This window comes from Acanthopagrus latus, chromosome 19 (genome assembly GCF_904848185.1).
Source record: "Acanthopagrus latus isolate v.2019 chromosome 19, fAcaLat1.1, whole genome shotgun sequence".
NCBI classification, from domain to species: Eukaryota; Metazoa; Chordata; class Actinopteri; order Spariformes; family Sparidae; genus Acanthopagrus; species Acanthopagrus latus.
This window is the reverse complement of record NC_051057.1, coordinates 964,313-1,079,255: the sequence shown is the minus strand read 5'-3', so window position 1 is coordinate 1,079,255 and position 114,943 is coordinate 964,313. Positions and strand designations below refer to the sequence as shown.

Sequence of the window (114,943 nt, the reverse complement as noted above, 5' to 3'; positions counted from 1 at the left end):
TGTCTGACAGCAGCTGTCCTTTCCTTCTCAGTCCAATCATGTTGAGGGAGAAATAATTAATACAGTTTTACACCAGGAGGAAAATTTAGATTAATTTAGGTGAGCTCTCACTCCCTGACGAGGACTGGACCTAACAGCAGACCGCTTCTTATCAGTTTCATTTCATTCATTTGGCTTTCTTTATTTGACCACAGATAGCTACAAAAGTAACCAGTCCGTAAGTCCGTGTTTCTAGTTTGCTGCCACATTGACTGTAAGATTACATTACTTCTAGTTCAGTCTGTAGACAGTCAGTGTGTGTCTGCCTCTATTGTTCGGTCCTGAGGGTGAGTGACACCCTCAGCCTCTGGTCACCCAGCGACCTGACTCAGGACCAGCTCATCTGCCTCTGTTGGATGTGCTGGAGGTGGAGGTGAGCACCACTTCATGTTCAACTACTCAGCAGGATGTTAGGACACAGATGTGTGTTAAACATTATCTGTTGGTGGTAAAAGCTACTATAAGTTGAAATATCCACTGAATAAAGTTTTACTTTGTTTGATATGTGAAATAAAACCAAAGTGAAGAGCCATAGTGAGACTGTTTTTATATTTAATTTTCAGCTGATTTAAATTAAATAAAATAGCCTCAAATAAAATAAAATAAAACAGTGAACAACATTCAGTCACTTCCTCAAAGGCTAATATAAAATAAAGTGATGTTAAAAATGAAATGACGACCGCATCTAAAACTCTGTCAATGATTTTTATTACGGCCGCAGCCATGTTACTCAGAGTCGACTTACCTAACTCAGATCAGCTGTTCTGGAACTGAAAACTCAGGGTTACACTTTACAGGGTAAGTCAACTCAGAATTCAGGGTTAGGCTCAGAGTTTGTTGAACTTCCTTTCTGCAATACCCCCCTGGAGGAAGTTTGAGACCACATACACAGAGGAAAGGTGAACACCAATCGCTAGTGGCTACAAGTGGGAGAAGGTAACACTTCTCCCGTCCGTCTAAATTCCATTAAAGACCAGTGTTTGTTGTGGCACATAGTGTGCAGAACTGTGTCAGAGTGAAAAGGATGATTGACTGGCTCTGAGTTTCTCTACAGGCTGTGCCAGAGGAAGGAGCCAGGCCAACCAAAAGTGTACACCAGCAGAGACACCCAAACTATTGTTTAACCTCCTGCCCTGTGTTGCAGCATTATTTTATACATTTTATTGTTTTATTTGTTTTAGCTGTTTGTGCTCTTTCAGTTCTTTAGGGAGGAATTTTTAGTTATAAGTGCTTTTAAAATTAATATTCTTTCTCCTCTATTTTGATTGTGTTCACTGTTTTTAAAGCACCACTTGTTTTTAACTGCTCTCCCCTGGTAAAAAGAACCTTTTAACATTTTTATCCAAATTTTAATCTTGATCATTTTAAGAGGTCCTAGGCCTCAATCCAAAAACCTAAGTGGTGTAGTTGGCCCAATTTTTTTTCTTTTTTTTCTTTTTTTTTTAAATATTAACCTTTCCGCCCGGCTCACACACATACAGTTAATTATATACATAAATACATAGACAAAGTGCATCTTTTGATTTTGCATGGGGGTGAATGTATTACATATTTAGCAGCTTCACATCAAAAGTTTGACAACTAAGTCCATATTAACTCAACGACAAAGTCCGCCTCTTCATCTTGCTGGGGTCCTGTGCTCTGTTGACCGGGAACCTGACTCACCCACCGAGTGCAAGAGCTTAATCTAAGATGTTGTCATGAAGTCGGATCTTTGAAAAATGTGAGCACAACGACGCTGAGTCCCTTTTGTCTATTCCGTTTTCCTGCTTCCGAACATTATCCATGAGCAGCCTTAAAAACAAGCTGGATTAGCGTGGTTCTCACTCACTGGGACAGTCCAGTTGGACAGGTTGGATCAGCAAAAGATGCTGTAGACAGTGATTATCTTAAATTCTGCTGCTCTTAATCCAAAACACTCACCCAAGTGTCTCAAATATGTTTTTGACTATGTCTTCCTCTTTTTTTCATTTCTTTAGGCTATAGAAAGCATTGGTTAAACCAGTAAAAACCATGCATTACATCACTGTGACAGAATCAAAAACATGGCTGCCATTAAACCACCCGACAAAGAGAGAAAGCCGCAGTTCCTCCCGTAAAGACTGGGAGTGCTGGATCAGAAAGACAAAAGTGATGTTATTTTATATTCTGTTGAGTTTTCCTGCAACAGCCATTGGTACCGTTAAGACTGGTCCAAACACTGCACACCTGCTGAGAATAAAATTTAAAAAAAAAAGTGTCTCTCCATGTTGGCAGATACATTTAGGCCTATTGTACTTGTCTGTGTCAGAATAATACACTATTTACTGCTGCATTATCATTATGTGGGCATGTAAGCAGAGGAAGACAAACAATGGGATAGTTGGGGGGGGAAAACATTAACACAAATATGAAACAATGTGTGCAGAGAAATAAAAGCTGTGCCCTTCAACAGAAAAACCCCTCTGGCCTGCATGCGGTCCTAATTAGAAGGCAAAGCTTTTTGACGGTAAATTGATTTTTAATTGTTCAGTCCCTGCATTCATCCAGGTGGCCAAGTTCCCCCATTTAATCTCTCTCTCTGTGTCTGTCTCTCTCCCTCTCTTTAAGTGGAGCATGTTTGGAGCTGCCTGCCACTGTTAGCGGCAATTTCCTGAACAAGAGCAATTCATTCAGCATTAGACAGAGAGAGATGGAGGGAAGGGGGAGAAAAAAAACATTGGAAACTGACAAACACAAGAATTGTGCCATAATTGTGAGTAATGCTTTTCTACTTTAGTCATTTTGGACGTGGTATAGGGCAAACAGTCACAGTGGATGTTTTCCATTGGCTTTGATTTCTTTTCCTTCTGTCTTAGCTAGAAGCCACTCAGGCCTGTGCAGGCTAATGGCCATGACAGTGTGTAAAAGCAGTTTGACAGCAGTGATCTACGTAAGCCATTGTAGAAGGAGGCCTGGGGATTGGTTGATCTGATTATTATGCTGCTAGTGGCTGTGCATGGATCCTGATACTGTGCCAATTATCTGGTGAGTGAAGAACATGGGAGTCTGCTTTAGCATGGTTACACCAATAAATCAATTTGTCAATAATGGTTATTTATTAAGGATCAGCTGTGATCCAATCTACCTCTTACTTGATAAGGTTCCTCTCTCATATTGACATGTAGTCAATATGTTTATTTTTCTTGTTGTATCTATGTTAGATCAATTGATTTTATCATTTTGCTGGGGCAGGATTTTGTCACACAAACCAATAATCAAACATGCCTCATCCTGCCTTACAGGCCCAGTCAGTATTGAACATAAATAACTTGTGCATTCTCAGATGAACGAGACATACTATATATAGATTAGAAATTACTGATTTTAAATTTAAGATGTGTACATTAATAAAATAATTCAAGCCTGTTTTAAAGGGATATTCCAGTGTAAGTTTAATCCATGGTCTAACATACCGTGACACCGAGTAGGACCCCCCCTCTAGAGATAAAGTTTGCAGACCGCTAGCTTATGTAGTTTTAGCATCCTCAGATATGACCACTCGACAATAATACACTGCAGTAAATGGGTCCAAGTATAAACCGCCATCAAAAAGCCACAAATAATACTCAGAACAGCACCAAACTACAGCAACATTAGAAACAGGGTCACAGCACATATTTCGAGGCATCAAACATTTGATATCGCTGCCAGATTTGTCGGAAAAGATAAACAAAACTCTCCACCCGAGAAGCCTCTTTGTTGTGGGGAAGCCCTGTGAGTTGATTACCGAGTTCAGTAGAGTTCCGCAGCTCAATGATGATCATTGAGCTCAGGTGGTGAGATTTTTTTTTATCGTTTCTTAAAAGATCTTTTCCTAAAACTGCGTAAGCTAGCGGTCTGCAAACTTTATCTCTCGAGGGGGGGTCCCACTCAGTGTCACGGTGTGTTAGAACATGGATTAAATTTTGGATTAAACGGAATATCCCTTTAAATGTTTAAGTGTGAAATTACTTAGTTACTTCCTGGCTGTTTTGTTTTGGCCCCACGAGGCACTTGGGGTCTGTGCCAGCTCAGGTATGTGTCAGGGTGCTGGCATGTGTGTATGTGTGTGTGTGTGTGTGTGTGTGCGTTTGTGTTTTTGTGTGGCATGGCAGTCTTGAGTTGCAATGATTTCTACAACTTTCATTTTTCTCAGATGGAGTAAGTGGAACTAGGGATGTCCCGGTCCGATCACGTGATTGGAAATCGGGGCCGATCACGTGGTTTCAGACTCGATTGTTATCGGACATTACATCCCAAACAGGGATCAAATATATATATATATATATATGTATATTTATTCTCATTATTTTTCAACAGATCTATTTTATTTCAAAACAAAAATAACAGCTTAGTATTTACTACCATTATTTGGTGGTACAGAGTCAGACTGTCTCAACTCCACACAGAAACAACGCATGCGGCATGACATCACTTTGCTGCAGTGACACTATTGGTTGACTGCTGTAAAGCGAAGCAGAACATGGCAGCAGCTTGAAGCTGGGGGTGCAAATATGTCTGCGGTGTGGAGGTATTGTAATGTGGGTGGTGAAGGGGAACACAGCAGGCAATGTGGGATTTCCACACATACTTTTATTCCACTCTACAGACCATAGTAAGCCAGGTCTCTACAGCACTAGTTATTACATGCATACATGCACTGAGAAATACAGGCTGGGGGGTCAACACATCACAAAATAAAATAGAATAAAAAGGGGTCTTCACTTCATGGGCGGCATCCTTATGCATGATGGAGTGGAAGTACACCTGCTCTTCTTCTAGGTACAGGTTACGTTATAAACTAAACAAAAGGAGGCGCCACACCAGGTGGTAACTCCAGTAACTGTAACTCCAACTGTTACAGTATTTTAAAGTGGATGACAAAAACATTGCGATTGCAAACTGTGAGATTTGCAAACTTGGGATGTCAAGAGGTGGTTTTATACACTGTGGCACTTTTATTTTCTTATTTGTTTACATGCCTGCCAGGTATTTTAAGTTGAGCTGCTGTTCATTTTTATATCAGACATTTCTATGTAATATATACTGTTGCACTAAACGCCAATGCGAAGAATTTATTTTATTTGTTATTACTTGATTGTTCAAGCTACCTCACAGAATTGCTCTACTTATAAGTGTTAAATGGTAGATAAGGTGAAAAAATGAAAAAAGATAAATGAATAAGGGACATCCTGGATCTGTTTCTTCTTCATTTTTTCGTATGTATTATAGAAGTATCTGATCGGGACTCAGTATCAGCAAATACTCAAAATCAAATGACTCGGACTGGGGGCAAAAAAACTGATCGGGACCTCCCTAAGTGGAACACATACTAATTAGTCACGATAAATATACATGAAGTTTGATTTGGAAGTCAGGAAGAGTAGCATAAGCAGTGAGGAGTCCACATAGGCAGGAGGGCAGCAGACACCAAGCTGCTCCACCAACACATTATACACTCCCATGTTTAAGCCAGAGCACTGACCAACATGACATGTAATTTCCACACCTGCGCAAATGACGTGCACAGCATCATAGTGAACCCAGATCAAATCCAGCCACCCGTATGGCAACAACCTCTTGTCATCGTTTCCATCAGAGGCGAGGAAACTAGATGTCTCTCTTCCTGTCGAACACTCACAAAGCTCTCTAGCGGCACACCATCCCCCTCCATTCTCCCTGCTCTCACAGAGAAAGAAAGAAACAGCCACACTGAGCCCTGGAGAAGGTGAAGTTTCATTTTTAAAAATCAATCAGACAGACAAACTGGTATGAAATGGCAGGGAGATAATGCAGTGGTGTGGCGTGGTGACCTTTAAACACAGCCTGCTGCTACATCCCAACCACTGAAAAACCCTGACCTTTGTAGAACCATTACAGAGGCCTCTAATCTGAAAGCTGGGGGACGGGGAGACATGCAAACACACACGTACACACATACCTAATTTACACAAGCAACAACACCACACACAAGCGTCTACTGCATCTACCTCATGCATATGTACAGATAAAGACACACACAGCATGCACGCTTGTAAGATGAACATATTTACCCTTGTACACATAAATGCCTACATGGCAACAATTAACAGACATAAAGTTACATAAAGTTACCCTGAAACACACACGCAGACACACACACACACACACACACACACACACACACACACACACGAGTGAGCAGCCTTCCTGTTGGCTGCAAAGGCCAGATGTGATAATTGCTTCCTGTATGTTAATGCTGCTGGCTGGAACGCCTCTCTCTGCTCCTCAGTATTCCACTCAGGCAGCGCGTGCATCGTTTTGAATTGCAAAATGCCAAAAGTAGAACGACACATTGTTTGTAATGCCATTGGAACTGTGCATTTAGAGAAAATACGGGGAAAAAAATCCTGTGGAGTGTTTGAATAGATAATTATGTGCGGTGCTGTGTGTGTGTGTGTGTGTGTGTGTGTGTGTGTGTGCGTGCGCTGAGTGCAGACTGAACAATCTGGCCCAGGCGAGTGGAAGACAAGCAGTAATTGTTACTGTAGAGGAGAGAATGAATCAATATGTATTGATTATCTTCTGTCCATTAAGAATAATTGGTGATGTTTGAGCATGTGATGAGATGACACATCGACACAAGTGAAGAGGGACTAAAACATCATCGATTCCAAAGAAAATCCACAATTTGACACTCAGTTTAGTTGATGTGTCACAGCTTGATCATCCACGGCATTGCCTTATTGGGATCAGTTGATATAAGTGGAGATGCACTGTTGGGAATTTCCTCCCTATGAATCAAATAACCAAGGATTTTTGTCTTATTTTCATTTGGATATATTTGTTTTCTCAATATGAAAAAAACGCTTTGAAATTTTACAAATGTTCAATTTGAGAATGCTTAAGAACCAGAACTTCTACCAATTAAATGCACTAGATTCCTAACTAAATCTTCCTTTATACAGATTTCTTTCTCAGACATTGTATAGCTGATAGATCCAATAAAATAGCAGGTTACTGAGACACATCAACATCCTTATCCTGGTTTCTGAAAATACAGAACAGTGGTTGAGATAATGACAAATCAAGACCCACTCGGTGAAACGGGTGATCGGAAACCTGGATACTGTTGATCATGCAAAGTGGGATATGAGTATTCAGGTTTAGGAATCAAAACAGATGTTTGCTTGCATGTAAGCATGGTTTTTTTTGCACCACTGCTTCCCAACAACAACCATTCATGGCACATCTCTCCATGCACAAGTGCAGTTTATTTCTATATTTAAACATTGTATATGTTGTTAACCAGTATCCTCCCATACCTTCCAATCTGTGTATCATGTGTTTTTGTTCAAAATAATAATACAAATTATAATCATTTAGAAATACAGACTCTCTCTCTAGAATAGAGATTATCTTTTCTCTGTTTAGATGCACTATGACAGAAAATGACAGATGTACTTTTTGGACCAACCTGAAAAACACTTGAATAACACATCATTATATAATATACAAACAATGTATCAAAGTTTTAGATACACATGTCTTCCACTCCAATGTCTTGTAAACATGAAAACATGGAAATATCTTGCTTAAACCAAACCAACAATAGCATATTTATTTCATAATTCATGACCTTTGTGTCATGTCAGATAAAAATTACATAAGGTAAATATATAAGACAAAGAGCAATTACATGTATAAAAAATTTAATGGTTATCGCCAAAATATTTATATATTGAGTAACAGGAGACATTGCTGAAATCTGTGATGTCATTTCTTATTTCTGCAGAGTGAAAAATGACAGCGGCAGAGCGAGAGACAAAACAAGTACTGTCTGCTCTCCAGAAACCTAGGCTCAAAATTAACATTGCGGTTTTAGGGAGAGCTGCTGGAGTGCTTGTCACTCTAGGACTTCTACAACCAAAAGTGTAAGTCTTACATCTGAAATAGGACCATCAGCTGAAAGCCAACAAGATGTATATAGCATCTACGTGAAGTAAAAGATGTGGGATCCAAATCAAGCTGAAGACATTTTTTCTCCAGTTCTTCCGGCTGCTCGACACTCTAGTGATGGTTCGAAAAAGTACATTTTTCATTTGTCATGATTTTGCGAATGGAAAGTTAGCGCGAAAGTGGGCGTGGCGTACACCAAACAATTCGTGCAGGGAACACATAGGGATGAGGTTTAATAATGCGCAACACATCAAGTGGGAGTTATGAGTGAAAAATGCATTTGCATTGAAAATAGCACCACCTGCGGGTCATTTTTGGTCACAGGGGCCATTCTATAGGACCTCTATGAATATAATTTCCATAAGTATTATGGTGCGGGCACAGTGCCAAATGTTAAATTAGATGACCACCAGAGTGCCACCTAGTGGCGGATCGGTAAACCCTTCATCAGATGTCCTCAGGAAGGTACTGACAATAAATATACTAAGTTTCGTGTTAATCCGATGAACCATTGTGGAGATATAAAACACATCAATTTAAAGAGCGCCACCTTGTTGTCATCACCTAAAATTTTGCACAGGGCCTCAGGGGCTCATGGGTAGTAGTAACCTGAGTTTCATTTCATTAGACCTGACCAATGAGGAAATATGCAACTCTTCCTGTTTTGAACCAAATCTGCTTTAAAATTAATTGTCCTATTAAAACTCTTTTGATAGCATTTTGTCAGGAGGGTCCACAGATGCTGTGTGCCAAGTTTCATGCAAATTGGTGAAATCGCCTGGGAGGAGTTCGAAAAAGTAGGGTTTTTGACATTTTGCGACATAGCGAAAAAAACACTTGGTGGAAATGGGTGACGCCTAAACCATGAGACTCAGCAGAATTCAGTAAACGTGTGCATATAGGGTTTTTGAATGTGCGACAAAGTATATGGGAGTTATTGGCCAAAACACACTTTCCTTAATAACAGCGTCATCTAGTGGTGGAAATTCAGGATGACAATAGATTATAACATTTTTCGCCAGGTGTGACTTACATTTCAAGTTTGGTGAGTTTTGGGGTATGTCCAGGCAGTGAAAAATGCAATCATTTTGGTCAAAGAAAAAAAAAACAGGAAAAAAGTAAAGAATCATTTAAAAAACAATAGGGTCCTTGCAGGTTCCATGCTCGGGCCCTAATAAAACAATGTTATATTGACCTATCTACCTGCAGTTCAAAGCCCATTTCATCCTATTGTATGCACATTTATACATTTAAAAAAACAAAACAAAAAAAAAGACACTTTTCTATGGACATTCCACATCATCAGCCACAACAATCTGTGTTGTTCAGTGTCATGCATTCTACCTTCCATTAATATTTATGTTTCCATACAACAGACAATAAAGATGTACATGGGATATTTGCTGTATATGGCATAATTGGCATGACTACCAAGCATGCCGTAAATGTTTGCTTTATATACAGTACATTCAGGCTATATACTTGATTTGACATTATAGAGATATGACGTGCACATTATGCATTGGCATTAAGGTATGTACTTTTCATTGAATTTTAGTAAAAATGACCTCTGCACTGATATATTTGTTAAAAAAAGGACAGTATTTGTTTAACAAAGGTCTTCCTCAAGACAAGCACTCACTAATATGACCATAATTAGATAAAGCCTACAATTACATGACAGTCCACTGCTATGTGCAGGTATGTCCTCAATCACATGGAACAGCTCATCGTATCAGTCCAGTCACAGGATAAAGCATTTCTAAGTACGAAACCACTGGATATATTTTAGGAGACCTGGGGACAAGCTCCAGCAATGTTTGTGATATCAGAAAAAAATGATGTTTGGCCATCTGCTTTGTGTTTCTGGCCATGTTTATGACACTGGGTGCTTTTAACGAGACCACGGGACATCTCCAGCTTTGTTTGTTTACGACAGATTTTAAGCCACTTTTGTAGTCATTACCAAATAGTTTTTGTGCCTGAACCTAACCAGACCAAAAGTACAGCATTGTGACAAGACTGGAATTGAAATTTTCACTCAGAGAAACATAACAGTTTAACTCGTTTGTGCTTTTGCAGAAGCGTACTTTGACACCATGTTTTTAAGCGATTGGGTTGGATTTGATGAGCTGTTGCATGTGATTGTAGACACACCTTCAGCACAGCTATGGACTCTTATGCAATTGTAGACTGTGTCAATTTTGTGAATAATATGTGATGAGAAAGGTCTTTGTGACTGACATTGCCCCTTTTTATTACATGGTGTTTGATTTGGGGGGATTTGATAGTTTACACCATAGAAAAAGCTGAAGCAAGTGATGTGCATTTGACTGTGTATATTCATCAAAATTGTTCACCTTTTTAAGCTCTTTCAGCCCTCTTACTTTTAAGCTTTCATCATGCTGCACACCCCATTTGTTAATCAGTTCTTCTCTGATCTGGCTGGATTCTCTGTATTTTTTAAAGATCTCCCAAGAGAACCAGTGTGCTTGATAGATTGGTGGCACACAGGCTCCCAAGAGCAAGCACAGTAAGATGGAACTTCCATATCTGTGCCGTGAATACTGTGTTTGACCACGAACGTGACATCATCCAGGGTTTTGAAACCATCAGGGGAGTGTGAGCCTACCACTCTGCGCGAAGCTTGAGGGTTTGTGCAGCTACTGGACGATGATACTTTCAGCTTCTTCCTGAAACTGTTTCATTGCATTATGCCTTGTGTGGACAGTTCTTCGGCCAGCTCAAGAAGCAGACCATCAACTCAGTCTTTGTCTGGGGATTCATGCAGCAGTACACACACTTTTTCTGACTTCAGCATACATCATTTAATACCAGCGGGAGCAGGATACCAAATTATAAAGAAACAGCTTCTTCATCGCAAGGCGTTGCATGTAGAGGCCCTGATGGCAGCATGCCCCAAGGTGCGTGGACTGCGAGGGCCCGTTCAATGCTGCTTGCAGCTTTAATTTTATTAGCTTTTCTTCTTTTTTCTCAAGGACAGGGTGCAAACTTTACAATATATCTCCATAGTGGGAATGGTGTTGGTAATATGAATGTATGGCTCATGTTGTTGAGAAAGATTATAGAAAAAGTAATAAAAAATTGGATCAAAAAAACAAACACAAAATATATCTTCTTTTGCAGGAGACTGTGGGAGATTTGAAGGAATAAATGAAGAGGCGTAGAATCTCTGGTTCCCTCAGCCCAGGGAAGCAATTCTTATTTGAGGAAAATGTAAGAATTGAGAAAAAAAAAGGAAAATCTGGCTGGGAGAATCAGTGCTTTCTTCTTTCAGGAACAATGTTTGCTGCAGGGTGAAGGAATGATAAATATATGTAGCAGCAGCTGTGCTGATGAACACAGAGAGGGAAGTGGAGTCTGTGATCGATGGCCAGGAAGCATTGGGGACAGACTGAGGCTTGACATGCAGCATGGCTTGTGCAACAGTGACATCTTTTGGTCCATCCTCTGCTGGTGGAGCTGAGGCTGTCCGTCAGTACAGCCTGCCAGCCAGTCACATTACAGTACATAGAGATTATGATCACATTATGTAAATGACTGTTCCATCTGTATACTGCTCCCTTGTGTTAGCTGGCACTCTCTCTTTGTGTTATGACAGTTATTTGAGTCCTCGAGGCTACAGAGAGTTTGACTGTGCAGCCATGTGTTGACAGGCGGCTGAAGGTGATAGGAAGTCTTGCTCTGACAAATACACAGGAACATATTATAGTTTCAGGTGCTGTGTGCTGGCTGAGCATGAAATGAGCTTTGAGAGGTGAGCTGAAGCAGCAAAAGAAAATGTTATGTTCACAGGTTGAGACTTCTAGTTTTTTGGAGATTTAATCTTCTCTACACTTGACACACATTAGCTAGTACACCATTTTTAAGTAGTGCACACATGCTAACATCAAACTATATGGATTTTGGGGGAATTCAGCTGATATTGGAGTCTGAACTATAGTTCTAATGAAGACAAATCTTAATCCTCAACCCGATTGCCAGAATCAATATTGGCAATGTATGTTTTTGAATTAACTGATATGTTTAAACTTGACATTCCTTTATGTTGCAACTTTACACTTCTTAAGGTTCAAATTTACAATGTTTTGTTGTGACAACCCGTTGCGAATAGCCTGGTAAGGTTTCAGGAAAGGTCATGTGTGTTGGCTAAAAATACCTGGTTTTGTCCCCATGAACTTGGCTGAAAATGTCTTCACATCTCATTAAAAAGCATCCAGTGGTTTCACTAAAAATGTTGAAACATGTCTCAAACTGCAGTCACTGGCTTGGCAGCATGTCATGAACATGATATGACACATATTATGGAAATATAATGGCTTGTTTTCATATGATGTTACATCGTTTCATTCCATGGTGCAATCTGCAGATGGAGGGGAAGGAACTTGGAAGCGATGGACAGTTTGGTGCCAGTTCTATTGTCATCAAAAGGAGATGCATGGGCAAGCTAACTTAAAACCCAACACGGACATTGTATGACCTTTGACAAAGAAGATGAAGATGAGGCCTTGACAACTGTTTCTGTTTTTTTCTTTTGTACAGTCATATGTTGTAGTTTCTTTCTGCTGACAAATGTAATTATTGGATGTTGCTTTGGACAAAAACAACTGCTTAATGCCCCAAATGTAAATGTAAACTTCAGACACTAGGCTAATGAGTGATTTTTCATAAATAATGGGTACATCAATTCATTTGCTGTTGGTCCCCAAATAGTTATAATATAGTTATTGGCACAGTTATCATAGTTAAGAATAAACAGACCACTCCTTCATCTCTCCATCCTCAGTTTCACAGCTTATTATTGGGGTGATGAAGTTACCGGTATTTATTAAGTGTTTTGTGTGTTGTTGTCTAGCCAACTTTTCAAGTGTTATTTAGTTGAACTTGAATGTTGATTGAATAATTTATTTGCATGCAAGTTACATTGATATTAGGCTAGTTTTCCATTTACCATGGGGAGCAATTTTAATTGACCGACCTTGAGCCCTGTAAAGTATGACTATAACTATTTATGGATACTATTTGGACACCAAGAATATTGAGAGTGACAACATCCCATTCCTTTCTTCTTCTATAGATGTCTTGACTTAGAGCAGTTACACATTTAATTTTTTAACTTAAATGCTTTATTTAATGAAATAATAAGAAACAAGGCTTGTTAAAATAGTATTAAAAATCAGTTTGAAAAGTAGGAGAAAAACAAAGTAATGAGAGATACAAATTAAACAAAACACCATATAATTAAACTAGGCAAATATTTTTTTAAAAAAAAGGTGTCTCCATTTTTAATGATTTTTCTCTTTTTCTTTTGTTAAATTGTGCACACCAGGAAATATCAGTGAAGCTGTTAGGTTGTTTCAATAAAATATACCAGATATTTTTACTTTCCATATAAAACCATTTTGATTATAACTTGAATTAATATCAGCCACTTTAGGAATGCTTGTACATGTTTTGAAAATGATCTCTATGTAAACAATATAATAGAAATAAATTATTTAAAAAAAAAAAACGCTATAAATTATATACATAGATGACTTCAAAATTAATAAATGGACAACACTTCATGGTCTATTCTTTTCCCTCTTCTTCCCACTGTTTTTGACACTTTTTCTTCAGTCTCTGTTGATAACACTTTTTGTTTCGGTCTAGCTGAAACTATCAAATCAATGTTATTTCTTTTTGTAGCACTCGTATCCGCTCTCATGTTCATTGATACTGTTATGAGCTGGTATCCATAAAAATATTACAGAAAGGCCCATCATTTGAATTATGTATAGTGTTTGCTCATCTATTTTAAAACATCTGCTGTCTGAATTACTGTATTTTAAACTGGTCAATCACGTAGCAAATCATGGTTCTCAGCAGTCTTATGTCCTCAATCCACTGTAATGCCACTAATATAATAAGCAAACCTCCTGTGTAAACTGATAACCCTCCAGTGATCCTAATTCTGTTACAAAAATGGTAATATCTAATTCACCATCTAAAATCTTTGATGCATAGATTTGACTGTCAGTATATGACTGTTCAGTATGTGAACTGAGAATAAACTCTTTGTCATTGTTATTTGTTTCCAGTAATGTTAAGTCCACTATAGCAAGCGGAAGTATTCAGAGAGTGAACTTAAGGTGGGTTCTTTTGATTGGAAGGCCTAGATGGTGATTGACCAGCTCCACCTCTGATGAACCTGTGCCCAGATGTAACCCAGTTTGACGCTGACACCTGGAGAGACATGCAGGGGAGGGAGAGAACAGAGCAGGAGGAAAGAAATACACAACAAGCACTTTGGCTTGGATTCATTCTCAACCAACATCTTGATACCCCCTTTTTTAGCCCGAGACCTTTCTTAAAGTCTAAAGTTTCACTATTTATTGAGCAGAAACACATGATGCTGGGAACTTTAGATCTTTGTTACTCTTTGCTTGATTAATTTATCTTGTCTTTTTTCCTGTTTCTCAGGTTGGAACAAACTTGGTGGAGTACCTCCAGGAAGTGAGGGCATCAAGGCCATTCCCCCATGTCCTGGCGCTGGCAAATGACCCCTGGAACTCATCTCAATCGTTCGTCATTCTGTGTGGGCAGGCATTGGAACAGAACACTCTGCTTCAGGCAGTCGATGTCTGTTTTAAGACTTTCTATATCTTCGACATCGAATACCCAAAGCAGTGTGCTTCAGTGTGGCAGTTCTTACAGAATGCAGTGTACATGATGGGCGGAGATGAGTCGAAGCCTGTCAAGTTTCTGCACGCAGCAATACTCGCATGCAAGTAACTTGGCACTTGTACACTTTATTACTTAAATTCTTGTGCTGCTCTTTCATTTTTTTCCCTTTTATATATACATATATGTAACATTTACAGTGTATATATATATGTTCCCATTTTTATAGTTATGTATAGTTGTTTATGTATAGTTGTCATGCTGCTGTAATTCTTTAGATTGTTGGACCAGTTTTTGATAACATTTTCACTGTAAATTATTGTTGAAGTTTTTGCACAATTTTAGAAATTCAAAATAAATACTTTAAACGTTGTTTACAAGTGTATTATTGCATATTATATTATTTGCATGACCAAGTATGGGTTGAATTTTAGAAGGGTTTATAATTTTGCTGTTTACAAGATATGCCTATTGTATTAATTTAATTATTTTTTTGACCTAGCATTTGGGTTAAACTTGAGCACAATATTCAACCCAATCATATGGTAGAATCGACCCAGGGCTGAAACTGATCGGACCCAACAATTGGATTAAATTTGTGAACCCATTCATTGGGTTAAACATGACCAGCCCATTTTGTTGGGTAACAATAACTACTGTTGGGCTGGTCCAATATTGATTAAGGTGTTGGGTTAAAAAATAAACCAAACTGGGTTATTTTTAACCCATCATTTTTTAGGGTGTAGAAATACAATGTAACCATCATTTTCTATAAAATCCTCTTAGACTAGAATGTCCAAAATAAAACTATTGTCCTGAGTGATCCAATCACAAGTTGGCAGCTTTAAGCCTGTCAGTTCACACATATTGACAAGTTCCCACCTGAGATCTTTCTTCACCACTCTACATGTACATCACTGGAACACATATGTTTTTTTACAGAGCCGGCCCTGGGCATAGGCAGTCCTATGGGCACCGTCATCTGTGGGGGGTGCCAAAAACGGGAGGATAATAATAATAATAATAATAATGATAATAAATCTTTTTTTTACCAGTACCATTACTACTATTATTTTGAAATGTTATACAAGGCCACTGCAACATAATGTAATAGCAAAGACTATTGAATAATGGAGAGGCCTTTTTTCTGGGTTCTGGCTCGTTGCACTGTACCTGTCCTCTGTGAGTGGGGTGGAGAGGCGAGCTACCTGAATCTGACCGGACCGAGACCCCAAGACCAAGAGAGAGATTTACTGATACTGTAGCGGAATTACAATGTCCCAAAGACTGATACTATCCGGTGCCCAGTGAAGGAAAAGAAGGAAAGAAGAGGAAGAAAATCGTGATGAAGATACAGGCACAATAAGGTCAATGTGATAAAGTGAATGAAATTAATAATTTAATGATCACTTAGTTACCGTTGCTGGAGCAGATTGTTAGCTTGCTACTTCGGACGATAGCAGCATTGTTTAATAATAATTATACCATGGTCTGGGGGAATACTTGATTTTGATTGGCTGCAGGGTGTCCATTAACCTCTGATATATGGACACCTACTATGTAGTTCCAGTTAAATTGTCTGTTCACTGCTCTAAATTAATGCGCTAACTTGCCTATCCACATGATATTAAAATCTTCAGTATTTTATTTCCAATACTGGGTGCAGTCCGTCAGTCTTTCAGTGCCTTATCCTCTCAACACCACAGGGTGGCGACTGTAACACACAAACTGCAGAAAGTACACTTCCCCTCTAAAGTAGGGATGGTAAGATTCACCGATTCGTATCGATACATCCGTATGAACATTTATGATGTGGCTGCATCAATGACAGAAGTGTGCATCGGTTTAAAAATCTGGATGAACGCGATATGTATCGTGAATAAAATCTCTGCATCGATAAAAACCGACACATATCTATACTTAAAATGAACTAATTTAGAAGCAGGACCAACTGCTTGCTTCCGTTCTTATCACCACGGCTGCCATCGGCCAATTCAGCCAGAGTTTCGTCTCACGCGAGTTGGAAGCAGGGGGAGCAAGAGCACCAAACTGCAGGCCTGAAATCAGAGCCGGTCAGAGAGAAAGTAAGCATGGATGAAGAAGAGATAGACTCGCCGGTCACTTACAAGTCTAGTAGTGCACAGTGACTAAGTACTTTAATCTGATTACTGGTTTGGAAATATTAACGGTTAGATTACTCGTAGTGGTCAGATTAGAGTAATGTGTTACCGGCATCACTGATTGTGCAGTCCCCGGGCAGCATCCGGCCCTCCAGCCTCCTGTTTGTGGCCCGCGAGCTGTTATTCCTTCACTATGTGTTTTGGTCGGGTCAGCACGTATATACTCCATGCCAGCGATACACAGACAGCTGGGTCACTCACTGCTGCAAGCACAACTTTTAACTTTCACTTTTGTTTTCAGAACAGTTTGCGTATTTACATTTAGCCGGTTGTAAGAGATTGAAAATGGCGTGTTCCAAGTAAATTGCTATGACAGTATGGACAGTAAAAATCTGCAACTCAGAAGTAGTGGCCTTTAATTTACATTCATTCTCTCTCCTACCATGACAAGACCATTGTACGAGACAGCACAGCAGTTCAGACTTATTTCTTACATATTTTGACATATTATGACAACATTCATCATGTTTTTTGACATTTAACACAAGTGTAACAGACGGGAAGTCTCTCCCAGCAAACACCATTTTACTCATGGTGCCAAAATTTTTATTATCCTTGTTAAAACTCAACACCATATAATCACAAAACAAATGACGTGAATTAACCCACAACCATCTTACATGTCATCTTATTCACAAACACATTCATGAACCATAATTACACCAACACAATACCCAAGAGTCATTGCGCCACAGTCCACAAGGGGTGTTACAATATGCCAGAAGCTGTGATGAAGATTTCCAATTTGAAACGGCATTATGAGACGAAGCATAGGAATATAGGTATTGTCCCTTACATAAATAGCTGAGTCGACGTGTGTTAATTAAATTAATCAGGGACATTTGGAAAGTTAATGTTAGGCCTGTTCAGGTGTTATTTTACAGGTGTCTTTCCTGCTTGTATGTCAGTTAAAATGCTATTAGTTTTCAAACCCCTTTATAAGTAATAGGGTCGCTGTAAGCCTTTGGTTTATTGTGCCACAGTTTATGTTTGTTCAAGTTTACATCAGTGTTAAAGTGCAGTTAAAGTGTATTACTGTTAAAACTCCACACCTTAGCTTTCCCATATCATACATAGGTGAAATATATATATATATATATATATATATATATATATATATATATATATATATATATATATATATATATATATATATATATATATATATATATATATATATATATATATATACACTGCACTTGAATTCTGGTTAGACTGAATTGCATTACAATGACAATAAAGTTGAATGAATCTCATCACATCTTCATTATTAGTCTGTATCAGTCTTATGTATAGCACACATCAAGCATCTGTTGTTGTTGTTTTTTTTTTATTTTTATTAAAATGTAACATCCAGTGGTCACATATACTTCTCTTCTCTCTTCAGATGCACAGATATTTCACCACCACCCCAGTGACACAGCATCAGGTCTAAAGGCTGCACCAATAGACCCTGCTGACTGGAGATCTCTTCTAACTGACTACGTAAGATGAGAGTTAGTTCACAGTGGACCAGTTAAATAAAAAAGCAGTTACACATTTCCCAAAAACGAAGATGGGAGCATGTCGACATGACTTTTGTAACAGAGTCTTAGTCAATGGGGAAAAATCAAAAGAAGCTGGCTGATGTACTCAAACAGAAATGATAGCTTGCACTGCTTCTGCTGCTAAATGTTTTCTCCAAAAGCATACAGACTTAATAAGGAAGGACTAAAGGACTGGAGAAATGCAAGCCGCTTGCTGAAGATTCATCAGGATAGCCAGGAGCACAATACCCACATGGCAAAATGGAAGGAGTTGGAGGTAATTTGCAAAGCAGCTGACAATAGATAAGCAAGAGATGGCACTCTGAGGCTGAGAGATAATATGTTTGCACAGTGCCTTATTTATTTATATTTTATCACTTGTTTCTTTCTTCAGTTTTTATTTGGTGTGATATTTTTGACTTAAAAGAAATAAAATCTTGAATACATACATGCAGTTACTGTGTGAGTGTACGAACATTGATTGTGAAATTGACTGCGATGCAAGGGGGCGCTGGCCAAGATCTTGTCCAGGGCACCAAATTACTCAGGGCCAGCACTGCGAGCACCCATGATCTGTAAAAAGCAAATGTACTAAATGTAAATATGGTGTAATGTATGTGGTAAGGTGCAACAAACCAAGAGAGAACAGGCTGTCGTGGCTGCAGCAAGCCCAGCTGACAGAGAGACAGAGACTACTGGGCGTGGACCTTTATGCCTTTTGGGAGGCCCTGCCCAAATAAGTAGTATTAAATACACAGAAATCAGACTAATTGACAGCTGTCAACTGGAGGGTTGTCATAATCAAGATCAGATTAAGATCCTGCCATTGTGTCCTCAGTTCTGTCCTCTTTATGGCTTTGGGTTTGAATTTCGGTGGATTAAATACAGATAATGTATTTCCCCATGGGGACTTGTTAAAGTAATAATAATCTAATTTATAAAACAATTTTCAAGCAGGAAAATCAGGTGTAAGTGAAGTCATTGACTCAAGCAGTAGGTATGGCATCCTGTGTGAATATGTTGGTTCTGAAAGCTCACTGGTGAGGGTCAGTCTGGCAGGGATGTTATATTTGATGTGCTGGAGAACTACAGTGGCTTGCAAAAGTATTCACCCCCCTTGAACTTTTCCACATTTTGTCACGTTTTAACCACAAATATAAATGTATCTTATTGGGATTTTATGTGATAGACCAACACAACGTGGTGCATAATTGTGGAGTGGAAGGAAAATGTTACATGGTTCAACATTTGTTTTACAAATAAGAAACAGAAAAGTGTGGTGTGCAAAAGTATTCGCCCCCTTTACTCTTATACCCTTAAATAAAATCCAGTGCAACCAGTTGCCTTCATTAATTAGTAAATGGTGTCCACCTGTGTGTAATCTAATCTCAGTATAAATACAGCTGTTCTGTAAAGGACTCAGAGGTTTGCTAGAGAACATTAATGAACAAACAGCATCATGAAGCCAAGAGGCCCATGGTAACTCTGGAGGAGCTGCAGAGATACGCAGCTCAGGTGGGAGAATATGTCCACAGGACAACTATTAGTCATGCACTCCACAAATCAGGCCTTTATGGAAGAGTGACAAGAAGAAAGCCATTGTTGAAACAAAGCCATGCAGTTTGCCACAAGTCATGTGGGAGGTACAACCAACATGTGGAGGAAGGTGCTCTGGTCGGATGAGACCAAAACTGAACTTTTTGGCCTAAATGCAAAACACTGCACATGACTCTGAACACTGAACATCCCCACCCTGAAACATGGTGGTGGCAGCATCATGCTGTGGGGATGCTTTTCTTCAGCAGGGACAGGGAAGCTGGTCTGAGTTGATGGGAAGATGGATGAAGCCAAATACAGGACAATCTTTGAAGAAAACCGGTTAGAGTCTGCAAAAGACTTGAGACTGGGGCAGAGGTTCACCTTCCAACAGGACAACAAGCCTAAACATACAGCCAGAGCTACAATGGAATGGTTTATATCAAAGCATATTCATGTATTAGAATGGTCCAGTCAAAGTCCAGACCTAAGTCAACTTGAGAATCTCTGGCAAGTCTTAAATTGCTGTTCACAGACACTCTCCATCAAATCAGAAAATCAAGTTTGAGCTATTTCAAGTTACCTCAAAAGACTTGCAGCAGTCATTGCAGCGAAAGGTGTTTCTACAAAGTATGACTTGCCACAATTTTCTGTTTTTTATTTGTAAAGAAATAAATGTAAAACCATGTATCATTTTCCTTCCACTTCACAATTATGCACCACTTTGTGTTGGTCTATCACATAAAATCCCAATAAAATACATTTACATTTGTGGTTAAAACAAGACAAAATTCTGGAAAAGTTCAAGGGGGGTGAATACTTTTGCAAGCCACTGTAGTATCTCACAACATTTAATCAGGGTGGGGGTGAGAGCCACAGGGCAGCAGTCATTCAGACGCAGCAAACTGTTTAGGTACAGATATGATGATGGCTGTCTTGATTTTTTTACCTGAGATTCTGAGACCTCTATCTTACCAACATGGTCAATACTTTCCTTAGAAACCTGTTGTATATCACCTGATGCCTGTATTCTGCCCTCTAGTGGATTATCATATCTTTTTTTCAAAATGGCTGCTATAATTGAATCATCCACATACTTTTGGCAGGAAAATCTTTGCTAATTTTCAAGAAGATAAAGTAAACAAAACATTGATATAGTTTCTTTAAAAATATGTTCTTTAATGAAACAATGCATAATTACTTAATAATTCATTCTTTATATTACAATTAAATCGCAATAAAAATGTGTGTATCAAATTTGATACGGCAGGTATATAAGGTGTCTTATCCCTGAACAGTCATGTCACATTTTTTGTAATGTAATCTACGTCATGCCTACCACAATACAAACACACACTATTTGAATGATGCATCATTAATGCATCTAATTAATGACTGAAATGCCATCTTAAAATACCTGTTGGGTATTTTCACAGTACCAATTCATCTGAAATAATAATCGCTATGCTATATTGACCAATTTGTTATGTATGTAATTTTAGATGTCAAAAAGAATAGAAAAATGAGAGAAAAAAAAAGAAAGTACATTGAAAATGTCATCAACATGATAATGGATGGCAATTCAAGTGACATGAAGCAGTCAGGGGAAGATAATGAAGAGCATGAGGAGGAATGGACACCCTCAGCCAGGGCCTGTTCTAGCCCATTTGGTGCCCTTGGTGAGACTAGATCCAACCTCTTCAGACAAAGATTCTGCCTGATTTTTATGGCTGGACCTGTGGCATTGTGGCATTGTCCCTGACTTCTGCAGCCTGGTATCTCCCAGCCTCTACACTGTTGATACGACTCTCCCATCTAGAATCTGACCAGAATTTCAGGGTTGTGGTCCCATGTTTTATTAAGAGGGACCACCTCTGTGTGGAAGCAGAAAATAGTGTGAAAAGCTTCTGCAGGTGCATAGCAGTGCATAAAAGACCACAAACAATTGGCTAAACTTACATGCTTCAGAGAGTGGTGTGGATGTTGCATCAGAAGGCCCCTCTCCATCAGCTATTTGGGGGCATCTGGAAATATTTTTAGCAAAAAAATGAATAAATAAATAAAAAACTACAACAGACAGAATAGGACAAACAACTGTTGCAGCTTGCAGCAGTTATTTGCATAAGGGGTGTGTTCAATATAACATTTATAATTACCTTACGATAAACACACAAACCTGTACAGTGTACAAAAGAGGGTCACTAAACACAACTGCCAATGAGATAGAGCAGGTTCCATGCATGTACATGCATATGGGGTGAGTACAAATGTCCAGTGTGAGAGCCTATTGAGAGAAGGGGACAAAGCTCCCAGTTCATGATGTGATGTCTCGAGATCGGTTTCTGAAATTACTGACACTGATTCACCTTTGTATGTATGTATCTATTTATTTTTTGTGGGAGAGGTGTTAAAACGTTCCAAAAATGTGAATTTCCTGGCTATTTTCTTGTGTCAGGCTTTATAGGGTTAAGGTGATGTTACAGACGAAGATATCTCCAGCATTTTATGTCAGGTTTGAGTTCCACTGGGTCGAATCTTGCTCCGGGTAGTGCTAATCTTCCTAACCAGACCTGCTCTGGCTCCTCCTCCTCCCAGCTGAGTGGTGCAGGGAGTGATTTCTGCTCTGATCCTTCCGTATCTGCGCAACACGTCAGCTGCGTTAACAGTAAAGCTGACCAGCGCTATTCCAAAAGTGCCTTGTTTTTGTCACCAAATTAAACGTCCCCTCTATTCTAAAGGACTTGCTTGTACAATAATAAGCTTTTCTCGGGCCCAGTGACATACTGGTAATGGTAAATTAGTTTGAATGATAAATAGATAGCAAAGGAGAAATAAATTAATTCATAAATTATTTCTAAAATTTCGTCCAATTTAAGTTGATCCTATCTTATTTTCAAACTTCCAGAACTCATATAAAATTGACATTTTAATATTCAGATGAAGCGTATGGCAGAATCACACTATATCATCACCTCTGTCACAATCACATTTAAATAGTCGTATACCACAGTATGAAAAGCCTAAATATTGGATCAGGAGGCAAATGGAAGACCAAAGAGAATACAACACTTTCTCAAAACAAACAGTAAACAGCTTTCAGAAATACCTTTCTTAAGTCTGTGAAGCATCTGCAGTTTACACAATGATGACTGATCAGTAGAATGATTTTAACATGATCAAAATAGGCCATCAAAGCACCCAATTGCAGAGGCACTGCTTTTATTTTGAAAACTCTGAGAGGAAGTGCTGTTGTCGGCCGCCCTAAGTGTCTCTGCTGCTGTGAACTTGTGGTTAAAGTTTACCTCTCAGTTCTGTCTCATGAGCTCAGTTCTTCTGAAAGTTTGAGAGAGAGATGAGCGGACAGTCCGTCCCCGCGGACTTCTCAGGAAACATGTTGGACTTGGACGAGGACGACGACCTGGAGGTTTTCAGCAAGGTAAGAAAAGAACTGCCGAAAACAAGGTTACAGCTTCGGACGCTCAGCTTCGAACCGTCCCATTGCTTCTCTCGCTACGTGGATCTAACCCTGGCACTGACATACCCGCTTTAGCTGCGCTTTAACTGTAACTTGTGGACGAATTGAGAGTTCATGTGTTGTCTCTAGTCCGAGCAGAGTGGAGTTAGTCTGCGGTGCACATAGAGACCACACACTGTCACGTCAGAGAGGAACTTAGTACATTTCCTGCATCAGCTGATGAGCTGAACTTAGGACCCGACTGTCCCATCTGCCCAACGCCCTGCAGTTTTTTTTTTGTTTGTTTTTTTGTTTTTGTTTTTTTGAATAATGAAATGTTTCTTTTTTTAAAAAAATAAATCCATTTTAATAGTTTTCAGGAAAATTACATTGTTTACCTAGACCCACACTTTTGGTTAATATTCAGTTTATCCTGTTAAAATGGTTTATTGGCTCAGTCTGAACATGTTGAACAATGATTGTTAAATCAAACAACAATATTGTTGATTATAAATCCAATATATTTTTTTTCAAAATGCTATAAATCCATCTTTTTTTTTCCAAAACGCTGTAAATCCATTTGTTTGTCTTTTGGGAAAAAAAAAAAAAGCACAAGGGAGTATGTGATATCAGGGACTATGAATTAATATAAATCAAATATATGCAAATGCATAAAATAACAGACAAATAAAATAAATAGTAACAAACTAAATGATAAAATGAATATTTTCAATTTCACATTTAGTGGTATTTGTATAAAACACATACAAATGCCACTAATTAAATAAAAATACAACAATGTTAACAATATATTTAAATCATTTTGTAACACATTTAGGCTACTAGTCATTCAGTGCCAAACCCATAAAAAGTAACAATAGTATTGATGACAATATTCAACAGGCAAGTTATTTAGTAATATTCAGAGTCTTTTTTTTCAGGTAAAGTGTCAAACCTGTAAACAGTAGGACCAATTTGTTCACTGCATATGCATGAAAAAAACTGATTAAAAACATTCAATAATGATCAATACCCAAGTTATGTATAATACATTCAAAGACATTTTTTTTTAGTAAAGTGTCAAACCTGTAACAAGTAGGACCAATTTGTCTGCTACATATGCATGAAAAAAACAAATGCTTAAAAATATTCAATAATGATAACAATATTCAATAGGCAAGTCATTCAGTAATACATTGGCATTCAGTAAAGTGTTGAACCCGTAAAAAAGCAGGACCTTTTTCCACTATACATAAAACTAATCACAGGGTGTGTGTGTGTGTGTGTGTGTGTGTGTGTGTGTGTGTGTGTGTGTGTGTGTGAGTGAGAGAGGACAGATTCACACTGCCATTTGGATGTGGCTTTAGCACGCCCATTCCCACCTCCGTCTCAGTGTGAATCTCTCGGAGGTGGCGAGGGGTGAAATTTCGCTCAGGCGCTGATACAGCTCTGGAGGTACTGTCAGGGCAGTATTATTGATGAACTGAACCAGTAGCCCCATTCACACAGGAGAAGACGCATAAATGCCGCAGCAATGGTTCGACAGTCCTCCGCCGATGGTGATTCACACAGTGCGAAGCATCTCCGCCTTAAAGACGAACCGCCGTGAATTCACACAGAAAGCTGGCGCCGCGGCTCCTAAAGAGGGCGTGATGGTACATGTCATGATGATGATGTTGGTGTGTCTTCAAGGTGTTTCGCTGGTTTCCCCCGTCAATCTGACTCCCTCACTCACAGGGACAGAGGCAGTTTTCTGGGGGAAAGTTAACTAAAGTTTTGGTCAGGAGGGCTGACCATCGCTGTGATTTACTTTCATCACAAACTTGGTGAGTAAAGTTGTATGTCGGTGGCAGACACTGTTTTGTTTTGGGCAGAAATGTGAAGCGCTAGTAGGACGGGCGGGAGGACGGATGCTTCTCCACATATATATGTGGTATTTTTTTTCTTCATAAATTGCCAAAGATAGTTATTGCAACTATGTTACTTTTGTTTGGTCATGTAATGTTGCTTTGTGGGACATTTCTCTGTATTAAACGAGAACGCCGGCTATGTCTAACCCATATCGGGCTTCGGGCTTAAAAACCCACTGGCTAGGTCGGGTCGGGTTGTAATTTTCAGGCCCGTTGAGAACTCTAATCCCTGTTGATTGAGGTTACCGAGTGCGGTCATTAGGAAAAATAACAAGAACATTTGGCACAATAATTACCGAGTATCAGAACGGCAGTTAAAGCGAACCTATGGGGGCAGACATAACCGCAAGTGAAACTTAAGGATGTCTGCCCCCATAGGTTCGCTTTAGCTGCCGTCCCGATATCAGGTCAATATTGTGCAAAAAATTCACATTATTTTTCCTACTGACGGCACTCAGTAACCTCGATCAACAGGGATATAAGTTAAAAATGGTTCTCCTTTAAGTTGAGTTTAGGACTGGCTTTTGGGTGCATTCACACTAAGATGGAGGCAGGGAATTGGCGTTCAAAGGCCGGACCCAAAAGCCAGTGTAAATGGGGCTAGAGTGAATGAATAAGATGGCTTTGCGTATCGAGGGCGTGTTGATCTGACGGTCGGTTAACTACACAGGTCCTTCACTCAACTTTATACAGAGAAATGTCCCAAAAAGCAATGTTACATGACCAAACAAACGTAACATAGTTACTATTACTGTCTTTGGTAACATATGAGGAAAAAAATACCACAGATATATGTGGAGAAGCGTCCGTCCTCCCGCCCGTCCTACTGACACTTTGTCATATTCCTGCCCAAAAAACAGCATTATGTCACCAGCAAAAAAACTTTCATCACAAACACTTGGTGAGTTAATCGCCGCAATGGTCAGCCCTCCTGACCAAGACTTCAGTTAACTTTCCCCCAGAAAACTGCCTCCGTCCCCGCCAGTGAGGGAGTCAGATTGACGGGGGTAAACCAGAGAAACACCTTGAAGACACACCAACATCATCATCATGACATGTACCATCACGCCCTCTTTAGGAGCCGCAGCGCCAGCTTTCTGTGTGAATTCACGGCTGTTTGTCTTAAAGAGGGAGCTGCTTCGCTCTGTGTGAATCACCATCGGCGGAGAATTGTCGAACCGCTGCTGCTGCCTTTATGCGTCTTCTCCTGTGTGAATGGGGCTACTGTTTCAGTTCACCAATAATACTACCCTGATAATACCTCCAGAGCTGTATCAGTGCCTGAGCGAAATTTCACCCCTCGCCACCTCCGAGAGATTCGCACTGAGATGGAGGTGGGAATCGGCAAACCGCTGCTGCAGGGTTTAAGCGTCTTTGTGTGAATGGGGCTAGTGAGAGAATGTGTGTGTGTGTGTGTGTGTGTGTGTGTGTGTGTGTGTGTGAGAGATCTTCATCACTTTAGCATGGATCACTCTGCATCTTCATCACTCTGGCCTGCATCTTCAGACACCTGATACAGTGCATCCTCATAGAAAGCCCTCACGACATCAGACACACCCATTGCTCCCAATAGTGCCAGCACATCACTCTTCTTTGCGCCCTTCAGAGGTTTGCTTTGGAACTAACTCAGGTTTCAGGTCAGCCCACCACTTGCCCCACTTTAATACACCACAGAAACAATACTCCCCATTGTAAGCCGTCTTGAAACCAACCTTGTTGGTACTCAAATCAAGCATGCGTGCTGCACTGATTTTAGAGCTCCTCTGAGCCTTAACACAATCTGCTGTTGCTGACCTACAATCAAACGCCTCCCAATTTGTGCCATACACGTGAATGTGGCCCATTGCTGCAGGATGGCATGGTATTCCTGTGGTAACAGAACCGTGTCCATTTTCCTGATCTTCCGCTCAATTCTGCCAGCAAATTCTGCAGCCCCTTTCTGGAAAGGTGTGCTCTATGCCAAGGTTTGGAAAACACTGGCGAAGTTCCATGAGCATGGACACCATGTTCATGTTCTTGTTTTGCCCAAAACAAGAGTCGCCGAACAGCCGAAGCCCCTTGGATCTGCTGACTTTGTCCCGAAGTCGAACCTTGAGGCAGTCACTCAGCGCAGATGCAATCATATTGCTGTGCCAGCTACCCTCATTTTCCTGCCAGATGCAGAGTTGGACATCATCTTTTGTCTGTTGACTGTTCTCTCCATGGTGCACAACAACACCAAACGGGTACAGATACATCTGCCGTGACTAATAGGCCTGTCCTGTTGGGGTTTTTGGAAGGACCATGTTTTGCATCATATCAAAGCAGAGGGTCACATGATCTTCAACCCTGCCTAACAGGTCATAAAACATGCAAGCTCTGCGATGATGCAGTATGAATGATGCAGATTCCGTCCTCTTCTCTGTCCCCGTTAGGTTTGGATCTGTAATCCTGATCATGAACTTGGCACAATCAGAACATGCATCTGTAGCTGGGTGACCAATGCCAAGATTGAAATCTTTGGAGAACACCGAGTAATAGATGGAGTAGCTGGTCTGAGCATGGTTCTGAGGCTCAAAGAGCTCATGCATCTTGTGCACATTCAGGTCACTGGGGAGATACTTGCGGCCTGGTGCTCCTGCAGGAAAAGGACCGGATGTGCTCGGCAATGAGTTCCCTTCTCCTGTTGTGCTCCTCACTGTGCCGTGCACCACCTCTTCTCTCTGGGCGAGCCTCAGCAGTCTCTGCATAATATTGAGCCACCCGGGACACAGTCTTTGCTGATGCCTGTGAAAGTAAATTATTTATATTGTCATATACATTGATAGGAGCCAGTATGAAATTAACAGAATTACACACAATTAACTTGCTATTATCCAGTTTTCTCCTTTCTCCATTGTGTGGTGACAGCTTCTCAGCTTGACAGAATACAGTTGCAGCAGCCTTGTGTTCACATCCCACAGTGGGTATTAACACCTGAGTAACAAAACTTTTTTTTTGTTGTTTTTTGTGGTTTTGTGGGTCCAGTCAGTGTTTTCTGCCCCCAGGTGTAGGTCTCACGGGCTCATCCAGGCCATCAAAAGCGTTAACATAGTTTGAAGCACTCATTTTGTAGACGGATGAAACAAAAAACTCTCCAGCTTCAGAGCACTGCCATGTTGGATCGCATAGAACGCTCACTGAATTCTGATTGGTCGAGAGGACTTATCGCATTTAGGCTAAAAATAGGTTTGGCGCTTGTCATGGTTTGGAAAGGACACTGCATCTTGCAGACCATTTTAAACAAGGAAATACAAGTCAAGTCAAGTCAGTGGCTGATGTATCCAACCACTCACACACACACACACACGCACACACACACGCACACACACACACAGGTAGCGGCCAAAATCACTTAGGCAGCCCGCAGGCAAGGAAAGCACTGGGTAATGATTCGGTGTTGGCGGGCTGGTATTTTATTTAGCTCATTTAACCCTGTGTTGCTCGTTCGTAAAACATACAGCCAGTCTTGTGATGAATCGGTAAGAAGGTTTGCTTACGTTGTCTGGGGTTAAAAAAAACAAAAAAACCCAAAACAAAACAAGTTCCACCAAACCGACACTCCCCACCCCCACCTCCGTATCATATCAAGCTAAGTTAGCTAACTACCGACTAGGCTAACAGGATAATATTAGCTAATTGACAAGCACTTACTGGGCAGAATGGCTCTTCAAATGACAAACAAAGTTTGAAGTTGTCGCTAGGTCCGATGTTTATGTTGCATGTCTTGCACTGTGCAGTGTGTCTTTGACTTTCAAGAATCCCCACTCCCGAATCAACACAACTAATCAGAGCCAAGGCAGGGTTTCCCCCAGTGTATTATAAGTCTAGTGGCCCGCCAGGCTTAAATTTCCCACTGCCAGACTAAGCACTGTTTATTTGTTCGAAATAGGTATCAATAACAAAGTTGAAAACTCAATGGTGACATCTTATGGTCAACATGTGAACACATAGCGGGTCTGAGTTCAGGTGTCTTTTTCATGACCTCACACCCCACAAACCACTGCTACTGTCACTACATGCAAAGTAGGCCACTTGTGATTGAAAAGTAACAGGATGTCACAAAGAAAAGGTCAAAAAACTTGATTGTTCTTCCAAAGTCAGACAAACAAAGGCAGAGACTTTGAACTCACTGGTTCACCTGTTGACCAGGAGTGCAGCGGCAGGACATTGGCTTAGCCGCAGGTCAATTAGGCAGCTAGCATGGATGTAGCACGGATGTTAGCATGTCGTCTGCTGCAGTGGCAGAGCAGCCTTCTCCGTGCCGCAATGGGAACCATAGAACGAGCGGATTTAATCAAAATGAGTTGGTGGACCAAAAATTCTGTGAGTGGCTGTACCTGACAAATTATAATAAGTTTTGTTTTGTTTGTTTTGTAGACATGAAAATCTTAACAATATTAAGTGCACTAATTTCACAATGGTTTAGTCGTAAAACGCCACTATAAAATTCAGCGTTAGATAAGCAATGGTGGTAGCTGTTTTGATAAGGTCAAAGTTTCAGTTTTAGGTATGTTTTGCTGAGTCTGTCACAGCCACCTCCAGCGGGCAATGCAGGGATCCTCGACCAGAGCTTTTATTGAAGCTCCTCGCACTATTTATATGCAAGTTGTGCTAAACGCTCATGTTGGATCTGTCCACCATCACACCAGCATCAATATGGCCACAAGCAGAAGCAAATGTAAACAATGCCACATTGTTTCTAATTTAAGTATGTCATCGATTATAATGAAAAATCTATTATGAAATATCCAGTAGTTAGCTTGTTTTCATGTTGTAGGCTTTTCCCTCACTGCAGCATTTAAGCCAGTGATTAATATGAAGCAAGAAGCTATAATTGGTGGTTTTAAATGTCTTTACTGACCCCTAAAGCATGAAATTGCCCACCAATTAACTTTGAACACTGATTTAATGCAAGGCAGTTTGGAACCACTCTAAATTCTACTATGTCATGAAACTGTTACCAATAGGGCACGGCCATCAGTCAGTTGCTGGCCTGTGTCAGGCCCCTTCGCATTTTTGGGCCACCCTTACAACTTACTACCGGGCTTAGCAAGTTTTCTGAGGGAAACCCTGCAAGGGGAGTGACTGAGAAATGTCAATCATGCTTGCACACATATATACATTTAGCTTTTCAGGGGCTGCATTCTTCGAAGGATGCATTTGAAGGCCAATTACATCACAACGCTGCTCGAAGGCTGTCCCAATTCAAAGGCTCCTCCAAATGCAGCCACAAATGCGTCCTTCTTTTCCCTGTTTTTGGAGGATGCACCTCTACTATCCTTCGTGGCTTCACATATCCCAAGATTCTTTGTGCTCAGTCCCGAAAAAAAAGTGACAATAGTGAAATCAAGTGGAGCAGATTTGATAATGATAATAATGGTAACATTACTGTGGGTTCAAATAACAGGTTTACCTACCCAAGGTGCCCTCTTAACCAGAAATATACCAGCGGCTGGCGGCGCTGATGGAGCCACGTCGCTTCCTCCAGAATCAGCAGGATTAAAAAGAAAATCAAAAATTACTGGAGGTAATATTTTTCTACTTTCCACTCGTCTTTTCACTCTTACTTTTCTAGGCCTGGGCGGCAGAAATCATGACATAAGGGTAAGGGTGGGAACATCTGGTGACACAACCAGGAAATACTCCGAAGGCTAGACTGTCCCATTTAACAACATTAACACGGCCTTCAAAAGTCTTTCTGAAGGAGTCGCCCTCATTGAAAGGCTTCGCCCATTGCTGTGATACGTCAATGTCAACATCATCGCCATATTGGATGTGGCCGCTCTGCCCCGGGAACTAATACAAGTCAATGAAGTGAACTTTATAGAGCGCACTTCTACAAAGTGCTATAAATCTCTCATTTACACATTCATATGGACATATTCAGGAAACAGATTTTCAAGAAACAGAGCCAAAAACAACGTCTGTAACATTCTCAGCTACCAATGTATGTAACGCTGTTACTGTGATGATACATGAGAGTTAAATATTGAATCTGTGTCTATAATAACCAGATCCTGACATGTGGGAATAAAAAGCACCAACGTTTACATGTAACTGACTTAGATAATTGTTTTATAAATACAGTGATTTTTTTAATAATCCAAATACTAATAATAACAGGGTTCTCTCCAGATGGTGGAACAACGGCGCTGCGCTGCTATATTGCTAGCTCTGTGCCACTATAGTCATTTTCAATGTTAGTAGCTTCATTGCAGCTCTTTATGACAATAATAATCCGTATGTGTGCAAATCTGTAAATGAGAGTCATTAACTAATACCTCTTTGTAGAAGCACGCTTTATGAAGTTCACTCTATTGAGTTCACGGGGCTGAGCAGCCACATCCAAGATGGCGACGTCGACGTACGGTCCAGCGCTCTATGAGGCGTCTGTATATGTCTATGCTGCTGGAAGCCTCTCTCACTCATGCAGTGCATACTGGGCAGTGCCCCTACCTGCGCACCTGCTCTCACCTGATCAAACTCAAACTGTAAATAATGGTCACAGAGGCAACAGAGTAGAAAAATGCCATACTACTGCCTACGTCACATAGAAGAAGTGAGAAGACAGACGAAGAAAAGCATTGTAAACGGAAAGAATTGGACCGAGCCAGAAGGAAAACCAGGATAAATAGTGAAGTGCTTGAATTGGTTTGGAGAAATAACTTTACTCATGCTTCAGAAAGGCTGCATGGCAAAAATGTTAGGTTGGCAGGACCATCACAACAACTGTGACTCTGCTGTTACTGTTCATTACTTTCCTGTGTGCATATATAACATAAAGAAGAGAGATGTGCTTCCTTAGGGAAAAATGTAGCTGGGGAAAATGAAATTTTCCTCATCCTCTAAACCCAGCTGCTTGTTTGGTTTTTTTTTTTTTACGTTGAAGAAATCGGCTTACTGGAGAAGGCCCACTTTAGTGTGGTTAATGTGCATGTAAGCACACAGTTATATCAACGTCAAGTAAGACTGACATATACATCCTAGTTTGATATTTTACAGGAAAATGTCCAACTATGGCTGTGGTTTATCTGCTACATTAATTTCAAGCAGAGAATTTTGTATTCATCACCTACTAGAGCCCAACTGAGTTATCAGCGGTCTGATATTATTTCAAAACTACTGGTATCGGCATTGATAATGGCCAATAAATGAATATGTAGAAAATAAATTAAAAACGGATAAATCAGTCGGGCTCTAATGGTGATGAAACACCCTTAAACCATGTCATGAGTGTTGGCGTTGCATAGTTTGTCCACCAGAGGATACTCTACAACAGGGGCGCCCTATACGTCGATCGGGATCGACCGGGAGATCGCAAAGGTAGTGCAGGTTGATCATGTGACATTCCATTTTTTTGAAAAAAATGAAAACGAATGAATGAATCTCCTAAAGGCCAAGTCGAGTCTATGCCACCTGATTGACGTACACCTTGATCTGGGAATTTTCCATCAGTGAACAGCCATTTTCTAGATGTTTTTCGAGATGTTCTATTGGGTTCAAGTCAGGGATTTGGCTGGGCCTCTCAGACGCATCCACAGAGTTGTCCTGAGGCAACTCCTGCTTTGTCTTTGCTATGTGCTTAAGGTCATTGTCCTGGTTGATGTCCTGAGAGTTCTGGACCAGGTTTTCATTAAGGATAAATCTGTACTTTGCCCCATTCAGCTTTCCCTCAACCCTGAACAGTCACCCAGGCCTTGCTGCTGACAAACAACCCTAAAGCATGATGCTGCTTCAACCATCTTCCCCTTTTGGAGGGTCTTTGGCATGAAATGAGTGGTGCCTGGTTACCTCCAGACATGACGCTTAGAATTGAGGCCAAACAGTTCAATCTTGGTTCATCAGCCCAGAGAAGTGTGCTTCTCACAGTCTGAGTGTCCTTTAGGTGCTTCTTTTTTTTGCAGACTTTTACACAGGAGAGAATTCTGTTTGGCTACTCCACCATAAAGCCTAGAATGGAGGACACTTGGCGTGATGGTTGTCTTTTTTGAAGTTTCTCCCATTTCCACATAGGATCTATGGAGTTCAGAGTGACCATAGGGTTCTTGCAGCCCATACTGGGCAATGCCCAGAGCATCAGAGCATCATTTCAAAGGTGGAGGGAGCTGCAGGATTTGTAAGTATTCAAGAGCAATGCAGAGTTGGTTGCATTTCTGCTGGACAAGTAAGGACCCCTGCTTGATGTTTCAGTCTATGTTTTAACCACAAAGCTAAGATGGTGGTGGTTACAGTAATACTTGCAATGGGGCATATGGCTGTAGGATGTTGTAGTTGAGCTACATAGCTTGTTGGTAAATGTAGCTTGTTAGCTTTTATGCTAACTCTGGTGTTTAGCTTTGTCTTTATGGCTGCTGGTTAGCAAAAGTGTCTTTCAAGTGACCGGGCAGTTATAATGGTTGTTTTTGTTCTGTATGCTCTGAAGTGGTTTAATTGGTATAGAGAAGTAATGTTACTCATGCTTCAGAAAGACATGGCAAAAATGTTGCACCAGGTAATGATTACCTGGTAACTCTGCTACCATGATGTGAGGAATATTGTTTGTTACTCAGAATATCTACCATGACTCGGCATGAGGCACTAGTCATTGTGATTTAGTTGTATTGGTCAGAGAGAGAAAAATCAGGGCTTATGGGCTTTGAAGGCAGAGCTGCAGTGCAGCAGACAGAAAGAAGGAGGGATCTGGGAGCTGTGCTTTTTCAAATTTTCAGGCTAAGTCTACTATTTACTACTTTTCTCGTAACTCCAGACTGCAGCTTTAAGAATTATGGAGACCACTGTGTGCTTGGGGACCTTCAATGCAGCAGACATTTTGTAACCTTCTCTTGGTCTGTGCCTCTACAGAACTCTGCAGACATTTTGACCCCATGGCTTGGTTTTTACTCTGATATGCGTTGTCAGCTATGAAACTTTATATAGACAGGTGTGTGACTTTCCAAATCAAGTCCAATCAATTGAATTTGCCACTGGTGGCCAGTCAAGGTTGACAAAGATGATCAAGATAATTTTTTACTGTGTCGATACATTTGGCTCAGGTAGTTGAACATGTTTTAAATGCAATATATGTGCACCTGCTCAGACTCCCTCTGCCGTACAATACCATGAAATTTGTGCCACCTGGAAATGGAGGTAGAGATCACTGCTTTCTACTCTCCTCAGGCTGTTACCATAGCAACCAATTCATCACAAAGAAATAGATGTTATTTGTGACTACTCCTTCCATATTATTTGGTTTTAATGAATTTAAGTTGGTTTCAGTAGAAATTAGAAGTAGACCATGGGCTTCCATGTATCTACCATACACCACCTTCCAGTAAAAGAAACAGGGTATGTGTTCCCTGCTGCAGAGAAGAAGTTGTTGTTGTGTTTTTTGTGTAGTGGAAATCCTCCTTTTGTGCTAATTCTCCAAAGAATTTTAGACTCAGTGTGTGGAGTCAGAAGTCTTTTATACATGCTGCATGGAGGGAAGGTCCAGAACATTCTCTCCAGTCCTCTAAATGTTACTGCCTTAAATACAACAGAGTGGGGGTCACATACTTTTACGGCATTTGGTAATTACTCCTTCCCAATGATCCCCTGAGGTTTGGGTTGATCATGCAGCAGCATCTCATCTGTTGTTACAGAACACAGACCACAAAACTTGGATAAGGGATTAAGAGCAGAGCACAGAGCAAACATAAGAAAAGATAAACTATATTTATCCCAAAAGGTAATTCAATGAAGTCAGTGAGCAAACGACCTTGGGTCCTTTGAAAGGAGCTATATAAATTAAAGTTGTTGTTGTTGTTGTTGTTGTTGTTGTTATTATTATTATTATTATTATTATTATTATTATTATTATTATTATTGTTATTGTTATTATTATTATTATTATTATTATTATTATTATTATTATTATTATTATTATTATTAGCTCATCTATTTATCAAAGATTTCTACAGTCTGATGGAGTTACATTTACACAGTTTCACTCATATCTGCAGTCCATTCCAATTAAAAATTCAACTGATTCATAAACAGAGTACAACTGCGTTTTTGGAGATGTGAATTAACTATTTGGATTGTAATTGTGATGTTTCAGCGGTGAGTGTGTAACTGTGCACTACTTCACGCGGTCAGCAATTCTTTGCCATCGTCGCATGCCTCCATGAGGATTTCTGCCTCCAGCGGGGAAAAGTAAGCCGTTCTACTTGCCATGGTGAATCAGTGAATCTGTGATCGGTGGCGAGGTCTATTTGAGGGAGCCGTGAGCGCACACTTATCCAGGATTGGTTTCACCTGGCTTGATGAATCCGTGTCTGCTCATCCTGGCTTGGTCTTTGTGCAGCCAATTAAGCCTGGATATTCTTGTTTTGGATTCATTGAGCTCAGCTCAGTCACTTATCCTGGATGTCTTAATCCTAGTTTTGTGCAACAGGCCCCTGCAGGCAGCACACTTGTGGCTCACTGCTTTTTGCATAAACTGGATCATTTTAATGTGACGAGTCCACTGTGACAAGGCCAGTGCTTACAAATGAGTTGGACAGATGTCGACATTTGATGTTACATATACTATATTAAATATGGCCATTTTAACCCAGTGTTAGTCATTTTTTCAGTGTCATTACTATTTATTGTTTAAAGATTTAGCAATACCTATAACAAAACATAGTGAAAAACTCTCAAGGTCCAAAGTTCTAAAAATATCTGAACTCACATAAAAACATACTAATTAAAATTTTAATATTAAACCATTTTAATTAGTATTTTTAAGATTAATGGTTTGTGATGGAGGAAATGGCAGTGAATGTTATAATATTCAAAACTAGACTGTTTTTATTTATTTTTTCAGTTATGTACTTGGCCGTATGTTGTTATAATTCTCAGGAGAGGGTCAGAGTTTCAGTATTGACATCTGTAAACATGGCTCAACAAAACATAAATAAAACATAAAACATCACCTAGGCTGTGAGCACGACCATGTGCCTGAGTCAATGATTTTTATCAGCAGTGGGGCTGTTCACTGGGTTGTTTACCAAAGGCCTGAGCAATGAAATGATGGCGGTATGTACTTGCATTAGACAGCAAACACACTGATCCCTTTGGCCTCTGTCCAGACTGCTGATGGAGAGGAGATTATGAATAAAAAAAAGTTTGGCAGTACTTTTAGTTGCTTGTGAGATTTTCATTATTGTGTTAACATAATTATAACCTATGTGCCTTAATGAAGTGGTTGTATTTAAAGCTTGGGTCAGTACGTTGGAAAAACTGCCAAGCCCAGGCTAGATTTTGAAAGTATCCAGCCAGTGAACCCTGCCTCCTGCACTCAGGCCTCTCTTCAAAGCTCTTCCCCCCAAACATGAACGCGTACTGTCCAACAACTGACTAACGGATTATGAGTCCTGACAAATGGTTAGGAGGAGAGTGTATTGGTGCATAATTTCCCACCACAACATCCAACTACGAGTAACTTCCTGATGTGTAATTGACCTGTAAGCATACACCTATTATTATTATTATTATTATTATTATTATTATTAATAATAATAATAATAATAATAATAATAATAATAATAATAATAATAATAATAATAATATCATCATCATCATCATCATATTGAACATAAACAACCAACATAGCCATAGTACTGATAGCTGTCAAGCTAGCTTTGCCAGTGTTCAGAAATTGTTTTGAACGTGCATTTTGATGTTTTAACTTATTGCTGGTTAGCTAACAACAGTTGGCTTTGGTAATGTTAGATATTGCAAAGCTATTTTCTGTGAGCCTCAGTGATTCACAGTCAAACGTGAATATTATATTGGACTCATGATGATACAGTGTTTTGTATTTTAGAGCCTTCATGACGAGGGCATTGGTGACTTGAGGCCGAGGCAGTCGCGCAAGAGGGAAGGCACCCAGCAGTGTCTGAGGAAGTGGAAGTAGAGGTTATGAATGTGGGAGTGCATAAGGCAGAGGAGCAGATATTCTGGGACAAGAGGAAGTATGTTGAGTAGAGCATCTCCAAGCTGAAAGAATTGCTCATGAGCAGGTATCTAAAGTAGAATATTACTTATGGGTTTATTTTTTCTCCTGTTAAACACTACCTACAACTACTTATTAATGCACAATATACTGACCAGACATCTAACTTGGACACATGTGCCTGAATCGGAATTTTGAACAAGTAGTTTTTCACAATTTGAATTTGGGACATCTGTACAGTTTTGTCTCGGCATGTCTAAATAATTCACCGTTGAAAATGTATATGGAGTACAGTACAGTCAAGCTCTGCTCTGTAAAAATAACGAATTATATTACTCATCTATTGCTTGACAGGCCAGAATTCAAAGACTAACTCTAGATCAATCCCATCAGTTGCTGGAATTCTGCCTGAAAGAAGATATACTGCAGTTGGCCTAAGCAGATGGTTCCTCCACCAGGTCATACTGTAACAGGTCAATCCACTTGGTGTGCTTGCCAAAGGTACAGAGAAATGCCCACAGCTGAAAGGAAGCACTGTGGGCAACATCCTGACTCTGTGTTTCCATGCTGCCACACATGGAAGCCTATATTTTACAGGAGGGTTCTGCACCTTGCCAGATGAATATGGAATGACATTTGTGTTGTGACTGATTTTCCAGACCCAGGGGAGGGCAATTTGAAGATTTGTGACCATTACCCTCATCCACATGGACAGTATAAGGGTTTCCTTCCAGGCAGGATCTAACCTGTGATAACACTGTAAGTGCTAGAACGGCACACTAGATGGATAAACATACAGTGCACAGTTTTTTATTATTTTTTTAATTTTATTTTTGATCCATAGCAAGAAAGTAAAAGATTGTATTTATTTATTGTTATGAATTATTCCTTGTTTTGCATTATGCAGGAATAAAGTCTTGAGAATGATGAATGCCTTTTTTATTTTTTTTTTACACTTTACAGTTCTTACACTTGAGTTGATGCAGTAATAATAACAACTGAATTTGTCATGACTGTTTTATTGATTTATTTGGAAACAGAGTAAAGAGATGACACTACAAGCAGTGTTTCCCACAGAACGTCAGCCTGGGTGCCATAGACCATGCGCACTCGAGACTTCAGCTGACCGAGTCGGCTTACTTCTGGTTTAGCACAGAGTGAACTTGGATGGGGCTAAAATGGAATCGGGTGTCTCGTCTGGACTCTCCAAATTTTAATTCTACTGATTTGCCCATATTCTGCCAGTAAAACTAGTAATTTTTGTTTTGAGGCTTTTAATACAGTTTTACAGTTTTTTGGGAAGAAGTCCCTTGTGCATCACATGATGATGTAATTACACGGCACAACAAAAAACTGGCTTCAAGGCCTGACGCTCTTTGTGGGGGCTTGATCTTAACGAAGAGGACAGCTATTTAGAGGAAGTTACGGTTGAGCCAACTGCATTAAATAGTCCTCCTCTTTGTTAGTTATACTGGTGGACTAAAATTCACACTGCCATCTACTGTATTGAAGTATATAACATCATGCTGTTCACTGACGGATGTGCTGTCTTGAGTGAGTGACCTGTGGGATGTGCAGCTTTAGGAAGAATAGCACAATTATTACACCAGAATTACGCCATTTACAGTCATTTCATAATATGCATTTTAACTTAAGTTTTACCTGTCCTGTGCCATGCCTTTACTTAGCTACTTTAGATCATAATGAACAATTCTGAGGTTCAGAATCTGTAAATAAAAAAAACAAACAAAAAAAACAAAAAAAAAAACTAAAGGTGGTATGTGCACAATTTACACCAGATTGATTTAAATAGATTGTTCACATGAGCACTTTACCACATCATGCTAAAGCTACAATACTGTAAGCCTACTCACCATGCCCTCTGCTGATTTGCATCTGCAGCAGCTCCTCTGTGTGCTTGGAGCAGGGATCCCTGACAGAACCCCATGTTTATGGGGATCATCAGGCCTCCTGGTTGTGCGTCATGGCACCCCCTCAGTAGCAGTAGACACCCTCACCGCAGAATGGCACTCTAGAGATCTGTGATGTAACTGTAGTTCTTGTCCACCTGTACAAACTCCACTTTATTCTGGTAATACAAATCATGGCATAGCAGCACCGGAAACACTGTCAAAGTGGAACAAAAACCTATTGAAACGCAAATACTCGTGGACGACTTTCAGTCAGTGTGCATCAAGAATAATTTAAGTGAGTCTGTGATATGCAACAGAACCCGCAGGATCCACTCCTTCTCTCTGCTCTCCACCAAAAGGCCATGATGAGAGGCACGAAGGGCCCATGCATGTTCTCCCGTCACATGGTGCAGGAGGCCAATTCATATGTCCTGACAAAAAAGTCACGTAAGGTATTGTGAATTCTAAAGACAGCAAGAAATCAAACCAAGTGAGCAAAGATCACAGCTGAGTGTGATAACAAGATACATTTCAATGATTCTTTAGAGTTATCTGCAGTCTTACAGCAATGCCAGAAGTGGTTGCAGATGTTTGTTTTTTTTCCATGGCAGTAGAATGGAGCACCCTTGTTGGAGCCCTGCCTAATCATAGCCAAAAATAAATGAGAATGAGACATGAACTTGATTTATGACAAAATTACAGACGATGCATTTGATTGCAATAAAGACAATTACACCCATATCGATGTTTTTTACATGCAGATCTTGAACTAGCTACATGGATTTTTCTGCCCAAGTTTTTGGACCCATGCCAGATGTCCAGGGTATGATGTAGTCTGCAGTCTTTGTCTAGAGAATAAATACATGAACAAACAGATATTTGCTCTGTACAAATCCAAAACTTTTGTCCAGTCATGATATAAGGTTCCTCAATGACTTCCTCATGGTCTTGGAGATGATTTGTTTTGTTTCACTGTCCATGGTCATATATGTACAATACAGAATCTGGGACTGTCCTATCCGCCCTTCTCCTTTGAAAAGAAAAAAAAAACAGTGCAAAAAGGATGACTAAGCTGAAGCTACAGTTGTATGCCTCTGCATGAACCAATACTGAGCAACCGCAGGTCAGGCTAGAACTTGTATCTTACAATTTCTGCACATTTTTCATCTTTTTATTATCATGTGTCCACCACTGGTAATGCTCCAATATATGGTGTTTACTTTATGTGTGTTTGTTTGTTAGTCATACTCACCCAGGGCCACAATAGGGCCTTATGATCAAAGCTGGCTTATGATTTCGGCTCTCTTCTCATTCAAGAACTCTTTAGTCAGTATCTGATATTTGAAAGTGGGCTGAGAACTCCATTTCCATACAATGTGACCCTGAGGATCCATCTAAAAGAAGACACAGGCGGAGAAAGACAGCACAGGCAATAGCAAGAGTTACTTTAACACATTTGACACATATATACAAATCTGTTCATAAAATATAATGAAGACTGATGCTAAAAACAGTCTCAAACATTGAACAATGGTAGCTGTGCCCCTTGACTTGACGCTGATCTCAAAAGGTCTTGGTGACCGGCATTAAACCTTTGTGCTTGAGTCCTTAGCAGTACACAGGTTTACTGGTAGAACACTATATTCTGCCAGTTGTTATAGACAGACGAGATATATAATGGATGCAGGCTGGCCAGAAACATCATCTTCTACCACAACTTTAGCCGTCTCTGACATATCGGTGGCAGTATGATCTTACTAGCTGTAAGCAGTGTCAGGGACAATGTCCTCCATGCTGATGGTTGGAAGTGTGTCCAAGCAGAATTTTGTCTTTAGTGCCATGAGAGTCTTGAAATGATTAAAAAAAACATTGATGGAAGATTAAAAACAAAACAATAACTTGACTGTAAGCACATCCATACGTTACTGAACTTACCACACACAAATTTTTTATAGTGGGTGATAAGCTGCCGATTGGCTGTCCTTTTTGTGACTAGGTCCGTGAATTTAGACAGAAGGTGGCAAATTGGCGGTCTGTTTTTGGCTGCCAATTTGCCGCCTCGGAGGGTACATTTATTTCCGCCTCCCTTGGTATCTAAATCTGAGACGTCAATGTGCCAGCAATTGCGTTAGATGGGCGGAGGTGTCGATGACCTGCACTGTTGTGCGACCCACAGCCGGGGAGTTTTAAAACCTAGAAACAGCTGATCACAGCAGTCAGTCCATCACTTCATCCGCGGATGTCAAGTTGAGCAACTGGAAAGCCGCTGAGATCCGGGAGATGCTAGCGTCTCCTCGGTCTCTGTAGCTGACTTCGTTGTCTGCTTGTTGTGTAGCAGCAAGTTACGAACAGTCGCTGCTTTCAAATTAAAAGCCCCCCCCTCTAAGAACCCAGTTCTACACTCCAATGGGGTGCAATGTAAAGACAAATTTGTTGTCACTGTTCACTGCCTAACTTTGTGCTTCATGTCATGTCACATGTTTACACCTACCCCAGTGGTGGCCAAGTGGCAACTTTTGGAAAAGGAGGGATATTACACCTCCGTTTTAGAAAGACAAGGTGGCAGATTGCCGCCCTTACCTTGGAGCAAATGTAATGTCTTTTCTATCTAAAAAGAGCTAATGACACAGGCTGCATTTCCATATCAGGATGCCATGTTTCATCTTCCCAGTCAAAACTAGGGAAGAAGGAATAAATTCAGAATATTATTCACATAATGAAATAATATTTCCATACAAACAAAATGTCATTGAATTCATTGGCGTAAATGTAAACATTTAGATCTAGTGAGGCCATACTAAATACACATTAACAAAACAGAAGAGATGTTGCATAACTGTGTGTCACTAGTGATGCAGGTACAAAGATTGTCGATCAAAATTGTCCTTGGGGACCAATTTGATCAACACAATACTATTGTCATATCTTGCCTCCAATTACTGTCCAATTAAAGGACTGGCTCCTTTGCACCGCTGTTGTTCAACTACTCAAGTCCTGCGACTGAAAAGTCATCATTCCTGGAAAAAAATAATTATAGAAAACTCGATAAGGATGGTTGCCAGTCCTTTATATATTGCATCCCTGCTAAGGAGCACATTCATGGATATAGATCAAACCAACTTGATATTAAAGAAGAAATGTATGTCTGAGATTTAGCCACTGGAGTTGCATATTCCATGATTAACAGTTGTCTGATCCATGTTGGTAGCAGCATTAAGTTACACTCTCCTTTTGGAGAGATTGTGGAAAGAGCAGGGCATGGATCTGCTCTGGAGTAACTCTTCAAAGGTGTGGATGTAACTCTTGTAACTAAAGAACACAGGAATAGGATACATTACACACATTTGTAAAACTTCCAGTTCAAAGTCTATATTATTGAACTTCACATGAATACCATCTAAACACATCTGCTTATAACTACAATGCAAACTATATTCACAGATATATGCTATCTTCCCATGACTTCTGAACATTGGACTTGGCCTTTCACACATGTAGTACAAAAGAGTAAGTCCGCCTCTCACATATAGTTCTTCTGCCCACAGCAGAGGGTAGCAGTGCATGTGGGAACAATATGCTGTATCGATTAGATTCAGAGTATGTCTAAACCATGGCCTGCATGTGAATGGTAACGTTACATGTAAATTTGTTTCATATGGCAGTAGTCCACTATTTTAGCTAGCTAGCTTGCTAATGTTAGCAACAAACTGCTAGTGTTAGTGTTGGGCCGTACATACAACAGCACCTTAACTCCCTGAAGTTGAGGGATATGCTCGCATGTCCAAATAACATGACTGATTTCAGATGACATAGTAGCAAGTATACCAGTTTGTAAATTGTGTTGATAGGGCAAGTAAAACCAGACTTATGATAAAGGATTTACGCCATGCTTTTTCCTGAATATTGTCGTCACATTTGGGATGCTTTTGGTACAGTAAGAAACAGTAAATTGGGCTATTCTAAGGAAGGTGCTTGCAAGAAGAAAAAAAAAAGTGAAAGTGAGACAGTGTTGGCGTTTTGAGATTTGTGACATTTAGTGTGTTAGGAGTGAATAGTTAGTGTGGAGTGTAGTGTGTTTAGTGTGTACTGTGGTGTGTTTGGTGTGTAGTGTGGTGTGTTTAGTGTGTACTGTGGTGTGTTGTGTAGTAATTTTCTTGTTTTGTGTGTCAAATCAATGTGATGTAATTTTCAAAAACTTTTAAGTTTGGCAAACAACAATTAATATTTGCATTTTAAATTATAAAAATGGTTTGTTAAACATGTTTGTGGTTTTCAAAGTAAAGAATCTAACTTTTCCTTCTCAGATTTCATGTTTTTTGTGTGATTTTAGGTCTAATGCATTTTTGTCAGTTTTAGTCTAGTTATTGTTGTGTAAAAGAGAGGGAATGGACTAATTGGGGATTAATTCAGTCCAAATTTTACTGAGCATTTTTAGGATATTAAAGTGTTAACCCCCACACCATCTGGATGGATCTGCAAATTGAAAATGTGCCCACAGGACCCAGATGGCTCCCAGATTTCGTAATCAAATATAAACTGGGTGTGTCACTGTTGAAAATCCTTATTTTGAAAGTAGTGGCAGTACGTCTTCTAAAATGATGATTATTAGCTCCTCAAAATGGAAGCAAGAATTATAATATTACTATAGTGTGTAATATATTCCATACATATCTAAATGAATTGTTATTTCTCACTAAAAATATATTAATACTGTAGGACTGAACAATTAATACAGTCTACAGTGTCTAATTTTTAAGATGACTATTCTGTAGAGTTTTCACTACTTTTGGGTTGGGCAATATATCAATGTTGTATCATTATGGTGATATGAGGCAATATATCATGTTGGATTTGGGATGTTGTTAAATTGTGATATGTCTAAGTGTTGTTATTTCACTGCTGTGGCAAGAGGGGTTATGTTTTCGGGTTGTCCGTCCGTTCATCCCTGCCATTCTCGTGAATGTGATACTTTAAGGACAGTTTGAGGGAATTTCTTCAAATTACATACAAATGTTAAATTGGAGACATTGATGAACTAATTAGACTTTGGTGGCCAAAGGTCAAGGTAATTGTGACCTCATGGCGCCATGTTCCCATAAACCCAGCATACAGAAACACATGGTAAAATATTAATTTCTTTAAATTTAATGAAATTGTCCACTATTTACTCCCCGAGATGCAAGAAGTAAGCAAAAATATATATTTTACTGCGGAAAATTACAAAAATAATAGTAACGCACAGTGACTTGAATAAATAACTTTAATCTGATCACTGGTTTGGAAATATTAATGCGTTAGATTACTCATTACTGAAAAAACATGTTACTAAGTAACGTTTCCGGCAACACTGATTGTGTAGCTTAAGTGCAACATGGAGCTTGAAGATGTAAAGAAAAAAAACAAAAACAGGAGAGTTAACTTTGACCTTTGGAGGTAAAAAACATTTTAAAGATGTCAGGGGAAGCGACGACATTATGTGTCGGCTTTGTGGAGTGCATTAAGTGCGGCACTTGTTACATCTCTCTATAATAGCAAGGAATCTCTGTCTGTCTGTCTGTCTGTCTGTGTGTGTTTGCCTCAGATATCTCTGCGGATCAGGATCAGACTGACCTGAGAGTTTCCACATGGCTGCTGCGTGGTTCAAGGGTGTGCAACGTTGCATTTGTTTGGACTACAATGATACCGTTAATAAGTTATTTCATAAATGCTTTACAAATTCCACTAGCATTGCTAACCATAGCCACCATGGTCACGTGCGCACCAGAGCGTCAGACTGGACCCTTTTCAATGTTGCACTTCTAAACAGGCATGGTGCGACTGCGAGGCGTGGTGAGGGTAAACGGTAGTGCTCTGGTGTTACATTATGGTGAAGATGGCTAGGATAGACATTGCAGTTCATTACTTCATCCGCGGACGTCAAGATGAGCAACTGGAAAGCCGCTGAGATCCAGGAGATGCTAGTGTCTCCTCGGTCTCTGTAGCTGTCAGCTTATTGTTGTAGTGGCAAGCTACTAACGGCCGCTGCTTTCAAATAAAAAGCCCCCCGCTAGGTACCCAGTTCTAAACTCCAATGGGGTGCAATGTAATGCTCCTATTTTGAAGACAATTCCCACCTGCTTCCTGTTAGCTGTCTCTTGCTTGTGGCAGCTAACACGAGGCACTCCGCCGCATGCTTCCTTTGATAGAGGAGGTTTAACATCAGCGTGTGTTTGACTGAGGAGCCGAGAATATGAGCAACGGGTCTATAATTAAGTGAATTTATCAAGTGTGGCCACATTTCTTCCGATGCATATGTTGTGCATCACTGCTCACGCCAAACTTTGTGCTTCATGTCACAACACATGTTTATACCTACCCCAGTGGTGTCTTTTTGGGAAAGAGGGAATATTAAACCTCCCTTTTTGATAAACAAGGTGGCAGATGGCCACCTTTACCTTGCAGCAAATGTGCCACCTTTTCAATCTAAAAGGGGCTAGTAATTCCTCTCTCACCCAGTAGAAAATGCTGTGAACACCTGATTATGCATGAAAAAAAAATACCATCATATACTGTGAAACCATTAGAATTTTGAAAAATACCTTGATATACATTTTTGGTCATACCGCCCAGCACTATTGCTATGATCAATGATGGTCAAGCCCTTATATACCTGTCAAAGCAAACTGCAAAGAATGTCACTTGACTACTAGTCGGATACCTGATTTCTTTTTGGCCAACTTGAAGCTTGTAAACCTGTTTGTTTAGAAGTGGTTCAGTGAATTATCCATATATGGGGATGATAGTGCCCACTTTAAGACCATCTTTCAAAGACTTTAATGGTTATGCGCACTGTTGTTCACACATTAAAAGTGACAGGGTTTGGAGAACTTATGTTTGCTGTGGACATCACTGTGGGCTAACAGTAGCATCATCTCATTTGTTCAGAACACATCCCTGGCAGATGGGAGTCCCATGCCCAACTCTCCTAGCTCCATGGTTAACCAGTACAGACTGGAGGAGGATGAGGAGGAGCAGCTGGATGCCAACACCAAAGACCTCTTCATCGACGTTGATAACCCAGAGAGCCATGTCACTGCCATTGAAACCTTCATCATGTACAGAGTCGTGACCAAGGTGAGGATATCATATTTTACATTTCTGTATGCAGAGTAGAAAACTAGTGCAAACTGGCCAATAATTCTCAGAATACTGCATACTGAATTATTCCTCTAGGCCTAAGAGTAAAAGCATTTTATAATCTGTCATATTTCGGGAAAATATCTAGCTCTGCTGATATTTTGGAGAGCTGTGCAAAGTAGTCCTAATCTGTTAGGGTTAGGGTTACATCATACTATAACACACATTGCTCCCTACCCACTCTACAATGGGTGATTAAAACTGCCCAGAAGATCATAGGTCACTATCTACTGAGCATCAGTGACATCAGTGAAATAAGTAGTAATAATGCAAATAGCTAAGAATGGGCCCGAGCAGTCCACGTGTGTCAGGGCTTGGTGCCATCGGGGCATGGTGCCGTCGGTGCATGCTGCTGTTGGGGCTTATTCATGCAGAACCTTCCGCTGAGGAAGTCGTTCCTTTATAATTTGGTGTCCTCCTTCTTCTGGTATTAAATAATGTTTGCTGAAGTCAGAAGAACTCCCTGCAATCTACATAAAGAATAAATAATGAGAGGACTGCTCTGTGTAACCCTACAGACTCTGAAAGAGGTTTGTATCCATTTGCAAGGCAGCACTGCCCTCTGGTGGAGAAAGCCTGAATATACAATCACAAGTGAAGACGCTGAAGCTTTTCTTTTGTCATTTAGCAATAAAAGCGCGACCTGTTGGCCAATTTTGAATTTTGCACAAAGCCTCATCATCCTATGCCAAAAGGCTTTTGTGTTGATAATAACACCACCTGCTGGTCATTTTTGGTGCATGAGTTACAGGGGCCAGTCTATACCACCCCTATAAATTTCACTGACATAAGTGTTATGGTGTGGGCACAGTGCCAAATATAAAATTAGACTGCCACCAGAGTGCCACCTAGTGGCGGATCAGTGATACCTTCATCAGAGGGAGGAGGGCATTGACAATAATTGAACCAAGTTTTATCTTAATCCGACCAACTGATGTGGAGATATAAAATACTTCAATTTAAAGAGTGCCACCTTGTGGTCATCAGTCAATTTTGCACAGAGCCTTAGGGGCTCATGGGGAAGTAGTAAACTGAGTTTCATGTCATTTGGACAGACCAAAATGGAGGTATGCAACACTTACTGTTTTGAGCAACATGTACACAATGTTGTTATTTAATAACTTGAGAATTAATTGGAATATCAAAATCCTTTGGATTATTTTTGTCATGAGTATCCACTGATGCTGTGTGCAAAGTTTGGTGCATATCAGGGAAATTGCCTGAGAGGAATTTGAAAAAATAGGTTTGGCAAATTTGCGGAAAAAAACAGAGGTGAGAATGGGCGTGGCCTATATCATAGCAGATACATCACAATTCAGGGAATGCATGGATATAATGTTTTTGAATGTGTAATAAAAATTTCAAGCCAAAATGCACTTTCCTTGAATATAGCGCCACCTAGTGGTGAAAATTCAGGACGACCATACATTATGAAATGTTGAAACCTGCTTGGGCCCTAATGATCTCTGTACAGAGCCTAAAAAACACTGAAAGACAGCCCTTTTTTGTAGAATGAGGAATGAATTAATCTTGCGCCTTTTAATATAGCCAAGAGAAGGTTCTCATCTTTAGTTGAGGATCTTTTGATTCAAACCTCATGTGGGGCTGGCTGTGGCTAAGGAGGTGGAACAGTCGTCCACCAACTGGAGGGTCGGTGATCCAATCCCCAAGCCTCCTCTTCAGTATACATGACATAATGTCCTTCCAACGATGTGTGAGTGTGTTATGAATGGTTATCGCTCCTGATAGGCAGTTGGCGTTTTGCATGGTAGCCTCTGTCACCAGTAAAGCCTCTGCCATTAGAGAAGCCAAATCTATAGTCTATTTAAAATGTACCATGTTGTTAGGTGAAGCAACAGATTGAATTGGAATGATTTGCAACTACTCTCTCCAGACCACACGGAGCGAATTTGACTCCAGTGAGTATGAAGTTCGGAGGCGCTACCAGGACTTTCTGTGGCTCCGAAGCAGACTGGAAGACAACCACCCAACACTAATTGTCCATGTATGTATTAGCTCACGGCATCAGTTGCTTAACACACCTGTGCTGCAGCCACGTGGACCAGTTTTTGGATGATTACCACGTCAGATGTCACACACAATAAACATTCATTCATTTTCACACTGTATGTTTGATATCTTCTGAGTATTTAAGACAGGTTAAAACAACTTATCTGAATTGAAATACATTTATTATACAATATATTCACATAAATGTTTGAAATTGTCTTTTAATTTTAAGGTCATGATTTGTATCAATAAACAAATTTGAATTAGTGAGGCATCTGCTGGAGGTCTGTATTTGTAAAGATAAACAGATCATTGGTTTTAAGCTCTGACAAACTTATGAAAATTTAAAAAGAAGTTGCAGAAAAGTTGTGGAAAACTTCACTGATCTGGTCAGAACATACAATAAATGAAAACATGTGTTTAGGGAGGATTAAGGTCATTAATAGCTTTATAAACAAGAACAATTCTATTCTAAAAGATGAGGGTAGTTCTGCAATGTATTCAGCAGTTGGGCAATATAATCCATTATCCCTCACCATCTTTCTTGGTTAAGGTCTGACTTTGGCAATGTTCCCAAGATGAAAACGGGATGTTTAATGAATTTGTTCAAATGGTATGATGTAAAGAAGAATATTCAGGACTTTGACCTAATGTGCCGAGTCATATCACTGCTATGTTATTTTTTATTTCGGTAATTTTTATATCATCAAAGAGTTATATTATGTCTCTCTAACTATGCTGTTTGGAGTGAAAAGGGGGCTTTGATAGTTATGTAGTATTTACCTCACTACCAAAAAGTTGGTAGCTTTCAAACCTGTTGGTGGTTGTTGGCTTTGTCAGCAGGACTCTTGACTAGACTGATAACTACAGTTGCAATCAACATTATTCAACCCCCACTGCATATTAGGTTTATTGGCAAAATGTAACATTTTTCGGGTGTTTGCAATAAACAACTCACACAAGAACAGTTTTAATGGTTAAATAGAATAGAAGGATTTCATCCACATTCAAAACTAAATCCTACTTTCAAAGCTTACAGTCTCAAAAATATTCAACCCCCTGAATAGAATTCCCCATAACAGTATACATTTGCAAACCAGGTGTGGTGCAAGCACACCTGATTTGCAACCAATCAAGGGCTTCATTAGTTGTATCAGGTGTGCTTGAGATAGAACAAATTGCCTGGATTGTTGACGGTGACATTTCATTGCATGTTAGAATTAAGTCAAGAGAATTGTCTAGAATGTTCAGAGAAGAGATCATTGCCTTGCACAAACAAGGAAAAAGATACTAAGCGCAAAGGCACTGAATGTTCCTAGAGATACAGTCGGAAGCGTAGTTTGCAAGTTGAAAGTTAAAGTAATAGTGGCTACACTACCTGGACGTGGCAGAAAGAGGAGGCTATCAGTGGCTGCCACGAGAGTCCTGAGGAGGCAGGTGGTTAAAAACCCTCGACTGTCTGCAAAACACCTGCAGCAAGACTTAGTGGCAGCAGGGACTGAGGTTTCAGTTTCCTCAGTAAGGCACATACTAAATGCTGAAGGGCTCCTTGCCCAAACTCCTAGACGTGCACCACTACTGATCCAAAGCACAAGAAAAGTCAACTCCAGTTTGCTAAAAATTATATATATAAGCCAATAAGGTTTTGGGATTCTTCTCTGTTGAGCGATGAAACAAAGCTGGAACTTTTTGGGCCAATGGATCAGCGGTATGTCTGAAAGAGGAAGAACGAAGCATACGCTGAAAAGAACACCCTGCCTACAGTGAAGCATGGTGGTGGCTCAGTGATGCTCTGGGACTGCTTCGCTTCCTCTGGCACTGGAAACCTGCATCGTGTGGAGGGCAAGATGGATTCAATCAAGTATCAGGAAATCCTGGGAGAAAATGTCATGCCCTCTTTGAGGAAGCTGAAGCTTGGGTGTTATTGGACCTTCCAACAGGACAATGATCCCAAGCATACCTCAAAATCCACCGAGGCTTGGTTTCAGAAGAAGTCTTTGAAGATACTAGAGTGGCCATCACAGTCGCCTGATTAGACCCCTATTGAAAATCTCTGGTGGGATTTGAAAAAGGCGGTTGCGGCACGCAAACCCAAGATTTTTTGTGAACTGAAGGCCTTTGCCCATGAGGAACGGACTAAGATTGCTCAGGACCACTGCCAGAAGCATCACATTTGCAGCAGGTCATAACAGCAAAAAGGAAAGGTGCTCTACTAAGTACTGAAGATGCTTGTCATGAAGGGGTTGAATAATTTTGATACTACAGTGTTCATTAAAAATGACATATTGTTGAATTTGAAGAAACCATTTGTAATATTAGTTGTGTTGAGCTATTTAAATTGTTCTTGTTTGATTTATTTTCTGCAAACAGCTGCTAATTTGTACACTTTGGCAATAAACCTTCCATGTGTCCTCAGCCTCTCCCAGAGAAGTTTGTTATGAAAGGCATGGTGGAGCGCTTCAACGATGACTTCATTGAGACCAGGAGGAAAGCTCTGCACCGCTTCCTCAACAAGATATCGGCACATCCCATATTGTCCTACAGTCAGCACTTAAAAGTCTTCCTCACAGCACAGGTCTCTCTCCATCTCTCTCACACTCACACTTACACTCACACTTACACTCACACTTGCACACACACACACACACACACACACACACACACACACACACACACACACACACACACACACACACACACACACACTCACACACTTCACTCTTTAATGCTTACACTGTTTAATGAAGCTTGAAGCTGGACTTTTGAGAAGGTGTTGTTTTTCTGCTAAGCTACAGGTGTGTTAGCTATTTAATGTCATGAAGCCCAATAGTTGCTGCTCATCACAGATTTATTCAGATTTATTCCCCAATCAGACACATTGATATACTTATTTATGATCTAAAATCATGTTGTATGCAATACAGTTAGATCAGTATAAACGTATAACAAAACCTTTATTGACTGTGGCAGGAGTTGTCATCTCACAGGAAACAGGGTCCAGGCTTCCTAAGCAGGATGGGGGAGACGGTGAGAGCGGTAGCCAACTCGGTACGAGGCCTGAGGAGCCGGCCAGAGGAGTTCACACAGATGCAGGAGTATGTGGAGGACTTCAGTAACAAGATCTGCTCTGTGGACAAAGTCACCCAGAGGATCATCAAGGAGCAGAGAGGTACCCTGAACCATACCATTATTCCTAGTTTCAGGCAACTATACATGAATACTCATAGTTTATAATAATAACCTCTGACTAATGAAAACATGTTGTTCATGTTTCCTTTTTTTTTTGTCTGTGCTTTCAGAATATGTGGATGAGTTGAAGCAGTACAGCCCCACCTACACCCAGTGGGCGGGGTCAGAGGAGGAGCTGGCGGAGTCACTGAACGGTGTTGCCAGCTGTGTCGAGCGGTGCAGTAAGGAAACAGAAGAGCAGATCTACCATCTGTCTGAAGTCCTTGTACCCACCCTGCATGAGTACGTCTTGTGTGCCGAGACCCTCAAGGTGAGCCCAGACCAGACTGCTATATCTGACCTCCTCTTCATGACTGACAGTAGGAGGAGGCATCTCTGCTCGTCCATATATTAAACTCGGGCCGGTTTCAGAAAGCAGGTTTAATCAACTCTGTGTATGTTGGTGAGAGGTGACCAGGTAGCCTGGCTGAATTGCAGTCCTCTGTTCAATTATGCTCCACCGCCATGTTTAACTCACCCATATTTTCTCACATTCTCTATAATAACTTGAAACAACAATAACTACAAAAGTGATAAAAGGCTAGTGGGTGAATTAAAAAAAAATGGAGCATGGAGTAAGAAATAAATATGTATAAAGCTAAGAGTCAGGTCATAAGAACTACATGACATAAAATAAATAACATAAAAATAAATAGAAAATAAAAAAAGCTAAATGACGAGGCACCCTAATGAAAAGTCAGGCTAAAAAGATATTTCTTTAGATGTTGTTTAAAAATCTCAACAGAGGTGGAGTCCCTCAGATCCAGAGGCAGACTGTTCCAGAGACGAGGGCCATAGTGTCTGAAAGCTGACTCCCTATATGTTTTCCCAGAGGTCTTGGGGACAACCAAGAGGCCAGCTGCTGAGGATCTGAGGAACCTGCTGGGTGCATGTCTATGAAGCATGTCAGAAAGATAAGATGGTGCCAGGCCATTTAGTGATTTGAAAAATAGTAAAAGGATCTTAAAATCAATTCTAAGTCTAATGGGCAACCAGTGCAGCAACTTTGAAACAGGTGTTATATGTGTTCTCTGTCTAGTCTTCATCAGAACTAGGGCTGCTGTGTTTTGATGTAATTGTAAGTGGAATTGCTTTTTTAGGAAGACCCGACAAGAGTGCATTACAATAGTCCAGCCTAGAGGTTATAAAAGCATGCATCAGTAGCCTTTTTTACACAGCGTCTCTGCATTATCGCCAGAGTGGTGGTTTGCCAATTCTCTGCTGATGGTGATACACACAGAGCAAAGCATCTTCGCCGTACCGCTGTGTAATTCGCACAGAAAGCTGGCGCTGCAGCTCCTAAAGAGGCGTGATGGTGCACGCCATGTTGATGACGTTGGTGTTTCCCAGATGTCCCCCTGTCTAAATCCGTGGACAGTTTATAATCATATGGATGATGTTATAATGTGTAGTGATTGAGATCCTGACCCACCAAACATCCTGGAAGGTGACAAAGTTATGTTTTTCGCGCTAAATTACATAATTACATAATCATCATCAGTAAACTGGAAGCTGTCCGACTCCTTCACTTGCAGGGATGGAGGCTGTTTTCTGGGGGAAGTTCCCTGAAATCTCAGTCCGGAGGGCTGATGGTCGCGGTGATTTATTTTCATCATAAACACTTGGTGAGTTAAAGTTTTTGGCCAGTGACAGACGCCGTTTTTCAGGCAGAAATGTGATGAAGAGTCGGTAGGACAGGCGGGAGGATGGACAGGAGGACGGAGGCCTCTCCACGTACAGCTGTGGTATTTGTTTTCCTCATATAAGTTGCCAAAGACAGATCAGTTACTATGTTACTTTTGTACGGTCCTGTAATGTTGCTTTGTGGGACGTTCTTCTGTATTTAGTTGAGTGAGGGACCTGAGCCGTTATCAGACTAATCAGACCGACACGCCCCTGCTCCCACCTCTGGATTATCTGTTCACACTGGGGCAGTTCACCAATAATGCAGCCCTGATACTATCTTCAGAGGTGGATCAGCGCCAGCGCGAAATTTCCCCCATCTTTGCATCTGAAACTTTCACTCAGATTGGCACAGGATTTGGCAGCATGTATAAATAGAAAATGACTGGGCCTAGAATGGAGCCTTGTCGGACTCCCAGTTTTTCGTGGTTGACTGTGTCAAAGGCTGCACTGAGGTCAAGGAGAACCAGAACTGAAAGGTTATTTAAGTCATTGTTTGTTCTTATGTTGTTTACTACTTTGACCGGTGCAGTCTCTGTGCTATGTTGGACTCTAAATCCCAACTGAAACGAAAGATGTAAAATGTTGTAATTTTTTTCAAAAAGTATGTAATTGATTAAAAATGAGGTTTGATATGGGTTGGTAATTATTAAAGTCTGAGGAATCCAGTTTTTGAGAATGGGTCTAACCATGGCAGGATTTAAAGCAAGGAAAGTACCCTGAGGTGAGAATTGAGTGGTTTATAGTCATTAATAGTGCCTCAGATGACAATTAAGAACAGTTAAAAATAAAACAGTTTAAATATATAGCCACAAGTGTCAATCTGCGGGTTCTAACCTCTTTTGCCCCAAACCGGCCACCCTGACCCTCATCCCCCACAGTTGATGACATCAGCCACTGTGTTCCTCAAAGATCAAAACATAACCATGATAAGCCCCAGATTTCTCTAAATTGTTTTTTCAGCTACATGCTAATGGCATTTATAGCACCCCCTATAGGTTGAGCTCAACATGCTTCGGTAGGCCAATTCCCAGTCCTGTTGTTGGCCTACCCACCAGGTTTTGTGATGACAGGGCAAAGGGTGTGGGAGTTGTGGCCAATCAATTCTAAGCCACGCCCATTGCGAAAATACATTGGTCCGTGGCGGCCATGTTTTTTTACCAATCTGGCTCATTTATAGTAGAAATGTTTCTTTTCATCCCCCGAAGCCGTATACCATATAAATGTGGTGTAGATAGAGTCAATCTTTCAAAAGTTCTATTCATTTTACTGTTTTTCACATTATGCTAATTAGCAAAAACTTCATAGGCAGAGCGTCATGATCCAAGAGGCTTTTTGTAGAGCACATGGAACTGGACATGTGTGTCAAATTTCAAGTCAGTCAGACTTATGGTGTGAGGGGCGTGGCCTTCCCAAAAACGCATTTTAAATAAATTATTTATTTTAATAAAAGTTGATGCACATCAATTCCAATCATTGGGCTTTCAAGTTTCTGGCCCATTCTACCTCACGGGAATTTGAGCTCAAGCGGCAGATAATAATAATAATAATAATAATAATAATAATAATAATAATAATAATAATAGTAATAATGATAATAAACCGGCACAATTTCAGAAGGGTTCTACCGGGCTAGAACCCTTCAGAAATTGTGCAATTAGCAATTAGAATCACACTTAAAAACATACACTTCTTGATTATTGTGGGAAAGCAAGTTTTAATTAATGTAAGTCTTTGCTGGTTTGTCTCAGGCTGTGATGAGACGGAGGGACAACATCCAGGCTGAGTTCGAAGCCAAGAGCGAAGCACTGGCATCCAGAAAAGCTGACCAAGATGCAGTAAGTGCAATTTTACATCCACACACACTGACCGGAAACCAGGCACCTACCATCCTCCCTCCCCGCATCTTTCTGAGCCAACTGATGTGTTTGTGTGTCCTCCAGTCATCTTGCCCTAGATTAGCTTTAATAAAGTGAAGCACAGAGAGGGGCCTCTCCAACAGGGCCATCCTCAGCTCATATTGGGGGGGGGAAGGAACTTCCTGGGAGTATTATCCAGATATCCAGACTTGTCAGTTGGAAGTCAGTCCTCAGCTCAGTGGGAGTAAGAGCTGTCAATATTATTTCACACTGTAAGCCCAGCAGCTAATCACAGCGTAATGAAAATTCCCATATCCTCTTTATATGATGACTGGCTTCTAAATGTCTGGAGACAAAGGATTAAGGAGGAAAGTTCGTAAAGGACAAAGCTATTTTTAGCTAGTGTGTGTGTGTGTGTGTGAGTGTGTGTGTGTGTGTGTGCATGTGCACAGCTGTGCATCCCCCTCACCCCACTGATATCAGAATCCATCTGTGAGATTTTAATGAAGAAGCAGGACTGAGTTTTTACCCCCACAGTATTGTATCCCTGCTCTAACTGGCTTTGTGTGTGAGAACGGAGAGACTTTAATTTAGTCCTTCAGCTTTTAATGCATTTCAGTCTGTTTTTGCCTTTAACAGATCTGAACTAATGAGAAGGGAAATGTCAAATAAAAGCCTTTGTGACTGCTTCCAACAATGTGCCACACATTTGAGTTTAATGAGAGCCCAGGAAACACACCAGCTTTCATTCAGCTTTTATCTGAAGAACCTCCCTTTGAATGTATTAATCCACTTCTTATCTGGAGAAAATATTGATTTTTAAGAAGTTGACATTTAAGGAATCAGGTAGACCACTTGTGTTATTGGATAAAGAACAGGGTTCGTATATGCTCTCCAATATGGGCTGATGCAAAAACTTTTCTGATCATTGTTAAAAAAATGTGTGTAAATCTACTGATATATCAGAATTTTTTACTCACTAATATAGGTATCGTCATTGGTATGGTTGGGCTCTATCTGAGGTTTCTTTGTAGTAACTTCAGTTCTTCAAGTCTTAGTGTTGCAGCCATATTATTGTTTCTGTACCTATAGGATGAATTTTGTTACTGAGTCACTTCATCAGTCAGTAATACTATACATGTTATTTATACTTTGCATTAAACACCTCACAGGCCAGTTCATTTCTGGTATTTTAGCATTTCCATTATCAAATGTGGATATTACCAAAAGAACCCCTATGTGCTGTCCTGCTCTTTCTTTACCCTTCTGTTGAGGTACCTGACCACTCATTGGTCAGTTAAAACAACCAGTGTCTTCTCATCCTCTGCGCTCTGGTGGATCTCCCAAGCTGTTTTTTCAGCAGTCTTCAGTCTCACTGCCTGCAGCCTTTTCTCAAGCAAAGCTTGTTTCCCTGTTGTAATAAGCAACCACATACCAGGAAGAAAGTACACAAATGGTGTGTGTTGTATGAGCTGTGGGTAGGGAGTAGGGATGTCCCAATCCCAAATCCCAAAAATTACGTGATTGTAAATTGGGGCCGATCACATGGTTTCAGACTCGGACGTTACATCCCGATCAGGGATCGGATATATACGTATATTTATTCCTATTATTTTATTTTATTTTTTTATCAGATCTATAATATTTTAAAACAAATGGGAAAAATGTGTGTATGCAAGGCACGGGTCGGATGCTGGAAAACATAATGACCGGCCACTGCTGTCAGCATTTTCTGTGCCTCTGATTTATGTCTTCATGACACTCCGCAAGTAGTCCAATCATTTGTCACAACGGAACTTCATTGAACTTCATTTTCTAAATTTTCTTCCGGGGGGGCCTGCCCCTGGACCCCCCCAGCGTTGCTAGGTTACTGACTGAGCGCACCGCTGCTATAAAAAAATCTACGTCAAGAATTTTGGATGTGTGGGGCGAACTACTACTTGCTTAGCTGAAGCCAACAACCGGACAAAATAAATGTAAAGAGAGACATAGTGGAGCCGTATATTTTCCTTCTTTTTTGTCCTTTGCCAATCACACCTCTGATAAGCGTTAAATGATAAAATAAGGTGAGTAAAATAGAAAAAAAAAAAAAAACAAGGGACATCCTGGATCTGTTTGTTCACTCATTTTTTTTAATGTATTATAGAAGTATCGGATCGGGACTCGGGAAAAAACAGCTGTTAATCCAAGCAGAGTAGTGGAGAAAAATGGCCATCAGTTTGTATATGTTGTTAATGTGGCAATACAGTACAGTACAGGTCAGGGTGTGTCAGCTAATAAATGCAGTGGCTTATTGATAAAGACTAGTGTACTCTGTTGTTGTCAACAGCGGATCTCATGTTTAGGTGTATTATGAGAAATGTCTGGTTCTAAGAGTACTATACCATATTGGCGTAAACACAGTATTATAGTCCAAGAATCAGGCATCCATAAAGCATTGATACGATTTTGAGAGGAGTTGTGAGTGTGGGTTTCATTTTTATTTTTCAATAAAGGTTTATTATTTGAGAAGACTTCCTGTGGCATCAAGGGCTGCAGCCTGCCAGAGTTGCTCTCCGTCGTTCAAGGATTTACTTGAATTTCTGACATGACCAACAAATAGCTGAATGGACTTGCATTTCTAGATGTGGTCCAAAAGTCAGTTTGGCTGAGGCATTGTCAGTGCAGTGATGCACTAACATACAGCAGAGCAAAGCTGATGTGATTGGTTTATGCGTCTATTCAGTTCTAACTGCAAAGCACACTCCATGACTGAGGTGTCTCAAATACTAAGCTCACATGACGTCTTTAGTTATTGTCACTTTTTTTGTATCATTATGTGTCTTCATACTGCAATCACTTTTTAAACCCATCATATCTGGACTGCAGACCTGGAAAAGATATAATCAGTCTTCCATAAAATGGCATCTGTGAGCTGGGGTTCACAACTAGCCTGACCAGTATGACAAGGATCTTCCTGAACTTCAAACAGAACTTTATTTATTTATTTATTTTATTATGAACTTTTTATGATCAACCTTTCCAGCGTCAGACTGAATATGATTCTATGACACAACACAGCCAGGAGGGGGCAGTGTCACTCTGATTTAAACTTCACACTGAGGAACCAGGTGTGATGCACTAAAGCATGTTCCATGATTGTTTGTAGTGGAACTTTTATCATTCTCTCCATCCATCCATCCATTTTTGTCCGCTTATCCGGGGCCAGGTCGTGGGGGCAGCTGCCTGAGCAGGGACACCCAGATTTCCCTCTCCCCAGACACTTCCCCCAGCTCTCATAAGAACTTTTATTATTGTTTTGGCAAAAAGTTCCTTGAAACACCAGGACTACTTTTGCAGTTTTAAGATATATATATAAACTTTTAGTGCAAGACTTTTAAACACATCATGTTATGTTGTTGGTACTTTTATGACCTAAATACTTCTTTCTCAACACCTTTAAACAAAGGAATTAAGGAATTAGTCTTAAGTTATTTATGTTAGAGTTCTACCAAGTGTCATTATTTGGATTGGCAGTCACACATACACATTGTCATTTAAGGGTTTTTTTTTTTTTTTTTTTTTTGATAATCAGCAATTGTTATTGTTTTAAACAAGATAAAAGACAACACACCAGGCTACATGAAAACGGGCAAGACACAAATGATAGAGAAAGGATATAAAATTGTATAGTTAAACAAGAGAGCAAATCTACCTCTGCTGACACAGATTGGATAAAACAAATTAACAATGTAAAATAACTGCAGGCAATTAGAAATACAAAAATTATAAAACACATACATTCATATACATTCACTACACTTTTGCAGATGTGTTGGTAGTTAATAACTAAAAACTGAAAAAAATGACTCATGACTGATGGGGTAAATGAAGAACAATGTCAGTGGTTTGTAACCTAACATTAGAAGAGCTTTCTTAAGTATGTTTTTTGTGATAATACCTAAGAATGTTATACACATAAAAATGGAAACCTCGAGCAGTTCAGAAGTAGCTCATAATCCATGTAAAATCACGGGACGATGTTTGACAATTAGCAAAACAAACATGCACACTGTGTCTGTCTTAAATGATAAAACATGAACCTGAGTATGTGTATCCTTGTGAGACAGGGATGGTTGTAACATTTTCTTATAAGCAATTGTTTAGCTAGCTGTATCAACATAGTTGTTTGAAATTAGCATTGATGAAATGAATCATATTTTACGTAAGAACCTACTCTTTAAACTAACACAAGTTACCTAATTCAAACATCAACAATATCAGTACTAATTAAAATATAGTTTTGGTCTAAACAATTACTTGCATTTTTGTTTTACCCTCTGCTGGTTAAAAAAAAAAAAAAAAAAACCTCTGTTCCCTCATTTCCCCACTACTTACCTCCTATATGTAACGTATTTGTTAATTATTTCAGTTTGTGTTTTTGTCTCAGGATCAATTCGTCTATGTACTCCTCACCTTCTGATATCTTTCCATCAAGTAATGTAACTGTCTGTGTTCCCCTACAGCAGAGACGCTGTAGGCATGAGCCCAAGCATTGGTTTGTGATGTCACCGTCATACGAATGTGCTTCTGTTGGCTCCACATACATGGCCGTGTATGGCGGTGGCGTCACTGACTGATGCTTTTGTTTCAGACCGCAGTAGAAAGCTCTACTACGCTGCGCTTCAGAGATGTTTGGAAAAATGTAGCTTGTGTGGACGCAACCACACTACTTGGTCAATCAAAGAGCTAAGCTACTGAAAAGCTATTTGATTCAGAAAACAGCAACGCTACCACCACGCTACTTAGAAATGTAGTTAAACTAGTAATGCTGCTACTTGTAGCAAAGTTACTTCCCAACACTGTGTATTTCACATAAGAACTTAGAGAAATGATGTAGAAAACAAGATAAAACATTTCCTTTTCAAAATGCTAGATTGATTTATTACATACTGAACAAATATTTATCTCCTGAAAGATATCCTGTACAGTTACTGCACTCACAACTGCTTCATAGCTAAACTCACCTTGGATGTCATGTTACTACTGGAAACTTTGGTAGGGGAGACAGATAATGGTACACACAGATGCATGCACGCACACAAATAGATGCTATTGCTGATGCTAGATGCTATTCAAACGCAGCCTAGACAAGGTGGATGGATCGATATCACTGCAGTAACAAGCAGGCCCCTGACTTCCCCTCTGTGCGTGTGTGTGCATGTGTGTTTGTGTGCTGTGGCTAAGCTCATGTTAAGCATGCTTTGTTTATTCAACTTGACTAAATGCCATTGTCAGTCTAGATAGATAGATAGATAGATAGATAGATAGATAGATAGATAGATAGATAGATACTTTATTGATCCCGGAGGAAATTCAAGCAAGCATCCAGTAGCAATAACAAACATTGAACATACATTGAACATACATACAATATCAAAGAAACAGTAGAAATGAAAATATGGAATAAAAAATGTTATAAAAATGTTTTGTACAACTGTATAAAAATATAAAGTGATATTAAAAATGTCAGATAGCTAATCTGTGCTCAGGAAATTCAGCAGCAGGATAACATCTGATTATCTGCACTGTGAGGAGAGCTAATATTATGTGTGCTTTAAGCCCTCCATATAGTCTCAGACTACATTTTACTGTTCATGTTTAATGCTGAAATACACATGATGATGATGATAATGGGTATTGAGCATAATAACACTAACTCAGTCTCTGAAATGCTGCTCTAATTGTTTAGATGCCAATAACTAACACTGTGCTGCAAAACATAATTTACACTTGTCTGTAACTTCCCAACTCCCTCCCAAGATTGGGCTACAGTGAAGTAACTTTTTTTTTTTTTTTTAAGTGGTAAATGGATTTGCAAAAGGAAATGTGTATACATTTAGACTAATTGGGGCCTGTCATGCTGCAAATTCACATCTTCACATTTAAAGGAGCAATTTATTGAACATGTGGCCATTCAGTTGCATTATGCTAAACTTTTTTGGAGAGATTGCAACTAATTTTTCTTAAGAGGAGCTTCTGTGTGATTTGGTGATCAAATATGAGGCCAAGCGTGCGGCAGCACGGGCAGTCACGGAAGCAAAAACTCGGGTCTGGGAAAAGTTCAGGGAGGCCATGGAGAAGGACTATTGGTCGGCCTCGAAGAAATTCTGGCAAACCATCCAGCGCCTCAGATGGGGGAAGCAGTCCTCCACCAACACTGTTTACAGTGGAGGTGGGGGGCTGTAGACCTCGAATGGGGACATTGTCGGGCGGTGGAAGGAAGGAATACTTCAAGGATCTCCTCAATCCCACTGATACACCTTCCATAGAGGAAGCAAGGGCTGGGGACTCAGAGGCTGACTCATTCATCACCCAAGCCGAAGTCACTGAGGTAGTCCGGAAGCTCCTCAGTGGCACTAGGGGTGGATGAGATCTGCCCTGAGTACCTCAAGTCTCTGGATGTTGTGGGGCTGTCTTTGTTGACACATCTCTGCAGCATTGCATGGCAGTCAGGGACAGTGCCTCTGGACTGGCTGACCAGGGTGGTGGACCCCCTATTCAAAAAGGTGGACCGGAGGGTGTGTTCCAACTATCAGGGCATCACACTCCTCAGCCTCCCTGTGAAAGTCTATTCCAGGGTACTGGAGATGAGAATTTGGCCGATAGTCGAATCTCGGATTCAGGAGGAACAATGCGGTTTTAGTCCAGGTCACGGAACACTGGACCAGCTCTATACCCTCTGCAGGGTGTTCGAGGGTTCATGGGAGTTTGCCCAACCAGTCCACATGTGTTTTGTGGACTTGGAGAAAGCATTTGACCATGTCCCTCATGGCATTCTGTGGGAGGTGCTCCAGGAGTATGGGGTCGGAGGCCCTCTGCTAAGGGCTGTACGCCCCCTGTACAACCGGGGCAGGAGCTTGGTTCGCATTGCCGGCAGTAAGTCAGACCTGTTCCCGGTGCATGTTGGACTCCGGCAGGGCTGCCCTTTGTCACTGGTTCTGTTCATTATCTTTATGAACAGAATTTCTAGGCGCAGCCACGGGCCGGAGCGGGAGCCACAGGATTTCATCTCTGCTTTTCGCGGATGATATGGTCTTGTTGGCTCCTTCGGGCCAGGACCTTCAGCATGTCCTCGGGCGGTTTGCAGCTGAGTGTGAAGCAGCTGGGATGAGAATCAGCACCTCCAAGTCCGAGGCCATGGTTCTCGACCGGAAAAAGGTGGGTTGCTGGGGGAGAGTTACTGCCTCAACTTGAGGAGTTTAAGTATCTTGGGGTCTTGTTCACGAGTGAGGGAAGGATGGAGCATGAGACTGACAGGCGGAACGGTTGTATCTGTCTGTCTGTCGCGATGAAGAGAGACCTGACTCGAAAGGCGAAGCTCTCGATTTACCGGTCAATCTACGTTCCTACCCTCACCTATGGTCATGAACTTTGGGTCATGACCAAAAGAATAAGGTCCCGGACACAAGCGGCTGAAATGAGTTTCCTCCGCAGGGTGGCAGGGTGCTCCCTAAGAGATAGGGTGAGGAGCTCTGTCACCCGGGTGGAGCGTGGAGTAGAGCCGCTGCTCCTCCACATCGAGAGGAGCCAGCTGAGGTGGCTCTGGCATCTGTTTCAGATGCCTCCAGGATGCTTCCCTTGGGAGGTGACCCCGAGGAAGACCCAGGACAAGCTGGAGTGACTATGTTGCCCAGCTGGCCTGAGAATGCCTTTGGATCCTCCCGGAAGAGCTGGGGGAAGTGTCTGGGGAGAGGGAAGTCTGGGTGTCCCTGCACAGGCAGCTGCCCCCGCGACCCGGCCCCGGATAAGCGGACGAAAATCGATGGATGGATTATGAGATAAATGTTGATGCACAGTGTAATGGCTGTAGAATAATGACACACCATCAGTGTGTAGATTGGTTCATTATAAACCTTGCTTTCAGTACTGTTTCCTCTGCCACTGGGGAGGAAGTCCCCAAACGAAATGTAGGCTGACTGGTGATCCACTCAGGCTGGCAGCCAGGCGTTCTTCCTATCTGCTTTCATGTTTCCATCATAGACTAAATGAATGGAAAAAACTCACATTTTGTATTTTGTTGTACTCCCCCACACTTCATACTTCTACTGTGCACAAGCCTCACAGCACCAGTTTCTTCCACAAATCCATCCAGAGTGCCATATTGTGAGACTGTCAGCTCCTCATTGCATCAAACCACTTGAACAAATGCAGGAGTTTAATGTCTAATTTTCGAGTAACCTCACATTTTTTGGTATACCTGTGCATTATTTGATATCCCCCTCATCCATGCTTTTTAGAGAGCAACACTTAATCACTTGAAACAGTTTTGAATTTTATCTGTGTGCTCACATCAGTGCAACTACACCATTGGCTGATATGTTTCCCTGTTTGGCTGTTACAAATATCTCCTTTTGATTCAAAATGCTTTGAGTGTTTTTTCTCCTGTCTTATAACATCTCTCCTTTGACAGGGGAGTACCACTTGAACTGTGACTTTCTGACTGTTTTACCATGCTGTTTGTAATCTTGCAAATGTGTATATTATTGAAGAATGTTTTGGTCAGATGGTGATGCTTGTTGTCTCGAAGTGTTTGGTCAATGGTCTGCATGTTTTGACTTCCAGCTGCAGGAGGAGGTCGATGGTCTAGCGGATCGGGTGGAGCTGGCCAACAATGCCTTGAAAGGAGACTGGACCCGCTGGCAGAACATCATGAGAAATGACCTCAAATCAGCTTTTATATCCACTGCTGAGAAGAACATGGAGTACTATGAGAAGGTGAGAGCACAGAACTTCAAACCTCTCTTTGAATTTAGAACATATATTCCAGTCAGGGTGGACCAGGCTATATGAAGCCAACAGTGTATTGATACAGCAATATGAAAACAATAGATAAGATGTTTACAGTTAACTACTTAGAATATATTGTATGATAAAAGCAAGAGAGCATAGGGCAAATTTGCATACATTTCAGTAAAAACTCAGTTAATTTAAGTTATTCAACTTACATATGCATACCCTGTGTAACCTGCAGTAGGGCACTGATATCTGACCTGAACCCGAACAATGTGACAACAACTGTGCAACCTTAAACTACAAATTTGTTGCAAAACGGGCAACTTTGCGGTTTTTCTTCTGCTCTGGCATATTTACCTTCATCAAGACTAGGAGAAAGTCTTTCTACTTACTGTAGAAAGTAACTTACTGTCACTGTGCTCATTTTCATATTTTAACACACTACAAATTATATCCATCTATGAAAAGCATGACTAGTTGATACTGAAGTTGAGATTCACCATCTTGTCTCATCTTATTGGTGCAAACTGGCAGGTTTTTAGAAGGCTGAAACCAGCACATTGCACATAGGATTAGGGCTAGTTTCAACCTGATCTGAACAGGGCTGAGTTGGGGCTTGAGTCAGGCTACTACTTTCATGGACGCAGTCGGGCTCAGTCGGAAAAATGTGGCCTGAGCTGCACTCTAACCTATATTTGCCAAGTAAAAAAAAAAAAAAAGTGTTTGTTAGAAAATGTGTGAAAATGTTCTATAAGTCATAAATCAAAATTGCAGTATGGTTTTTTCGATGAGAGTAAGATCTTTGACAGAAGAGCATTAACATTAATAACATTAGTTCTGCAGAGATGTCCTGGTCTACAAATCTGTGGTACAGACCCCAACAAATTCATGACTTTACTAAGTGCTGTATTGTAGGCAGTTGGACTTGTTTCAGTTTCTTGATGATGTTTCACCTCTCATCCAAGAGGCTTCTTCAGTTTTGTTTTTTTTTGTTTTTTAATTCTCTTTTTATTTAGAAAGGCAAACTTCCATCACATACATCAATTACAGCTGTAGTCATTCAAGGACATAGGAAAGGATGGATGTAGAACTGGGGAGCCCACCACTTCTGATACTCAAAACATCACATAAAAAAAGGGGGGGCAGGTTCACCCAAAGCACAAGTGCATTCTAATGAAATCAGATATTATAAAATGTTTCGTTTTCAACTTTTAGGGAAAAAGATATTTTCTCCATAGCATAAATCTCATAGACAACTTCAATCCATTCATCAATGGTGGGAGGTTCTATTTTTAACCATTTCCTCGAGACAGATTTTTTACTGGCCACCAATAGTATAGCCATCAGTTTTTTTTGTCTTTGATGTTCCATGTTTCACACATTATATTGCCCAAATACATAGTTTCATATTTAAATGGAGTGTTTACATTAAATACATTTTTTATATGTTTGTGGATCTCTAAGGTAAGGTCTTATTGCCTGGCAGTCCCAAAAAATATGGAAGTGGTTGGCTCCATTAGACCCACAAAGTCTCCAACAAGTGTCTCCGCTGCCTTGATAGCGTTTCTGAATGGGTTTGATAAAAAATCTTGCAATATTTTTCCAGCAGAATTCCCGTCATGTGTTTGACCCAGTTGATAACCATTGTAGCTGGTATATTTTCTCCCAGCTCTCTTGTGTTATCATTATCCCTGCTTCCTTTTCCCATTTCTTCCTTGTGCTCTGTATTCTCCTGTTTAGATTATTGTATGGCATTATATGATTTGGAGATAATGTTGTTGTATGATCTGGGCTTAGTTAATGATAAAAATGCCCCCATAAACCCTGATCCACCTTTCCTAACACCTCTTTAAGATTTTTGATACCTTTTTGATAACTGGCAGAATCACTCATAGAAACAACACAATGGATACATGCTAAAAGGCAGCCAGCGGCGGCTGTAACACCTCTATTTAGTTGATATTGTGGATACGTCCAAACACATGAAGTATTTCTCAACACAAAAATGTAGAAGTCTTTACCCTCCTCCCCAGGAGGAGCAGCATTTCAAGGCTAGAGAGAGCGGACAAGCTGGATGTCCGAAGAGCAGGCTGCCAATGGCAACTCTGCCTTGCCGAAAATAACTAGCTCTAGCTTGGTGTGTATGGAGGGCATACCTCCCTGCACAGACACACAAGAAAGTACAGGTGGCTCTGCTCATCGCCGCCAGCATCACGTCTACACCAGTGTACATGTGTAAATGCATAGGCCACTTGCAAATGGTGAATGCACACCATGGTCCCCTCCAAAAAAATTAAACTGATACAATGTGGCAGCATATCACAATGAGGTTGTGTGCAACAGTTGCATGTAGAAGCTTACAGTCAGAGATTCTAATACTTTATAATACTCCTAAAATCTGCGTGCCCTTTACAACAATAAATAACGTGCAGTGGGTGCTTCACAAAATATTCAACCTTAAATTAAACCTAATAGCATGTAACATTTTGGTTGCTATGGACGCTGCTATCACCTTCCTTTAAACCCTCGGCCACTACATGCGTGCTGATCAACACATTATTCTGCAGCAGCGGCAGAAACTAATGTTCACAAAGTGATGAGTTACGATCAGATGTTTGTCTGCTGTGTTTAATTCTGAAATCTACCGGATCCTGTGTGCATTTAACTTCCTGTGTGGTGTGATCTCATTAATGGGTTTTGACATGTTATGGCCCCACGAAGAAGAGAAGAAGTCATTTTAGTCATACACAATGCTGCCACCACGTGTCTGGTCTTAGTAATAAATTATATCTGGTTTCAAGTTTTTCTCCTCATGGAGGTTAATTTATTGTATTTATATTTTTGGAAGTATGCAATATCTATCTATCTATCTATCTATCTATCTATCTATCTATCTATCTATCTATCTATCTATCTATCTATCTATCTATCTATCTATCTATCTATCTATCTATCTATCTATCTATCTATCTATCTATCTATGTGTCAAGCTTTAGCAAACACAGCTTGTGTTCTCTGGTTTGCTACAAAGTGGGAGTCTTTCAGGCTTTTGATTTCTTTTGATATACTGTATGACAACATACACATAGCTTATGAAACAAATCAATGGGACTGAAAATTTCCTCAATTTGTGGTGTTCTCCTCCGTCACCCACTGTGGCAGCCAATTTTTCCCACTGTAATAAAAACATATTGTTATTCATTTAGGTCTTTACATCAGCCATGAATTATATTAAAAACATGACAAGGTTAAGGGCAGTGAGTAACAGCAAGCCACCCCTTCATTCAGTGGGTTTATAGACTTACAGTAACCTGATAACAGTAAATTACCTGCCTATGGTAATATTTTGCCATTTATTTGAAATCATATACCTCTGCTCTGAAGGTATCCATTGGAGAAGACCTCTGCAATTTGCTGTACAATAGTAGTCTTGAAAATTTGGTCATGAAAGACCTCCCAAGTCTTTGGACTTTTGTAAATGCCTTCAACCAATGTGTGTTACTTTAGCTTCCCAATGTCAACATCTAATCAAAATTCAATGTAAAGATTATAGCTGCTGCCCAGCGATGGGTTGGGTCCGGGCTATTTTTTGGCAAATTTAGGTAATTCTAAGCAACAAACAGGAGAATAGGAAGACAAGACAGTTGACAACAATATTCATTTTGGACCACTTGAGGCTTGAACAACTTCTGGAACCAAAGACTGTCATTCGACTGTCGTTCTGAGCTAATTGGCAAGTGGCAATACAACAGTGGCTTCACAAATTGTGTAAGCCATTCACTGTTGTGCAGGCAAATTTAGAATCATTGTAAAACATCAAAAATCTGAAAATACACATATTGCAGCATGGAGATGTTGGTAATTTGTTTTTATGATGATTGATATGATTGATTTGCTCCGTAAGTGAATAACTGATGTTTAGCTATGTCATTATTGCATTGACTCCAATTGTTCACATGAAAGAAAAATTTAAAATGCTGTGAAAAATTCAGTTTTTGAGGCTCAATTATGAGTGATGAGTGATGTACTTCATAATTTGTAATAGGTTTAAATGTACAAAAGTTTCTTCAATATTGAGGCTACAGTTTGATGAAAGTTCTGAAGCTGTGGTTGATTGTTATGAATTTTCAAAGTTTTGAACTTTAGATGCTTGCTGTAGCGCCAACATCAGGACTACTGGCTTACTTAGAATACAATATTCATTTTAATTTTACAAGAGGGTCTGGCCCTGATAGTGTCTGCTAAGAGAAGGCTATGTAAACCATAGTAGGTACAGCACATACAAACTATACACAACTACAATGAAGCTATGTAGAGATGCGCAAAATCATTTCGACCAAAAATGTAATGCTTAAAAAAAAAAAAAAGACCAAGGTATTTGTCATGTTGTCATATTTGTCACAGTTGTGAATCACCAGTGATCAAGTTGGGGCAGAGGGTGTGGAGTAATGGGCTAACTTAATGTTTTTTTTTTTTTATAGTTTCAGAGGAAGTATTCGCTAAGTCTTCCCCTTCAAAGACGTCATCTACGGACAATGTTTGCAGTCCAAGAATACTTTGTATGTTGTGTGTGCTGTGGCCAGTTGTGCTTCAACTTCACACAATCTTTTCTTCAGCACACACAGAGTAGTCCCTCACGTCCTTTCTACATTAATCCATGTGTACAGCCTGAGAATGTGACATTAAAATTAAAATAAAATAGAACTACAAGCACTTATAAACAGGTGCCTGGCCCCCCCGCATGACTCGGACCCCCGCACTGCAGAGCCCACGGAAGTTGGCCCCAAAGGATGACGGGCTTGCAGCAAAACTGAGGACATACGCCAACGTCTGAGCCGTGGTATTTGCTGTAATGGGAAGTGCACCTGAAGTGCAAAAGGCTGAATGTGTGCCGATTTGTATTTGTTGTACTAAATCACACCCACATTGACCACTCGTGACCACCTTCACAATCTGGCCTCAGGATTGGCCCAACATCATACCGACCAAATTTTGTTAAAATCGGTGTCGCCGTTCAAGATATATAAACTTCCCATATTTTTAGCGCCCCCTAGTGGCCAAAATTTCTGCATTCTTTTTTTTTGAATATTGCGCAGTGTCTTGACATTCAGATTCCGTATGTACATCAAGATGTTTGCATCAAACAATCTGTATTCAGTGCATTTCAGAGGAAGTACTTCCCATGGCCAGGAGTAGTTGTCCACAGCCAGGAGTTCAGTGGGAGGAGGGAGTTTTTCAACTTCCCCCACAGTAGCATTGTGGTCATTGATGGCAACTTTGAAGGCTTTCTACTTGACAGCAATCTTTCTTCTCAGTTGATGCCTTCGCTTATTCCCACCTACAATGAGAAACACAAAATGAGTGTGCACTCACACGATGACTACACAAAAGCACCACACACAATAAGGCTTCAAAATATGCATGTATGTGTTATGATTAAAGTGATCACTGTGTGATCATTTTTACATCACAAGTTTCATAACCATTTGAAAAATTGTGAAAAAAAATTTGAATCCATTTTAAACAATCATGTTTTTTTCAAATGGAGGACAAAATTGGTAGGTCAGGACATCTCTGCACTTTGCAGAAATATTGAAAATATTACAGTACACGAGCAGAGCCAAATTATTCTTTAAAATATGCCATCAAATAGTTTTTTTCACAGAACCTGAGGTCCACTGCTGAACATCAGCCACCCACTGCTGGACTGTCTTGCTGTAGCGATAACTCAGCAGCAAGTTTCTCCAGGTCCTTTGTTGCCTCTGTAATCCTTTGTACAGTCTGTTTGACAGAAATAACTGTGTTAACAAATGCTGAGACACAATTTAAAAACAAAAATGTTATCATGCATATTTGCCTAGTTAGTACCGTGATGTATCTTTTGGACAGTGTCTGGTCAAGGTCTTCTGCCTTTCGCTTGTTCCAGCCACTTGCCTGGACTGTTAGCATGTCTGTGCGAGCTTGACACACAATGCATGTGCAGTAATTTAGGTTCACAGTGAGGACCAAAGGTCAGATACTACATTGATCATACTGTAATATTGTCACATAAACCTGGAAAGAAACATTAATTAACACTTAATTATTGTGTCAGAAGTTAAATTATTATAAAAAGAATCCTGATCAGTGTAAAAGTGCTGACTAGACAATTGTTTTCAATGGGAGCACCTATGTATACAGCATGATAACGACCCCAATCACACCTCAAAGCTCCAACAGAACCACTTGACGACCAAAGACGATCATAAAAAAAATAGCGCTATACTCAAAACAAACAAAAAATATGTTGGCTTGGGTCTCAATTTTGACACAACTATACATGAAAAATGCATACCAGCTTTTGACATGTACTTGGAACATATGGCTGCTCGAGAGAGGAAGCTGTTTACCTGTTCAACCTCCTCCCCAATTGTTGTTCCTGCTCCTTCTTGATTGCGCCCCCCCCATTTTAACTGTAACACATTTACATGAATGTCATCATTTGGAAAACAAAAAGTAGGGGCAGAGGACAGACAATCATAATGTGTGGTAGAAATGGTAAGAAATACATCTAATTGTCATTATTACCTCACACAACCATGAATGCACTTTTGCATGCATGGTGGAGAGAAATGGGCGCATGTTCAGGAAGTCCTCGAACTCTGGACAGTGGTCCACAACTCTCTGCAGATATGGCCAATATTTGCAGACTGCATCAGAGCAAAAAAAAAAAAACGGGACGGTCTGTGAAGCTAGCTGTTTCTGGAGATAAAATGGATGTGCAAATATTTCTCCACAGAACATATTCAGTCCCTTCAGCAAAACCCCACAACGGCAGACAGCAACTTCACACCTTCCTCGTCTAGTTTGATTGCAGACTTGTTGGCGGACACTCATGATGCGGTCACATCTCCCTTTCCCTGGATTCCCTGGACAGATGAGGGCAAATACAGACATTTACACAATTACATTTTACAAAATAAGCTGTAAATCATGGTATTAAGGCATTTGATGCAGTAGTGCCACTCTATAGTGGCACTAATGTTTACATTAAAAAAAAAAAAAAAAAAGGCAAGCATTCATAAAAATTTGAAATTGTGGTGTTACACATGAAAAAATATAAATTTAGCTTACATGTCCAGTTCCATGGATGTAATCAACAAAGGAGGACACCTCAGCATCACTGGCCAAAAAGATTCCATCAAAAAACCCATCAGGTCTTATATAATATATATGGATGTGGGTTACATTTACTGTATAAAAGTAATTTGAGGCTCGCTAGCATTTCATTGTACATGAATGTTACGCACCCTGGTTGGCTTTTGAAACAATATAATTTGCAGTTCCCATCCACTGCAACTGGAGGGTGTGCATGCAGGGCACTAAAAATGCCTGACCTGAGGCAGCTTGTCAACCTCAAATTTGGCATAGGCCCATTCAAGGAAGGCCCTCTACATTGTGTCCCCACATATCTTACCACTCTGAGGGCAAAAGTGAGAAGAATAAAACAAAACAGTAAGTAACTGTTTCGAAGGCTGACTTCAGACCGTGGTCATGACAAAAAAGGGCTCTGTCAAGAAATGTGTGCTGAAACTATGCGAATGAATCAGTTATTTAAAAGTGATCCAAGCAAGATAACTTAAATGATGAATCCTCGCCCGAAGAGTTTTGTTTGACACTCGAGCATGCTGACAAAATCTTGTCTCGACATCCCTGAGGCAGTGATTCTTAGATCCTCATATGTGGTGAACAAGTCCACCATGTACAAGGTCTCAAAATTGATAGTTGCTGGCCAGTAATCACTTTCAACCAGATCAATTATGATCGATGGCAAGGTTTTTTCCACAGGAACAGTTTACTGATGGAAGGAAGAGGTTATATCTTCCTGAAATTTCAGAAAATTTCTGTTTTTACCATTTCTTCCTGCACCAGACACAGTTTTGGACGTGCCGGTGCATCCGGTCCGTCGACTCGGAATTGGGCCGTGTGGGTGGGCTAGCAGCTAGCTACACACGAACATCCACAGATTCTGATTCCACTTTGTTGTCCACACGTATCCGGATCTCCTCAGACCGGAACAGACTTGGTCCAGACTCGTTTAGTCTCATTAATCCACAACAGTCAGTTTAGATGCACAGACCGGGACAGAACTGCAGGCAAAATCCTGGTCCAGCTTGTGCTGCTGCAGGTATAAAGTCACTTGTTTCTTAAGGTCTGTCGTGGGCTTGAGCTCTGCAGTGATTGGCTCTGGTGCACACGTAACTATGGTGGCTATGGTTAGCAATGCTAGCGGAATTTGAATTTCATTTCTGAAATAATTTATTAACAGTATCATTGTAGTCCAAACAAATGCGATGTTGCACACCCTTGAACCAAGCAGCAGCCATGTGGAAACTCTCAGGTCAGTCTGATCCTGAGCCGCAGAGATATTTGAGGCAAACACCGACAGACAGACAGAGAGATTCGCTGCTTTTATAGAGAGATGTTATTTACCTTGCACTCACCCAGGAACACATCCACCAAGAATATGGCATCTTCGGGGTCAAGCTGATTCATTTTATTCGGCTTGGTCAAGTTATTTTTGCACACTTCCTTTTCCTGCTTGTTTTCTTCTTCTTCTTCTTCTTCGGGGCATGACGCATCAAAACCCATCAATGAGATCGCAAAGGTAAATGCACATAGGATCCAGTAGATTTGAAAATTAGACACAGCGGAAAAACATCTGATCGTAACTCATCACTTCGTTAACGTTAGTTTCTGCCGCTACCACGGAATAATGTGTTGATCAGCAAATCAACCTCAAACACAATGCGTGTAGTGGGTGAGGGTTTCAAGGGAGTCCTATGTGGAATCTGGGGCCACAGCTATGCTAGGCGATAGCAGCATCCATAGCTACCAAAATGTTTCAGTTTCACATTATTCTGGTGCGATCTGAAAAATCTTCGCAACAATGAACAAGCGAGTGAATATGTACATTCACTGAGTGAATATTATGAAAATAAAATGTATATTTCTCATTAAAAATGTAATTAAAATGCTTTTTTATGCAGAAACTGACTCAAAATATTGATTTTTTTTTCCACTAAAAATGAGAGAAATGTCTTTGTCACATCAGGAATCTTGAAAATCTTGTGACTTGGAAGCACAACAAAAGGAAAAGAATAGGCAAAAAAACAGTCATACAATTCAAGGGCCATTATTGTAACCCCTCTACATTTTTGCACTTTGGACCAACGTAGCCAGGGTACATTTTTATATGAGACTGTTGAATGTTCAACATGTTCAAGCCATAAGAAAGGAAAGGTAGACTTGTAACCCCTAACCTCTCTAATTTAGTCCCATGGGCCTGGTGGTTCTGGTAGGCATGTCTGGTATGAATGTGTGTAAAAAAAGAACATGCCTGCTAAGCAAAGTGCTTGTTGCAGCACATTTTTCTGATGAAGCATAAAGTCAGTGCTTAGAATATTTCATACATTTTCAAAGCAGGGTTATTCCAGATGAAATCATTAAATGCACTTCAATGACTATTGGGACAGGATTTGTTACTGTGTGGTTAGAAGGAGGATTTTAATATTGCATCCTCAATTAATTCAATCCCAACAGACCTCATTTGTGTATGCTTTTCCAACCCCTGTCCCGGAATGTTAATTATGGCTCCAAATAACTGCTGTTTTTGGGAACACTTGTTTACCCACACAGAATTAATTCCATCTGGATAATGGCTAGTGTTTCTTAATATACTCAGAAGCTTTATGTGTGAAAGGCCACAGATCCTTTTATTGAGTTTACAGTTTTATACTCCAGTATCTATTTTCAGTTGTGTGGGGTATGATAAAAAATATATACTTGATAATCTAATGGGGCCAGTTGTTCAAAACATTTAATCTGGATCAAAATGATCCATATTTGGAAATCCCATTTTTTTGCTATTCAAGATCAGGTAATCTGTCTTACTTTTATGCCGGTTTTTCAAAGCAACATTGGATTGGATCACCCTGATCCAGATACACGGTTTTCAAGATTACCAAATCTGGATTACCAGTGCTCTAAACCAACCGACCTGATGGCATAATATTAGGAGACAGTGCCTATCCACTCCTACCATGGCTGATGACTGCTTTTCTAGCAGCAACCACACCTGCGCAGGCACGTGTCAACACTGCTCATTGCAAAACAAGATGTGCAATTGAGCATTTAAATGGAGTTCTGGAGAGACGCTTTGCATGCCTTAACTACTTGCGAGTGGAACCACAGGGAGCATGCAACATAAAACTTGCGTTTATTGTCCTGCACAACATCGCTACCAGGCACAATGTCCCTCTCTGTGATGAGTTAATTGATGCACCTGAGCCTGTCGAAGAACCAGATCAACCTCTGGCATTCTGTCAGAATTAGGGACTGACTGGACGTGTAGTAAGGGATGCAACTGAAATGAATATACAGTGATAAATGACAGAACATTTTTTATATATTATTTTTGTTTGTTATTGAAATTTGTTTCACAGGGACAAGATAATTTTAATATTTGTTTTATGTGATCACGTGATCGGCATGATGAACATGGCGCCTGCTTAGGTGAGCTGCGAGACAACAGACCAAACAATGTGTATTTAAAGACAATTGATAAATTAATTGGAAGTCCAGGACCGACTAAGAAATACAGGTAATAGTGGGCGGATGTCTAACAGAGTTACTAGAGGAACGATTAAACAACAGAGAGAGTGAGAGAAGGCGTTTGCCACCATGGCGGAGGAGATGGCGCACCTGTTGGACGCTGAAAATGATACACCTGCCTGGGCGAAACTACTACTCCGCAAAACACTGGCGATCAAGTTAGACCTAGCACAAAGGTTTGAGCAGCTTGAAAATAAGTTTTAAACCATGCAAAAGTCCATCCAGTCACTGACGAAAGAAAATAAAGCAACTGTCAACAGAGTATCCAACGCGGAAAAGTGCATCAGCACGCTGGAGGACGAAAATAATAGTTAGTCTGAGAGTGAAAAAACTCCAAAAAGAAATTGAAACCCTCCACAATCAGGAGGACGATTTGATAAGTAGGCGTAAGAGAAACAACATACGTCTAGTAAATGTCAAGGAGGGTGCCGAAGCTGGCGGCATGGGAGATCTTGGCAAAATTGGCAAAATTCTCCACTATATCCTGGATCCCAAGAAAGGCACGAAACCACCAGCGGTTGACCGTGCGCACCGCGCACCCCGTCCACGTCCAGACCTCAACCAGCCGCCGAGGGCCATCTTCATCCGCCTTCTCCGGTGGTCCAACTGTCAAAATATCCTCCAGGCCGCGGGAAGAAGCCCTCTCTCTCCTGGGAAGGCACCCATTTTTTTGTCCGTCAGGAGCTCCCCCCAAGGGTGCAACAGCAACGAGCAACATACTCAAGCATTATCGAGAATATGGAGACATATATACTTAAGTACAGTGGGGATTAGGCGTGTGTGTGGGTTTTTTTTTTTTTTTTTCTTCTCTCTCTTTTTTTTTTGGTTTTATATTTTCTCCCCATTTTGGGGGGGGGTTCTCAGCCCAATGATTGAAGAGAAACCTTAAGTTAAAAACAAAGTGTGAAAGACTACACAGTTACTGTTATTTGTTTGATTGTTTTTCAAATTAAGTATGTAGAAAATTCAAGTGGTCTGGGTGCTCTAGTTCACTATAAGAGGCCCACGCCTGACTTTCATGGATAGGAGATGGGTGCAGACCCCATCCTAAGGTCAGTTTTTGTTTTTTGCTTGCCTATTGGTGGTGTTTTACTTTTTTGCTTGTTTGTATTGTATGTCTTTCATGTACCCCTTCCCCCTTTCCCTCTCTCTCACAGTGTAACAAAGACAAAGTATATGATAGGATCTGTTTGGTGATTACCTTTTATTTTCCAAATTTTTCATCATGTAGACTACATCTGCCATTACTTAATATCCCACAAATCATGCCCACTTTAGAAGTTAATTTCATGGAATGTAAATGGGATTCAGAACCCAGTAAAAAGATATAAGGTTCTATCTCATCTCCAATCTCTGAGTGTGATATTGCCATGATTCAAGAAACACATCTTGCAAAGCAGGAATCCCTGAAACAAAGATGAGTGCACCAAATGTTTTCACCCCCAGGCTCAGGAGCTGCCAGAGGTGTTAGTATACTTATAGCTAAAAGAATTCCTTTCACACCATCTGCAATAAGAGCGGATGATGATGGGCCCTATCTGGTACTGTTAGGAACACTTCAGAATGAGAAATGGTGGTTAACATTTATGCACCCAATTCAGGTCAGAACCTCTTTCCCCCCTCAATATCCTGTTAGCTCAGTTTGCCAGTAATCGTACTGAAATGTTTTGAACAACACAAACTGAAGGTTTGATCCAGATTAAAACTAGGATTGGTTTCCATGATCTAATCTGATTTCAGAATCCTTCCTTCCCTTTTGAACAACCCATTTTCAAGATCCAATTGATCCAATGAGATAACCAAAATCCGATCAGGCAATGCACTAGTTTTTAAAACACTAAGAATGCTTCACACAACATGAAACCTTGCTCGTAGTATTACCAGAGTCTCTACACAAAGTTTAGCTGAACTACATCCACTCTACCCAGACGTGTCAATTGCCGAATACATCTGGGCTGCCATGACTACTGCTAGAGGAAGAGGCTACTGCTAATGTGAGTTGTTCAGAAACGTTCTTTTTAGTAAACTCTGTGTACACAAAAAAAAGTTATCAATGCTTGTGTTGTGTTCATGTGTGGTGGTGATACTATGAACAAAGTTTGTTGTGTCGAGCCTTCTTACTGTTTTAACGATAGCGATTTTGATGCTGCCCCATGCACTCCCATTGAAAATGAGTTTGAGCCAAAAACAAAAATATGGTCAATCTTAAAATTGCGTCCATCCATCCATCCATCCATCCATTTTCTTCCGCTTATCCGAGGCCGGGTCGCGGGGGCAGCTGCCTGAGCAGGGACACCCAGACTTCTCTCAACCCGGACACTTTCCCTAGCTCCTCCGGGAGGATCCCAAGGCGTTCCCAGGCCAGCCGAGCGACATAGTCACTCCAGCGTGTCCTGGGTCTTCCTCGGGGTCTCCTCCCAGTGTCTTCCTTGGTCTACCAGTATGCTTACCTTTAACAACCTTCACATGTTGTTTGTACTTGGTCCAGATTTTAGACACAGCTGACTGTTAACAACCAAAATCTTTTGCAACATTGCATGACGATTTACCCTCTTTAAGGAGTTTGATAATCCTCTCCTTTGTTTCAAATGACATCTCTCATGTTGGAGCCATGATTCATGTCAATCCACCTGGTGCAACAGCTCTCCAAGGTGTGATCACTCCTTTTTGACTGCAGACTAACAAGCAGATCTAATCTGATGCAGGTGTTAGTTTTGGGAAAGAAAATGTACAGTGTGATTCCATAATTTTTTCCTCGGAATTGAGTGATTCCATATTTTTTTTCCCTCTGCTTGGTCTGAAAAAGTAACTGTTACTGACTACCACAATTTTTTTGTTACAATAATGGCCCTTGAATTGTATGACTGTTAAATTGTTTTTGCCTATTCTTTTCCTATTGTTTTGTGTCCAAGTCACGTGACTTTCAAGATTCCGGCCGTGAGAACAAAAAACATGGCAGACATTTCTCTCATTTTTAGTGGAAAAAAAAAATCAATATCTTGAGTCAGTGTCTGCATAAAACTGTGTTTTAATTACATTTCTAATGAGAAATACATATTTTATTTTCATAATATTCACTCAGTGAATTACATAATCACTCGCTTGCTCATTGTTGCAAAGATTTTTCAGATCTCGCCACAATAATGTGAAACTGAAACGTTTTGGTTGCTATGGATGCTGCTATCGCCTAGCATAGCTGTGGCCCCAGATTCCACATAGGACTCCCTTGAAACCCTCACCCACTACACGCATTGTGTTTGAGGTTGATTTGCTGATCAACACATCATTCCATGGTAGCGGCAGAAACTAACGTTAACAAAGTGATGAGTTATGATCAGATGTCATCCTCATTACAGATCTCATAGTAACTCAAAATACACAACGCATTTGGCCACAGGATGATCTACTGTTGACAGAAATGTGGATGTGAAACTGTTAGTTGTTGTCCAGGGATTGCTTGACATGAAAAAAACAAAACCTTCATTGTATGCCAATTTCATCAAATTGACCAAATAAGTAAAAGGTATATGCATTTATAAAATGTGAAGAGTGTGTACTTATTTTATTGGCATGGATTAGCATTACATTCCTCCTGTCTTAGATTTTCATTGGGCTTTCTGGCCCCTGATGTGGTTCAGCTTGACCAATGACATGTCTGCCTCCTAAAATAATTTCTATGACAAAACGTCCAGCCTGCACTACCGCGGTGCTACAGAGGTGCTGTGGGTGCTATGGAGAGAAATTGGCTGTTAAATGGAGAGTTGATAGGCCAAGGCTGTGACTTATTGCACCTCAAAACAAACTGCTATTACCTTGGAAAACTGACTCTGCTGTACTGACGCATGCTGACAGAGTGGAACTGAAGTTCACAGATTGGCTTTTGAGTGAGTCTGTTAGTGTGAGCTTGTCATTTTCACTTTCTGGTTGCACGACTTCCTGACTCTCCTGCGATCTAGATACTGCTTTTATGCTATAAAGGTGCAATTCGCTTTGTCAAGTTCTCTGTGATACACACACACACACACACGCACACACACACACACACACACACACACGATGGGACTCTCTCAGTGTCTCTGATGATGCAATAATGTGCCTTCACTGATGAGATGGCAAGGTAGTTGGAGAAAAAAACAGAGAGACGGATCAAAAGAGAAAGGGAGGTAAGGTAAGTGCTAGGACAGACATTTGGGAAAGCTCTGAAAGAAATACTTTTACATCTGATAGTGCTGACGACAATGCTAAAAGTGCAACACTTTTTTTTTACAATGTGTTTGTTATCATTTTCTTGTCTTATAACATTACATCACTGACACATACACAACCAGTTAAAGTTTAGACACACCTCATTTAATGTTTTTTCTTAATTTTCATGGCTATTTACATTGTAGTTTCTCACTGAATGCATCAAAACTATGAATGAACACATATATAATTATGTATTAAACAAAAAGTATGAAATAACTCATGTAATATGTTTCATATTTTAGATTCCTCAAAGTAGCCAGCCTTTGCCTTGAATCAGGCCTTTTTGGTCAATCAAGTGCTCAAAAAAATACTAAGGAAAAGCAACAAGCAGAAGAGATTTGTTTGGGCCGAGAAACACAAGGAATAAACTTTAGACCAGTGGAAATCTATGCTCTGGTCTGCGGAGTCCAAATTTGAGATCTTTGGTTCAGCCTGCCGTGTCTTTGTGCAATGCAGAAAAGGTGAACAGATGGTCTCTACATGCATGGTCCCCACTGTGAAGCATGGAGGAAGGGGTGTGATGGTGTAGGGGCTGCTTTGCTGGTGACACTGTACACTGTTTATTCAAAATGAAAGGTACACTGAACCAGCATGAATACCACAGCGACACGCCATCCCATCCGGTTTGCATTAGTTGGACCATCATTTATTTTTCAACAGTGACCCCAAACACACCTCCAGGCTTTGTAAGGGCTATTTGACCATGAAGGACAGTAATGAAGTGTTGCACCAGGTGACCTGGCCTCCACAGTCACCTGACCTAAACCCAATTGAGATGGTTTGGGATGAGATGGACTGCAGAGTGAAGGCAAAAGGGCCAACAAGTGCTCAGCATCTCTGGGAACTCCTTCAAGACTGTTTGAAAACCATTTCAGGTGACTACCTCATGAAGTTCACTGAGAGAATACCAAGAGTGTGCAAAGCAGTAGTCGAAGCAAACGGTGGCTATTTTGAAGAATCTGAAATATAAAACATGTTTTGAGTTATTTCACACTTTTATGTGTACTATATAATTTCAGATGTGTTCATTCACACACACACTCACTCAACTTGCACCAATATCAAATAAATTACAAATAAAACCAGATATTGCCTTGCATTGTTTACATTTTTTTTTGGTAAAGCTTACATTTCCATCCTTTATGACATTCATATGGTTCCCAGGGCTGTATAAAGTCTTGTGGCTTCCCTTTCTTAGTAATGTAAGTTAGTCTTTCCAGACCGATACAGTCCAAAGGTCCCTTATCCACATTTTCAATGAGGGAGCATCCATGCTCTTCCAAAAGGTAGTGTTCTGGATATTCCCACAGACAGTGCACCAAAGTACCTTTCTCATTTAAACATTTATAACAAACATCAGGAATATTAGCAGACATAAGATGAAGTTTGACAGGAGTTTTGTATAAGCACTTATTAGCACTTATATTGAAGTTATTTAAATTTTGTACTTGTCTATTTTTGCTCTTTAAACAGGCATCAGTTCAGTCTGTTTCATCAATATCCTCTTGTTTGTCCCCTTTTCAAGCATTTAGTTTTTCCAGTGTTGATTCAGCAACCAATATGTTGTAATATTTAGATATGTGGCCCCTCCCTTCTAAGTTTTTTTTTAGTTTTATATCCTCAAGTTTTGATAAAATGGTACAAACATTACGTGGCCATATTTTGATGACATACAGCTTTTTAACTGTAAAAATGTAAAGAAATGTTTTTTTTAAGGGTTTGATATCTCTGACATAATTGATCAAAACAGAGCAAAACTCTGTCCATAATTTTCTAGATACCTTTTATATTCCACGACCTAAATCCTCCATCTGTTTCACCAAGCATAAACTGTTCATTTCCCAAAACAGGAGATAACTGAGACAATACTGGCATATCACCTACATGTTTGTGTGCAGTGTACCAAACTGAAATTGTATTTTTAAGAAAAGGATTTTTTGTACGTTTGTTCAATGACTCGATATCCAAGGAGTATAGATATGAATTCAATGGTAGCTCTGGAATGGACTCTTGCTCAATCCTTACCCAGGTTGGGGGTGCTGTTGTATAGAAATAATATGATGCTGAGGTCAGTTGGGCAGCCACATAATACCATCTAAGATTAGGAAATTGAAGGCCCCCCCTGATAATGCCTGATAATCCTGTATGCGTTCTCACAGCCATGACTAGAGGTTCAATTGCTAGCATGAACAGCAGTGGAGACAACGGGCAACCCTGTCGGTTGCATCTCTGTAAACTACAGGGTTTCAAGATGGTTTTATTAGTTAGGATCTCAGCAGTTTGGTTTGTGTATAGCAGCTGAATCCATTTGAGAAAGGTTTTGCTAAACCAAAATAATCGAAGTACATCAAAAAGATTGCCCCATTCTACCCTATCAAATGCTTGACAAGCATCTACTGATAATAATACCATGCCTTTTGCATTATGTCTCTCATACAGTATATTCAGGACTCTTCTAATGCTCTCCTGATCAAAATCTTAAGACCAGTTAAAACATTGCAAGAATTTACATTTTGCACTGTTGGATCTTAAAAAGGTTCTAAGTAGAGTTTCAAAATGCAAAAAAAAAGAAAGAAAGAAAGAAATGGGAGTGACACAAAGAAAAAAATGAGTAAGCAATTTATTGAAAACAACAATTAAACTGAAATAGGCTGTTCATCAGCTGATCAAAAGTTTAAGACCACAGCCTTTAAAAGCCAAAATCTGCACAAAAATGTTTATTCAATGTCATTTTCTGCCAGGCATTCACACTGTCATGACCTCCTGATGGCAAAAGCCAAAAAGCTTTCTCTCTTCGAACGTGGTCGGATTGTTGAGCTGCATAAGCAAGGCCTCTCGCAATGCGTCATCGCTGCTAAGGTTGGATGCAGTAAGACAGTCATTTTGAATTTGTTAAAAGATCCTGAGGGTTATGGAACAAAAAAGTCAAGTGGTAGACCCCAAAAAAATTCCCCAGCACTGAGCTGGAGGATCTGATTGGCTGTCCCTCAAGACACGGGACGATCCTCGTCCCAAATTAAAGCCGTTACTGGTGCCGACTGCAGCCCGATAACCATCAGACGGCATCTGTGAGAGAAGGGCTTTAAGAACAAAAAAGGTATTCAAAGGCCTCGTCTCCTTCAAAGCCACAAAATTGCCAGTTTGGACTTTGCAAGGGAGCACCAAACATGGGACATGGAAAGATGGAGGTAAGTTTTATTCTCTGATGAGAACAAATTTAATCTTGATGGTCCTGATGGCTTCCAACGTTACTGGCATCACAAAGAGATCCCACTTGAGATGTTTTCCACGTGGCACAGTGGAGGGGGCGCCATCATGATCTGGGGTGCTTTTTCCTTCGATGGAACAATGGGGCTTCAGGTTGAGCAGTTGCGTCAAACGGCGTCTGGCTATGTGGAGATGTTGCAGAGGGCATCCCTCATGACTGAGGGCCCTCCTCTGTGTGGTAACGACTGGGTTTTTCAACAGGACAATGCTGCAGTTCACAATGTCCATCTGACAAAGGACTTCTTCCAGAGGAATAACGTCACTCTTTTGGACCATCCTGCTTGTTCCCCTGATCTAAATTGAATTGAGAACATTTGGGGATGGAAGGCAAGGTGAGTTTACAAAAATGGACATCAGTTCCAGACAGTGGATGCCCTCCGTGAAGCCATCTTCACCACTTGGAGCAACGTTCCCACTAGCCTCCTGGAAACACTCACATCAAGCATGCCGAAACGAATTTTTGAAATGATCAAAAAGAATGGTGGAGCTACTCATTACTGAGTCCTTTTTTGAAACTTTTGTTTCTATTTTAATGTTTTTTTTGTTTTTTGTTTTTTTTTTAGCTATGGTGTAAAACTATTGCAGTTTAATTGTTGTTTTCAATAAATTGCATTTTGAAACTCTACTTAGAACCTTTTTAAGATCCAACAGTGCAAAATGCAAATTCTTGCAATTATTCAGCTGGTCTAAAAAATTTTGATCAGGAATGTATTACGATAACTATGTTGGCTTTTTACAAAACCTTGGTGATTATCATTAATCAGCTGAGGAAGACATTTATCTAATCTTCTAGAAGGCGCTCTGCAAAGTATTTTTGTGTCACATCCCATTAAACTAATTGGTCTGTAAGATGAGAGTTCAGTTTGGGGCTTCTTGGAATTTAGTATTAGGGTTATTCTAGCTAACTTAAAGAGTCTGGGAGTGTTCCTTCAATAAATGATAAGTCATATATATTAAGAAGTGATCTGACAAGTTGTTTTTTAAATGTTTTCTAAAACTCTATTCATGACCTGTCTAGTCTGGGTGCTTTACCACTATTAATATCTCCTGTAGCTTCACAAAGGTCTTTTGTTGTTAGTGGACCTGGATGGACCCCTTGTTAATGGATCTAGAGTAATTTTTTCACCATATGATATAGCTGGAAATCGCAACTGGTTGCGAAATGTATTCTGAGCTGTTCTTTCTCCTTTATATTCTGATTTATATAACACTTTATAAAAGTCTCTGAAATTATAATTTATCTTGAATGGGTCCATAGTTAAGTTATTGACTTTGATACTATGTATTGTTCTCTCAGCTTGCATTTTCTTTATACTCCAGGCCAGTAGTTTGCCTGATTTATCCACTTTGTCAGTTAGTTAATTTATCATGATAGGCTCTCATGACAGATAGATTGTGTAGTTTTTCAGGGTTATTGTTATTATACATTTCAGCCTCAGCTTCTTTAATGTTATTTTCCAATGCTTGTAATCTTGGTTATCTTGTTTGGTTTCTGAACTTGAGTAACTTATAATTTCTCCTCTTATATAGAATTTTTAATGCCTCCCACCTGCTGCTAGCATTTTGAGCAATGCTTCCACCTACCCAAATGGATCTCCATAGATACTGTTGCATGATCAATAATTACTATACTACTGTACCAGCATGTTTTACATTAGACTGTAGTTCCACAGAAATGAAAAAAGTAATCAATGCGAGCTATGAGCTAGGGTAACAAGAATACTGTCTTTTGCTTGGGTTCTGCAGTCTCCAAACTTAAATCAATCTTAGATCCTGCATACAATTTATCAGTGTTTCTTAGTTTGTACATGAGTTGTATCCACTTGGGTAGATCGATCCAACACTAGGTCGAGGGCACAATTAAAATCCCCCCTATAATGTTCAGTCCCTCCAAGGCACACACAGTTAAAAATAATCTTTACACAAATTGATGCAAGCAAGATGGCGGCGCGCACAGACGCAGCGGTTCAGAGCTCTCTCTTTTCGTGCACGTTTTTTATGTTTGTGCTAGTACGGTGTGTGTGTTTGTTCACATTAATCCAGACAAATAACATCTACAGCTGACCCAGATTTCTAAAGTTGGGATTACGGAATGAGCAAGATGTCACACCTGAGTTTCTTCACTCACACGAGATACCGACGGACATAGCCAGGACGCCGGGCTTTCCGTGGATTACACTCCCCAGTGGAAGGAGGCGGCGCAGGGACAGGAAGCAAAAACAGGGCGGCAGAGCTGGCACATTAGCTAGGCTTTGCAAGCTGCCATTCAGACCACTACTTCCCAGCATTTTCCTATCAAATGCAAGATCCCTCGCCAACAAGCTGGACGAGTTGAAGCTGCAGATTGCGACAAATAAGATTGTTGGGGACACGGAGACGTGGCTTCACCCACTCATCCCGGACATGGCTATAGAGCTAGTAGGCAGAGCAGAGGAGGGGGGCTATGCATCTACGTCAACAACAGCAAGTGTACCAACACTAAGACTGTGACCAGTCAATGCTCTTCAGACCTGGAGTACGTTACTGTGAAATGCAGGCCCATCTACCTATATTGTCGTGCTAACTGCTGTTAACATACCACCAGAGGCTAATGCTAGCGTGGCTCTCAGACTGTTACATGATTCCATTAGCAGTCAACAAAGCACGTATCCTGAGGCGGTGCACATCATTGCTGGGGACTTTAATCATACAGACTTGAAAACTGTGCTCCCTAAATTCCACTAGCACATTAAGTGTGCAACTAGGGGAGAAAACACTCTGGACAAGGCCTACTCTGATATCAAGAGTAGCTACAGGGCTAAGCCACTACCACACCTGGGCCAGTCCGACCACCTGACCAATCTGGCCTGAGGAGCCCTCTCAACAGCTCCAGGATTGCTTTGAGAGAACAAACTGGGGCATCTTTGAACAGCAGTACCTGGAGGACTTCACTTCATCCGTGCTGAGTTCTATCGAGTTCTGTATAGATATTGTTACCACCAAGAGGCACATCTGGGTCTATCCGAATCAAAAGCCCTGGATGACTGGAGAGGTCAGGACCCTGCTGAAGGAGAGAGGTGTGGTGATGGGGCACAGTACAGTACTGCCAGAGCCAGCCTGAGGAGAGGCATCAGAGAGGCCAAGACTGCATACCAGAGGAGGATAGAGGAACATCTCAGCAGCAACAACACAAGGCAGGTGTGGCAAGGGGTGCAGCACACACCGGCTACAAATCCAAAAACCACACAGTGGCTGACGGAGATACCTCACTGGCGGAGGAACTGAACATCTTCTTTGCTCGCTTCAAGGCAGAGCAACCGCATGCAGCCACATCACACCCCTCAACCTGTGACAACATCCTCATGTTGGAGGATCATGAGGTGTGGTGCACACTAAAGGGGGTGAACCCGAGGAAAGCTGCAGGACCAGATGGCATACCTGGAATTGTACTGAAGAACTGTGCAGACCAGCTGGCTGTTGTCTTTACCAGGATAATCAACCAATCCTTGTCCCAGTACACCGTCCCACCCTGTCTGAAGGCCTCTGTTATTGTTCCACTGCTGAAAAAAACAGCAGTCAGCAGCTTGAATGATTACCATCCAGTGGCACTTACACTGATCATTACGAAGTGCTTTGAAATCTCAAGTCTGCCACCTACATTGGACTCTCACCAGTTTGCGTACAGGGCTAACAGATCTACAGAGGATGCTATTGCAACAGCCCTCCACCCATCTCTGAGCCACCTAGAGCATCAGGTGAGGTATGCAAGGCTCTTTGTTGATTTCAGCTCTGTGTTCAATACCATCCTCCCACACAGACTGGTGCCCAAACTGACGGCACTGGGACTGTCTTCCTCCATCTGCCACTGGATCCTGGACTTCCTGACAAATCGCTCTCAGAGGGTGAGAGTAGGCTCCCACCAGGGTCATAAACACTGCCAAGAAGATCACTGACTGCTCTCACCCCTCTCTAGATGAACTGTACAGTCCAAGGTGGCTTAAAAAAGCTCAAAACATCATCAGGGATCCATCACATCCCAGACATAAACTCTTTGAACTGCTGTCCTCTGGCAGAAGATACAGGACAATAAAATGCCAAACAGTTTTTAGTGTCACTGAATACAATCAAGGCATATAAGAATATATGTCTGACTGTGCAATAATCTCATGACTGTGCGATATCTCATGACTGTAATAATTTCATGACTATGAGTATGACATGGTACATGTGAGTTGTGTGCTTGGTATTTACATCTTTTATTTATTTTATCCAAGTATTCTTATGTTTTTTTATGTTTTATCTATAATTTGCACTAAGAAGGAGTTGCTTCTCAATGTTGTTGTACAATGTACAATGACAATAAACTTCCTATTCTATTCTTTTCTAAATGATGGGTTATCCTCATCAGGGCCATAGATATTTATAAGATTTAGTTTTTGTGACAAAATATTACCCTGAACAATAACATACCTTCCTAATGGATCTTGGATAGTTGGAAATGGTATTTATTTGTGTATGAGGTTAACTACACCCTTTACATGAGTATTATAGGAGGATGAAATACTTGACCTGGCCATATTATTTAAGATTTTAGATATTTTATCCTGTTTAAAACTTGTTTCAGTTCAGCCAGTTTCCTCATTCCCCAGACAATAACCATGCCCCAATGCCAGCATGCGAAGAACCCGCTCCAAGGTGAACCGCTCCATGATTCAGCCCCAGCCATCATGTCAGCATGCCTTTGAGAAAGTCAAAAGGTGTTAGTTGGCCCTGGCCCTCAGCGCCCTCTCGCCCTAAAATGTTGTCAGGTACCAATACCTATGAGACACTGAGGCAAGATCTACCAGTAGCTACAAAACTAAGGTTATAGAATATCTGCAAAAGCTGGGAAAGGAGAAAGCCATTGACAGTCCATTATTTTATCGCCTGTACCCTGTGGAAGCCATCCCATGTATGTATGGACTCTCTGAGATACACAAGGAAGGTGCACTAGTCAGACACATTATCAGCAGCATTGTTCTCTGGAGAACAAAATAGATCATCTGTAACTGGACTTATCCGGTAAATGAGAACTGAGAGGAGGAACTGTTGCGCATTAATTCTGGCATAGACATGGCTAGATTCATCAATCCCGGAAATTGCCGTCAGCTTCGAGGGACTGGCTACAATTCATGCTGACAAGAGCTGTGTACTCAGCAGTAAATCCTGAGGGGGTGGCCTGGTCCAAAATAAGTCAAAAAGACATGTTCTCTGTACATCCAGAAGATGTCCTCAGAGGAGCCAGAATGAAATTTTTTATTATGTCTTTTCTGAATGTTGGATAGACATTTTATTTTGGATGTTATATAGACGTCATTAAAGTACGCTGTGAAGACATGATTATTGGATATACACACACACACTACTATTTTCTCCTCTTCATAATAGCATGCAGGCACTCACATGGCATGCTTCAAGTTATCCGGCAGCCTGGGAGACAGGAGACAGTCAAGGAAGGAACACACTGGCCCAAGCGTTGGATGTCTGAAGCGTTTAGGGAGACTTTGATGAGGTTGGGAACAAATATTTTTGGTGTGTTCAGCTGTGTTGGAAGCTTTGGGAGCCACGCAGACGTTGTATGCTCTGATTTAACATGCAAAGTCTGAGAAGGTTGGCTGTCGGCTGTCTCAGGCATTGGATTCTCTGATTGGCGGTGTGCTAGCAAATCAGCCCGGTGTGTGGGAGGGGCGGAATACTGTGTGCGCTTTGTTTTTCTATGCACTCTGTTCCATCATTTTTTGTTTTTATGTAACGCCACCCACTTGCAGCATCTCACACAAGGAGTGTACACGCTACTGTGGAGTAGGCAGCATGTCGACTATGCTACTCAATCAGACAACGGCAATTATCCAAGTATACATGCCGGTGAGAAAATCAGATTATTGGGCCGGAGCATGTCATACCCCGGTACACTAGGAGGCGCTGTACCCATTTCAACTAGTGGTAACAGAAACACCTCCAGCTGACCTCTTTATGTCGCCAGCTGCCTCGGCATTCAAGAAAGATGGCGTACAAAGAGTGAGACGGAACATATACATGCAGGAGTAATGCGACTATCAAATAATCTTGGTGCTGTAATTCAACTATGAGAAATCTGATCTGGTCAGATTTTAGTCAGACTAAGGTGTATACATGCATTTTAAAGATCCGATCATAGTCGGACTAACCCAGTAATTTGTTTTCTCAAGTGTTATGTAAACGCACTGATTGAGGCAACAAAGCGAACTCTACATAAACGAGTGACAGGAGGGCCAGCTCCTCAGGTCAACACTCTGCTGTCCACTTACATGTAAAGTAGAAGAATGATTCCTTTGACGACAACAATGTGAACATCTTGGCCAGACAGGAGTAAAGGAATCCCTATGTCAAAGTGGAACTTTGAACAGAGGATGTGGCATATGTGATATTACTTATCATCCACCTACAATGAAATACTGAGTTCCCTTACCAGACAGCTTAACAACCATTCACATCTGGGCGCACCTAGTCCTAACAACCCATCTGAAGGCCTCCAGATAGTTGGAAGTTCTTGGATGAGAGGTGAAATGTCTTTCAGAAACTGAAACGTGTCCATTTGTCTATGATACAGCACTGATAATTAGTTATTGAAATTATATATTTATGAGAGTTAGTTATTGAAATTATATATTTATGAATTAAGAAGAAGGACGTTTCACTCCCAGCCTCTTCAGAATTTAAAAGCCAGCAGAAGAAGTGCAGCTTAGGACACTCTTTTTTTGGCATCTGTTGAAATTGATGCTTTGGTTTCAAAGGCTTTTTCTCCTTGATGAGTGTAAAGGCCTCAGAATGCCACAAATCAAACTGGTTGCATATAGGCTGTATGTTTAGGGAAAAGGCCACGGTTACTTGCCATGTGGTCGTGGTGATTTTTAGACCAAAAGGCACTTGATCTGAAGCATATAGAGGACTTAAACACTAAAGGAAAACTAAAACCAATGTTATAATAAAATGATTACCTTGGTGTGCCTTCTCTTTCAGTGTCTAGCTGTGTGGGAGTCATTCCTCCTGTCTCAGAGAGTGGACCCCAGTGAGCAGAGAGATGTGGAAGACACCTCTTAGGTGGATATCGCCTCCTTTGTTGCAACAGCATAAACCACACCATCGTCTGAGGTCTGTCCAACATATCTCAACATATGGACTTTGAATCATAGTCAACCTATGCAAACAAACAACTTTTGTACGACTAAAACACACTCTGTCTGTCTCTCTGTCTCTTTTTCTTTTCGTCTGGCCAAAGAAGTTAGTCTCAGTCTTAGCATTCCAGTGATGATTGTGCATCACTAAAACCAACACTGTAATCCAAAAATCTACATACCAGTGTTTACATAACACTGTGTGCTATGCCACAAGTGAAAAGAGGACTTCTGGCTCTTGTAGGCCTAATCTGTTGTTATATATAACATTATTGTATATAGATACAGTAACTATTCTCTGTTTAAACCACCTTTTCTTTACCATATATTGACTAAATTACATGGAACTCCATGTGACATGCTTCTAAGAACTTTATTAATGTGAACATGCTATTTTAAATGTTGGTCAGAGTAGCAGTAGTAATGAACAGTCTTACTCAAGGTCCACTCACCAGATTTTTACACATTGAGGTTGACAGTTCTTACTTACTTTGCCGATTTTCCTGCAGTTTTGTAGCATAACAATGTGGGAAGTACATGAATCAGCCACAACTTTAAAATTACTTATTGGTACCAGAGCAATTCTGATCCTTTCAGGCCCCATCTCACATCCCACAGGACTCAAAGGGTCTGCTGCCAAGGTCCTGGTGCCAGACACCACGGAACTGATCCACAGTAGGGATGTCCCACATACGCATGATCATATATGGAAAATTTTGAGGGCAGGACGACTCCTTGGGTTCTTTGTCATGTTCCTCAAGTCATTGCCAGGTTTATGCACACCAAAAAATCAAAGTTTAACATTGAACTAAATATATATATGGCAAAAAAAACATCACATTGAGCTGATTCCTGAAGAGTTTTCTTTTCTAGTTCACATGTACGATCAGAATGGTATGAATAACACACACCGCAATTGATCTGCGGTTAAACTTTGAGCAGAGAAGCCTTAAATGCTTTGTGAAATTCTCAAGAATGTTTGTAAGTTTTTGCTGATAGAGACTGAACTTTTACATGTCTGGTGAATACTGCCGTATCTGTCCGTGTCTTTATAACAGAATGCTTAAGTAACCTTTTTATACTTCTATAAGCTTGTTTTCTTTTATTATTATTGAGTGTAAAAGAAAAAGTCAGAATAAGATTGATATTGAAATGTTGGCATAATAAAAGACGATCTAACAATATAGACTGTGTTGGCATCTGTTTGTAGACTGTTAAGGCACGAGTGGCAGCAGAGGTAATGACAATAACAAAATTGCGGAATGTCTCTCCCAGGTATTCACACTCGCAGACTCACACATATCAATTGTCTGAATTCATCCAGAACAAGCATATTTTGTCTTCCCCAGTGACAAAGTGTCAGCAGCTATGTTAAACACTGTGTCAGTCATTATTCCTCTTTTATGACAACATATCGTTTGAAACAAGAAATGGTTTTGGAGAGTAAGTAATGATTGCACCAAGGCTAAATGGAAAAATCTTGCTTTTCTTTTAAATAGTTGTAAGCTGTTGAAACCAATTACAGCTGGAGTTGTGCTTCTCACACAAACTTGTGGGTTTATCAATTCTGAGGTGCAGAACAGTTGCTCCACATAGAGATCAACTCAAGCCATGTCCACGTTACCTGAACAACCTTTTTTCGCCCCCGTCTTCCTTGGCTTCGTTTAAAAATATTTGCATCCAACGGATTCCATTAAAAATGACTCAACACACTGTAGTTCATATTCTAGGCCTATAGGTGGTGTTTGAAATTCACCAAAAACAGACAAGAAGAGACGGAGCATGCGCAACCTGCTTGCACACTATATACAGGCAGACTAGAAGGAGAAGGAGAAACAAAACAAAACAAGAAGAAAACGAAAATGGCTAGTCGGTCGTCCATAATTTTTAGTGGCAGATGAGCATAATATTTTGGCCTAGTAACCCTAATAAGCTCAATATCTTCTGCGGCACGAACACAAGCATGTTGTTGTGTATTTTGGGTTATAATAGGACCCGTAGTGGTCATGCACCAGGTGTATTATGAGCAATGCGCGCCTTGTTGTTGTTGTTGATGGACTAGCCATGTGCTGGAAGTTATGCCCCTATAAATAAATCCTCAACGTTACGTCGTGGTCCGAGAAATCATTGTTATACTAGTAACACACAGTGAAGATATAACATATGTAGTCTGCCATTGTTGTTATGAGATGGCGCGGGGTTAAGAGGTTGAAGGCTAGAGGTCGAGGGGTGGAGCGATGGCGTCATCAATACGTAAAGGATGCGGATTCGCTGTCCACACGAGACCGCAAGGGCAGTGTTTTCGGATTTTTCCACCCTGTGACCAGGTTTCAAAAAGGTGCGTTTACAGGCACTGCATTTACAGGATCCATGTGAACGATCGGCCAGAATGATGCAAAATGTGTGCTTACACACAAAAGCATTTCCATGTGGATGGCCCCTCAATCAAATGTTTGTGCTTGAACCATTGCCACAACCACTGTCAGACTGCAGTGGAGTTTGTGTTGATACCTTTTCTAATTATTTATCACACTGTCCATAATTTGAATGCTGAGCTGAGGATCATGCCTGGAAAAGGAGTGAGTTTGGTTTAAGTAAGGCCTACATGTCTGAAATAGTTACCAGATTTCAAAGTGCTTGAGAGATGTGTTTGTTTCCTTGTTTTGTTGTGTTTGATGCACAGTATTTTACTCACAGCTGAAGTAGCTGTGCTTTTGGCCACTTAGTGGCAGAAGAAAAAGTTAACATGTCACCATATAAAGCTGCTGTGGAACAGTTTCTTATTAATAAAATGAACTCAAGACCTGAGACACTATCTTACGCATGGTGCAAATCATTTTCTTAAACAAGTCTGTATAATACAATATAGCGCTTAGAACTAGTGGCCTGACATTACATGTAGTTATTTAATGCATCATTAATATGATAAAATAATTAATAATAATTGGTTCAATTAATTTTGGATTGCTAAGAATGCTAAGAAGGTCTCATCAAAAATAGATTTTAATTAGCGCAGTCTTCATAAATGGTAAGCCATACCAGTAAAACCATACGCATAGAAGAGCCACAATTGCTGTCAAATGGTGCATGGTTAACATACTATACAATATCAACAAGTGGAAACCACCTTTTCAGCTTTTCTTTTACTATTAAGAAAAAATGACATTCGCATTTTGTATAATCCTCTCTCCTTGCATGCTGAGGACTGTAGTTGTACATGCTACCACTAAGTAGGTTATCCTACACACTAAATCACATTAAAAATTCAAGAGGGTTCTTTAAATAAAGCAGTGCCTTGAAAATGAGGCCTTTTTTCCTAATGCAGAGGGGAATACAAGTGAGAGAAAAGAGGGGAAGGACAAAACGTATTTGTATTTGTATATGCGCAGCAGAGCTCTACACTGATCTTAAATGTACTGACAACTGTTGTGCCCTGCATGGAGGTCCCTGTAGAGAGAAAGATTATTCAAATGTTTGCACAACAGGTTTTCATTGGTTCATGACAGTTTAAACTTGTCCTTGTAATTAGAAAGATAAGGCCAGCAAGAATTGCGTGTGTGGATCCAGATCCTTTCATGTCTTCTCCCTTGTGCTATAGAGCTGCATTGTTGTCCATGAATAATTAAAAACTCATCAATGAGCCATGCTGTTGCACTGCATGACATGTTCCGTTTTTACCATGAATACAGACACAGTGCAGTTTATTTGGGCTCTAACCCACATACACCTGCCAGACATAAAATTAACACCTTGGTGTTGATTCAATATTCCATTCCATTCACAAAATAGTTATAACATCAAACATTTCTGCATATTATCCATATGTGTCTATAAATTACTTTACTGAATGAATAACTGCTGCACTATTAGAAAAGCTAGTCTAAAGATTTGCATATCGCACCAATATTTCTAGTGCATCATGGTGTGTTAATTATTTTGCTAAGCTATTTATATGAAATGTTGCATTGTTATTACTTATTACTATGATTTTTGCTACACATTAACCTGTTACTGCACTGAGGATTACGACCAGAAAATCAGACTGGAAAACCTCTGCATAGGTATTCACAATCTTGTTCTTGTTTCAGGACCATTCTTATAAAGGGGACGGTGGAGCACCAACTAGTATTTGCAGGTTTCAACTTATACGGTTTTGAATACAAGAGAATATTTTTCAGAGCGGTGGCAGTATATCACTGTTGATGGCAATTGTTGAGTAATGATTCAATTTTGACAACAACTTTGAACAACTTTTAAACAAGGTAAGCACATGTTCTATAGTCATTTGCGCAAGTGCACATAGTGTGTGTCCATCTCCTTTTTTCTAGTTAAAGGGCACATAATCTGGGAGCAAAGGGGTTTAAATTCTATTCTTAATTACACATGGGTGTGTTTTGGGTGTTATGTAAATCAAACCAATCACAATGTTACATTCCCATCCCATTCTCCTAACACAAAGAGAGGAGCTTGTGGATTGAATGTTAATAATGTTCTGTGTTCATCTATGCATCACAACATCACACACACAGTAGGTTTGTACAGTGAAATGTGGAGTGAAGCAGCCATCCTGATAAATCCTGAGCTCCATCAGAGCTTTGTAAGAATATTTATTTCAACAGATAAAAGTTTACTTGTTTCCTCTTGAGAGTTTTCTCTGTTCTGTCAATTTTCTAACTACAGCTTTTAGTTCTGCCGCTTAAATGTGCCACGATATGTGTTGCAGTGACACCACTGCATGCATGGGAACGTTTAGTAATTAACAGAAACCTCAGATAATGTCTTGTCTATTGGACTAGTGTGCTCTGTAATGACAATCATATACTCCACAGAGTACCTTTAATTGCTTCCTTGAAATGTGTTGCCACTGTCTGTAGTCCACATTCTACCTTTGTATTAGAGGTGGATTTCATTGTTCGATGGCAAGATTCAGTTCCCGTCGGTCAGTTCAGCAGGATGACTCATTCATGTAGTTCATTCGTTCAGTCGCACTTCAGGTACAACGTTGTTCAGCGGTGAATCATGTAACGCACAGTTCTCAGCTCCTCGTTCTCAAACGACAGTGATAATGGTCAACATAACACTGTAGTTCAAGGCAAATCGCTGCAGCTCCATGCTTATGTGTACTTTTAGACAACACGACAGTTAGCAGCTAACAGCTAAAGCCAGCTAGTCAAAAAACAAGTGACTGACAGAACAAGAATGCCAGGAGAGGAATCAGTGAACAAGCGAGAACGATGAACTACAAACAAAATGAAATGTTTTTTTGTTTGTTTGTTTTTTTTTGTTTTTTCATGGAAACGGTTGATGTGCTTTCCTGTTTCTCATTGGCTAAAGTTCGACGACAGTGTCCTAGACTCAGCATATGATTGGCTGGCTCACCCCTCTGATAACTCAACAGTGAACAACACAGGGACTGGTCTGTGAGAACGAATGAACAAACAAACGAACAAGAGAGAAGTGAAATGGGGAATCAGGTCAGTTAGTTCATGTTAAAGAGTCGTTCCCTCGAACTGATTCATTCGTGACTGAGCCATCACTACTTTGTATTAAATAGTATATGTTCAGCAAATCTGTCTTTCAAATGATACCAAAATGATCTTTTATTATTTTATATATTTATATATATATTTATATATATATTTTATATATATATATATATATATATATATATATACTTTAGCACAAGACTTAAGTATGTAGTATATCAGATGGAGAGAAGGGAAAAACACAGTCAGAGTTGGAGGTCAGAGTTTCCATGATGAAATTCCTATTGTCCGACCTCTATATGTTTTATTTTACTGCACATCTAGATATTCCCTTCACTGGCTTAATATACATGTTGTAGCCTACAAATACATCCAAGTTTGTCCCCATGAGTGCTGCAGTTGTTGTGTGACATCAGAGAACTGCTCCCTCATGAGGCCAGTCTAGATGGTGCCTGAAGTAGGAACACCAACTTTGAATGGTGTTCCATTTTAGTTTTTCTCATAGGAGACCTGAAATTTTCAAGTTCCGAGTTGTCTGGAATGCAGCATTAGTCCTCCCAAGAGAAATCAGAAGATATCATCATATGAGCTGTTTACTCTTGTGATCCTAATGAAGAAGCCAGCAGATTCTTTCATTGTCTCATGAATGTAAAATGTCTTTATCAGAAGTTCCAAATTGATCTACCTCCCAGTTTTATTGGATAAACTGTTTTGACAAAAATATAATTTGAGGAATAAATCATAGCAATCAGTGATCCATTGAAATATTGCAATATAGTATATTTCATTACTACTATAACTTCTAATTTATTATCAATTCACTGGTTTTGTGCATATCAGAAATATCAGGAGTAAGGATCCAATTGACCCAGAAGCATGTTTGTTCATCTGGCTTCTTCAGTTTCACACACTACAAACAGTTTTTACTGCACTCTGATGCTCCTTCACTGGACAAGCAGATGAATAATGTATCATCTCTGTTAAAAAGCTGGCACTTCTACAAGCAACATGGCCAGTATGTTCCTCTCTTTCCTTGTGACTTTGGGCACTTGGACAGCACATATGGACTAATGGAGTATCCCTCAGGTGGAGAGAGGATTCATAATTCAGGGAAGAAAAACTTTATGGCTACAGTGTTGGCATGGCAGAGAATTAGTGTTCTAGATGAACTAAAGCTGAGTATGCTGCTACTGTGTGACATGCACAGTGTGAGGGAGTCCAACCAAGTATGGCAGCATCAAGCGTCCTCCAGAGGCCCTGCAGGCAGAGTCTCTGTCTCAGCATGTACATGTGTATGTGTATATGTCTGTATGTGCCCACAACACACACATGCACACTCACATTAATTATGTATTTAACCATGTGTGCCCTACTTCTTCTCTGTCTGTCACCAGTACGGGCAAGGCATTTGGAGTGTGACAATATGTTTTTTCTGTTTCCCTCCACCATGAGCTTCATTATGTCAATCTTGTGCTTGCATTTTGTATATTCTTAAATCAATTTCTGTTTAATCAACCAAAAACCTATTGGGGCCAAACCCTTACCTAACATTCTCGCAGAGTGAGAGGAGAAGGGATAGTACCAAGCAGGTGGCATATATAGTCGTGGTCAAATTTTTACATACACTTAAAATTTTAATCAAGTCAGTCTTTAGTTCTAGTGATTTCTACAGCTCTCTGTCATGGAATAAGTGCAACACATGCTACTTTGTTACACAAAACAGATACAAAGTTTGGTTCAAAAATAAATTTATTATAGGTCTTCTGAGACTTATAGAAATCATTGAAACTCAAGACTGCCATAATATACTATATATATAACACTTTACAAGTGTATGTAAAGTTACTCATACTGTAAAAAAAGAGTTGACAAGTCAATTCTTATGACATAATGGCTAGGTGCTGTCTTGAGTACTTACCCTAATCAGTCATTTCTTTTTGACACCAGAGAAAATAGAAATGGGGACAATGATGTCACCCGAATGTAATTTACTTAAGTGGGTTGATATTTACGTGGGTTGGTAATTATTTTTCCTGAATCTTTTAAGCAAAGTCAGCTTTAAAAATGTACAGTGTACTTGATACTTCTATACTGCTACACACTTCTGTTAAACTTCTGTTACACCAGTGCTGTGTGTGTTCAATCTTTAATTTACACTGTAAATGTTATAAGTTGACTTTACTTTTAAAAAGTCAGCCTCAGACTTACAAAGCTAAGTAGATTAATAATGTTAAGCTGTTAAAACCTTTGAGCTCTTAACATTCTACTTAATAGTTTTGAGGTATTTGGTTTACTCCAAGTAAAGTCACCTTATCCGAGTTTTTGTACAAGTTGTGCGGCTGTATATTTTTAGATGGGGGGGGGAAAACAACTATCCTTTGCATTTTATTTTTGATCCCAGTCTGTATTTGTGACATTTCCAGTGTGGTTCAGCCCACTTCATCGAAAACAGAGACACACAGTATATCCTGTTTGGCCGGTGAACCTTAAAAAAATAGATTTTTGTCAATTTCACCCAGCCCTGAGTAATGATATCCCACCAGTTTCTACATTTGAGTCCAGTTATCCTGGGGTAAAGTACTCAAAAAATGTAATGTTATGCACTCACACCAGTACCTTGAATTCAGTTCTGGTACCGGTTCAAATGTGAAGGTACCCAACCCAAGTCATAACTGCTAGTAGTGGTGGACAAAACAATTAAAACATTAAAATGAATGGAAAAGGCCCAAGCTGTGATAAAGTGAAATTATTCTTTTACTGTTGTTACTCATGTCAATGCTTTCATCATCTGGTCATTTTAAGCCACTGTTTCAATATCTTTTATAATTAAAAGCAATGATTACAACTCTGTTTAAAAAATATTATCATAACTGTGATGAATATGCATTATAACTTAGACTCTGAAACAATTAAGGGCTTGTTGAAATTAACGGAAGGAACATTGTATAATTCCTGTACTGCCATCTTGTCCATCTCTGACCGCAGAATGTGTTCTTAAGAATGAATCACCACATTCTCCTCCAGTATTTCATCCTGGGAGCACTGATGGCCTGCCCTGCACTTTCTATTTCTGACATCATGTGAGCACTGCGTCCCACACATTCAGCCCAAGGCATTTGGAGATCCAGACTCACAGTCACTATGAAATAATACAACTTAATGACTGCAGCCCACTCTTGACGCTGCACAGGCATCACTGCCTCACTATGTTTTCATCAGCCAGTCCCTAAGCCTCGGCCATTACTGCGAGGGATTCAGAAGAAATCCTCCAATCACTTTGTCGATTTTGTGTCCTTCTTTGCTCTGCACAAATCCTCAGTTCAAAAGCCTTGCCATTTAAAAGGACTCATGAGTGTGTGTAATTGCATGAGGATGATTGTGAGCGCTGCTCAGTGCGATTGATATACAGTTGCATTACTGTGCAGTGACTCATTTGCCACAGAGCTCTGAGGGCAAAAGGGACTCACTGAGAATCTGGATGAGTTAAACAAAGAGAAGAGGATTTATCAATATTCTACACAATGATATTGGACAATTTATGGACCTGTTGCAGCAGTTATATTAAAACAGAATCTGCCTTATCCTTTATCAGGTTTAAAAGATGATATAAATACACACTGCAATTGCATAAGCTGTAAGTGATTAAGTTAATAAAAAAGATCATATTGCAGTATGGGATTTCATTCTGTTGCTAGCTTTCTTCATACCATGTTTGTTGTTCATGTAAAAGATAAATCTTTTCAGAGAAAATCATTTTCTGTTTTGTAGACCGGTGTTCATCTAAGGAATAGTTAAACATTTTGTGAAAGATGAGTATCTGCTTTCTCTCTAAGAGTGACATAATAGATACATATAATCACAATGAGTGATTTACAATTCTGTTGTGCGTGCCCTAGCATGGCCCGTGTTTGACAGAATCTCTGTCCTGTCCTGTTTCAAGCTGGTTTCCAAGCATTTAGTTCACATCTGTTGGTCCTGACTGTTGGCTTAAGATTTAAGACCAACAAATCTTATCTTAGGGAAATTGTTAGGTGATGGTTGTCATAATTCCCAGTGTGGCTTCAACTCTCTACTGCCAATATAACTTATAACTGTTTTAATGCACTTCTTAATTTCAGGCTATTTGATTACTCTTTGACTGAGGAGGTTGTCATCAGACACTCACGTTGAACCTCAGAGAACAATTTCCCCTCAGAAGCTGGGGCCATCTCCTCACCCTTTTCTACCACAAACAGGAAACTGAATATCCATTGTCCTGTCTGGACAACCAATATACATTTTCTATCCATCCCCTCTCCCCTGTCCAAGACGTGAAATAATGGTGATTCCATTTTCATAAACAATCAAAAACTGTCTTCCTGGAGCCACAATCCCTGACATGCTGAATAAGCATCCTCACCCCGAACCTCTATTAAAGAGGCCCCATTATGCTTTTTGAATGTTTTCCTTCCTAGTGTTATATGGCTTTTTGTGCATATAATATGTCTGCAATGTTTCAAGCCCAGTCCTCCTTGAGGGTGCAAAATTAAACATATGGCCAGAATTTGAAGGTAGCTACAACAGTATAGGGTGAGCATCACCAGAGTAAACCCCTAACTGCTGCTCACTATACTCTTTGCTAGCTGTTGTTGACTGTACCTACTAGCACAGTTGGCAGTGGGGCTGGTGTTTGCTATACCATTTATCGTATTAGCCAATTAATGAGCAGACTAGTTAATTCCTGTAAGTTGACAACAATTATGTTTGTGTAATGTCCCCTGCTACATTGATGAAACCTCATCCTGCTTCACAAATGCAGTCAGTCTCCTGTATTATTGATCACTCTTGCATCTCCTAATATAAAGACACAACAGCAGTTTGTTGATCCTGCAGCCTGTGGAACTTTTGACGTGCTTCCGTGGGTTGATTATTTTTTCCGCAGGTTGGAGGGACCTAGTCTGGATCCAAATTACAGGAACAATAAGTAATCACATCCAAAGCAGCCTAATCTGTTTGCATTCAAATCCTACCAAACTGATTCCAGATAAGCAGGTACATAATACACATGGGATACATCACACCCACCCACCTACTCGAAACTGAAATGATACGGATTAGATAATCAATACATAATAGATCAGAAACAGAATATCCACAGGGGTTGATAACATTCAAATTCAGGGTTTATTATTAACCTTGTAACATTAACACTGTGAGATTACTGGACAAGTCTCTTGTTTTTTGCTAGATCTACAAGTCAAAAGAACAACAAATTTAGTGTCATAATGTTCAGAACACCTTCATCTTGTAATTGGAGTTCCAATATTCACCTCACTTTCAATGGTAAAGAAAATAATAGACACATAAAACCTTGACATCTCTACAGGAAGTGAGGACCTGGTTAGTCTCCTTTTGAAATCTCTCCGGCATTTCTCTGGTGAAATGTATTTTAAAAATAAGACAATATGAATCGCAAGAATTTTTCAAAAATGATAATACATTTTAAGAACGGAATACAGTAACCTTCTGTTATAACATTTTCCTAGATTCGATCACTTTAAAGCAAACATGCACTTTGCACTCTTTCAGAATATCCTGTGATTTATTTGTTTCCTTCTATTTGTGTTTTTACAATAAAATCCTTCAAACCCTTCCCCTTCGCTGGTCTTGGTCCTTTGGGTTCAATGATCACCTACGCAAACCTAACAAAATGATCTGGCCAACATGGACCAGGCTGATCAAGGCTCCCTGCAAGTGCTCAGGGAACACTATTGGACAGACACAATCTACTTCTCAACAATGTCATGGAGTTGCTACAAGGTCACCCTTCTCAACACTCAACTAGCCCAACTCTCATCCCAGGTGACTCAACCCCCTGCAGCTTCTCCCACACCCTAAAATAATAATCCTATGACCCCCCCTGCTTCACCCTCCTCTTCACACCCTGCTAGGGAACCCTTTGTTCCTCCCCCAGAATGTCATTCAGGTGATTTTGGTACCCACAGCTATTTACTTTTACAGTATAATCCTGTATTCAGACAAACAGCCATCCACCTATCCTTCAGGATAGCCTACATTTTGGATTTGTTGAGAAGCAAGGATGGGCAGTGGGCTACAGCTTTGTGGGAAAAGCAGGTCAGTTATTTTCGAGTCATATCCTACATTTATTTCTAAGGTGCACACTGTTTTCTACCATACAACCCAGGGCTGGGAGGCCTCACAGCATTTAATCCCTATATCAAGGTTCTCAGTCAGCTGCCTCATTTTCTATAGATTTGTGTATACTTGCTGCTGAGAGTACCCTGCTGGAAAAACTAGCATAGACCAACATCAAAACCAGTACCAAAACACAACATTTGCTGGTCTTGTTGTCACTAGCAAGACATATAAGCATATCTTGTGTTTTGGTACTGATCTATGGTGTTTTTTTCCAGCATGGTAGGGGGAATCAGTGTTCCCTAAAGTCAGTTTTTATTGGGTTACCAGGTTGAGGGAGAGACAAAGGGAGAAGTTAAACGAGACACACAGAAGAGCCTCCCAACTTCCTCAGTCTAACTCATCCCCCAAACCTGGTTCACTTCCCATCACCTCCATGAAATCCAGTATTCCCTCTGCTGCTTAGGAGCACATGCATCTTGGGCACGCTCATCTTTCCCTGGCTGAAAGCCAATGAGGACAACATCCCAGACTCTAAATTCACTGTGATTAAACCAGAACCAACATCGCCACCACCCACCTCTCGATGCCAAAAGACAAGGGTCACCAGAAGAGGAGAGCGCCCTGGTGAGCCAAATCTTGTCAACCTCTGGCTCTTTTACTCACACCAGTCTTACTGCCTCTTCCCAGTGGTCATGTGACTCTCTCCCTGTGAATGTCAGGTGGACTCCAGAGCTGATGACAACTTCGTTTATTCAGTATCCCTTTGTACACAGCGTCTCTGCATTATCTCCAGAGTGGTGGTTCGCCAATTCTCTGCTGTGTAATTCACACAGAAAACCGTAGTGATGGGAACGGCAGTTCTTTTTACTGTACTGAATCTCTAGAATCCGTTCATTAAAATGATTTGTTCAAAAGATTTGTTCACCAAATCGTTCAACTTCTCTCCGACTCCCTGAACTGATGAGCAGCCAAACAATCTGTCATTCAGTTAATAATTCAACCCTGACATTCACGTTTACTTACTGAGGGACGGTGTGCAATCATTTGCAGGAGACGCAGCGCTGCTCTGAGTGGTATACATGCACTAAAATTATTACATGGTGAAAGTGTCCTCTGTGCACAGTAAAATCACTTAACATGATGCTACACGGATGTTAGCATCACAGCGCTAATTTTAGCAGTACGGTTACTGAACATGAATCATGAGAATCATGAGTGAGAGACACAGCGCCACTTTCAGCACAGTACGTGAACAAGAATCACGTCCTCAGCGTCAGTTCTCTGTCTGCAGTAGGTTCACAAATCATGAACGAATCACAGGGCGAACGTGATTCACGTCCTGGCATCCCTCGTTCGCAAACAACCTGCTGAGGACGTGAATCACGTTCGCGCTGTCACTGAATCAGCGTGAACGTGAATCACGTTCTCAACTGCAGCTGCTGAGAATCACATTCGCGAACGTGAGTGACTTTTACTGTGCAGTAAAATCACTTAAGATGACGCTACACGGATGTTAGCAACACAACGCTAATTTTAGCAGTACAGTTACTGAATGTGAATCATCTCCTCTGCCCTGGGTGAGTGACACAGCACCATTTTCAGTACAGTACCTGAATGAGAATCACATCCTCAGCGTCAGTTCTCTGAGTGCAGTAGGTTCGCGAATCATGAATGAATCACAGCGCGAACGAGAATCACGTCTTCACAGTTCTCTGAGCGAGTTGCGGCAGTTCCACTCCTGGCCAGCATGCTGAGGCTGAGCTCAACTGAACTGAGAAAGGAACAAATCAGTCCATGAAGTGATGATTTGTTCGTTCGAACAACACGTTTGCGACCGACACGACACTAGAAAGCACTAGAAAGTATACGTCATGTTGATGACATTGGTGTTCCCCCCTGTCAATCTAAACATGTGGACAGTTTATAATCATATAGATGCTGTTATAATGTGTAGTGATAGAGATCCTGACCCACCAAAGTGATGAAGTTACATTTGGCAAGGAGGACGTCAAGCACGAGGGAATCCACTCTTCTTTAAAACTAGAGGAACAGAGAACTATTTTGTGATGAAGATGTGTTATCATCAAATGTCTTTTCAATTTCAAATTAGGTAACGACGGCTGATCTGTGTCTTTCCTTATCAAATTAACAAATACACCCTTTAGAGCAAAACTACTTTGCAGGTGACAAGACCCGGTGTTGTACTGAAAATCAGTGGTGTATAAGGTGAACAGAAAAGGGGACAGTACAGTCCCCTGTGGAACTCCTGTATCACTAACCACCACATCAGACAGAACACTGCCCATATGGACAAACTGTGGCCTGCCTGTCAGGTAGTCAGTAATCCAGGAGATCATTGTGTCGTCTACACCCATCACCTACAGCTTCTCCCCAAGTAGCAGTGGCTGAATGGTGTTAAAAGCACTGGAGAAATCAAAGAATGTGATTCTCACAGTGCCTCCTCCTCCTCAGTGCTGTCATGTAGATGACAGAGTCATCAACTCCCAAGTGGGGCTGGTAAGCAAACTGCAAAGGGTCTAGCAGGGCTCTCACTTTCAGCCTCAGGTTGGCCAAGACCAGTCTCTCCAGCACCTTCATCACGTAAGATGTGAGGGCTACTGGTCGGTAGTCATTGAGGTCTGATGGTGTCGAATTCTATGGCACAGGAACTGGGCAGGACATCTTCCAAAGCACTGGTATTCTCTCCTGACCCAGGCTCAGGTTGTACAGATGTTGTAGGATAGGAGACAGCTGACTGGCACATGTCTTAAGGATCCTGGGGCTGATACCATCAGGGCTTGCAGCCTTCCACTGGTGGAGCCTCTCCAGCTGTCTCCTAACCTGGCCTTCAGTCACAGTCATGACTTTCCAACTCTCCTGACAAAATAGGCTAAATATCTTGCATACAGCTAGATTCACACCCATGAAACATGAGTTGGTGTCTTAGGTTCTGATTCCTATCTTTTGAGCTTAAGAGAAACTCCGTTAGTGTATTGTTAGTATTAAAAGTATTCCCATAATATTTGAAGACTTAAAACTTGACCCATAATTTCACCATCACATAACCTTACGACTTTACTCATTACAGTCTCCACATTTTTTGTCTCTCGTTTTTTGTCTAATTTTCCATTTCATTTATTTACCCTGAATTATGTAGTAAATATTAACATATTTAACCGTATGTTGTTGTCTGTGCAGGTTTGTTTTTAATGTGGAGAACCAATGGAAACTGTGTAGAAGTCACTGCTTCCTTTATGAGATTGAAAACATTGATTTGAAATAAATTAGAACTGTTGCAAGCTAAACTTTTCTGGTCGGATTTGATTAATTCCCTCCAGATTATTCAAATAGACAAAACAATGGAGGTGGTGCCCCATTTATGAGTGTGTTATTAATCGCCAGTGATTAATTACATTTATTTAGTAGTGTATTACCTACAGTTGTGTGTTCAGTAAGGAACTGTCTCGACCTCCTAACCAACTATAAGACTGTGTTATCAACCTACTTCCTGCCACTTCTGCTTCCTCCAGTCAACCCTACAACATGTCCTGCTCTGTGAAGGAGGCCATGGAGAAATACTTGGGAGACTCTCTGGCATCTGGTATCATCTGTCCGTCATCCTCCTGACTCGCAGATAGATTCTTCATAGTGAACAAAGTAGACAAGACTCTCCTTGCATTGACTGCCATGGTCTAAAATCACCATTAGAAATAAAGACACTCCCTCTGATCAAATCCTCCTTCAAGCCCCTCTGCCCTGGGGTACTTTGAATACATGGTAATGCCTTTTTGATTCACTGACGCTCCTGCTGTGTTTTAAGTGCTAATTAATGACTTCCACCAGCATATGCCCAACCAGTTTGTTCTTGTCTAGTTGGACGACATATTAATCTTCTCCTGCTCCATTCAAGAGCACACCAAGCATGTACTTTTGGTCCTCCAGTGACTATTAGAGAACAAGTTATATGTCAAACCTGAATAATTTGAGTTCCACACCCCTGCTGTCAACTGACACTGGATCCCTCCCAGGGTCAGTGGCAGAGTGGTCGGCTCTAACGTCTTGTTAGCAGGTGCAATGCTTCTTGGGTTTCGCCACTTTTAGTAGGTGGGTACTACATCTAAACTCTGATGTCATCCCAATTTTCAGCACACCCTTTCAATTCCTTCAACATAATTTGTGGTCGCTGGAGATCTCCAGGGACACGAAGTAGTTTGTGGCTGCATCCTCTGTCTGTGCTCGGCGCAAATCCTCTCATCGCCCACCCGATAGCCTTCTGCCCCCATTGCCCATGCCAAATCGCCCCTGGTCACACATTGCAGTGGATTTTGTCTCCGGTCTGCTTCGCTCTGTCATACTGTCATCTTCATTGTTGTTGACTGCTTCACCAAGTGCGTGCATTTTCTCCTGCTGTCTAAACTGCCTGAAACCCCTATTCCTGGATTTGCAATGGGTAAAATGGTCACAGCTCCCTCACCTGCAAGGTCACAGGTATGTCCCCGTTTATGGCTGCTTATGGTTTTCACCCTCCTCTATTTCCAGCTCTTGAGTTGGATGTAGCCATCTGACAGGTGTGTATTCATCGCTGCCAGGAGGTGTGGAATCCACCAGTGTCGTCCTCACTCACACATCATTCCACAACCGTCACATGGCTGACCTACGTCACTAGTCCACTCATCAATACCAACAAGGACAGAAGGTGTGGCTTCAAGGAAGCTCATCTCGGATTGCACACTTCAGGACTTCTACCGTGAGTGTCCTCAATAACCAGGTGGGGTGCCAGGAGGCACCCATTAGAGGGGGGTACTGGCATGATTATGGATCCCATATTATTTTTTGGCTGTTGGCTGTGTGTCTGAGTCTCCTGCAGAGGATGTGCATGACATTTAATTTCCCTTAAATCCTTTAAACCTTTCCCCTGCCTCGGTCGTCACTTTTGGGTCACCTACAGAAATCATAACACATGTACTGTTGTCCCTCTCTTTTCCTACATTAGGCTTCTTCTCCATTTGCTGTTTGTTCAACTGAACCTTCTTGCTCCTTCTGATTATGCTCTGCTCCATGTTCTGCTGTAGGGAGGTCAGCTATGAGAGTTCCCTGAAGGAGCTCATTCTTCACCTCCTTTCCCATTGCTACACCTTAAACCTTGGATCAAGATATGTTGCAGTTTTGAGCATAAGATGTATCCTAGGATCTTTGTATCCCTTATTTATGCCATCTCTTATTTTTCAGGCCACAGAAAAGAGTTCAGTCTTTTTTGCCACTCAAACCATCTGTGAAGACCAGTATTACTTTTAAAAAGTAATCAGTTATAATTACTAGTTACTTCTTCAAAAAAGTAACTGAGTTAGTAATGGAATTACTCCACAATAACACTAACTAGTTACCAAGGAAAGTAACTATAGTGTTACTTTTAGTTATCCCCCTTTTGAACTTGGCATTCATTTTAGCCTACTTGGCATCTATGTAAAATGTCTTTCTTGCATGGCGGACCGGCACCTGCTCTCCCTGGTATTTTACCAATGAGGGCTCTGAAGTAGTCTGAGTCACCTGTTGATAACAGGAGCATGTTCTCAACAACGTACCTGCCTGTCACTGCATTCAGTACAGTCTGTGTCACATCTTTTGAAAAGCTGGAGTGGAAAAATCCAGCTGTCGCTGCTCGGACGGCTCGGTGTCCTTCTTTGTTAGCAGAGCTCACGTTAGCCACACCTGGCCTGCTGTCATCTCCAACAGTGTCAACAATGGTGTTTTTGGCCACTAGTTTTGTAGAAGTGTGTGCACTTCAGAGATGCTTCATTAGATAAGAGTTGCTTACAACAGACATAGACAAAATATATTAAAGACGTGTCTGTACTTCCACTTTAAAAACATCAACTTTCCCTTCAGACTCGCCATTGCTGCAGCTTACCTCTGCTAGTGTGTGTGTGCAAGGCTACTGTGCACGTGTGTGGTTTGTGTGTAAACTGAACACTGCCTCTGGAGATCACAGCCTGAGCACGCTCCTCTCAGCATCAGTGGCCGCACAGTGGAGAGAGTGGAGAACATCAAGTTCCTCTGAGTACAGATCTCGCAGGACCTAAGCTGGGCCCAACAGAGACTGGACTTTCTGAGGAAGCTTAAACAAGCCTCTCTCCCATCAGCACCCTCAGGACTTTCTATAGTGGTGAGGTGGAGAGCATTCTGAAGTATTGTATCTTGACATGGTACGCTGCAGTGTGTCAAACAAAAAAGCCCCACAAAAAATAGTAAGAGGAGCTGAGAGGGTCGTTGGTGTTTCCCTCTCCTCTATCCAAGAACTCTTCCTAAGATGCTGCAGGAGCAGGGCGCTGAACATCGTCAGGGATGCCTCCCACCCTCTCCACACATTCTTTTAACTGCTCCCATCACGAAAACGGTTCCGGAGTCATAAACTGTTAGACTGCTGAACTGCTGATCTGGAGCATGCACACTACTGCACCTCATGAGCCTTAGTCATAGATTAAGTTTTAAATTCTTATAGTTATATATTGTGTGCATTTATTGAGTCTGTGTTATGGGATTCTGGATAGTCCTCCTGATTTAACTTCATTTGAGCTTCATTTGTTAATACTGCCAACAGACAACTTCAACTGATTGACTTCCACTTTTTTCATTTATGATTTAGCATCTATTAAACAAACATCATCTGGTAGCTTTAGAAGTGTTCATAAACATATTTTTTGATAGAGGGAGAGCTGTTTTCCCCTGATTCAAGTTGTTGTGCTCTGCTAGGCTAACCACAACCATCCTCAACACAGAGACATGAGATATATTTCCTTCTTCTTACCTTATCTCTGAAAAAAGGAACATGTTTCTCATCTCCCATGTTTCCCATGGCTGAATCTTACAGATAAGATCATATTTTTAGAAAATCCCCTTTGCACATGAATCATATATACTAGACTGGTGTTAATTTAGGTCAATAACATAAGTGAACAATGAAAGATTTAGAAAGGATTTAGCCAGCTTTGTAGGAGTCTTCAGATAATTCCACAGTGTGTATTATCAATGCTTTTGATTTAATACTTTATTCTCCATGTATGACACCACAATTCTCAATGTCATCATTTGACAAGAGCAACAAAACATTTGCCTCATTAAGGTCATTCCTGTGGGGCTGAATGCCAATCATCTCCACCTGTTACAATCAGCGTAACCCCCTGCAGACGCTGCTTTCAGTGTAATTGACAGTGCAGGGGATCTATCTTATGGTAATTGGAAAGCACACTTTTAAACCCAAATTCCCTATCGCTGTAACTCCCTGCAAATCTACCTGTTTCAGTCTCATTCACTCTCTTCTTACTCTCAGGGAAGAAAAGGGGATAAAAGCAGCAGTCTCAGGGGGTATACTATTGACAATGGAGTAAGTAATCAACCCCCCACATTCAGCCTGGCAGCCTTTCATTCACGGACACTGTGGCAGGCAGGGTTGGGCAGTATCCAGTTTTTGGTACTGTTAAACCTTCCCACAATTTTCCGACAGTGTGCAGTATTACTGTCATCTGACTACAAATTACATTGCCAATCACTGGTATACCATTTTCCGCCACAAGGTGGCTGCACTGTAATTTTCCATCTTGTGTAACATTCTATAATTCTATGTTGAGTAATGTTTATTTATTTATTTATTTATTTATTTATTTTGGCCTTTATTGACAGAAAGGTGAAGAGGTGACAAGAAACAGCTCCGTGGTAGAGGATCAGGATTTTCTTCTTCACCTGGAGTTTTTGAATCCCCAGTATGCCCTACCATCTCGGCATTACATTACATTTCTTCCACTTTTGTCTTAAAAGCTATTGGTGTGCATATTGCCTGATATGAATTGATATGAAATCGTTCTCTTTTTTATATAATTATATTTATTTTCCACATTTTAATATAATGCAGGAAAATATGCTTGGGATAATGTATAATGATTAAATTCCTTTTTAATTGTATTGTTCCTAATTTCCTTTTATACTCTCCATTTTCCCTTCAGTCTATAAAGAGGACTCACAGCAGCTGTTTGTCAATGAAATGGTAAAGTTACCCAGCACTCTTACCTGCTAACTGCTGGAAAAACTTTGGTGTGCATTTTTGTAAACTTTTTTATTTTCCGGAGGGTTTTTGTAGCACAGTCTGCTAGGTCAGAGTTACTGATTTTTGAGAAGTAGACCCCACATCATTACTTTTGCATTCTGCAACCTAAATCAGTGCAAGCACCAAGGCCTGTTGGATCCATCAAACAGGTGCAACATTCAAAATCATCTAATGAAAACAGCACTGTAATCACTTGCACCAAACCCAAAGCAGACAAAGCAACAGACAACCAAAGAAAAGTCAGCAGTACAGTGCCAGAGAAAGCTCATTCAAAGCTTCCCTGCCCAATACTCATTTCTCAGTTTGTGTATCCTATATTCCTTTCTTCTGCTCCTCTCCTCGCAACTCTGTCTGTTTTAGCTGTGACAGTTGGTATTCTAGAAAATAAACACAACCTGATGACACAAAAAAATTGAAACTATTACAAACCATTTGGAGAAGTGCACCATGACGTCACTCTCCAGTGGCCAATCACATAAGTTGGCGATTAGACAAGCAGGATGAATGGCTAAAACCACAGTGTAGTGTAGCATCATGCGTCATGTAAATTCAGTCACTTTGGCATTGTGCCCATTTTATGCTTCCAGTGTGTGTTGCGTGTGTTTGTGTGTCCACATGTGTTGGTCCATGTCCAGCCTCAGCAGGACAGGCTGTAATTGTTTAGCAAGTGTGAGCACTGCCAAAGGACTAAATGATAGTAATGGATCCAGAGACCTTTCTGAGCGTACAGATGAGTCCTGTTCTGGCTGAGCAGCAGGCTGTTTGACAGACACAGCTGCTGCTATATTAAGGCTAATATTGTTATTATGCGGAGAATCCAAAGCACAGTGTAGTGTATATATGTAATATTCTCTCTGAACGAACAGCATGAGGTCACTTTTCTTTTTTAAAGTATTTTTTTGGCCTTTTCTGGCTTTATTGATAGAACAGCTGGAGAGGTAGACAGGAAACAGGGTAAGAGACGGGGAGTGACACGCAGCAAAGGGACCCGAGCCGGTAGTCGAACCCAGGTCCGCTGCAGAGCCTCGGCACATGGGTCGCGCACGCTACCGACTGAGCTATGCGGCGCCCCCATGAGGTCACTTTTCAACACATCTCTTGGCCAGGTTGCCATGAAATTCACACTGGGATTTTCATGTCCCCAGAGGATGGTTGATACATTTGTTTACCCTCTGACTGATGTGTCTAAATATGACTTCAGTTTCAAATCTATGAAAAATCTTACAAATCTACTGGACAGACTTCCCTGACTTTACATGTAGCAATTATTGGTCCCTAGAAATGAATCCTAATGCAGTGTTTCCCACAGAATCAGACTTGCATGTGGCGGTTGATGTCTTCTTTGCAGAGGAGGTTAAGGTCAAGCCAACCGCATTAAATAGTCCTCCTCATCTTCTTCATTGGTTTTCTTTGTTGGTGACCACTTTTGCAAGTTTTACCCTCCGGCTGCTGCTACTTCTACTCAGAAAAATTAGCACTTTTTTAAAGGGGAGATTTCTGAGAGTATGAAAAAATTTCATTTTGGAAAATCTGAAGACCTTCAGGTAATGTCATAATGTGCAAACACAGGATATCTACTAGATGCACTTCCGCTTAAACTTTCTTTTATATTTACTCCTGCCAAGGATGTCATGTTGGTTGGTTGGTTGGTTGGTTGGTTTGTCAGCAAGGTTACACAAAAACTACCGAATGGATTGCTACAAAGACTTGGATGGAGGATGGGTCCTAGCCCAGAAGAGACCCCATTAGCTTTGGGAGATTCAGAATAAAAGATCGATCCAGGCATTTTTTCTCACTTTATTTTGACATTGCAGCATTTTGTTGACTTTTCAGTTAATATCAATGCATTGATCATTGATGAAAAACTCTCTTGTATTAAGGTGGCTGCTGAGAGGTGAGAACAACATGATGCAGTTTAGGGCGGCACGTTCGAGCACTGTCATCGCGATGTACATGTGCGCAATAGTCACATCACAGGGCCTGCGATGTAGGAGGCAAATGAACTCATCTAATTTCAAGGGTACTTGACACACACTCTGCATGCAGTAGTTATTATGTTGCCCCAGTAAATAAAGAAGTGAGAGAAACATATCAAGGTATTTTGAGAGATGAGGAGCTGGTGGAGGTTGGAGAGAAGGCAGGTGATGAAAGTGAGGGCACTGACACAGAGAGGGACATTCCAGAGGGTGAGGAGGAAGAAAACATACAGGGACAGAAAGAGGAACAGCCAGAGGGACAGCAAGTGGATTCATGTGGATCAAGTGATGCACCGTTTGCACAGGTTTGTGATGTAGAAAAGGTGTTCTTGTTCAGGCCATTTGTGATTCTTATGTTAAAAAAGGAACAAATATTTGGCCTACACTTTAAAATAAATGCATACAACAGTCAATACATTGTTTGTAGTTGTGCCCTATGTTTACTGTGCATCTTTCCACAGATATCAGCAAGTCCAAGAACGACGTAGCAGTGCAGCCCAAGTTGAACATATTCCCAATTACTCTGATGGAGGACAGGAGGCAGAGCTCTAGGCCAGGCTGGTATGAGGAAGTCAGGGGTCCATGCCCACATTTTGCAGCGTTGTCCTACAGTATTCGATTTCTAATTTTTGATGTCAGAACCTCACTGTTTTAATAAATGCACTCTTTATGTACAACATAAACTTTTGTATGATTTTAATGTAAAGCAAAATTAAAGTATTTGATTTTTAAATATAATTTGTTTAATTGTTTTTTATGTGCCCCTCTGATTAAACACTGGCCCGACCTTGGCCCCCCCAGTAAAATTTGTCTCGAACTGCCACTGGTTATACATCTGTACAGTTTTGTCAGGGAATGTCTGAAGTATTAACCATTGAAAGTGCATATTTATTTATATTTATATCATGTGTCCCATCTGCAGCTTTACAGGCCAGAATTGATTCATTCAGAATTATCTCTAACTTGTTTGAATAAAGTTAAAAATGAGAAATGCCTGTTCTTCACACTTTCAGCATAAACAACCAACCGATTACAGTTCTTACACTTTGCAAGCATACGCATGTCCTAGGACCAGCTCTGCTAGTAACCCTATTGCAATTGTAAGGATTTTTATTAGGGGGCCAAGCCCGAGGGTCCGAGGGAACACGAATGCAAGCCTGTGTGTTTCCTAGGACCAGCGGTGCTAGGATCCCTATTGTAATTGTAAGGATTTTTATTTTTCTCCAGCTAAAAGTGGTCCTGCAGGCTAAACCGTGCAAGGGAGGGTGGTGCAATGCAGAGGGTTGGTCCAGACTCCGGCAAATATCTCAGACACAGAAAAACTACATATATCTGTCCCATATTTGTCCCATCTGCAAGAAACTTGCTACATATACTCTTCAGCTGGACCTGAAGAATTTTGCTCAGTCAAAAAATGCATGAACGAACAAATTTCTGTAGCTAGCTATATCAATATAAATTGTTTGATATATCAAACTAAATGCTATTAACACCAAATTTGAGTTCCTTGGTTTCCATGACACTGGAAAGGGATGAGCCAAATTTGCCGAATTTTGGCCACTAGGGGGCATGGGAGGTTTTGGGCCCCGTTCATAACTGCTTGCAGTTTCTAATTACAACTGAATTTGGTAATATTCTTGTTTATTGAATCTTTGGGAACGTATTTAAAGAAATAACGCCTTTTAGACAATATACAGTTCAATTAGCAATAGAGGTGTCTTGACTTATCATAAACACAGATCAGTGTTGCCAACAGGTCAGGCTGCTGATGTCGTGCTGTCTCAATCCTCTACTGTTTTGGCAGTGATTGTCCTGTTGAAAGATTAGAACAACTACTAAATACAGCTTTTCAAGGACCTTGAAATGACTTTCAATTTATTATCACACCACAATACAGTGACAAATATTCCTGACATCAACCAGAAATAGCCTGTGTTAGAGGCAATGAATTCAGAATTCTGTCATGTACAGTCATTTCATATTCACCAATTCTACTTTTAGGAGGGGTTAGCAAAAGGTCACTTTCAGAGTAATTTACATAGTTTCACATTGTCATTATTTTCACTATGCATTTTGACAATAGTGTGAACAGGCTCTACTTGCTGGCCTTTTTGTTGTACATCTTGGAGTACCTGGCCTAAGAGAAAGGAGTGCCATCATCTCTGCATGTGTTTACAGGACATAGTTACATCTGAGTGTGTTTATGGGGCACAAAAATGTTACTGACTGTGTCAAAGACAATACAGGACGGTTGCTATGTCAGAAAATGAAGTTGGGAGTTAGGTGGGTGATAGGAAGCTTACGTGATGGGTGGCAAGCGATTATTTTAGGGATTGTTAAGTGTGTTCTGTTTCCCACATTCTACTGTGGTCAGTTGACAGATCATGAATTGAAATGCAAAATCTATTTTCTTCAAATAAATGTAGTAGTCTATCATAGCTACCTAGCTAATGTTAGCTACGAGCTGACAATGCTAATGATGGGCTAATACATGCAACCGCAACAGGAGCTAATGTTAGCTATGTTGACTAATAATGCAGAGTAATAATACATTTTCCCCAACCAAAACAAACCAGCTCATTACCTGTCCAACAGAGACACAGCTACCATGGCGTCTGTTTTCAGGCCTTTGACTCCATCCGTTGCCATCGCCATTGAACTCCTTGTAGATGTCCTTAAATCTTTTCTTATTTAACGTTTGATCACTTTATGTTGCATGTTTTTATACCCATTTGATGTTTTGTTTTTCATCTGTCTGCATATGTGTTGTGTTTTTCAATTATCAGTGTCACTGCATGGTGTTGGTGCAGGATAGTTTTAACACTTGACCAAGCTGATGAGTGATTTCAAAAAGCTGGGACTAATTGGTCCCACACCTCCAGCTCAGGAGCTGTTAAATGGGAATATAAAGCAGGAAAACTGGGCAGGCGATGGAGACTGTTGAATTTCCCTGTAGTCAAGAAGTGAACCAGGGCATGTTCACTGTAAGGAATAAAGTAGATGGCTGTGCCAAGACAGAAAAAGTTAGAACGAGACACCGTACGGGTTGTTGCAAGGGATCCAAGACGAGGTGGAGAAATTGGTTCAACGCCTACAAACTGATAAGTAAAGGAAGTAAAGTGAACCAAACAAGTCTATTTAAGAGTGTGAGAACTGCTGTTGGTGTGGTGTGATCACCCCAATTACTCTGGATTAGTGGTTATTCCAGTTCTATCTGGACTAGTAATCCTGTCCAGAACTGTGTCCCCATTGTCATGGGGTTGACTAAGTCTTTGACAAAAAAATGTCATTTTTGGGCGAATATTTCCTTTAGTTTTTTGCGGCCTGATTTAAAAAAGAAAATGAAAGGCATTTTATAAGTGAAAAATGTGTCTGGCTTTCTGCTGTCTTTCACAGTCCTGCTATTGGTATCTGCACAGAGTCACCCAGGACTGAAATATCAAAGCTGCATTCATTTACATTATGAAAAACAGCTACTGCAAATTACTGAGTAATTACTATCAAAAAGCCAAACTGATTTAACTTGTACACTGTGATACTAAAATATTTGCCAGTGTGTGTAGATACACTAGCAGAACATTACCCTGTTTTCCTACGTCACTGTTATGAACTCTGAGTCATGAACTTCATGACAGTATTTTCTCTGGGTAAGTGATCCACTTCATCTTATATGCTGTTAGATGCAATGAAGCTATTTCATCTGCAGCAATCCAGCGCTCACACCCGCATATAAGAAGCAGCACTGGATTAAAGCCATTAATTTCACACTCTATATATGAATGCATTATTTCCCATTCTCCCTGCAACTGCCCCCCTCTGATCTCCTCACATGATGATAATGAATTTCACACATGCCACTGGCTGAGGCGGGATCTAAAATCAAACGTGGATGTTTGGAATTAAGGATTTTGGTGGCTCAGTGGTCACACTGCAGCTGCTATACTTGCATGGCTGCAATTCAGTTTTCTTCCATCAACCACTGCTGTGTCCACACCCTGGAGCTGAGGCAAGGCA

The 114,943-nt window shown here is 40.5% G+C and overlaps 1 protein-coding gene and 1 long non-coding RNA gene across 4 annotated transcripts; one reads left to right on the top strand and one right to left on the bottom strand.

Annotated features, from left to right (window-relative positions):
• Positions 1–21,129: 21,129 nt before the first annotated feature.
• On the bottom strand, positions 21,130–23,339 carry LOC119008802. Its single transcript, XR_005071552.1, has 3 exons — positions 23,206–23,339; positions 21,863–21,927; positions 21,130–21,777 (listed from the first exon to the last, which is right to left on the bottom strand). It is a non-coding gene; the product is annotated as an uncharacterized LOC119008802 (long non-coding RNA).
• Positions 23,150–90,415, top strand: snx7 (sorting nexin 7). Of its 3 annotated transcripts, XM_037079442.1 has the most exons (10): positions 23,309–23,339; positions 37,907–38,006; positions 46,085–46,273; positions 48,231–48,341; positions 50,763–50,921; positions 51,317–51,515; positions 51,646–51,845; positions 55,009–55,095; positions 63,721–63,873; positions 68,373–70,922. In XM_037079442.1, the coding sequence occupies exons 3-10, from the start codon at positions 46,112–46,114 to the stop codon at positions 68,586–68,588; spliced, it is 1,287 nt and encodes a 428-aa protein (XP_036935337.1). In that variant the 5' UTR covers positions 23,309–23,339; positions 37,907–38,006; positions 46,085–46,111; the 3' UTR covers positions 68,589–70,922. The 3 variants fall into 3 exon arrangements, with proteins under 3 accessions (XP_036935336.1, XP_036935338.1, XP_036935337.1); XM_037079441.1 differs by lacking the exon at positions 37,907–38,006 and having other exon boundaries at positions 23,150–23,339; XM_037079443.1 differs by lacking the exons at positions 37,907–38,006; positions 68,373–70,922 and adding an exon at positions 89,077–90,415 and having other exon boundaries at positions 23,155–23,339.
• The last annotated feature ends 24,528 nt before the right edge of the window (positions 90,416–114,943 follow it).

Coding starts and splice junctions, on each gene's coding strand:
- snx7 (XM_037079441.1), top strand. CDS start 23,256: ATGAGCGGACAGTCCGTCCCCGCGGACTTCTCAGGAAACATGTTGGAC. Junction 23,340..46,084: donor ACCTGGAGGTTTTCAGCAAG/GTAAGAAAAGAA, acceptor TCATTTGTTCAG/AACACATCCCTGGCAGATGG. Junction 48,342..50,762: donor ACCCAACACTAATTGTCCAT/GTATGTATTAGC, acceptor ATGTGTCCTCAG/CCTCTCCCAGAGAAGTTTGT.